The 144,179-nt window shown below is 35.3% G+C and overlaps 3 protein-coding genes and 1 long non-coding RNA gene across 4 annotated transcripts in view; all 4 read right to left on the reverse strand.

The window, feature by feature from the left end:
* LOC123542218 (uncharacterized) overlaps positions 1 to 4,480 on the reverse strand; it is a 7,383-nt gene extending 2,903 nt beyond the window's left edge. Inside the window, exons 1-2 of the mRNA XM_045327933.2 lie at positions 4,344 to 4,480; positions 1 to 4,069 (exon numbers count right to left, since the gene is read on the reverse strand). The exon at positions 1 to 4,069 is cut by the window's left edge and continues 2,903 nt beyond it. Coding sequence (XP_045183868.2) covers positions 3,264 to 4,061 — 798 coding nt within the window. The 5' untranslated portion in view covers positions 4,062 to 4,069; positions 4,344 to 4,480 and the 3' untranslated portion in view covers positions 1 to 3,263. The remainder of the gene's footprint in view (positions 4,070 to 4,343) is intronic.
* Positions 4,481 to 16,199: 11,719 nt separating this feature from the next.
* Positions 16,200 to 20,343, reverse strand: LOC123542794 (uncharacterized). The gene is made up of 2 exons (XM_045328798.2): positions 20,233 to 20,343; positions 16,200 to 17,557 (listed from the first exon to the last, which is right to left on the reverse strand). The coding sequence occupies exon 2, from the start codon at positions 17,548 to 17,550 to the stop codon at positions 16,264 to 16,266; it is 1,287 nt and encodes a 428-aa protein (XP_045184733.2). The 5' UTR covers positions 17,551 to 17,557; positions 20,233 to 20,343; the 3' UTR covers positions 16,200 to 16,263.
* Positions 20,344 to 36,517: 16,174 nt separating this feature from the next.
* LOC128551089 (uncharacterized) lies at positions 36,518 to 37,773 on the reverse strand. The gene is made up of 2 exons (XR_008368610.1): positions 37,681 to 37,773; positions 36,518 to 36,659 (listed from the first exon to the last, which is right to left on the reverse strand). It is a non-coding gene; the product is annotated as an uncharacterized LOC128551089 (long non-coding RNA).
* Positions 37,774 to 38,411: 638 nt separating this feature from the next.
* LOC123542343 (putative methyltransferase C9orf114 homolog) lies at positions 38,412 to 83,572 on the reverse strand. Its single transcript, XM_053532006.1, has 11 exons — positions 83,462 to 83,572; positions 60,466 to 60,496; positions 58,837 to 58,968; positions 57,847 to 57,935; positions 46,592 to 46,662; positions 43,886 to 44,025; positions 42,991 to 43,121; positions 41,175 to 41,244; positions 40,192 to 40,399; positions 38,924 to 39,071; positions 38,412 to 38,539 (listed from the first exon to the last, which is right to left on the reverse strand). The coding sequence occupies exons 1-11, from the start codon at positions 83,510 to 83,512 to the stop codon at positions 38,462 to 38,464; spliced, it is 1,149 nt and encodes a 382-aa protein (XP_053387981.1). The 5' UTR covers positions 83,513 to 83,572; the 3' UTR covers positions 38,412 to 38,461.
* Positions 83,573 to 144,179: the final 60,607 nt, after the last annotated feature.

Here is a 144,179-nt window from a genome sequence, read left to right on the forward strand (position 1 = left end):
GTACAATAGTTATTCTGCATTCTAGAAATAATTCAAATATTGCAAAACATTTAAATGCCATGTTTGTATATGAATATTTCAAGTATTCGGCTTTTAGATCCACAAATAAGTGAGTAAGTCAAAGTTCTTTTTTCTTGCAGGTAATGTCATATATCTGTATTGTTGTATTTCTGAATTCAAACATTTAGGAATTATTTGTTCCATTGATAGTAAGGAAATATAATGTTCAGTTATTTAATTTATTGTTCATAAGATTTTGTTAGCTCTTTTTGATACTTCACAAGTTACATAAATGTAAATAAGTTATATAAGGCAAGCTGTTGACTTCTTTTATAATTATGTATAGTCCGTAGGCCTGTTTACATTTTGGGAAAACCCTAAAATTTCCTTGATGGCACAAATAAGTTCTAAGGTTTGGTTTTGTTAATTCATAAAACTTATTATTTTACAAAAGATTATACCATTTTAGCAGTGTCATTATGCAATTTCAGTGAATGTTACTATTTCTAAACTCAAAAGTTTATGTGTTAAACGTTAATAAAGTTGGTTAAAGGTTTCAAATGATCTCAGTATGTTTAACTAAATAAGTGCAGATAGTTACTCACTTATTAGCTAACCATAAAGTGCTTTTACTTCTGAAATGAAATTAGTTTGTGCTCTCTTCTGGGTACAAGAATTTGTAATAAGCTTACTTGTGTAGTCCGTAGGCCCTAGATAAGGCACTATCAGAGACTTGCCTTGCAACATAATAATGACATATCAAGTTCAAACTTAGATGAAACAAGCTGTGGTTTTCTTAAAAGTAAACCAATTTCAGCACACATTTTTACTGCAATGCTAATGTCAGTCATCAAGTTCATTTCTGTTTTTGACACCTCCTTCAGTTTTTGAAAAATATTTGTAAGCTAGAAGTGAAAAGTTTTACAAAACAACTTGTATAAGTTGTTGATAAGTACTTTTATACATTCTAGTAGAAATCAGAGATACCGGTATATTAAACTTTGAAGTACTTCAGCAATAGTTATATTATGTTAGGCTTAATACCATTGTATAGGCCGTAGGCCCCAGGTACATGTGTGTGCCAAGCCGGTAAGTGATTGAAGTATATCGGATTCCACATATTAAGTGATCACTTTCTGATACCCGCTTTTTTTATTGGAGATATCTGTATCTCTGGTTCGTCTATATCTATAGACTGAAGTTTTTTACGTTTTGCTGAATATGACTGCTTTTTTAATGTGTTTTCATACTTGAGTTCTTCTGGATTTGTTCTCTTTTGTAGTTCATTTTCAGATTTCAGTCCTTTAAGTTCTTTAAGATATCTTTGCTTTTTTAATTTATATTTTGTGTATTTATTCTTGACCTTTTTAAGTTCCTCTAGATGTGTCTGCTTCTGTGATTCATTTTCAGATTGAAACCTCTGAATTTCTTCAGAATGTGCTTGCTTTTGCAATTCATATTCAGTTTTCAGCCTCTTTAGTTTTTCAAGGTATCTCTGCTTTTGTAAGTCATTTTCATTCTTGAGTTTTTCAAGTTCTTTCAAATGTTTCTGCTTCTGGGATTCATTTTCAGATTGAACCCTTGGCCATTATTTTTTTATTTTTTGGTTTACGAACCGCCAGGATGACACATGGTCGTAGGAGGAGGGGAAAAAAATAAAATTAAAAAACAGAATTAGAATTTTTTTTCTCCGTAGGAAACGGACCTTTGAAAGGAATATGGGTAAATTCTACATAACATCACACAGGCTGCATGTTATAATCTTCTTTCCCACTTTTGATGCTTTTTCCTGCAAATATACTTGTGACCTTGGTTATATTTGATTAAAAATGAGCCTCCAGGGGCTTGTCATAGCAGCTTGAGAAAAAATTTTGTCTTGGTATTTCTGTGAAATTACATTAATATACAGCTGGGCAGGTAGCTGTAACATTTTTCTTGAAAGGACTGTACTATACATAAAAACTGCATGCATATATTCTCACAAACTAAATGATTGGAAACATAGAAGTCATATTATGTTAAACACTGACTGAAATTTAATACCTTCTGTTAAAATAACAGATGGAAAAATCTAATATTCCCCACATTTGAACAACACTGTCAGATCTTAAACCCATGGATATATGATTTCACACTCAGCAGCTTTCAAGCATCTTGGCTGTTTATGGACCCAATCTGAAACTTAGGGGTACAGCTATATGACAACATACATTGCACTGTGCCTAATAAGCAATTTTCTTTTTAAGTGTTAGGAATAGGAAGTGTCTAGCCATCTGGTAAACAGACACCTAGCCTATGTCTGTTAACTGGAAGCCTTGCCTTTCCTCATTTTGTTTTCTTGGTATTTGTTAATTTATTTTATGAATAGGCCTAATGTAACACAACAGTTCATCTTTGCAATGATCTTTGAAAATTCTGTTAGTCAATATTTGTCTTGCCACATCTACTGCACAGCTACATTGGAAAAGACAGTAATTACATCTATAATCAACATTAATCTGATGTTAATATATAACATTCAATAATTTCATTAAAAATACGTAATTCATAACTTATAAACAAATAGGTTACCGGACGCCAAAAAGCTGTACAGGCTAAACGTTTGCTTACCGGGCCTTACAATTACACAGTTTTAATGTCCCCTGTACCAGTTTATATCATCAAACAAAAGTACTGTCATCATTGTGTATTTAAATGATATTTTTCGGGAAAAAATGCTTTCAAGTTCGCGTAATAAGCGGTGCATAGAATCACCGTAAAATAAGCATTGCGCTATTGGAACGACAGTTACCATAACGTAGTTGTATACTAAATACAGATTGCATATCACCGACAATTGGCCATTTTTTCAGGAAAGCACTACGTCGCAACTTTGAATGTTCTTGCATTTTCATTAAAATTACTTCAAAACTTCGGAAATAATACAGCCTGGGCGCAGCCATTTTTAAACGTTTCGTAAATTGCGTAACAAGCATCCTGATTGGGCGCAGTATATATTGGAAATTTTAATTGGACGTTTACGTCATGCATAAGATATGAAGTTTAAAAATAGAATTATAGGAATTCCTAATGTTGATTTGACTCGTTCGCCGTGACGGATATTCGAAGAACGAGACTTTTTTTTCTTTTTGGAATACGCGGTGCATTTTTTCTTCTGCAAGCTTTCATGTCATAGCGGAGGAAATAAAAAAATCACTTTTTTCCAATTTTATTTTTTTTCTGAAAACACGTTTTTTTGAGCGGCGATTCCGTAAACCAAAAGATCAAAAATCAAAGGCCTTCTTAATTTCTTCAGAATATCCTTCCATCTGCAATTCTTCTTCAGTTTTCAGCCCTTCCAGTTTTTCATTTAAATTTTCAACAACTGTGTATCTTTTCTCTCTTTCTTCATATATCTGTTGCTGACTTTCTTCATATATCTGTTGCTGACTTTCTTCATATATCTGTTGCTGACTTTTCAGCCTTTCAAACTGTGTTTTCATCTCCCACCATTTTTCACCAGAAACAGGTTTTTCCTGTGATTGTATTCTCTGTAAATCTTCAAGGTATGGGGACACATTCAGTTGTGCTAATTCTAATGCTTTTATGTGATCACCTGTTGTCTTTAAAGTTTCTTGGAAATTGGCATTATCACAGGTTGCTGTTGTGAAATGAGCAGTTCTGTTACAAATGACTTTTATCTGGACAATGTGCTCGCTAATTGGCATACATGACCCATCAATTTGATGTAATTGAAAGAGTTTAGAGTGTACTAAAGCATATACAAATTTGCTGATATCCCATTCATAATTTTCCCACTGATTACCTCGGAATGTGCTCAGAAGTCGGTTTCTTATGTCCCTTTTTCTTCCCTTTTCTCTGTTAGATAATCCATCCAAACTGTTTTGGAAGTATTTTTGTTCCTCTTGTTCAAACAATTGAACACTATTGGAATCTTTTTTCCATGGAGTTTCAGGGAATTTTCTGTTCCATAGGGTTTCAAACAACTCCTTAAGGGCTGGTTGTGCAACATTTTTCTCGCTCTTTACAATTCTATAGAAGTTGAATTCATCATCTTCCATAGTAAAACCTGAAATAAGTTGTTTTTTTCTAATAAATGAAATTCAGATAAACTAATATTCATTAAATAGATCCATGAGTTATTATTATGTTTAACTCAGTTCATGAAAAGAAACAAACGGAAGTAATTAATTTCCACTACTGTCCATAAAATGGCCGTCATTTTGTTACTAATTCTCTTGTATTTTTAATATTGTGAATAAACTTTCAGAAACAAGTACATTTAATTCATCTTTTAAAAGCGAATATAAAAAACAGAGGTTTAAAAAGCTATTAAATCTTACCTGTGTTTTTTAATCACGTTTTTATTGAATGATTTTCCTGTTGCGAATATTAGGATGTTTGGGTTACAAAGGGGATGTTCATTAATTTCATCTTCACAGTTTTTGAAAAAGTATTAAAAGAGGCCTCTGTGGCCTAGCTGGTGGTTAAGTTATATTGAATTGTTAATAATCTGTCAATGTTGAATATTAAAAGAGGCCTCTGTGTTATATTTAATTGTTAATCATCTGTCAATGTTGAATATTAAAAGAAGCCTCTGTGGCTTGGTGGTTAAGTTATATTGAATTGTTAATCAACTGTCAATGTTGAGTATTAAAAGAGGCCTCTGTGTTATATTTAATTGTTAATCATCTGTCAATGTTTAATATAAAAAGGGACCTCTGTGGCCGGCATAAATTATATTGAATTGTTAATCATCTGTCAATGTTGAATATTAAAAGAGGCATCTGTGACCGAATGGTTAAGTTCAAAACCTCGGGCGCAAAATTTGCTACATGTATTTTGGCTTTTGCAGCTGTATAAAGACTTCATTTATGGTTTGATTTGATACAGACTTGCAAAATATCTTGAACAACAATAGGTCTTGGATTCCATAATGAATCCATCAGTTCCAATCAAAAGTTCCTGAGATATGGCCCCTGATTGACCCTTAAAAGAGCCAAAGTTTATTCATTTTAGTCTTGTGAATAAGATAGAAGTGACATTTCACATTTGAGTTAACCACACTTACACACAGCTTAAGTCACAATAAGATCTCAGTTCCTTTCGAAAACTGGCTAGATTTCATCATTTGTTCTAGAGATACTGACCCATGAAAGGGACAAAAAAAATTATTTTGGTTCTTTAGCTATATAGAGGTTTTATGCTTTGATTTGATACAAACTTGCACAGAATGTTTATCTTGATGATCTCTAGGCCAATGTTGAAACAGGGTCATATGGGTCAGAAACAAGGTCACCAGGTCAAATTATAGGAAAAGCTTGTTAACACTCTAGAGGCCACATTTATGGCCCTATCTTCATGAAACTTGGTCAGAATGTTTATCTTGATTCTTCCTATGCCAAGTTCAGAATTGGGTCAAAAACCAGGTCACCCCGTCAAATCAAGGGAAAAACTTGTTAACACTTTTATAACCCTATCTTCATAAAACTTGGTCAGAAGGTTTTATCTTGATGATTCCACGGCAGGTTTAACGGGTGAACAGTATAGGTCTTGTTATATCTAATGGTAACTGTATGTACTACAATGACTAAACTTGTAAGATTTTGAAACTTATGTGAATGGCATTATTTTAAAGAAAAACATGTTGGACAAGATGTTCATAGACCATAGCTGCTCATGAAGCCTGTCCAAGCCCAATGTCTGTGGATATTTTGATTAACGTTGCTACAGAAATTTGTTAAAATCAGAATTGCTTAATGCAGAAAATGAATTCTATTCACCTAATTTAGAAAATTTCAGTTTTTGAAAATAAATAAGCATTATGTCTGTAATTGATTCTAAGGCCAACATTTTCATGTCAGAGTTTTAGCTGGACAAATTGAAGAATAAGGAGTGCTATTGTACTTGTGTCGGTGCCACCCTCTCGAATGGTGTTGCTTTCAGGTTAAACCTCTATGACACTATGGCAAGTTTCTCAATTTTACAATATTTTCATAACTAGTGTAATTGACATTTTCAGTGTCATTACTTCAAGGTCACAGTCATAAAGCATATAAATCCTGGTTTCTTGTCCTGGTCATATTATTGTGCTTTTTCAGCAGTTACGTTTTTCAGACTAAACACAATTGTTACTATTCATCAGTGATCAGTGTGTCATACATTCATCAAGTTCAAGTAGTCAAGGTTTAGGTGTGTGACTGAATTAGGGCCACTACAACCCTCTAGTTTCACTTTGTCCAAAAACAAAATTTAATGCAAACTTTTCTAGAAAAAAAAACAAAACAGAACAAACTTGCATGGTTTCTTGAACATCCCTCATGTTACTTTATTTAGATTAGATTAGTTGAAACTTGATCTTTACAAAAAATGCTTTTCAAATGCAGATATTTTATTTTGCTTCCAAGTGTCCTATTTCATTGTGCACACTGGTTTAGGGACTATTTTAGATATTATCTGATCGATTTTGAACATAGAATGTCGGCTACCAAGAAGGCATTTCAAAAATGTGTTTGTTTGTTTTGGGTAAGCTCCGCTTTTCAACAGCATTTCAGTAATGTGAGGGCAGGCATTCGACCTAATCAGTGTTCCCAGATTATGTATCAGTACTTACCTGTTCTCAGAAAGTAACTGCCAAACTCTCAACATGAATAAGTAGTAGATAACAAACTTGTTACAGAGGCAGTCACAGTTTTCAATGAAATCATTATGGAGAACATACACCACCCTTAGGGATCCAACTCATGACCCAAAGATCTGTAGATCTGCGCTCTCCCTGTGAGATGGGCAATGATAAAGAAAAGTGACACCGCCTTTAAAGACTGCATAATTTCTTTTCTTTCAGCGCCTAATCAGAAGTAGTAAATGGCCATTAGAAGTCGCTATAATATTATATTACAAGTGAACAGCACAAATTTATTTACAACACAAATCGGGGTTTTTATTTTTCTTGTTGAATAACACCGTCGACCTAATTTTTCATGCAAAACACAATCTGGTTCTAACTTTTATTTTTTGTTGATAACAGTTTTTAATGCACTAAATTTGACCACTAACATTTTGATAAGCAAAATGCATAGAAAAGGAAATATAACTGTTTCTTTCAATATTTTTTACCATTTCCATGGTGACGAAATTACGAATTTTCCAGAAACTATAGACATTTATCAGACAATATCACTATGAAATTTGAATCCATCATAAAATGTCATAGAATGAGCTTAAATCACACAATGTGTAAGGCATTGGCAAAAGTATGGAATTTTGTGGTAGCCATCTTGGATTTCTTTGAGGGCACCTGAGTCACCCTCGATACTCTTGCACTTCAGGTAACTACCTACATTATTCTACAAAGACTTTTAGTGGACCTCTCATGCACATAGAACCTCCCTCAGTTGCTACAGTACTTAGTGCATTTTTTCAAATTATCAGAACTTTTATGCTGGATGGATAAGACTGGTAGAAGGACCCATGGATACATTTATTTTCAATAACTAATATAATGACTTGCAAATTATTTTTAAAAACAACATTTAATGGTAACTAGATGTTTTTATAAAGCAAATAATGCATGTCTTCCTTGAAAAGAAAATATTTTTAAGAAATAAAATATGGAAGTTAATGTCAACTTATTTAATGTTACAGTCAGAAACTAATTTAATTATGCTGGATATTATGAAAATATAAATGGTAGTACATGTATATAGGACTTCATGTGGACTTTATGTAAAGGTAAATTTTATTTACCGTCGCTTTGTGAAACAGTTAACATAAGCTCTGTAGAGCTTTTTAGCGACCCTATTTAAAGAACAGTTAAAACCAATTATACCTTACCCCCAGCAATTCGCTGGTACCCATTAGCAGCTAGGTCGACTGTGGCAATCATGATAAAGTGCCTTGCCCAAGGACACACTGCAATGGGAGTAGCCAGGATTCGAACCAGGGGCCTTCACCTCCGTAGGAAAGCGTCTTAGCCCACTCAACCAATGCGTCCATCATTGATGATAATGCATTGAAAAAGCTCCCAACTAAGCTTTGATGCTTATTATCCCTGTGAAGTTTCTTTGAAATCTAACAAAATAATAATATAGGAAGGTATTTATTATGAAGAATTTTATTCAAAAATGATATTGAGGATCATAACTCCACAAAAAATATTTTGAGCTGGACATGCCAACGATATGCTCATTAAGGCATCTGTTGCCATTTACAGTGTTAGGAATTCACCTGGCGGGGATAACTTATTTACTCAGATTGAGTGTTTATATGCACTGTGACAATGAACTTGCAAAAATAACTCTTAAATTCTTATATCTTATAATTATAATTCATTCATTTAAGTCAGTATGAAACCTAGTCTTTACTATGTTCTATGCTTGCAAAAGGGCTTTTTATAAGGTTAAATTGCCTTATGTTCCACCATGGTTTTAGTTGATCATTCTACATGTCATACTTAGAGGAAGAAAAAACAAGGACATTTTGAGAAAACCCCTATGATTCACAATTCATAGTGGACAATTAATGTCTATTATTGACTTAATGTCTATTTATAGGTCCCTGGAATACCAACATTGATTTTGATAAGGCATAAAAAAAAATATGTTTGTTTCCAGTAACATGCTAAAAGAATTAGGGTAGATAGGTTGGTAAATTGTATTGGGGGTGGTGGTGGGGTGGGGAAGGGGTAATTTTTTTTATTAAGGGAGACTTTCGGAAAACGTTGTCAAAAATGAATACAACCGTTAACGATCAGTAAGTGGATTTCTAAATTCACTGACAACTTCAGTGTTTAAAGGGCAAAGAGTTTTTGTTAAAAAGTTGAAGAACAATATCTCCCAGGCCATAAGAACATTTAAGGTTGGGCCAAAAATTTTGGGTAGGTTGAGATACCAGAAACAAACAATTTTTTTCTAGGCCTAATTATTTTGACACACTGAAAATGCAAAATGTTTTTAATTGTTTTAATTTTTTCTGAAAAATTGGACCAGCTCATTTCGAATGTATTTTTATATGTTTAAATATAGTACGAGTTTTATAAACGCACAGGTATTTTTTGTTTCCCAGCTGAGGAAATCCTCTTTAAAATACATTAACAACTATCCGTCTACCATTTTAACGGTTTGTCAGATATGTATGGCATTTAAATTGTTAGGACTATGCTTTTTCTTAAACGGCGCCATCTGAATCAAACTGTTATAATTAATAGTTATTGAATATTGTCACCAATTGTATTTTATTATGATAACAATAATTATTTGAAATGAAAAACTTTGCTTTTATAGTGCATATTTTCTGACCTGGCAGAGATATTTATAGAAAGGTCATCAGTGGGCCATTCTATCGTTTAGTTTAGGGTAATCGGCTACATCATTAGATTTGATTTCATTCCGTACGAATAAATCCGATTGCACTAAGTTACCTATTGATTTTAATGGTACAGCCTGTACTAAAAATATCTCCGCCAGGTCAGAAAATATGCACTACCGCAGTTACTGTTGTATATATTTACCGACGTATGCTATTCATAAAAATTTATGGTGTTGGAAGAAATGCAAACATTACAGCAAATTCACTGAAATCACATCGAAAGCTTTGGCGCAGTGTGATATGCTTGGCCTAAAAGTTGTAAAAATACATATTTTATATCTTTTGAGGTACCTATATCACAAATATGGTTTAAATTTCTTATCACGGGATAATTGGAATCTTAGACATGTATTTTGCCCTTGAACTTTAATAACTGGCGAGACTGAATTATGTGTCGGTTACATTTTTCTGAACTGACCAACAGTAGAATTCCTAACAACGAAAGGAAGTGCATTGTGCAAGGCAATAAAAGTTTAGTTACATAGATTTTTTATGGTACATTTCATAATAGAGTCGCTGCTGAGGATGTAAAATGATTAAAACAGATTGAAATGTCTATACAGATTAAAGATTTTCATACTGAACTCAGCACGCAGATTCCCGCCCAGATAGCTTAAGAGGTGTGTGTGTGTGTGTGTTTGGGTTTAATGACTTTTTTTTCAATTTTTCAGTCATATAAACAACGGTGTCTACTTGATAGAATAAACAAGACCTCAAAGTAGGTTCGAATATGGGCCAGGCGTTAATGTTCTCCGTGATGATTGTACGCATAGTGTGCACTTGTAAATAATAGCACTTACTCCCAGTAGTTACTTAAGAACAGATTGTATAGAAAGGAAAAACTAACTCCCCGGAGGGCAGGGATCACTTTTGGCAGAATCTATTATGAGATTAATTATGTCTCCCCCAGGAGACATATTGTTTTTGCCCTGTCCGTCCGTCCGTACGTCACACTTCATTTCCGAGCAATAACTGGAGAACCATTGGACCTAGAACCTTCAAACTTCATAGGGTTGTAGGGCTGCTGGTGTAGACGACCCCTATTGTTTTTGGGGTCACTCCATTAAAGGTCAAGGTCACAGGGGCCTGAACATTGAAAACCATTTCCGATCAATAACTAGATAACCACTTGACCCAGAATGTTGAAACTTCATAGGATGATTGGTTATAAAGAGTAATTGACCCCTATTGATTTTGGGGTCACTCCGTCAAAGGTCAAGGTCACAGGGGCCTGAACATTGAAAACCATTTCCGGTCAATAACTTGAGAACCACTTGACCCAGAATGTTGAAACTTAATAGGATGATTGGTCATGCAGAGTAGATGACCCCTAACGATTTTGGGGTCACTCTGTGAAAGGTCAAGGTCACAGGGGCCTGAACATTGAAAACCATTTCCGGTCAGTAACTTGAGAACCACTTGACCCAGAATGATGAAACTTCATAGGATGATTGGTCATGCAGAGTAGATGACCCCTAACGATTTTAGGATCACTCTGTTAAAGGTCAAGGCCACAGGGGCCTGAACATGGAAAACCATTTCCAATCAGTAACTTGAGAACCTCTCGACCCAGAATGTTGAAACTTCATAGGATGATTGTTCATGCAGAGTAAATGACCCCTATTGTTTTTGGGGCCACTCCGTTAAAGGTCAAGGTCACAGGGGCCTGAACATTGATAACCAGTTCTGATCAATAACTTGAGAACCACTTGACCCAGAATGTTGAAACTTCATAGGATGATTGAACATGCAGAGTAGATGACCCCTATTGATTTTGGGGTCAGTCTGTTAAAGGTCAAGGTCACAGTGGCCTGTTCATGTAAAATCATTTTTTGGAAATAACTTGAGAACCACTTGACCTACAATGTTGAAACTTAATAGGATGATTGGACTTGCAGAGTAGATGACCCCTATTTATTTTGAGGTCACTTGATCAAAGGGCAAGGTCACAGGAGCCTGAACAGTGACTTGAGAACCACTAGGCCAAGAGTGTTGAAATTTAGCGGGATGACTGGACATGCCAAGTAGATGATCCCTATTGCAGCCAACCATCAGTGTCTCTTTGATTTTTGCTCCTGACCCCTATTGACTTCTTGCCTATAGGACTTTGCATTGGGGGAGACATGCGCTTTTTTACAAAAGCATTTTCTAGTTCCCATTTGCTTTGAATCAATGAAATTTTTGACAAAATGAATGGGATTTTTTCTTTTTATAATGGGATTTTACATCGGCGGACAGCTTTTATTACACTGAAAAGCAAACATCTGTTTATTTGTAAGAACAATTATCTTGTAAATAAACAAAACAGTTCCTTTCAGAGACACCTTTTACAACTCTAAAACTCAGTGCCAGGAATTGCTGAATAGGTTGATGGAAGTTGTAACCAAGTCTTGGGTCCACATTCATTTTTCCCCTAATGATTTTACTGTCAAAGTTGAAGTTCAGTTATGTTTTAATCTTTCTGGACTTGATACACTTCCATTTGGTCAAAACAATTTTAAAGTCAAACTTATATATTTATAACCCTACCCTCAACCATTCAGAGGTCGCGAAAGCCGTCGGACCGTCGGACATTTCCGGTAAATTTTGATCCGGTCCGGCATGATATATCAAGTTCACAAGACCGAGTGTCCGATAAAAATTGCAGGTCAATATGATAAAATAAGAAGAAAGTCCTCCACGATTTCGCGAAAGTTCGACTTTCATCATTAAATTGTAAAATGGAATCCCGAGAAATTGATGTCAAACTATATTTTAGTAAGCGCTTGTTTCATTGGTACTTAAAATAGAAACAGTGGAAACCCCTCACGACGTCACGACAATTCTAAGAACGCGCGTTATCATTGGATGCGTACTAATCGTGGATGGTACTCGATTTATGTACGCGGGAACCAGACGGGAATTTCCAGAAATTCCGAGGTCATCTTTCTCTTTATATGTCAACATCAACGTGCCCCGGTGCAAACAATAGACTTGTGGGGTAAAAAACAGCGATGATATAGCAAATGAATATGAATAAAATCTGTAAAATTACTAAAAGATCCTTTGGAAGCAAAGAATGCAACCAAGAAGAATAACAACAGACTCGTTTTGACTGAGTCTGTTCGCGAGGGGTAATGAAATGTGCAACATCTCTCACGCCCCCTAGCAACGGTTAAGCGGGACTCTAGATCTATTACACATATGTTGAATGGACTCCATGGTCCCAAAGGACCAGAAAATATAACAACACTGAATCCAAGTACAGGGAGACTTTTTACAGCCTGAAAACTTAATGTCTGAAATCTGTTTCAATTAATAAGTGGAAATAAACTTAAAGGATGTAATTTGTGTAATGCTGTCTATATAGACTATATATAAATACCAGTTTTAAAGATCAGATATCAAATTTATTAAAAAGAATTCGGTCTGGTAAAATATTATCCGGTCCTGTAAAAAAATCATGTTTACCAGACTGACTGTCCTGTGAATTTTCAGGGTCTTTCGTGAACACTGACCATTTCGTTTGGAAATTCGGGCATTTAGCGTTTTTTATGAAGGGACTTCACCGGGGGTTTCTCCACCATCTTGTTAATATTCTCATCGCTATTCATCTGCGCGAATGGAGGCAGAAAGTTTGGCCTTCCAAATGCTTAATTTCTGTTTCAGTGGTATTTGAAACATCGCGAAAACAGATTATTTTTGTCCGGTAGTCATAATCATCGGACGCTCTATGGAGATATAAGCGAAATTCAAGCACCTAAATGAACGTCATACGAAAATTAAGTAACGGCAAGACCGCACTGCAGCGAAAAGTTGCAATTTCGGCAAAAGATCTATGGCCACGTGGATGAGATTTTTAAGCGCATTTGAGCAAAATTTATGCGATTTTCACCAAAATAATGCGAGAATATCGCGAAATCACGGCCAAAAGTGATCCCTGGGAGGGTGCACCTAGACAAGAGGCGGAAGTTACTCGAACAATACAATACAATACAACTGGCTAAAGACAATACATCTAAGGTCATTCATGCTCCCCCTTTGACTTACGTGGGGAGTTGTTAGTCAGTTGTGGAGAACAGCTGAAGACTTGTCAGAAACCAAGGCATACTAATACAGTTAACCAACTAATTGTTTCACAGAAACAAGAGATCACAGAGTGATCTTGGCGCCCACCAATATGCCATTTTTGAGTGTTCCAAATTTCATGACTTATTGACTAGCTCAAGGTCAAATTTCATTTCCGTACACAACACTGTGCATTTGGTCCAAATTCGAAAGCTGTAGCTTGAGAAATGTGAAAGTAGGTCACTAGATCAATTTCAAGGACAAAGTACTTTGTACACAAAACTATGCATGTGCATCAAGTTTGAAGGCTGTAGTTTGAGAAATTTGAAAGTAGGTCACTAGGTCAATCTTAAGGTCAAAGTTTATTTCGGTACACAAAACTATGCAAGTGGTCCAAATTTGAAGGCTGTAGCTTGAGAAATGTGAAAGTAGGTCACTAGGTCAAAATCAAGGTCAAATTACACTTCAGAACACAAATCTATGCATGTGGTCCAAATTTAAAGCCTGTATCTTCAAAAATGTGGAAGTAGGTCACTAGGTCAATGTCAAGGTCAAAGTTTGCTTCGGTACACAATCCTATGCATGTGGTCTAAATTTGAAGCCTGTAGCTACAGAAATGTGAAAGTAGGTCACTAGGTCAATCTTAAGGTCAAAGTTCATTTCGGTACACAAAACTATGCAAGTGGTCCAAATTTGAAGGCTGTAGCTCGAGAAATGTGAAAGTAGGTCACTAGGTCAAAATCAAGGTCAAATTTTATTTCGGAACACAGAACTATGCATGTGGTCCAAATTTGAAGCCTGTACCTTCAAAAATGTGAAAGTAGGTCACTAGGTCAATGTAAAGGTCAAAGTTTGTTTCGGTACACAAAACTATGCATGTGTCCAAATTTGAAGGCTGTAGCTTGAGAAATGTGAAAGTAGGTCACTAGGTCAAAATCAAGGTCAAATTACACTTCAGAACACAAATCTATGCATGTGGTCAAAATTTGAAGCCTGTACCTTCAAAAATGTGAAAGTAGGTCAATGTCAAGGTTTGCATATGGTCCAAATTTGAAGGCTGTAGCTACAGAAATGTGAAAGTAGGTCACTAGGTCGAAATCAAGGTCAACTCATGTCTAGGTTCATCTTGCCACTCAAAACCATACATGTGGTCCAAATTTGAATGTTGTAGGTTATTGACAAGAAGATTTTAAAAGCTTTTCCCTATATAAGTCTATATGAACCATGTGACCCCCAGGGCGGGGCCATATTTGACCCTAGGGGGATAATTTGAACAAACTTGGTAGAGAACCACTAGATGATGCTACACTACAAATGCCAAAGCCCTAGGCCCTGTAGTTTTGAACAAGAGGTTTTTAAACGTTTTTCCCTATATAAGTCTATATAAACCATGTGACCACCGGGGTTGGGCCATATTAGACCCCAGGGAAATAATTTGAAGGAGGAGAGGACCACTAGATGATGCTTCATACCAAATATCAAAGCCCTAGGCTCTGTGGTTTTGGACAAGAAGATTTTCAAAGTTTTTCCCTATATAAATCTATGTAAATTATAGAAATAAACAAAGGGCCATAACTCACTCAAAAATTGTTGAACCAGTCTGATTTTCAGGGGGACACAACTAGGGTACCAATACATCATTCTGACAAAGTTTGGTCAAAATCCCCCTGGTAGTTTCTGAGGAGATGCGATAACGAGAAATTGTTAACAGACGGACGGACGGAAGGACGACGGACCACGGACGCAGAGTGATTTGAATAGCCCACCATCTGATGATGGTGGGCTAAAAAGGCGTAGAACTCTACTTTTTCATCAAAAGTTACATCTTGTACATTGTATCTGCAAACTCCAACAGTGTTCTTTCTCTTATCGGTACAGTAGATTGTTTTGAGAATACTCCCACACAGAGGTTGTGTCTTTAAGGCAAGATCTATCTATTATAAGGGTATATATTAGTAAATTAACATGCTATATGTTCTATATAAAATTAACGATCTTCTGAGGGCTGTAATACAAAGCCAGGCCCATTTTATAAACGAATTACTTAATGACCTATAAACCACAAAAAAAAAAAAAAAAAGGAAAGGGGCATAGTCTTCTAAGACAATTTTTTTGTCTGGCAGGTCAACCCTATGGAATATCTTCCAGACTGACAGCTAAAATTTGGGTATGATAACATGAGAAAAAAAAAATTGTTTACATTTCTATATAATGCAAAAAAAAAAAAATTCATAAAAATGCCACCAAAATGTCAAGTATAGGTCTACAATGAAATAAAAACAGGAACAGGGCTTACATAAAACATGATGACCTAAAGTGCTTCTTGATTACCTTTTTAGTACTGTTGTTCTACAGTTTAGAAAGGTTCTTTGAACATAATTGATATATACAAATTCTCTCGTTGAGTATACTGTACACTCCTTACAAAACCTGGTATACATGACCAAAATTTTAGAGTTTTAAGTTGAGCGCAAAGTGAATGGGCATCACTTTGCAAAGTTTCAAACTCCTATTATGTAGGGTCAAGTCAAATTCTTTCTGCCAACCAAATTTGTCGGTTGCTCTTTTTAAGAACAGCTAAATGCTAAGAAACTACCTGATTAAAAAGAATGTTTATTTGCCATTTACCCTTCCGACTTAAAGCATATCATACTTGTTTACTTTTTGTAAAGGTAAAGGTAAGATTTATTTAGTGTCACATATGGTGATCCAACAACAAGCCTTAAAGCTCTTGTGTGATAAACCCCTATAATTATTAAAGTTTATTGAAAGCCACTGTACAGGTTGAATAACATTTAACCCAGTAAACAAGTCAACATTTTGTTTTTTAAGCTTTTTTTAATTTGATGGCTATTTTATGGTTTTCATTTTCATTTTGTGCAAAAATGTTATGATAATGAAAATGCACACATGATAACAGACCAGCATTTGATAAATATTTGTGTTCTTTTGTATATTACCACATTGTCCGCGGTCATTTCTCTCGTTTATAGTTTGTTTCAGAATGGCGTTTTCAGACATAAGTTTCTGAACCTCCACGGAATGTTCAGATTCAAGTTTTACAATCTTTGCAGCATGTTTCTTCTTCATGTCTGCCAAAGTCTGTTTCAACTTTACAAGTTCTGAAGAATGTGTCAAGATCTGCTTCATAAAGTCATTTTCCGACTTAAGCCTGTCAATTTCAGCAGCGTGTGTTTTGTTAGTATCAACCATAATTTGTTCCAGGTAGTCATTTTCAGATTTGAGTTCCTCTGGGTCTACAGATCCTTTGTTGTTTAGGTCCTCTGTAACCTTGTTAAGATGGTTGTAATCCGACTCGAGACTTTCGTATTTTGTTGTTAAAGAATGTTTGTAACTTTGGTCTTCTGTATTCTCTTCTTTGTTTCCGTTTTCTTCATCAGTTCCTTCATTTTCAGCTGATTTTTCTTTCGTCTTCAAGTGATCTATATTTGTTTTCAGAAAATGTTTCTCCCTGTCGAGTCTCTTATATTCTGTAGAAAAATATTTCCTGTCAGCGATTTGTCTTTTTACAAGTGTATCGTGTCTTTCCCTTTCTTTAAACACATGTTGCAAGACCGGCTTCTCTTGGTTTTTAACTGTTTGAAGTTTCGCAATGTACTGAGACAAATCAACATTTGTTAACTCTAGTGCTTTTATATGTTTGTTCAATAACTCCAGCACATTCTCAAATTCTTCAGTGCTAATAGCAGATGTTGTTAAATGAGCAGTTTGATTACGAATATCTTTTATCTTGACAATATGCTCACTGACTTGCACACCATCTTCATCTGCAATAGTCAGATCATTGACAAATAGTTTTGAGTCCACAAGAGCATGGACAACTTTACTGGTATCCCAGACATAGTTAGTCCAGTGGCTGTCTCTGAAACTTCTTTGTCGCTGTAATCTTTTTTCTTGTTTTCTCCGCTTTTCTTTATTGGGTAATGGTGCTACACCATTTTCAAAGAGTTCATCTTCCTTCTGTTCGAACAGTGTTACACATGCAGAATCTTTTGTCCAAGGTATTGCAGGGTATTTCCTCTCCCAAAGTGTCTCGAATAACTCTTTCAGGGCAAGCAGTGCTACATTTTTCTCAACTATACATATTCTGTAGAAGTTAAAGTCTCCGTCATCCATGTATATCCTGAAATTGTTAGAAGAAAATTAAAATACCTGAATATCACTTGCAAGCATGGAAGCTCTTTTATGGTAGTTCTGCACATCCAATACACCAAAAGTATTTGAGTAACATCATTTATTAAGATACCATAGAACTAAACCTGGACTTGGCATGTCAGAAAAATATAAACTTGCCAATGAATTAAGAAAATCTGACTACAAACAAAAAAAAATATGGCAATTTAAAGTTATCAAGTTAATGACAGTGCAGCAATTTTGGGCTCAGTGATATCATTGTTCTTATATAGGCATTACCAAATATGGTATAAATGACAAAATCATACAATTTAACAAAGAGCTTTAAATCATTATAAAAACAAAGAACACTTGATATATCATACTGATTTTCAAGCAAATGTAATATTGAACATTACTTATTTTTTTTTACGTCTATAACAATTGTTAACACAACCCTTCTCTACGCTCTCTGTTTACAATGCTAGTGTAACAGTCAGATCTTTCTCTAGTCAGTTTTTTCCCTTGGAAAAACAACCGATTGATTTCTTCCCCAGGGTAAAAAATCAACTGGTTGGTTCCCCCCCCCTCCCAGTTTATGTGCATAAACAAGAGGGGAAAAAAGAACTGGTTTCTCTCCCTGGTTGTTTCAGCCCCCACCCCCCAGTTTTTGTGCATAAACAAGGGAGAAAAAAAAACAATAATGCTACAGTTTTCTGCTCAAAATATGCCAGAATAATTTAGGTATGAATCATTTTATGACCTTTACTGTAACCTGAGAGACCCGGGTCAAAAGTGCAACAAACTTTCTCGATACAGTTAACATTTGTGTCAAATTATTTTCAAATCCTTTATTATATGGAAGAGTTATGGATCAGACAAGAGACAGACCATGTAAACATTTGACTTTTAAGTGTGACCTTTACCTTGGAGCTAGGGGTCTGGGTCTTGCGCATGACACCTCATCTCATTACAGGTTATAGTTATGCCAAGCAATTTCAAAATCCTTTGATGAATGGCAGTGTTATGAACCGGACATGAAACAGACCCTGTTAACCATTGACTTCTAAGTGTGGCCTTGACGTTGGAGCTAGGTGTCTGGGTCTTATGCCTGACACATTGTCCCAACATGGTAAAAATTTATGCCAAGTTATTTCAAATTCCCTTCATGGATGGCAGAATTATGGACTGGATCCCTTTTTGGATGGCAGAATTAGGGACCGGACACAAAACAGACCCATCAAAGTGAGACTTTGACCTTGGAGCTAGGGGTCTGGGACTTGCACTTGACACGTCTTCTCAATATGGTGAAAATTTATGCCAAGTTATTTCAAAATCCCTTTATGAATGGCAGAGTTACAGCCTGGACAAGAATTTACACGGACGCACACACAGATGGACGGACAGTGTGATTTTAATAAATGAACACCTTTCGGGGGGTGGGGGGAGGGATGCACCCCATCTTCACTCCAAAAGTCAGAGAAGCATACATTTTCGGTTTTACGGTAGTCTAAAATTGAGACACAAGTCATGTGGGAAGCCATCCAATTGTGATAGTGTGACAACAAGACTAGTGTAACATGAACTTCTTTTGAGTATATTTTCATTTTAGAATTTAATTTACACTATATTGTTGAGCAGTTATATTGTACAGTAGTAGCTATACTTTGCAATATGAGCATACATGTAGGAGAAATGTGGCAGCTGTGCAGTTAGGCCTAAAAAAAAAAATTCTTTGTTTCCGGTAACATGCTCAAAAAAATTAGGGTAGGTAGGTCGGAATTTTTTTTTTTGGAATTTTTTTTTATGAAGAGAGACTTTTCGAAAATTATTTTTGTGTCAAAAAATGAATGCAAATAAGGGGGTTATGCATTTAGAGCATCAGTAAGTTGATTTCTAACATCACTGGCCATGTTTAAAACATAAAAGGTGCAGTTTTGCAACTTTTTGTTAAAAAGTTGAAAAAAATATTCTCCAAGGCCATAAAAACATTTAGGGTCAAGCCAAAAATTTAGAGTAGGTCGGGATACCGGAAACAAACAATTTTTTTTACACCTTAGATATATTACAGGTTTAATATTTACAATAATTAATCTATTCTACCAATAAACAAAATATTTAGTATAAATCCGCAAGAAAACTCAAATGATAACATGTTTGATAATTATGATTTTTCTTCATTAAAATGTTTCATTTGTATAAATTATTACAGTATGCACTTAACATCGATAACATTTCTGAGTTCAACGATGCATGAGAACCATAATAAACATGCTGTCCTTTAAATTATTGTGTGTGTGGGAGTAGTACAGGCTGGTTCCCTTTATTAAATACTATACAGAGTTTATATCCAGCTGCTGTGTTAATTAAACCTTTGACCTAAATCTTGCATGTATATACATCAATTAATCTGCAAAGATGTATATAAATACAGATGTTCTACATTTGTACTTTAAATTGTGTACCTAGCATTTTATTTTCTTTGAAAAATCTTATCTATAGGTAGTATAAAATGTTGCAAACATGTATAGTACAAATAACTGCATTGTTTGCAAACTGAATTTTGCAGGTAACTGTGTTACAGTTGCAAAATACAGCTTAAAACTAGCCTATTTCAGTGTCATTTTTTCCATTCGGTATGATCAGAACAGCTAAATAAAGGTTATAAATATGATAATAGCATACCTTATCAGTCCCTTTTGATCTTCAGTTAATTTTGCAAGCTAGTAAACTTTCCCGTTTTATTTTGTATAGGTCACGCCTTGTGTTTACATAGATTGTGTATACATCTTTTTCAGGGGCAGATCCAGAAGTTGGTTTGCCAGGTTGTGGAGGTGGGAGAATGTGAATCTAAAAGTGCATTGTTTTCATCTGTATATATACTTACTACAGAGATTGAAGAAGATATCAAGGACAGATCTATGTCTAAGCTCATAATTTCTGGATAGAGTTATTTTGTAAGTGGAAGTCAAGACAATAAAGTGTGAAATCATTACAACAAGGAAAAGTGATGTTTGAGTTACTTCCCTTTAGTTACTAAAATTTTTGTATGCTCCCTTTAATTAACTGAGCCGTGCTATGAGAAAACCAACAAAGTGGCTTTGAGATCAGCATGGATCCAGACCAGCCTGCACATCCACAAAGCCAATTGCAGTTAGAGAAACCATTTGTGAACGGCATGGATCCTGACCAGACTGCAGGCTGGTCTGGATCCATGCTGGTTGCAAAGCCACTATGCTTGTTTTCTCATGGCGTGGCTCAACTAGTAAGAGTATGAGATTTTACCTCCAGTAAAGCGTTACAAACGCTTTTTGATTTTCATTGTAAAAATTAGTAAAAGCAACTAATTCTTATTAAAAATGGTTTAAAGCATTCTTAAAACATATAGCATTAATTTTGTGAATTACTTCCCTTTTTTTGTTGTTGTTTAATCTGGAGGCCAGTTACCTTTAACCCTTAATCTGCTAAATGGTAATTTTGTAATTAAGCCACAGCTGATATATTTGTAAAATTGAAGCTGTCCTATTAATAAATTGTATTTGGCAAAGAAAAATGAATCTAGTGAAATGTGAAAAGGTGCATGCTCAAGATAAATACTAAGAGTATTTTTTATGTTTTACATAAGGCAGATTTTATTCCGGTCAAGCTTTTCTGGGTATTTTTTTTTCCCACCTAAGCAGAGAAAATCCTTAGACGTAATTTTTTCCTGCTTAAACATTTTTACGCCAATTTAGGCAGTTTCTGCCTTACTAACAGGAAAAAATTAGCATATTTTAAGGTCTCCCTAAGGCTGATATTATGCTTAATAGCAACATAAGATGGAAACCGCCTTATTTTTCTGAGTGGTTTCCGCCTAAAGTATGGGCGTACTTTTTCATACGGGGAGTTTGATTATGGGTCATCTGGTTTCAAAAAGTAGGTTATAGGTCAAATCAAAGAAAAACCTTTTGTATGTGATAGATACTATATTATTCAATTGATCTTTATGAAATTTGGTCAGAATGAATGCCTTGATAATATCTAGGTCAAGTCTGAATATGGGTCATCTGGGGTCAAAAACTAGGTGATCAGGTCATATTTAAGAAAATACTTGTTTAAATTCAAGAGACCACATTTTTGGTCCAACCTTAATTAAAATTGGCCAGAATATTTATTTCCATGAAATCCCTAGGTCAAACATGTTTACAGTGTTATGATGTGTTTCTCAGTTGAGTGACCTAGGGCCATCTTGGCCCTCTTGTATATTTCTTTGACCAGTACATTGATCCACAGTATATTACCACTAAAACACATCAATCAACATAATCAGTAGTCTTGGTTTCGCCTGTCATGATATATTTAATGTGATACACCAAAATATGACTTACTAATTTTCAAACTGCTTGCAAACATTAAAGTTCGTAAGTTCCTAAATGAAGTCAGTTTCTGAAAGTACCTTAATACTGTCATCAGGAAGGCAAAGAGCATTTTCAATACGGCAGCTGATTAACCAGTTCAATTTGATTTCATACAAATGATTAACTGGTTTTAAAATTTTGAAATTGTCCTGTCCCTAAGATATAATTATGTGGTTTAGTAAACAGACAAATACTTATTTCACTATTGCACTAACTTGAGCTTATACTATATTGTTCAATAAAGGGAGGTAATAAAAAAGAATGAATTCAATCAGACTTTCTTTAATGTTATTTAATCTATATACAAACCTTTGACAAATATTAGAAAAACAGTTGCTGAAAATGAGATTTATCAAGAAATTATTTAATAATATATTTTATGCTCATCTTTTAAAAAAAATGGCAGTTGCATGATAAACAGACTTTAAACAAGAAAGTGAAAATATCAAAATTGGTTTCGCCCTTAGTTCAAGATGTTACCTTATAACCTTTGGTAACTGTATCATTATCATTAGTGATATGATAGAGTAATACAAAATGTTTATTATAATGTTACTGTGTAATATTAATTTGTTTTCACAGCTCATCATGGTTTGATGATAAAATTGATGACTTTTTCATTATTTTTCTAAAACAAATTTCATCATCTTTATCCACTGTATCATTAGTGTCATCAGCACTGTCTGTTTCATTATCATGTTTGTCAGAATTTTGATTGCTCTTTTCTCTTACTTCTTGTTCATCATCTGATTTTTGGTTAGTTTGATCTTCTCTCTCATCCTTATCGTTTACATTGTTCTTTTGAATTTCAGCTTTACTATCATTTTCAGCTTTAATTTGTTCATTTCTGTCTTTTACTGGTTCATCGTCTTCATCCTCCACCTCCTCCTCATCATCATCAGCAGCATTTTCTTGTTCTTTAGCTTTTGCCTCTTCCAGTTTATCTTGTAGTTTAGATATTCTATGCTCACATTCAGGACCATATTGGCTGTAGAAGTTGATAATTCTCTCCAAGATCTGAAGTACAACAAGCAATAATTTCTGAGATTTAGTCCTTACTTTTAAAACATAATTATACATGTACCTACAAGTTGCCTGTCTGAAATACAGCATGTATTTAAGATAAAATTTATAGCAAATGAGCGTTTTAACACTATTTATGCACGATGGGTGGTTATACGTCTGGCGTAATAGTTCCACGAGGGCTGTGCCCTTGTGAAATTATTTGTACCACATATTACCATCCAAGTGTATAAATAGTGTTAAAACAGGGTTTTGCTATAAATTATTTCAATTCTAATATGGCCTTAATCTAAAACAGTAGAGAAAATATAGTAGCGCTTTTTCTCGGTCACAACAAAAACATTGACATCACAGTATGTTAACATGATGTCATTCTAACGTAAGCATGTTTTAACAGAGACAAGTATATTAGAATTCACTAATAACTATAAAAGCTTGAATTCAACTCCCATCGGATATGGAAATATATGGTAGAACAACTTGTTTTAGTTGTGACATTCACAGCATCAAAAAGTTTACTGCTTCAAACGAGTTTTCAGCCTTATTCGTCTAAAATTATAGTCCATTTGGCTGATATAACAGTAGAAATAGGAAAATGTATATTATAAAAGGGTCATCAAAGCAGTTTCTTGGTAATGATGCATTAGGCTCAAGTGAATTTTGCCAGAATACAACATAATGCAGATCAAAGTACTTGGATACTGTTATGGTAACCTAATTTACTGTTTGTCTTTTCAGATCAAGGCACTGTTATAGTAACCCTATTTTACTATTTGTCTTTGCAGATCAAGGCATTGTTATGGTAACCCTATTTTACTGTTTGTCTTTTCAGATCAAGGCACTGTCATGGTAACCCTATTCTAATATTTGTCTTTTCAGATCAAGGCACTGTTATAGTAACCCTATTTTACTATTTGTATTTGCAGATCAAGGCATTGTTATGGTAACCCTATTTCACTGTTTGTTTTTTCAGATCAAGGCACTGTTATGGTAACCCTATTCTAATATTTGTCTTTGTAGATCAAGGCACTGTTATGGTAACCCTATTCTAATATTTGTCTTTTCAGATCAAGGCACTGTTATGGTAACCCTATTCTAATATTTGTCTTTGTAGATCAAGGCACTGTTATGGTAACCCTATTTTATTATTTGTCTTTGCAGATCAAGGCACTGTTATGGTAACCCTATTCTTATATTTGTCTTTGTAGATCAAGGCACTGTTATGGTAACCCTATTTTATTATTTGTCTTTGTAGATGAAGGCACTGTTATGGTAACCCTATTCTAATATTTGTCTTTGTAGATGAAGGCACTGTTATGGTAACCCTATTTTATTATTTGTCTTTGCAGATCAAGGCACTGTTTTTTTAACCCTAATTTACTGTTTATCTTTTCAGATCAAGGTACTGTTATGGTAACTCTAATTTACTATCTGTCTTTTCAGAACAAGGCACTGTTACGATAACCCTGTTTTACATTTTGTCATTGTAGATGAAGGTACTGTCATGATAACCAAATTTTTTTTTCACGGATATATTCAAATATTTCACTGAAAAGCATCAAATAAAATGTGCTTATCTCACTCCTAAAATGTCAAATATGATAAAAAGCAATATTGCAGGGGTATTAATCAGTTTCAGTGATAGCTCTAGTTTATGATTTATAATTATTTTTGCCAAGAAGTGAGTGTGATTTTACTAGAAATGTTCCTGTTCTGTATAATTAAAAAGGAAACTTTCATACAAAAAAAAAAAATTAAAAGATAATAATAATGACGTGATAATGGTTATGATAATAATAATAGATAATATTTAAATAATAAATTCATCAGTTTACAAAGTTAAGTCAATAAGCCAAAACACCATAGAGCAATATAAGATAATTATCTTATTTACAATAAGGTCTACAAAATCTAAAAAATAGTTCCCTGAATACAAAATGCAGTTGTTGCATAGAGAGGCACAAAATCATAATCTCAAAGTAAAAATTAATCACAGTCTTATGAAGGAAAAATTACATTACTTAGTTTTGTAAATCTGAAAACAAAATTAGCATTTATAATTAGTAATATATCCAAGATTTATACAATTTGAAAGTTCTTTCATTAAAGAAAGCAGTACCATTGTGATTGTTGTGTACATCTATCCATGGTCCTTTTGATTAAAACCCATGTGAAAACCATGCAGCTGTAATGTTACTATATTTAGCCTACCTGTGATTTATTTATCATCAGCATGTTATGGGCATCAAGTCTCCTTACTGCCGCCTCATAAAACTGTACACTGATACTGACGTTATCTGCACTCGCATAGTCTCCGATATGTAAACATTCGTCAGAATTCAGGTCCGACAATTTACTGCCAAATAATCTTCCTGTTGCAATGTTGGACAAACTTGGCGATGCATCTTTCTGTATTTGGATGAGTTCTTTTATACTTTGATTTAACTGTTCGATTTTAAAAAATCTTGCATCGGACTTCAGTGCATGATAAAACTGTAACTTTTCTGGATTCTCAATATCACCATGCGCTTTAAAAGATGCATTTGTGTGTTCAAATACTTTGTCCAGTAGTACTGTGTTATTACGTATGAAACGGAATACATTAACTGAGTTCGTAAAATCAAACTTGTCATTCTTTATTGCCGTTGAAGTATGTTCAACATGGATGACATGCTTTATCATGATCGAAAGGTTACGCTCAATTTTTTCGGAAATTGGAACAGTAATTTTTCCACTTTTCGTTCGCATTGTCATTTTCCGATACATTGCAAAATGTTGTATATAGTGCACTAAAACCTCCTGTATCTTGTCGTAAAGTTCAGATTCTTTGATGAATTTTACAGCTTTTTTAATGTGATCTGCAGATAGTCCAATAAAATTAACGGAATTATTTATCTTGTTCTCAGGATCTCCTGGTTTCTCAGCTTTAGTAACATCAGTTTCTGCCAAATCCACATTGGTACAAAACAGTAATGTTGCCAACAAGAAACACACACAATGTACTGATCCCATTTTAATCTAAAAAATGTTTCTATGGTTACACTGAATTATTGTTTTCCTCAGTTTTATTGAATAAAATTTTTCCTTTGTATAAATTTAAGTTCAGAAAAGCTATGATTTAAAAAAAAATAAATAAAATAAACTTCAATTTTTTTTAAAGAGATACTGAATTTTTCACAGTTTGATTAAACAAAATGTATTATGTACGAAACTTCATTGAAATATTTGTACTCATTTTCCCTCCGTGAAAGTAAAAAAATTTTGTCTCTCAATTAAAAAGATGAAATAATAGAGATGTATATGTATGATTTGATTTAAGATAACATATTTTTAATTGAAATATGCAATATTTTTATACATGAAGGCATCAGATAGTTATCAGTAATTAGTTATGTACATTAAGGTAACACAAATATCTTCAGGGTGAATTTTATCATTTTGAGTCAGCTACATCTAATATATCTGTAAAAAGATATATGAGCCGTGCCATGAGAAAACCAACATAGTGGGTGTGCGACCAGCATGGATCCAGACCAGCCTGCGCATCCGCGCAGTCTGGTCAGGCTCCATGCTGTTCGCTTTTAAAGCCTATTGGAATTGGAGAAACTGTTAGCGAACAGTATGGATCCTGACCAGACTGCGCGGATGCGCAGGCTGGTCTGGATCTATGCTGGTCGCAAAGCCACTATGTTGGTTTTCTCATGGCACGGCTCATATAAATTGCAACAATTGGTACAATAAAATAGTTCCCATTTTCTCAAAAGAGCATTTTTCTTTAAAGGTATGCTAGATATATTTAAGCCCAAAGTAAGAGGGAAATTTTTCAACATGTTCATTTCCACCATCATCTCCACCATTGTGACACTGAAAAATGATAAAATTGGGTGAAAGTGAAAAATATTGGTAAAAATGCAAGAAGAATGCATTTTCTTCAATATACAGGAGTGTTGCAACAATTTACCACTTTCTGCAGAATGGTTTTGGTTATTTATCTTGCAAAAATCTTAATAAAGTTGTTTATTTCCAAATTACTCAATTTTTATCAATTTTTTAGAAAATTACTTTTCACCTACCAATAAAATTTGTTTTGATTCTAATAAAATCAATACTCTTAGGTGCATTAACAGTACCGTGTACTGTGAAGTCATTAATATTCGTGGGGGACTAATTTTCGTGGATTTCGTGGTTGAGTCAATCCACGAAATTTAATCCCAACAAACAAGTAAAATTCCCATTCATTTTATGTTCAAAAGTTGAAATCCACGAATTTATATCCCCACAAAACTGCCGTTTTGACCAAAACCACGAAATTTCATGCCCTAGAAATTAAATGATTTTACAGTATTAGGTTTTAAATAGTGCACACTTAATACATGTATATCCTAATATGCACTACCAATAAAAACTGGAAGTTTTTTTTTTTTAATAAACTTATACTGTTAATGTGTGTCATTATAATTATAACACACAGTTTATATATATATATGTAGCCGGGGTCATGTATAAAGAAATACAGCCTCAGGGTTTTCAATATTGTTCTTTATTAAGGTGGTTTACAGTAAAGAATTACTGTAAGAGTCTGTAACAATAATAAGACTAATAAAAATATGCACACAATACTCATAAAAAATCCAAAATGCAATCAATTGATTATTATTACAGGAATTCAAAATCACAACAGTTGATATAAGAAAATAATAATTATCCTGTATCCAAGTATACACTTTACATAAATCTAAGCCTAAGTTGTAAAACTTATAAAATAAAGTTTTATCATAATCGGACCTGATTGCAGAATCAGTCCATACACTAGGAACAGCTAGAGAAGAATGCCCAAGAGATGTTAGTTTGTCGGGAATTAGATATTTCGCGGGGTTAGAAAGGTTATGTGGTTGTAAAGTTAAAAACATTTGATGAGAATTCTATATATTTGAAATAAATAACTGAAAGTAAAATATTTCAGAGAATAATGGGCATCTTAAATTCCAGGGCCATTTTTTTTTACTTAATTTAAATCATCTGACATGTCTGTGTATGACCTTACTTGTGGTGTCATTTTAATGTTTAAACATTTGGACATTAAGGTAGCTCAGCACATTTTTCTACAATGTTTTTATTAAACCATATTTATATGAGTCCAAAGGGAATTCAGCCAATAAAAAAGATAGGATAGTGTGCTTGATTTTTTGTTAGATCCATTTGAACATATTGATCATGCGGCAAATTTTCACATCAGACATTTATAGGAAAATTGCACTTTTAATGACGTTCTTGTGTTTTCTTGTGGAAAGAGTTCCACAGTGTAGATTGCAGCATGCCTCAAGATTTAGCTAAAAAGTAATCTTTCTTTCAAATTAAAGTTTGGTCGATATTATGAACATTAGAATATGAATTTTTGTTTCTAAAATATTTTAAAAGTTCCAAATCAAGAAAAGAAAAGATGACCGCATTGGGAATCGAACCCCGGACTGCCGCGGCAATAAGACATTTTCTCGTCATCATAACCAATAGCACTATAACTGAAGTACTGAATAATGACTTCAAAATATAGATATTTATAATTGAGACAGTTTACCTGGAGTAAAAGCGTGATAAACACTTTGATTTTCAGCGTAATATAATAAGCAGTAAAAGCAGCAAATTCTAATATGTGTCCGTAACATAAAGTTTGTCAGTAATTAAGTTTAAAGCCTTCTTAAGAAATATAGCATTCATTTCAAGATATCTAAAATACCCGGTAAATATTTTTGCTTGTTATTTTACATTCTAATACGATCAGCAAATAATTATCTCATGATATCTGCAAGAAACCGACCTTAAACTTATAATGTTGCGTGCGCACTTGTAATTTACTTCTGATTCATGTCTAACGTTATTTGAAGTGAGTCATGTTAGAATCGATATAATAAGTAAATAAATAAGGTTTATCATAGAATAACCTTTCTTAAATATATCACTCAGGCCGTCTGCCTATTCATACGCATAAGAACTTCAAAATATTCTACGATAAACCTAATTTTGATACTTATTATTTCATCCGCCAGATGTCAACTGCACTGTTGCTTACCGGGTAGATTATAATGTTATTATTTTGAATAATTATGTCTCCAACACCACTGTTTTTCAGTGAACAAATAGTTAATGGTACAAATTGATTGATGGACTTGTCTATTTTAGAAATTTAGCCGGCTGAAAGTTTAGAAATACAGTACAGTAAGCCTCGCTTATAAGGAACAGCTTGGGACCTCTAGAATTTGTTTCCTTATATCCGTATAGCAAACTTTGTTCCTTGTAACCGAGGTTTGTATAACGAACACAATTTGTATAGTGATCAGCACTATTTGACTGACATTTGAAAAGGGCTATGTGTTCACACTCAGGGCCGACCATGAATCTTTATGTGAGAATGTTGCGAGTCTAGTAGTAGTACCGGTCCTTTCCTGGAGAAATGGTAAGTAAACTGCCTACATGTATATAAATGAAATAGTTCTGAAACACGGCGTTAAACTTTAACTAATGGGTAAGAATGACTGTAATTCATGTTTATTTTTTGTCGGTTATTTCTATCTTCTTTTGTAGAGAGCACTACATTATTATATGCCCGAAGGGACGTATTATGTTATGACGCTGGTGTCCGTCTGTCTGTCCATCTGTCCTTTAGCAATTTCGTGTCCGCTCTGTAACTCTTGAACCCCTTGAAGGATTTCAAGGAAACTTGACACAAATGTTCACCACACCGAGACGATGTGCAGAGCGCATGTTTTGGATGTCTCGCTTCAAGATCAAGGTCACACTTAGGAGTAAAAGGTCATATCAGTTTGTTTCGTGTCCGCTCTGTAACTCTTTAACCCCTTGAAGGATTTCAAAAAAACTTGGCAGAAATGTTCACCACATTGTAACGATGTGCAGAGGGCATGTTCCGAATGACTCGCTTCAAAGTCAAGGTCACACTTAAGGGTCAAAGGTCATATATGACTGGTTTGTGTATATTGCTGTGCATTGCAGTGCTCTTGCTTTAATATGGCAGATCTCTTTTTTTGTACTTACAATAATTTTTTTTTGAATTACTTCCCTTTTATGTTACTATAAATAGCTTATTTTGAAACTTTTTTACTATTGGCTGTAGGGAAAAACCGAGACCACTTTGCTGTGGTACAACATAGATGGTTCCTCCAGTTTTTAGGTGTATTTTTACATACCTTTACCTGATAAGGATTTTTTTGTAGACTTTGAGCATTTTTTTTGTGGACTTAGATTTGTTTTTTGATGTTTTCCTTTTGTTGTTCCAGTCCTTTGGGGCTACAACAGTCAAGTTCTTAAAGTTTTGCTCCCATCCTATGATGTAAGCCTTCGGGCGTATATTGCCCCACTTGGTGGCGCTTGTGTGTATATGTTGCAGTTTCTCCCCTTACCTTGCTCGAGAATAGGCATCAATACTAATATAAAATAAAAGTTCAAATTTTTATTTTGCAAACATTGTCATATACATGTACAAGGGAAATATCGTATAGAATCTTCGAAAGGAGAAACAGTCATTAATATTGCAAAATCAAAACAATACATACGGATTAAAGTGTAAATGATACCTACATAGTTTTGCTATCACATGTAATTAACACATTTATTTACCAATATATGACCAATATTAATATCCCAAGGTTTGGTGACCATTACTGATTTAATTTCGTTCACCTACCTGATACATGTAGCTCTCGAACATGATCTTGAGTAAATATAAGTCTACTATCGTCTAGTATTTGGTAAATGTTAATGATGATTTTTATCGTATCAATGAATTAACAAATTAAAAAACATAGTTCTGAATGAAATAATTTGTGTTTATTCATGTGCCACCAGTGATTCTTCTAATTATTTCCGGTTTTCAATAATTTTTTATTCTTTATGTCTGTTCGCTATAACCGAGGGGTTTTCCATTGAATTTCGTACTTTGGGACTGGAAAAAGTGTTCCTTATAACCGAGTTCCCTATAATCGAGGATTTTTACATTGAATAAAGAAGGAATTAGGTCGGGGAATTGAAAACTGTTCCTTATAACCGAGTGTTCCTTATATCCGAGTTCCTTATAAATGAGGTTTACTGTAGTCCTGACTGTTTAAAGTAAGTTATGGAGAACAGGTTTATACTGGTACATAATCCAGGAATACTGGTTAGGTTACATGCCCGCTGTTACATGACTGAAATACTGTTGAAAAATGGCGTTAAACCCCAAACAAATAAACATTCATCACATACTTGTTTATTGTGTGCATTTTTTTCAGCCTGGTCTCCGACCTTAGAATTTTGGTGGTCTTTGACCATTAGAAATTTAATAGTTTGTGACCTTATAAATTTGGTGGTCTCTGACCTTGTGTGTATTTTTTTCAGCCTGGTTGCTCAGCTGTGCCGGAAGCATAAAAATGTGGTGGTGATCAAACATCAAACAACAACCCCCCCCCCCCCCCCCCCCAAAAAAAAAAAGTGCAAGACTCAGTTGGCATCATGATTGTAGTTAAGTGTACAAGTTACTGTATCGAAAAGACTTGTTTGCCATGTTTCTGACACATACAACCAACATCAGAAGCTAATTGCAGTTTAGCAAAGCTGAAATAGGTTTGTTTGAGCAGAGGTTGACATTCTTGACAAAACAATTTAGAAAAAAAAATGACAGCATCAGCTAGCATTTGCTTTGTTTGGAAACATATTAATAATATTATAATCTATGCTTATAAGAAAATCTCAGTTACAAGGAACTCATTTTTCTGGCCGTATCCATTTTTTTATGAACATTTGGATGTCATGAACATGGATATAGCAAAACTGTATTTGCATTGACAATTATATATTTTGCCAAAATTAAAACTGCAAGTATTATTATTAATAATAAAATGAATGTTTGAACATTGAAAATTTAGTAGTATCTGACTTAGAAATTTAGTAGTCTGTGACCCAAGAAATTTGGTAATCTGTGACCTAAGAAATTAGGTGGTATCTGACCTTTAGAAATTTAATAGTCTGTGACCCAAGAAATTTGGTGATATGTGACCTAAGAAATTAAGTGGTCTCTGACCTTAGACATTTGGTGGTGTGTGACCTGATAAATTTGGTGGTCTGTGAACTGATAAATTTGTTGGTCTGTGACCTTATAAATTTAGTAGTCTATAACCTGATAAATTTAGTAGTCTGTGACCTGATAAATTTAGTAGTTTGTGACCTGATAAATTTAATAGTCTGTAACCTTAGAAATTTAGTAGTCTATGATCTTAGAAATTTAATAGTCTGTGACCTGATAAATTTAGTGGTGTGTAACCTGAAAAATTTAGTAGTCTATGACCTTAGAAATTTAGAAGTATGTGACCTGATAAATTTAGTAGTGTGTAACCTGAAAAATTTAGTAGTCTGTAACCTTAGAAATTTAGTAGTTTCTGGCCTGCTAAATTTAGTAGTCTGTAACCTGATAAATTTAGTAGTGTGTAACCTGAAAAATTTAGTAGTCTATGACCTTAGAAATTTAGTGGTCTGTGACCTGATTAATTTAGTAGTCTGTGACCTGATAAATTTAGTAGTCTATAACCTGATTAATTTAGCAGTCTGTGACCTGATAAATTTAGTAGTGTGTAACCTGAAAAATTTAGAAGTCTGTGACCTGATAAATTTAGTAGTGTGTAACCTGATAAATTTAGTAGTCTATGACCTTAGAAATTTAGTAGTGTGTAACCTGATAAATTTAGTAGGCTATGACCTTAGAAATTCAGAAGTCTGTGACCTGATAAATTTAGTAGTCTGTGACCTGATAAATTTAGTAGTGTGTAACCTGATAAATTTAGTAGGCTATGACCTTAGAAATTTAGTAGTCTGTGACCTGATAAATTTAGTAGTGTGTAACCTGATAAATTTAGTAGTCTATGTCCTTAGAAATTTAGTAGTCTGTGACCTGATTAATTTAGTAGTCTGTGACCTGATAAATTTAGTAGTCTGTGACCTTAGAAATTTAGTAGTGTGTAACCTGATAAATTTAGTAGTCTGTGACCTTAGAAATTTAGATGTCTGTGACCTGATTAATTTAGTAGTCTGTGACCTGATAAATTTAGTAGTGTGTAACCTGATAAATTTAGTAGTCTATGACCTTAGAAATTTAGTAGTCTGTGACCTTAGAAATTTAGATGTCTGTGACCTGAAAAATTTAGTAGTCTGTAACCTTAGAAAATTTAGTAGTTTGTAACCTTAGAAATTTAGTAGTCTATGACCTTAGAAATTTAGTAGTCTGTGACCTAATAAATTTAGTAGTGTGTAACCTGAAAAATTTAGTAGTCTGTGACTGGATAAATTTGGTAGTCTGTGACTAAATTTTGTGGTCCCATTTCTAGAAAATTAGTAGCCTGTGACCCAGGAAATTTGTTTTGAAAAAATTGTCAGTCACTCACCTGATGCATGTAGAATATTTCGAAGTACCCATCACATCTGGATAATCTGCAAGCTCGCCAAATGGGCCATTGAGCTGTATTTACTGGCCTCCTTAACAATTTTTTTTTTTGAGATATCAGGAAATTAATGCTATATTTGAAATTTTCATTATTGTTACAATACACACGATAATTAGTTATTTTTACAGTTTTTTTTATTCAAAAGCGTTTGCACGGCTACTGGAAGTAAACAGCCTTAATTTATTGTCTCCCACCACACGGTTGTCTAGCTGTCACAAATCTTGTCTCCAAGTTGAACATTTCTCATCCGATCTTCACCAAACTTGATCAAAATGTGTTTGGCAATAAGTCCTCAGCCAAGTGCAATAGCCCAGGCACTTTATGACTAGCGAACAGTGGTCTGCACTGGTTGCAAAGGCAGAATCACTCGCAACCAGCAGGTTAAGATGCCAACACAAGGGTTTTTATTTATTTTTTTTTATTTTATTTTTTTTTTATATTTTATTCGAGGTCAAATTTTATTTAACTTTTGTTCAAGACCTTTATTTAGGATTATAAACTACATCCTTTATTTGCCAGTTTTGTATGGGTTTCATTTCCATCCATCTGTTATGATAAAAAATTGTAACACTGAATGTTTGGATGACAACACGGTTTCAGACTTCTTCCTTCAAGTGGGAAATTACCGAGATCAACTGAGCCTCCTCATACAACACCAGTACTGGGATTGTTTCCAGGAAGCAGACTCGAGTGGTTCAAATAAGCTTGAAACTTTCATCATAATTGTGCTAAAATAAATTTGTATAAAGTAAATAAGTTTGGTTGTGTTAAAAAAAAATTTACACTTATGTTAAACATTTAAACCTGCTGTAAGCACAATCCGACTGCTTACTTCAGATGACTGCTAAAGCCCGACCGCTTAGCTCACTAGAGGAGCTTTGGTCTACGGATCACGGGGTCGTGAGTTCGATCGTCGGTCGGGGTCGCGAGTTCGATCCTCGGGCTGGGCGTATGTTCTTGACAATTTGATAAAAGACATTGTCAGAAAACATTTGTCCTCCACCTCTGGTTATTCATGTGGGGGAAGTTGGCAGTTACCTGCCGAGAACACGTTTGTACTGGTGAAGAATCCAAGAACACTGGTTATATAGGTTAACTGTCCACCATTACATGATTGAAATACTGTTGAAAAACGATGTTAAACCCAAAACAAACAAAAAGATGACTGCTAAAGAGAAGAAGAAATCAGAAGAAAAATCAATGACTGGCTGCTTGAGCCAAGTGGCTCCTTGTTGCACGTGGTCACACTGGCATGTTCCACTGTGTATGTGTCCAGCACGCCAGCTTAGATTTATCGGTTACAGGTACAAGGTGTGTACACATGTTCTCGATATTCAATTGAAGAATACAGTGTCAGACTTCATTCGTCCTCCATCTCTTGATTCTTGTAGAGAAGTTGGCAGATTCTTGTTGAGAACATAAAAGCACTAGTACAGAATCTAGGAACACTGGCCAGGTTAAATTCCTACCGTTACATAACTGAAATACTGTAGAAAAACAGCATAAAACCTAATATTAATATTCTCTTAAAGTATCAAAACTAGAATGTGCCTGTAGTACAGTGTACATTTATCACAAATAAGGGGCAATAATTCAAATGTTTGCAGTCTTTCGGGGTGCTTACACATTTTTTATAAAGGATTCATTTAGTCCATATATTTTTTGAGCTGAGCATAACAAACAAGGAAATCCACTATTTTGGCTATTTCAAGGGCTGTATCTCTGTATTTAGCGCTAAAATCTCAAGAATAATGCCAAGTGTGCAAGGTCCATCAAATACTTTTTAAACCAGGCGTGTGAAAATAGGCATTTTTTACTATTACAGGGGCAGTAACTTTAGAAATGGAGTCAGATGAAAAATAGGTGTGCAAGTTTATATCATGATTAAGACTCGTGCAATTTTTCAAAAATTTATATATCAAAAACGTTTTGAGCTAGGCACATCACAAGGTAAAAATGTGTATTTTTGACTATTTCAGGGGCCATAACCAGACGTAAGACGTAAAGTAAGTGTTGCATAACTTCATATCATGATAAACACTCACGCAAGGTTTTATCAATTTATATCAAATACTTTTTTATGTATTTAAGAAATGAACTGATTTTTTTTAGGTGTTCATGCGAAACATATCAGTGATAAACACCTTAATTGATCAATTTGCTAGCGAGATTCATGGATTTGCCGATCCTATTCTGTCGTTCATTTCGTATGAACAACAAAAAAAATAGTTTCATTTCTTGTATTTACATTATATTTTCTTTATGTATTCTGTAAACTGTATCATGAACTGAATATAATTTGTAGCATTTAACATTAAAATCAGCTTCCCGGCCTTTCTGTTCACCAGACAGAACAACTGCGATGTCAACTAAGGAACGTTCTCCTGGACTATTCGCGGACGTCGTCAAACCAGCTGTCGGTTATCACCAAGCCGCCATGACACAACTTTCGTGCCTTTTTTGCTGTTCATATGAAATGAATGTCAAAAGTTTCAATTTCTATGGAAAAGAATAAGGCAAATGTAAATACGTAATAATGAATGATACAGCTTAAGCAACTTAGCCGTGCCACGAGAAAACCAACATAGTGGCTTTGCGACTAGCATAGATCCAGACCAGAGTGCGCATCCCCACATTATGGTCAGGACCCAAGCTGTTCGCTTTCAAAGCCTATTGCAATTAGAGAAATCGTTAGCGAACAGCATGGATCCTGAACATACTGTGCGAATGCGCTGGCTGGTCGCAAACGCATTATGTTAGTTTTCTCAAGTCGCGGCGCAAGTTCAGAAGGCAATAGCTAGACAAAATGCTCGTTTTCTGGAAATTTTTACTCCAGCTGTAGATGGAAGTAGGATCAGACGAGGCTGTAAGTTCAGTTCCTTTATGATGAAACTGTTGTCAAAGTCATCAGTCCTCCGCCTGGTTGTTCATGAGGGGAAGTTTTCACTGAGGAGAACAGGTACAAAATCCAAGAACACTTGAGTAGGTTAACGATTACCGTTATGTAACTGAAATCCTGTTGAAAATAAAGATGGCAATAAACACAGCAGTATATCAAAGAAACAAGCAAACAATCTTATTTAATTCTTAAGAATAGGCTTTAAAAAAATAATAAAACCAGAGTTTTGGGATCGGTCTTGGAATGCAGTATTGCTATTGGTCCATTTTCAAATTAACATCAGAATCAACCAATCAGGTACTCAGTATTGTCCTTAAAGGTCCATTACTAAAACCCGAAAGAGTATTATATGAAAACCAGAGTTTGTAGCTGAGACTTCCTATTTACTGAAAATATGGCCCACTGCATCAGATCTGACCAAATAGTCATGAATATGTTCAAGAATAACTAACAAATAAACAAAAAATGTTGCCTATGTCAAACCGAAAGTATGTTTTCCGACTGCTTACGAACCCGTCGAGCATCTTCGGATTTTTTCGGAAGAATCCTCCGAAACGAGGCTATAATTTATAAATAGATGCAAAATATATTATATGCCCAAACGATAACGTGATTTGTACAAACTTAGCACATGGAATTCAACAATTTTGTTACTCACAAAACCTTCATGAAAATCATTCTTATAATACAGGTAATAAACAACTATACTACAAGTTTGCGGGAGGACAATTCAGGTCCTTCCCGAATAAAAGTGTTTTTACAACTTCGTCTGCAAACTTTTTCAGTTAATCTCTTTTCAGTATAGTTTTAAGAATATAAATAAATAACTGTCTTACACTGCCGAAACAAAATGTGATTGAAATTTACCTAAATACACTGATTTATGTACATATGGCTACATTAATTTAATAAGATTTTAGATATTAAACACATTGTCTTGGCCTTATATATGTCACTGTCAATTTTAAACATAAATTTTGTACATTTAATATTTTTTGTGCAAGTCATGTATAATTACCATCATGGAAATACAGTTATTTTGTCGCGCGTCTTTAAACGGATATTCGTTTGAAACAATTTTAAAATCACGTGATCCCGAAGAATTTCCGACCGATTACAGAAAAACGATAAACATGAAAGTAGGACAAAATGACACCCCTATGTCAGTCTAAGAAAATACAGAAACAATCATTTTTTTCTCTGTTCTTGTGTTAATTTCAAGGGAATATTGCACGGCTATCATAATGTTTAGTACTATATTACAAAATGTGTAGTCTTTTTTTAAGATTTATGTCTATTCATTTGTCTTTATTTTGCACCTTTAAGTATTGACCTACACTCATCAATCTTCACTATTGTTTTCGGGCATTTTCATTAATGTACGCAATATTTGTATCCTGAAAGTATCTCTATTACTAAACTAAGTCTATTCTCTCTCTATTACTAAACTAAACCGTGTCATTGGTTAAGTAACATATGAAGTTAACCAATGACACGGTGGCGTAAGGCGTCTGGCTTCCGTGCACGTTACCACAGGTTCAAAATCATTTAGATCATTTTTTTTGTTATTTAATGTATTATAATGTTATCTAGACCTGCTTTTTACATTATTTTATGAATCATATTTCTTTAATTGTTTTTGTTTTCTCTTGTATTTATTCTCTCAAATGCTGGTAACAGGTAATTTGTCTTCTTCACTTTTTTACTACGGATAAATATGGTTACTGTTAATAAATGAACCATAAATATCACGATACATTTGATCAAATAGGTATTAAGTCTGCATATAAAATTTTGATACAATAAAGATGTGGTCAGACGGAGGACTTGAACCCAAAACCCTGATATTGGCAGCTAAACGCTTTGTTCGCATAGCTACCTTCACATGAGACGGTATACTAATTAAGAAATATACGGAATATTCATGAGTGCCAGGTCAATACTTAGAGACAATGCTAGACTTCTGAGATTGATCTCCTAATTCATTTTCTAAATTTTGTGGCAATAAACTGAACAACCACATCTCAAAACCTTTCGAAGGGGGGGTATAAGGAACAAGAATAATGGTATTTCAAAATAATTTTGTTGGGTAAAATAGACATTAAAAGCTAATGTCAGGACTCTGTGTTGCTGTGTGTTTGTTTGATGAACAACTTGGGTCTCAGTGCGGACATGGTGATTAAAATGGCCTCCTGAAAAAGACAACACAACATATAACACCGTAAGTGTAGAAAGATATAAATTTTTAAACTATGTACCATGAAAAATGCATAGTCGTATATGCAAGAAGTCAATAGGGAACAGGAGCGAAAGTCGGAGAGACACTGCTGGTTGGCTGCAATAGGGATCATCTACTTGGCATTCCAATCATCCCACCAAGTTTCAACATTCTAAGCCTAGTGGTTCTAAAGTTATGAATTGGATACAGAGTTCCATTAATGATTTTCATACCCCTGTGACATTAAAAACATTGAAAATGAAGATTTTTAGCAGTTTTTCAGTAAAGAAAATCTTTTGGATGATAATCTAACAATTACTTTATAATGGCATGGAACATGAGACCGCTGAAACATTACCTCTGTTCTGATAGTCCTGCTACCCTGATGAGGACATGTGTTGAGGTAATGTTGAAACAACAAACTCGGGTCATCTACTGCTAAATTTTCATCCGCTTCTAAACTCGTCTCCAGACCCTGAACACCACCAAATACAACTAATGCATGTCTGGAATCAAGAATTTTGGATTTAATCACTGAGACTACATAATTCATAATATGGACAATCAAGAGCAAGAGAATAACCTTCATTGTTGTAATTGCAACAGGTTTCATTTGCTGGGGATTTCCCCATGATACAGTGGTATGAATGACTTCTTAAATGGGAAGACCCATCTCTACTCTGCAACTGCCACCTTCTACTTCAATAACTAATGAAACCCCTAAATTGTTGGGAACTTGTGTAAACATTACATTGTTTTGGCCCAGTGGCCTATATATCAATAAAGAAATTGCTATAAATCAAGTCATTTATTTGATTTAATCTTTACTATGATTGTACAATATGGCAGGCACAGGTCGTAGGTGAACATGGGAGTATCTGGCTCAAGCTGCAAATTCAACGCATACAAACAGTTATTGTACTATTTAATTGACCTGTCAAAACATGTTCCCGGCTTTCATGTTTATCTTACATAGGCTCCAACAGAATACATGTACATGTATAACGGAAGCCGGGTCCATGTTTTGACAGGTCAAATAAATTGTACAATACCGAAGAGCCGGATATTCCCATCTGCATCTGCAACCTATGAAAGAACCTAATTTGTTAATTGTTCAAACCTCACTATTAAAATGAGATATACTAGAAATAGCAATGGAGAGCAAGCACACTGATTATATTTTGTTTGGTTTAACGTTGCACCGACCATACGGCCGCTTTCAAGATTTAATGGTGGAGGAAGACACCAGGTGCCCCTTCGTGTATTACTTCATCACGAGCGGGTACCTGGGTAGAACCACCAAACTTCTGTAAGCCAGTTGGATGGCTTCCTCACATGAAGAATTTATCGCCCCAAGTGACGCTCAAACCCACACTAATGAGGGGCAAGTGATTTGAAGTCAGTGACCTTAACCACTCGGCCATGGAGGCCCCTTCTGATTAAACATACCTGCACTTACTACCTCAAATAAGATATAACAAACCATTGTCCCAGCAATCATGTTCCTCTATATTTTAGGAAAGTATAACCAATATTATGTTCGTACTGAAATAGGCTTCAACAAGAAAATGTTTACTTTTATTAAATTAAATACTATGCTGACAAACTTACAGTTTTCATACTTACTTAAAATCCTTTTTATCGAGTTCAAATTCATCAATATCAGACCCTCGTTCAGACGTTCCTATAGTTAAATCATACATTTCCTTATATGGGCATTCCGTAAACACGGCTCCTATACTGCTAGCCAGTCTGACGCTGTAACCCCAGTAAAGGCCTGCCTGTGTTCGGGGCTCTGATGGAGACACAACTGTTCCTCTTGGTTTCTTTCTGTCTGCAAAAATTAAAGTATGGATAGTCAGTGCATGTAGTCATGACTACTGTGAAAATCAAAAAATTTCGTGGTTTAGGTTAAAACAGCCATTTTATGTTGAGATAAGAGAATTAGACTTCAATTTTTAAACATAAAATGAATGTGAATTTTACTTGTTTGTTGGGACCAAATTTTGTGACATCTACAAATATTCACAGTACTAATATTGAAAGCAAATTATTCTAACAAACAAGTTCTCCTGCAAAAGGAATGAGTGGAAATTCAAGTTAATTCCAATCTTCAGCAGACAGTCCTAGCATTGTCAAAGGCTGAAGTTCTTGTAAAAAAATTTAGGAATACATACAGATAAAATGAGTCACTGTAAAATCATTTAACTTTGTGGGCATGAAATTTCGTGGTTTTGGTCGAAATGGAAATTTTGTAGATATATGAATTAGTGGGTTTTAATGTTTTAACTTTTTAAACATAATAAAACCGAATGGGAATTTTATTGGTTTGTTGGGATTAAAATTCGTGGATTGACTGACTCTGTCCCGAAATCCACAAAAATTAGCCCCCCACAAATATTTATGATTTCACAGTATTACATGATGAAGTGCCTGTTTGTTAATGCAATTATCAGAAATGAAAAATCTTAAAATGAAGAAGTTATATCCTAAGAAAACGATTTTCTGACCAGAATAAAAAATTTACAAAAGAATTTTGCCCAGTATGAAAAATTAAGTGTAGTGTTTCATTTGACACTGGTTTGTCTTGCACACCAAACTATACCTACCTAGAGATGTGAGATCCATCTTTATAGTCACTCTGATCCCAGGAACCAACTGTTTGTCCACCTGTATGTCCTGAAATAAGATACTCTTATGCCATAAACTTATCATACTGGTGTACATTCTTTCCTATAACCCCTACCCTGCTGCATTTCTATAATGAACTTGTCCATTTTTCAATTTGGACAGTATCATTAACTGTTAAAAGGGGTGCTTACCAAAAAGATGCTGACTGAATAGTGAACAGTGCAGATCATGATCAGACTGCATGGATGTGAAGGCTGATCAAGATCTATACTTGTAGCAAAGGCAGAATCAATTGTGTCCACCATGATAAAGATTAAATGAATATTTGAACTGAGTACTACTCAAACTGAGTAACTGAGATACTGAAGTTTTAGCTTTAATGATAGAGACACAGGCCTGCATATGGGTAAAACCAACCCTATAAATAGGGGCTGGATGCAATTCAACTTGGCAAGGTTTTAAGCCACACTGATGAGGGTGTAGAAATAATATATTTGCTCACTTTGTCTGAAATAATACAGGTCTCTGCTGTGCTGAATTAACTCTTAATGACTTCTGTGCCTAAAATAATACTTGTGGTCCTACGACTGAAAAAATACCATTTATTATATACCTATATAAATTCTGTAAAAAAATCGGCTTGTATTTCACAATTAAATATGAACAGACAGACAAAAATTCCGTATTGTACCTTTTAAATCCAGTATTGTACCTTCCGTATTGTATGCTGCCGGACTATTTTCATTAATATACATGACCTGACATAGTTCTATAAATAGCGCACATAAAAACCTCACTAAGTTCCATTTAATATCGATAAACATTGAAGATTTCGTTCAAGAACAAAACAAGAATCAAAATGGTAAAGGTATATAATATAAGGGTCATTATAACAGTAGCTAGATCTGGGACCTTGTATTCGGCTCGAGTGGGTTTTGCAAGGTTGGATCACACTCGGTGCTTGCGCACCTCGTGAGATCAGATCTGGCAAAATCCACTCGAGCCGAATACTGCAGCCCAGATCAAGCTACTGTTATAATAACCTTATTTTATCATATACCTTTAAATTTTCTATCTGAAATTTCACTAATGAAAACAAAATCTTGTATTCTACTCCTATCGGATATGGAAAGTATTCCATTGCTGAAGTACTTGCTTTAGTCAAGATGTCAAATATGATGTAATGATGGCGTCTAGACGTACCATGCGTGAACAAGTTCATCATTTCAAACACGTTTTCAGCTTTAATTGTCAAAAAATTATAGTCTATTTCCGCTGATAAAGCACTATAAACAGAAACAGGTATAAAATAAAAGGGTTATTGACCAGTACCTTGACCTGCAATAATGCATTTAGCTCTCATGGATTTTACCAGACCAGATCACACTGTGCAAGTGCATCATGGGATCCAAACCTGGCAAAATTCACTTGAGCTGAATACAACACTGGAGATCAAGGTACTGTTGTAATAACCCAATTACCATATATTTCTGCTTATAAGACGCACTCGCTTATAAGATGCACTTCAACATCAGACATGCAATCTGGGGTTTCTTTTTCTTTTCATTTCCGCTTATAAGATATTCCCCACTCTTTGAACTGGAAATATGACTCCTAGTAATGCGTCTTATAAGCGAAAAAATATGGTATAATCCACATCTATTTCATTAAGTATTTCTACTGTCAACAGACTTATATTTGAGTCTCATTGCCAGAAAACATTATTCTCTGTAATTTTGTTTTTCAACCCATCATGAATATTAAGAAAAACATCTCATTTACACTTTATCTTACCTTGGTTAGACCAACATTAACATAGGAGCCTTTCCCCTCTTTAGAATGTTTCTTTACAATAACACCTTCCCTGTATAGGGCCTCATCATTAGCTCTCATGTGGTGAGGGGAATCGAGGGGATTTAATACACCTGAAACATCAAAACATATACTTGTTTAAGCTATGCTGCTTCCTGTACAAATAGTACTGCATGCTCTTTAGTAGAGGGAGAAAGCCAATTAACAATCAATTTTTATTTGAACAGTCTTTTATCCAACCCACTGATACTTGTTTTTATAAGAATTGTATAGAGTAAAATATTCAACAAAACTTAACCTCTTAACAAATGTTCTGTCTCAACAATGCAGTGACCTTAACCTTTGGCATCATCATCTACTGACTATAGACAATTGTGCTCAATTATTCTACAGCTATTGATCAGAAACCATTTTAGTCCTAAGGTCAATGTGGCCTTGCCCTTTCACTCCTTATCGACCTTGATCAATTGACGTCAACTAGTGACAACAGGCAATCATTCTATGAACACTGACCACTGTAGGCAACAGTGTTCTCAAATAATTCATCAAAAACCATTTTCAGTCTCAAGGTCAGTATGACATTGACCTTTGACAAACTCAGTATGACATTGACCTTTGACAAACTGAATTCCAATACGATACAGTGTATCTTCTGACCAAAGGCAATAATTCTATAAAAATTGACTAATGTAGGCCAAAGTGACTACCGGTACAGAAAAACTGACGTACAAACCAGACATGAGCAGACATGAGCACCTCTTCTTCACAGGGGATTAGAGTTTTTTCAAAATAAGGTCTTCAGGTGTATATGTACCAGTGAATGCACCAACCAACATGTTTTTTCTCCTAATGGATTCATATCTAAGCTCATACAAACCTGCATATTGAAGATCTTTGTGCTGAGGGAAGAAACATTTTCTAAGGTATTGTGGACATTCTAAGTATTGTAAGATCCGTGCAAGCTGAACGTTTCCATGTCCATGCTTGCCTACACCAGAAAATTCTCCTTCAGTTGTTCTGAAAGTGGAAATAGTAGTTTTTCTACACAGTAAAATACAGATTGCTCTAGGTCAAACTGCAATGCTTGAGTTATCAAGTGAAACAGCCCAAAACTGCTCAATAGAGACACGGTGCCTGAGTAATTGATGCTAGAGTAAGCAGTTTTTCTATAAAAGATTTAAGTGGATGATAGATACTTAACTAATGTACTTATAATGTTCAAATAGCCAAACCTATAAATGGGTCACCCCGTCACAGGTATACCAAGTGAATGATGAAACAATTGAAAACACAACTTAACAGTGGTCAGTGGCATTTATCACACCAATAAACAAGAGCTGTCCGTAAGACAGTGTGCTCGACTTTTCTCAGTGCTTGACCCTGAACTAGAGCTTTGCTAGTAAAAACTTTATAAAACTTAACCAAAAGATCTAAGTTAAAAAGGGGCATAACTCTGTCAAATTTCAAACCAGAGTAATGGGGTTTGTTTCTCCTGGTGAAGACTTTGATAGTAAATAATTTCTTTAAGTTTCAAGTCAATAGCTTTGGTAGTAACAGAGTTATTTGATTTTATCAAAAGCTTTAACCAAAAATTCTAAGTCAAAAAGCGGCATAACTCCATCAAAATTCAAATCAAAGTTATGAGGATTGTTTCTCCTGGTGCAGACTTTGATAGTAAATAACTATTTTCAAGTCAATAGCTTTGATAGTAATAGAGATATTTGACTTTATCAAAAACTTTAACCAAGGGCGATGCCAACGCTGATGCCGGGGCGTGTGCAATAGCTCTACTTTTTCTTCGAAAAGTCGAGCTAATAGCTGACCTAAAACTATACACTGCAGAAAATATTGACAGAACACACTGCGAAACTATACAAGTATAAAGTTACTGGTACCCGGGTAGTGTTTTCTGTCAATATTCTCAGCAGTGCATACCATGATGTTTTAACCCTTACACGGCTGAATTTTTACAATAAACTTGTCCATCTTTCACTTTGGATAGTACCATCAACTGTTAAAAGGGGTGCATACCAGAAAGTTATTGACTGAATAGCAAACAGTGCAGATCATGATCAGACTGCATGGGTGTGCACATGATCTGCACTGGTCGCAAAGGCAGAATCAATCGTTTCCAGCACGATAAGGGTTAAAACAACAATTTAAGATTTGAAAAGAAAAGAGCAGGTATCCCAATGGAATCTTCAAGTTATAAATAAGGCATTTACAAATTAAAACTTATTCTAACACGACCCAAATCACTTTCCTATTAAACAAAGAAGGCTAAAAATTGTGTGCTGTTATACAACAATTCATAGCGTCAAACCGCATAGCAGTGCGCTGGAAAAGAAACCAAAAGAAAGCATTCAAATATTTAACGGACGTCGTCAAGGATGTACTTTAAGACTCTTGGTAATATGTTAGAATCGAAATAACGTAACTCCTTTAGTGATATGCTCTTGAATAAAATCACTGATTGTTGCTTATGATATATGATATAGCTCCTTCACATCTCCCAGGACACATAGTTATATTCAAGGTGACTGTAGTTTGTTTTGGGTTTAACGCCATTTTTCAACAGTATTTCAGTTATGTAACGACGGGCAATTAACATAACCAGTATTCCTGGATTTTGTACCAGTACAAACCTGTTCTCCGCAAGTAACTGCCAACTTCTCCCGCATGAATCAGAGGTGGAGAACGAATGATTTGAGACACAATGTCTTTTATCAAATCATCACAGAGAATATATTACGCCACATCCGGGGATTGAACTTATGACCCTGCGATCCACAGATCTGCGCTCTCCTTACTGAGCTAAGCTGGCAAGTGCTCGGGTGATGTTAGCCCACAGCACACTTGTATAGCCCACAGCACACTTGTATAGTCCACAGCACACTTGTATAGCCCACAGCACACTTGTATAGTCCACAGCACACTTGTATAGCCCATAGAACACTTGTATAGCCCACAGCACACTTGTATATTTTATTAACATAAACTTATCATATCACATAATTTCATCAAAAGCAAAAGTTGCTGGCAGACTCTTGGCCCAGTGGCTACATTTTAGCTGAAATACTAAGTTTGACGACCAGTCTCACAATGCAGGCGTGCTATTGGTCATTTTTAAAAATTAGTGCTCAGTAAGAACCAATCAGAGGATGCCATTTCAAGACTGGTATCCACATTTAGTTTCATAATCCTGGGCTTTGGTATGAAGTTCCTGAATCAGTAATACCTAACACAAGTCATTTCTCAACAATGTAAAATGAATAAATTTAACCCTTATCATGCTGAACACGACTGAATCTATCTTTGCGACCAGTGTAGATCATGACCAGCCTGTACATCTATGCAGTCTGATCAAGATCTGCACTGTTCGCCATTCAGTCAGTATCTTTTTGGTAAGCATCCCTTTTAACAGTTAATGGTACTGTCCAAACTGAAAGGACATAATTATTCATTATATAGAAATTTAGCATGGCAAGGGTTAAACGTCTAGTAAACTAAACTTTACAAAAAAAAATGTTTCAATCGTTACTGCTACTGAAATTCCTTGTCAAATAAAAGTCTTTGGTCTTACTTTTCTGTGGATCCCGTTTCATCAAATACAATAATTTCATCAACATTGAACACAACAGCGGCTCTGGCTATCTGAAACGAGAGAAAGCAAAATAAGTTAAAATCTGGGAAGTACTGCCAACTTCTCCACATACATCAGAGGTAAAACTTGAATGATTTCAGACACATCTTCTATCAAATCACCATGGAGAACTCACAACATGGGCATCATAGTCACAACGCTATGATATGTTATTTGTGCTGTCCTTACTAACCCTAAAAATAAGCAGCCCAAATTAATTAACAACTGTATCCAATGGGGAAAAAAAACTATCGTGGTTTTGTAGAGAGGAGATTGCCCTTTAGAGGTGCAATTAATAAAGTTAACAAAGTATAACAATTTGAAACTGAATAGTTTAAATAACACAAAATGGTTATAACAAAATGGAAAAAAAATCTGTTTTGTTATAACAACCTATTGTCAATCAGATGCCCATTATCTATTAATCTAACATGAAAAGTCCATGCAAAGCAAAGGAGTGCTACATCATCTGATCTGCTATTTCAAAATCAAAACTACTATACAAAAGAACAATATTACCGGTACACTTAATATCCATTATTAAGCATGTGTAATAACCCACTAAATGTCCAAGCACTCTGAAGTTATTCGACAGGATGTGCTACTTCAAGTATTTTAACAACTGATAAAATATGATTACATGTTGACATCACGTCAATCTACTATATATTTTGCACCATACATGCACCATGAAATACTGTACTTCCCAAATTTATCTGCTTGATTACATAAAAGAAATATTAGAATCAAATTAAGTAGTCTGTAGCAGAACCATGTTTTATTAAAACCTTTTGAGACGCTCCCTATAATAACTGTAAGGAAATTGAATTACAATCAATATAATTGATTTAGATTAATATATAACTACATTATTAACATAACATATTACGTAATGGAAAATTATGATTTATATATATTTTTTTTTAAACTGTTTTTAATCCATAATTATATTTGGGCAATACCAATTATTATTCAACTTTAGGGGTGTTTACTGAAAATTTACTGACTGCATGAACAGCGAACAGAACAGATGGATGTGCAGGCTGATCTTGGTCTGTACTGGTAGCAAAGGCAAAACCACTTGCCGCCACCTGGCTAAAGGTTAATATTTATGCGAGATTAAATTTTGTTGATTTTCTAGCTGAATGTGTGAATCTTTGAAAATTAAATCTTAACAGATAAGTAAAATTCCCATTTATTTTATATTTGCACTGAGTTCATATCTTTTCGAAATAGCTGTTTAGGTCAAAACAAGGAAATTAAATGCTTTCACAGTACATACATTTTCAAATGTGAAGCCATTCATATATTTGCATACAACTTGCATAAAAACTTACTCCTTATGTATGAGTGGGTTTAAGTCCCGAAGAAAATATTAACCCTTAGCCTGCTGGCGGCGATTGGTTTTGCCTTTGCGACCAGTGCAGACCAAGATCAGCCTGCACATCCGTGCAGGCTGATCATGGTCTGCACTGTTCGCTATTCAGTTAGTAAATTTTCAGTGAACATCCCTTCGAATAATAAATGGTGTTGCCCAAACTGAATGATGGAACAGTCCATTTTAGAAATTTAGCAGACTAAGGGTTAAAAATCTTTCCTTGGTTGAGGGTGCAAACTGAAATATCTGGCTCCAGAGTAACTTTTTAGGTAAGCAATAACAAGGCTCTGCCACATTACTGCAAAAACAGCCACCAGAGAGCTAGATATTTCCAGGCTGGAAATTCTAGCCGTGCCTTCAAATAGTAAGATTCTTTTTCTTGCATTCAATATCCTACATTACATTAAAGAATAAAGTAAAACAAAAATGCTTTTCTTTCAAACCCTATCTTATTATCATAGCACTGTATGAATTTATGCATTCATTCATAAATTACAGCACAAGAGTCCTCTTACATTCAGGGGAGTTAAAATGAGCTGTCGCAGCACCAGCAAAACCGCAGGAAAATCATGTCTAGCTTACAGGGTTGCCTCCAACAAGGACAAATCCCTTACTTTCCACTGTCTAAATTATGATTTTCATGGAAGTCTGAAATCATCCAGCTTTACGCTTCAGAGTAGCCTGCTTACATGCAAGACTTTAAGCTGAAATTCTAAATTAAGAACGGACAAAATTTTGAAAAAATAAATTCTACAGTTTTGTAAATTTATAAATTGTTCTGGGGGGCATCTTATGATGCTGAAGACATGACTGTGTGAAGTTTGAAACATTTGGCCTAGTAGTTTTTGAGAAACCTGTTTACATGCAAAACTCTGTGAGGAGAATGTGAAAACTGTCAAAAGGGTGATTTCAAAAGCTCTACTGTTCGAAAAATTTCTAATAGCTGAGCTAACAAGAGCTGTCAGTGGAGACGACCCACTTGACTAATTCAGTGACTGATGATCTGAGGGAACTCACAGTACAGCTATCACTGGAGTAATAATACCCCTAATGTTGATGATGATGGGGGACAACATTTTATGTCAAATCCACTTAGTAATAACAGTGAAAGTGCATCAAATATTCAGTTTTAAAAGGACACTATGCAAGAAATATTGTGCCGGAGTAATTCACCTTGATGTGGTAGATGTGAAATATCTATTTTAAGTCTGAATCAAATCCATCGAGTAATAATCTCATAAAAATTTAACCTGAAATTCATAGCAAAATGGGAGCATAATTCATAAAATATTTAAGCAAGAGTTCTAGATCTTGTGCCATAAGATGTAGGTGATGATATATAATAACAGTTTTAAGTTTAAGTCAAATCTATTATGTTATAAGAGAGACAACAAGTGCATAAAAACTGATATAGCTATGTTTCTTAAGGTATATGACCAATATTTACCATACCATAAAATAATTCAGCATTCTCTAATGATTATTGTTGCCGAAGGATGCCGAAATAGCATGCAAGAATACTTAAATGCACAAATATTACAGAGTACTATCTGACACTGGTCATCTACCTTATGAAATATAAAACAGAATCTGTGATCTGATCAATTTCAATTGTCCTTGGAAGTGGGGACTATCTCCACTACAGACTTTTCTATATTCAATAACATAATGGATGTCAACAACAATAAAAATCACTTGTCTTTTTGTTGCCCATCAATATTCCCACAAGAAGAACTTGTTCCTTCATACAAGTTAGTCAGGTTATCCAGATACATTTGTGACACAGACCTTTTTATTCTGTCTCTATCATAATCGTAACAGTTGTTTTTATTTAAATCTTGCATTGACCTCAAATACTCAGTCACAGATTGGAGGTACGGTACCAGAGGTATTGGATATTCTGCATCTTCATCACCAAGAAAAAGTTTACCTAGTTGACTAGTGCTTTCAAGAAAATTTATTATATTTTGCATTGATGCTGGCATGTGACTGGCCAGCCACGGAAAACTGTCAATGTCTTTATATGTACTCATTTCATCTAACACTTCTAACAAACAAGCTCCTAATATTTTATTTGGATCAGAATTTGTACATTTATAATGATGGCCTATCATCATTATTTTCATCATATAGGAAGTATAGACTTTCTGGTTAGGCATTACTTTACGCACATAGCGTCTCAATTTTTCACCATCGTCATGACCGTTCACAATATATTTAAGGATCCTATACACCTTACTGTGACTTGGGGACAAAACATTTTCCATAAATTGTTTCTCTGTCTCCATAAATGTTACACCATCCCCAACAATTAAGTAACTTCCTGTGTGCAAGACCTCTGTGCGGAATTCCGTAAGCTTACATGTTGCTTCTACTGCCTGTTCAAGCTTTTCCCCAGTTACTTTAATTGCCGGAACGAAGTCTACATGTATATCTCCTTTTTCACCAAACCTACGCTCGTAAATAAAGTGTAGTTTTGCAGCCGGACCTTTCACATCAAAATATTTATGAAAATATAGTTTTCTTTTGCTTTCAGCTGATGGATATTGTAAAAGTTCAGAATATTTTTTAGTTACTAGTACATAAAATAATCCTGTAAATATTGTGAGGTAAACCGTAGGAGATGGGATACTGATGCGTACACCCTTTTCATCTTCGATGTAGTGATTTGAACTCTCACTGCAGTAAAGAGGAAAAATGAAGTCAAATTCATCTGGAAAACCATTCCTTGTACCTTCGTAAAAACTTCCCACTTTGATAATTTCATTTGGAGATGTGGCATTTTCTCTATTTTTCAAAATTTCACAAAGACCTTCATCTAAATTCTGCTTTAATTTCTGTTCTTCAATAGCATCCAGCATCCAATCAGCAATTTTCTGTACAAGAGTTTCTATCCCAGTCTGAATAAATTCAATTTCCTCTTTCTGTATTTTGAGCACACATTCTCTTTCATAGACATCATTGAGGTACAATTCCAGAGTGTCAACTTGTTTATCTAAATATAAGTCAGTCTCCTTGGAGAGAGTTTTTCTCTCCTTTGAAAAATAAACACCATCTGTAAACTTTGTCATTTTCTTGTTTACAGTCTTTGTTTTTAAATTAAATTATTTTAATGCTTCTTCTTTGTTATCCTCATAACTATATTGTATTTAAATCCTATGACAAATATATTCCCTAATAGAATCACTTTATTTCCGGTTTCAACCAGCTTAGATTGACAGATACATAGTTGCTTTTACTTCCTCCTAGAGATTAACAAGCAAATTCGATGAATTGGAATCCCCCGCCGAAAGGGTCAGAGTTGAGGAACGGCAAAAAAATATATCCAGCAAAAAGTTAAGAATGTTACCAAGAAGCAAATAATTTCATTAGTCAAAATCAAATTAAAAGAAAATGAATGGTTTGTTTGGGTGGGGCTGGGGGGGGGGGGTGAGGACACAACAGTTTACATGTTGATTATAAATATTGATAGAAAATGAAAAATGAAAAAAAAAAAAAAAAAAAAAAAAAAAAAAATGGTGGGTGGGTGGGGGTGGGGGGACCAAGGTAAGGTGGTGACCAGGTGTAGGTACACAACATCACATGTTTATAATAAATGTTCATGGAAAAGAATGAAAGAAGTTTAATGAAATTCTTCCAATTGGTTGGTTTGTTATGTACAGATCTGTGGATTTTTTAACAATTAAAGGGCAATAACTATATGGAAAATTGACCAATCGAAAAAAACCTTGAAGGGCATCGTCGCAGTATCTTGGTTCATGTCTGTTTCAAGTGTGATGAAATTCTACCTGCTAGTTACTGAGAAATGGCTGCAGACGGACATTTTTCATTAAATCAAGGGCAATAACTCTGACGGAAATTGACCTATCAAAAAAAAAACTTGACGGGCATCAGCACAGTATCTTGGTTCATGTCTACTTCAAATTTGATGAAATTCTACCTGTTAGTTACTGAGAAATAGCTGCAGACGGACATTTTTTATTAAATCAAGGGCAATAACTCTGAGGGAAATTGACCAATCAAAAAAAAAACTTGACAGGCATCATCGCAGTATGTTGGTTCATGTTTATTTCAAGTTTCATGAAATTCTACCAAGTAGTTACTGAGAAATGGCTGCGGACGGACGGACGGACGGACGGACGGACTGACGGACTGACGGACGGACTGACGGATGGACAACGCCATTTCAATACCCCCCTCCCGATTTCATCGGCGGGGGATAATAAAATGTTTTATGTTAAATATACAACAAGCTAATAGGAGGATGAACCCCATGTTTTGCTAAACTGTAACCAGTATGAAGAATTGTGTATCAGTATGTTTGATACTGCAGTCAAGTTGATCCACATTTTTGTAGCAAGACACTTTGAACATGAAAAATTAGTTTCTCCTTTCACCCTTCCTTCTTTAACAAGTACATGTAGTTGTGTAAAAACCTGTTATAATGTATTACAAAGACTCTATTCTAGATTCTGTTTTTATCTTTCTAGATAACGTCGGTTAATATTTCTTAACCTTTTGTTATATCTGGTTTAAAAAGCACATTCTTGATTGAGGTTGATAATATTCTTCTTTCTATTTACATCTGCACAACAGTGCCTGTTTTTTGTAGCTGCTTTTGTCACACTGTATATGAGCCGCACAATGAGAAAATCAACATAGTGCATTTGTGACCAGCATGGATCCAGACCAGCCTGCGCATCTGCGCAGTCTGGTCAGGATCTGATTTGGATCCATACTGGGCGCAAACGCACTATACTGGTTTTCTCATGGCGCGGCTCATATAATAATAACAATTATACAATAATATTGACGGGGGACAAAATTTCATGGATTTTGTTGTTGCATTAATCTGCCACAATATTAAAATTATGACTGCTCACGCTATTAAAATTATGACTGCTCACGATATTAAAATTATGACTGCTCGCAGTATTAAAATTCTGACTGCTCACGATATTAAAATTCTGACTGCTCACGATATTAAAATTCTGACTGCTCACAGTATTAAAATTATGACTGCTCACGATATTAAAATTCTGACTGCTCACGATATTAAAATTATGACTGCTCGCAGTATTAAAATTCTGACTGCTCACGATATTAAAATTCTGACTGCTCGCAGTATTAAAATTATGACTGCTCACACTATTAAAATTCTGACTGCTCACGTTATTAAAATTATGACTGCTCACGATATTAAAATTCTGACTGCTCACGATATTAAAATTCTGACTGCTCGCAGTATTAAAATTATGACTGCTCACAATATTAAAATTCTGACTGCTCACGATATTAAAATTCTGACTGCTCGCAGTATTAAAATTATGACTGCTCACAATATGACTGCTCGCAATATTAAAATTATGACTGCTCCTCAGTATCTAACATGTTTATATTCCTGAGTTGTGAATGTCAGACAAGTCTTGGAAGTCTTTCACCATGACCGGTCATGTCATTATCAACTTACATATTGCATTTTATATTTGATTAACCACTATGGAAATAAGATCATGCATGGGAACCGTGATCTTACTGAAACGAAAAAGTTACATGACAAATTTCCAGCTGAACATATATGATTTAAAAGGAGCTGCTCAATGTCAGCATGCTCGACTACTTGAGACCCTTCTGCATGATACCTGTTTACACTAAAAACTTTACCAACAATTTAGAGGTTAAACTAGATGTGTGTCCATTGGACACTGGTGCCCCAACTTCCTGTCACTGTACAAGGTTTCATAACTTTAGGTGAAATATTTCTTTTAGGATATATGCAACACAACTTTGAAGCAATTAATGCGCATTTTTCACTAAGTCAAGAACTATAACTCTGGTCTGGCAGAGTGAAATTCCAAACAGAACACCAGATGCACAACTTCACATGTCATAAATGAAGGGACATAACTCTGGTCTTGCAGAGTGTAATGCAAAAAAAAATCAGGTGCACAAATTCACATCCTGAATAATACAGATAACTCACCAATAACGGGTCACTATCTAAACTTTTAGCATATAGTGAAGAATGTTTAGACTTTCATGATATCTAAACTTACTAACACTTAAAACTGTTGCTCGCATTCGTATCAATATTTGATTTATTTGAATCATTCTTCTATGTCTGAAGTTATGATGAAATATTTATACCTGTCTGATTTACCAATAGGGGGTCACTTTTGCCAATAGGGGGTCACCTAGTTTATCATTTTTTTTATCCATTTAAAATTTGTCTTTTTCTGACAAAACATGACTGTGGTATTAGAAATAAACATTTCAAGACAGAATATAATGAGAGACAGTACGTTTACATTTCAAACAGGAGATATTAAGTCAAAGAATATAGCACTAGTTTTCACAGTTGTATTTCTATGCATAATTAACACCACCTATATCTAAAACTAAAATCAAAATGTTGATTCATAGAACCTTATTCATTTATCTAGATTTGTCAGTTCAAACCAGTACAACATCAAATCAACCTCTGACTTGTATTTTTAAGCAAAATAAACAACCTTTTGATTATCCCTGAAATGGGTGATTCTCTATTGGCTGAATGGCCGCCTCTGTTTGATGGCACTTTTTTTCATCGAAGTCAATCTAAAATTCATAATCATATTATTCCTACGAAAGTGTTCGTTTCACTCGTCAAAATAGTACCAAATTTGTGTGGTTTTATCTAAGAAATTGTGAAGTATGCTCAAAAATATTCTACTTTGAAGAATTCACGAGTGCTAAAATCCAAGTCAGGAAACATGGTTGCAAGAGTTATCTACTCATGGAACTCAAACTCATTAGATTAGATCCATCTTCTTTTGTCTAATAATTGCTAAATGATAAGTTTATATAACTGGATACTTAAACATTGTATACTCTAATATGTTTAAGAAAGATTCACATTTTATTTTCAAGTGACCCGCTATTGGCAGTGATTCTCTATTGGCGAGTTGACTGTACTCCTTTAGGATTTCTTGATTCTAGGTGAAATATTTTTTTAGATACATGTATTTGCAACACAAACATTAAGCACTAAAAGTGTATTTTTCATTAAGTCAAGGGCCGTAACTCTGGTATGGCCGAAAGAAATCTCAAATAGAACACAATGTGCCAACTTCACATGCTATATAACAATCCCACAATGTTATAGGATCAAAGTCAAATACTTTTTAGATACAGGCAACACAAACTTGTATGCCATGTATGCATAATCTTGACAATCAAGGCTCATAACTCTTATCTGTCTGATAGAAATCCCAAATAAAACCCCCTGGCCACAATGCACAACTTCTAATGCTGAATAATATTCCTATTATATTACATGAACCTACTAAATCAAGGGCCAGCATGCCCACTCATTTTTAAAATTAATGGTACATGTACCCCCTGCTTTTGCAAAGTAGGGGTACACTTCAAAGGTACACTACATGGCAGATCTGAAATTTTTCTATTTAACTACTGAAATACATGGATATACATGTTCTTTTTTTTTTCATGCAGAACCCTCTATAACAGATGAGATAATTTTAGAAAATTTAAATTGTTTTTCCAAAGTTAAGATAGGAAATCTTGAATCAAAGGACCTCTCCCTATATTATACTTAAAATAAATAAGTTTTCAGCAAGGTTCATGTATTCCCGATTTCGTGAATGGAACACGATTCGTCCGAAATAACATACAGTCAACTGGACTGGTAAAAACCGCCAATCAATAATAAATGCCCAAACTATTACAGATATGCAACGTGTATCAGAATTGCAGTTAAATATAAAAAAAAAAATACTGTTAACCTTTTGCCGAGTTCATAAAAGCTAAAATGCTTTTTTTGCATTTCGTATCCATATACATTTTTTTGCACACGACCCGTGTGACGTCTGACTAAAACACTTACCAAACACCTCTATGCGGCTAACAATTACGCTGAGAATTCGGTGATGGAAACAAAATTATCACGTCCCTGGACCGGATCTGCATTTTAGCCTGTACCAAACAACTGGCAAGTGCGCGATGAATTAAATGTAGGGATTTGGCAGCTGAATGTAGGAGTTCCGAATATCTGCGTGCATGTACCCCCAACAAGTGATTTTTATGCGTGCATTTGATATTTTGTGCATGATATATGTACTGCAGTGCGTGAATGGGCATGCTGCCTAAGGGACATAACTCTGTCTGGATTTGTGAAATCCCTCACAAAACACAAGGTGAACAACTTCACATGCTGTAATGTTTCATAATCCTAGGTCAGATAGGTTTTGAGATAAATGTACATAGGTCATCTGCTTTTAAGCCTTTTTGATGAATATTTTAGACTAAGTCAAGAGCCATAACAGGTCAGGTAAAATTGTAATTAAAACACCAGGTGCACAACTGTACATCATTACCAGTTGAATAACAATCTTGTTAGGTTTGATGACTCTAGGTCAAGTATTTTCTTCGATATGCACAACACAAAATCAGACGGATGGACAGACAAGGGCAAATGTACATGCACACCTAGACATTTGGCAGTAAAACAGCTTACTGTTTGTAACATGTTTAATTTCCACAGTCTTTTTTCCTGGATATGATTACAATAGGTAATTATCAACTGACTAATGTCAATAGGCAATAAAATGTCTGCATGATAACTTATAAATGTATTGAGTTTTATTAGCTTGGTGCTAGACTTTTGAGCTGGGCAATGTGCCTGATTGAAAAAGTCTAACTATAACCCTGTCCCTACAAACTCATGTTCACGTCCCTAGGCAACTACAGACCTCATGTTAATGTTCACAATTATAAGTCCTCAATTCTGGAAATTGTGCATTATGAAGGTTGTCCCAGAAAATCGCATACCTTTTTTTTACCATTTTGAGAATAAGCGACGCCTGAAATAATTATTTTAACTGATGTTATACCAATATAATTATTCTCTACAGGACTATAGTCTTTAAAATTAAATATCTGTGTTATTATTTGAGTATTTTTCAAATACCTAATGGATTTTCTGGGACAACCTTGTATCTAGAATATAGACTGTTAAAGCTATGGACAACAAACGTAATATATAACAATTAACTCAACCTACCTGCCCAGCAAGGTAAGTTCTCAGTTCTGGTGACTGTGCATTATCTAGAATAGAGCCCAGTAAAGCTATGGACAATGTGTATGATATATTTCAATTAACTTGACCTACCTGTCCAGCAAGGTAAGTTCTCAATTCCGGTGATTGTGCATTATCTAGAATAAAGCCGAGTAAAGCTATGGACAATGTGTATGATATATTTCAATTAACTTGACCTACCTGTCCAGCAAGGTAAGTTCTCAGTTCTGGTGACTGTGCATTATCTAGAATAGAGCCCAGTAAAGCTATGGACAATGTGTATGATATATTTCAATTAACTTGACCTACCTGTCCAGCAAGGTAAGTTCTCAGTTCTGGTGATTGTGCATTGTCTAGAATAGAGCCCAGTAAAGCTATGGATAATGTGTATGATATATTTCAATTAACTTGACCTACCTGTCCAGCAAGGTAAGTTCTCAATTCCGGTGACTGTGCATTATCTAGAATAGAGCCCAGTAAAGCTATGGATAATGTGTATGATATATTTCAATTAACTTGACCTACCTGTCCAGCAAGGTAAGTTCTCAGTTCTGGTGACTGTGCATTATCTAGAATAGAGCCCAGTAAAGCTATGGACAATGTGTATGATATATTTCAATTAACTTGACCTACCTGTCCAGCAAGGTAAGTTCTCAGTTCTGGTGACTGTGCATTATCTAGAATAGAGCCCAGTAAAGCTATGGATAATGTGTATGATATATTTCAATTAACTTGACCTACCTGTCCAGCAAGGTAAGTTCTCAGTTCTGGTGATTGTGCATTGTCTAGAATAGAGCCAGGTAAAGCTATGGATAATGTGTATGGACGACCTGAAACAATAAAATTACCTATGAAAGTTTTCATTTTACATTCTAGACATCACAAACTATGCAAGTTTCAACGACGGGTTATCTCCAATTTTCAAAACATCTGGTGAAGATGATTTTTTTTTCTTAATGACCTAAATGAACTGAAATACATCTAATTTTAGTCAAAAAGTTTAAAATATGAAAAATTCTCAAAACAACCCAGCGTAAAGGACTTGCTGTATGTTATTATCATGAAAACTGTTAAATAATAATGAACAAACAAACCAATTAATATCCAGCCAATGGAATGCTCTCCACTTCAGTCCCATTTATAGAGGCATGCTCCAAGGCTCTTTCTTAAAAGAGCAGGTGTAAAATTTTCTAAAAACTTCTAACATATCAGAGGTCTACCATAATTGAACCTCTGGCACATTTTGTTTGGTAACATGACAGGTAAAAAGTTTCAATTTTGTGACAATTTTTCTCAAACCAATTAAAAATTGGCCATATAAATAGTAGTCCTTCCTGTTATAGACACCAAATTATATCATTATTTCTTGGGGTAGACTTCAAAACATTCAATTACAGAAATACTGTAAAATCATTTAATTTCTTAGCATGTTAAATCATTAAATTTCATGTGCATGTAACACCATTAAATTTCATGTGCATGTAACATCATTTAATTTCATGTGCATGTAAAATCATTCAATTTCCTGGGCATGTAATTTCATGGTTTTGGTCAAAACGGAAATTTCGTGGGGATATGAATTTGTGGATTTCCAATTTTGAACATAAAATGAATGGTAATTTTACTTGTTCATTGGGATTGAATTTTGTGGATTGACTAAACCACGAAATTCACAAAAATTAGTCCCACACGAATATTAACGATTTCACAGTAAAACATTTCAATTTCTACCTAATCTTTCTTGCACTTCCTCTTCTTCCTCTTTCACTTTCTTTGCTTCTTCTTCTTTCTTCTCAAGCTGTCGTTTCTTTGCCAACTGTTTCAATAACTTTTCCTCTTTCCATTTTCGCTTTGCGGCTTTGCCTAAATAATTCATAGTATCATTTAAATAAAAATTCAGGTAAGAGATACAGTGTACCACAATAGTCAGAGTTAAAATGAAAGTTTAACCATTAACTAGCACCTAATGTTATACATATAGAAAAATACTGAGTTTTTTTTCCATTTTACTTTAAGTAAATGTTATATTATACAAAATAAAGATCAGGTTTGTCAAAACTTATGTTGTCAAAAAATGATATAATGACCAGTCATGGAAAAAACTTGGTCAATCAAGCCCCTGGCAATATAAAACAGCTTTTTGTTCAAATGATCAGACACGTAATTATGTCTTCCACCACACAGTGGTGTGGGAGACATACTGATTTACTCCTGTCTTTGTGTCTGTCACAAATCTTGTCCGCACTCTAAGCCGAACATTTCTCATCGGATCTTCACCAAACTTAAACAAAATGTGTTTGACCATCAGTCCTCAGCCAAGTTCGATAACTAGCCAAATCGGCCCAGGCACTTTGGAATTATGGCCCTTGAACATAATTACCAACACTAAGGATACAGTATTGTAGACTGGTGACTCCAACATATGAATACCAATAGGCCACAAACAGTATACAAAGACAGACTTACTATTCAGACGATCAGGCAGTTGTGGGAGACATGCGCTTTTCTCAAAAGCACCTCTAGTTTTTGTTTGTTTTTGGTTTAATGCAGTTTTCAAACAGTATTTCAGTTATGTAACAGCAGGCAGTTGACCTAAACAGGGTTCCTAGATTACTAACTGATTTCCAAAAGTAACTGCAAACTTTCCAATATGGATCAGAGGTCGAGGACAAATGCAGCATTCCAAATGAAATAAGATGTTTATAAGCATAAATTACTAAATTAAAATAATGCATACATGTATATGCATGTATGGTAATTCTTATGCATATAAAAGCATAAATGGAATTACAGAAATGCTCACAATTACTTCATACTAGCCTAAACAAAAACTGAATGGTCTGGAGGCATCACATAACAGAACATATGTGTGTGCACCTTGCAGCCTTACGAATATTCCCATTCTGTTTACATATAGTGCAGGGCTTTTCATCAGGAAATTGGGAAGAGGCTTTGGTCTTTCAAATTTGGAAATTTATGTGCGATAATGGTCCATTTTGGGAAAAAATAATCGCTTGGAATTAAATACTAGAAGACAAATTAAATTTATCTCCCCTGAAACTCAAGACTAAAATCCAGGTCATTGATCATTGTGTCTTTCATCATTCATGACTGAGCCGTGCCATGAGAAAACCAACATAATGGGTTTGCGACCAGCATAGATCCAGACCAGCCTGCGCATCCGCGCAGTCTGGTCAGGATCCATGCTGGTCGCAAAGCCACTATGTTGGTTTTCCCATGGCACGGCTCATGAGGACATAAGCCTCATCTTGGGATCAAACTCACAAGCCCGCAATCCATAGATCTACATTCCCTTTATGCGGACTAACAAAAAACCAAATAGAATAAAACTGTACTTACGCTCTTCTTTCCACTTCTTTAGTTCTTTGGGCTGAAAGTCAGAAAATGTAGAATATAAATACATGTTACATCTATATAGATGTTTTGGTTGTAAACTGACTAGGGATGGCAACAAATATTCGAATATCTGTTCATTACAAGAATATTTGAATTACTGTTTGAACTTTCACTATTCCAATATTCGGAAAAAATATAAGATCAAGAAAAATAAATAAAAGCCAAATGAAAGAACAAAAAATGTTTGTTTATAAATCTAATTTGCCAAAAACCGCTTTTATTCTAAATGCGCACGGAAATGGCTTTCATCTTTGTCAGACGTGTCATTCTGCGTATTAGCGTACCGAGACTGTACATCGCTATGGTGATGACAGTATACCCTGTAGTCAATACTGCTAATTGCTTATATTTAGAAAACTGATTAAAATCTGTTACAAATCGCCAAAGTGTATTCGGTAGGTGCAAATCGCATTTAATTAAATATGATCACTTGAACTAATTACTCAGATTTCAATTAAAGTTGATAAAAAGATGTTTTTGAGTAAAAAAAATGCCAAAAGTGTAGGAAACAAGTCAAATGTGATGCATATCATTTTTTGATGTAAATCTGATTATCTGATTGAAATGACGAATAAATGCATTTCGTATTGCTGACTTTTATTTTTAAAATCAATACTCAATTTTCAGAGACATAAAGTTAAGCCAAATATTTCTTTTTCTCTATATTACACTTATAAGACTCCACACCCCGCAGTGAATCTACTCTCAACATGCAAGCAACGCCTCCTTAGTCTTGCGTTTTGAAGTATTTCACGCGATCATCTGATAAGAAGTCAGTTACGTGTAATATGTGTGGAGAGACGGCTACATCCCTGTAAGTAATAAATCCTATATAAAGTATATGTAAATGAAGGCAAATAACAAATATTTATTCTCCAAAATATGTAGAAGTGATGAGAACGATATGTCAGTTTTAATTCGTCAATGTTTGAATTACTTCCGGTGTAAAGGAAAGTAGAATTAATGCAAGTCGCTGATTTGGGGTATTGATAAACATACATGTAGGATTTTGAGCTGATTTGTTGATCAGTTGATGACAAATATTTGAATATTCGTTCAGAAGGTTGAGCGAATATTTGATTACCAAAAATGTTATTGGTTGCCATCTCTAAAATTGACAAAAGGTATAATGTTTAGCCTAGCCTTTGCTGTAGCTTTACTCAAAAGATATAATGTTTAGCCTAGCCTTTGCTATAGCCTTACTCATCTGGCTTATCAGGGTGACTTTTTTATGATCTGATATTTTATAGTTGTCATCCCTAAGACTAAGCCTTACCTGTATTCTACATATTACTGTGAGGAAAACAAAGACATTAAAAAATAAGAAAAAGTCATAATATACTGGTCAAACTTACTTGCTTTAATAAATTAAACATTTATATTCATGTAGAAACTTAAAATGGGTTGAATTTAATCCATATTTTTAATAAGAGACTTAAATCTTCAAAAATATAATGTGACAGGTGCAAGGATATATCTACCCTGACACCGGTTTCAATAAACAGCAAACTGCCGATGACACAAAATTGTAGAAACAAATTTTAAACTCAAAACATTCATTCATAAAATGTCAGCGAGGCAAGTTTATGCTTCAATAATGTCAACATCAATTCATTATCAGAGATGTAATCATTACAAATACTTTGTACCAGAAAACATTCCAAACGGATTTCATTGGAGATTTTCCTGTCAGAAATATGCAGAGTAAGTTTGGACAGTAAGTTTGGAGACAGCGAAGGTCAAAAGTTATCACGCTGTCCCGAAACGTCCTAAAATTTGGACTATATACCTTTGCTGCAACAAAATTATTAATAACTGTCATTGTTGCAAGGAAGTGTCTACGGGTACGGATCCGTACCTCTAGGGGGACGGACTTCCGTTTTTCCAGAGATTAAGATTATGTGCAAGGGTTCGGAAGATTAGGCGCGCACAAGATTGCATATGCAGACTGTATGTACATAGTATGTTAACAAAAAACAAAGTCCCATAACTCTGCAATTTTTCTTGCTGAAAAAACCTAATATGCCCCATGCACAACTACTGTTGTTACTGATCACGTGTGTGAAGTTTCATTAAATTGTGTCAAGGGGATAAGAAGAGATGGTGCGCACAAGATTGTGTCTATGTATATAGTATAGTAACAAAAAACAAAGTCCCGTAACTCTGCAATTTTTTTTTCTGGAAGAACCTAACATGCCCCATGAACAACTACTGTTGTTACTGATCACTTGAGTGAAGTTTCATTAAATTGTGTCAAGGGGATGGGGATGGAGCGCACAAGATTGTGTCTACGGTCAGACGGACGTTCCTACATATGGATACTTATGTGGTTACTCTGTTCTTTTAGCCACGTAAGAGAAAAATAGCCACATAAAAGCCTTATGGAATGAATGACATCAAAGAAAAAGTACAGTTACCTATTGTTCCTATAGCCACCTAAGTATGCAAATGTGAGCTCGGACAGACAGACAGACAGACAGACAGACGGACGGACAGACAACTTGAAACCAGTATACCCCCCCTTACAACTTTTTTGTCGGGGGTACAATAATGTGACATTTTTCGTTAGATTGTGTTAACATGTTGACATAAATGCATGATGCTTTCCTTGTAATGCATTTTTTCTTTTACAGAAACTGAAGAAAGCATTAAAAATAGTGGTCATTTGGGAATTTTCCTACTTTTCTGCCTTATTTTCGGGACTACATGAAGATTTATGTGTCAATTTTTTGCCAGTCTGGTAAAACGTAAATAACTTATTGCGGCATTACACTTTTAACATGTTCTGCATGTCATATTTTCTAATACAGGCTGTAGAATGGAGCATCAGCAGTCAAATTCCTGCAATTTCTGGACGTTAGGTGCTTGTTTTGACTGCTCCCCGAGTTCCGTTTAATGTATTTATAAGTTTCAATTAATTAATTTTCTTGATTGTACCACTTATTGCTATATAATCATTCAGTTTTGATTACACTTTTGCATCCCAATATTGTCTGATAGGCGCATAAGGTGCAAAATCTATGAAAACATGCGATTTTGGTGGTGGGTGAGGTAAGAAATAGACCCACCATCAACAGAAATATCAGCGTATTCATAAAATATACAAGCAAGCAATTAGACGAGACATTCATTAAAACGCATTCCTCATTTTAACCATATGGGTAAAATAATAGGAGTATGGTGATTGATATATCATGTTTTTCTTGATTCAAGTGAAATATTATCTTTATCTCAGAACACAGGCAGGTCCCGTCGCCAAAATTTTTTCAGCGATTTTCAGCATATTGGTATCCGAGTGAAAAGGTAATCATATCTCAGTTCGTAAATGTTTATTTTATCATTTTGACCAATATTTTGTTCATATAAAAAAGAAAGATTATCTCTTTAGGTCAGAGGGAAGTAACCAATGAGGCCTCTGATTGGTTGAAAAAGTATATGGTATACTGCAGTGTATATCTACCCTGTAAAGTGATCTCCCATTGCATATATGACAAGTTTTTGAATTTTTTTTTTGAGCCATATCTATCCCATTGGTGCAAAATATGTTGGATGTGTTTGAAAACTTATTTCATAATATAAAACTGTAATCCATGATGTCTGGCTAAAATAATATGAAATGATGCATTTTGTGTGAGTAATATGCATGTTCTATCAGTAGGGCATTTTAATGAAAAATAACAAAAAAATAATTGCTGGACTATGGGTAACAGAGTTCAAAGAGAAAAAAGTGCCCAAAAGTGGTGGTCAACATATATATTTCCTGCAGTTTTTCAATAGTTCTTGGATAGACTCGCATAATGTACTAATGTCATCATCCTGCTTTTATTTTTAACAAAGCTGTACATATTATTAATTACTGCTCTTACTCTCTTAACACATGCATATCATGTACCATGTAACATAACAACATGTTTTTAACAAGGAAGTGTCTAGTCGTCCGGACGACTAACATTTCCCCTGTTGATTTTCTAGTCATCTGGTAACTGATTTCTCAGTGAAGATGTGTTTTGTATAATAGGGGGCCCGGCCTTAATTCAAGGCCTAGATGTAATTTTATAACATGTCTGGGTATCGGTGGAGATGTTTAAATTTGTTTTTGTAATTTTTTTACTACAATTAGATCTATACCATGAATTTTTCTGCATTGCCAAAGGTTTTATAAAATTTAAATATGTCGAGAATTTGTTTGTTGGAATCATCTAAGAGAAGAGCCGCGGTTTCATACCTTACTTATACACAAACCATACAAGGTCAAGACTGCCACTTCTCATGAACTACTTTTAGCTCTGCTTTTTATTCTAATAATAACAAGAGCCATGTTACACAATGTCATGGCTAATCCCCCTGCCGGGCATATTATAATTGAAGGCTAAAGTTCCTGGCAAGTTAGTGTCTGAAAGTATTAATTTTGGGGAAAGCTTTGAAGAACCATTTAGCTGTGGTCAGCATTAGGGGTTTTAAGATGTGGAAGAAAGTATAAGTCAGTAGTGAGGTGGTTTACTGCTAAATTTTATTAATTTTCATGAACAGTATAGCTATGATGTTCTTCTATATGGCTACTGTAAAATGAAGGAATGGAAAGCTAACAGGGAACAAGAGTGCCAGAATGTCACAATATATGCCCGTCAAAGCAAATTTCTTTACTCTAGCAGCTGTATTTGCAAATGGAATGTTAATTTTGTGGTTGTTTAGTAATGACTGTAAGTCTTTTGTCCACAAAAAAACTCCTTACCAGGTAGAGATACCTTATATATAACATGAGGGCCATGATGGCCCTATATTGCTCACCTGTTATCACTGCACTTGAGGACAAGAAGGTCCTCAGAAAAAATATCTTCCAAAGGACAGGAACAACAAAGCAAAGGAATTTAACTAAAACAGGGTTTTTTTTCGGCCGTTTTTATAGCCGTTATTGGGCTATATTCCCAATGCCAAAAAGTATGTTTTTTTCCCAAAATGAGTGCAAAAATTCCCAATCTACATTCTGAAAAAAAAAATCATCAAAATTGCACAAACATTGACCAAATTATGGACAATTTTGTAATGGCAGTATGTTAAAGAGGTTGTACAATATGAAACAAGTGTATGAGAAAGTGCATAAACACATCCTTACTATATCCTATGGGACTAAATATTTCCCAATCTAGAACATTTATGCGTCAAAATTCCCAATTTTGGGGGACTTTTGGGGTAAAGGCTATGTTCCCAAAACAGCAAGAAAAAACCCTGTAAAATGAAAAAAAAATTCTTACAAGGTATAGATATGTCAAAATACACCTAAAAATTGGAGGTACCATCCATGTTGTACCACAGAAAAGTGGTCTCGGTTTTCTCTACGACCAATAATAAAAAAGTTACTAAAAATAAGCTATTTATAGTAACGTAAAAGGGAAGTAATTAAAAAAATTAATATTGTAAGTGAACAAAAGAAGGATCTGCCAAATAAATCTGTTGACATAAATGAAATTTCAGATCAGTATCTTCATTAGTTATGGAGATATACCCATTTTAATTTGAAATAAAGGGAGGTAATTTGACATAAAATCAGTTCATAGTTATCTGTCCTAATTGTCTCAGTCCAACTAATAACAATAATGAAATTTCAAATAAGTCCTATAAGTACTTACTGATATAAATCCATTTTTATTACAATCAGGGGAGGTAATCAGATATAAAATAACTCTGGAACCTACGATTGGATCTGATTTGTCATGGAATCCAAGATTTATTGTTGTTGAAGATATTTTGGAATTTTGTATCAAATAAAACCATAAAAGAAGTCTCTATATGGCTGCAAAAGCCAAAATAGCCAATTTTGGACCTTTAAGGGGCCATAACTCTGGAACCTATGATGGAATCTGGCCAGTTGAAGACAGGAAGCAAGATCTTGTGGTGATACAAGTTGTGTGCAACTTTAGTTCAAATCAAATCATAAATGAAGCTGCTATTGTGCAGACAAGGTCAAAATAGCTAATTTTGGCCCTTTCAGGGGCCATAACTCTGGAACCCATTATGGGATCTGGCCGGTTCAAGAAAGGATCCGAGATCTTATGGTGACACAAGTTTTGTGCAAATCTGATTAAATTCAAATCATAAATGAAGCTGCTATTGTGCAGACAAGGTCAAAATAGCTAATTCTGGCCCTTTCAGGGGCCATCACTCTGGAACCCATAACGGAATCTCGCCAGTTCAAGAAAGGAACAAGGTCTTATTGGGATACAAGTTGTGTACAAGTTGGGTTAAAACAAAATCATAAATGAAGCTGCTATTGTGCAGACAAGGTCAAAATAGCTAACTCTGACCCATTCAGGGGCCTTAACTCTGGAACCCATAACGGAATCTGGCCAGTTCAAAAAAGGAACCAAGATCTTATGGTAAGACAAGTTGTGTGCCAGTTTGATAAAAATCAAATCATAAATGAAGCTGCTATTGTGCAGACAAGGTCAAAATAGCTGATTCTGGCCCTTTCAGGGGCCATAACTCTGGAACCCATGATGGGATCTGGCCAGTTCAAGAAAGGAACCGAGATCTTATGGTGATACAAGTTGTGTGTAAGTTTGGTTGGAATAAAATCATAAATGAAACCGCTATCATGCAGACAAGAAATTGTTGACGCACGCACGCATGGACTGACGACGGACGAAGGGTGATCACAAAAGCTCACCTTGTCACTATGTGACAGGTGAGCTAATAAAATACACCTAAAATTGGAGAGTAACATCTATGTTGTACCACAGAAAAGTGGTCATGTTTTTTCCCTAGGGTCAATTATAAAAATATTACAATATAAGTTATTTATAGTAACGACTAAGGGACGTTAATCTTTAACAAGAATGATGGTCGGCGAATTGTAATAAGGAAAGAAGTTTATGAATTTTTCATCTAACATTCATCTTTCATCTAACATTTTTCAAACTGCAAAACTAAACACTGCTCTTTAACAATTTAAATGGTTCTCTTTTAATTTTTCGCAAAGGTTTCGTAGGGTTGCAATTTTGTTTCGTTTTTCCTTACTAGACGAATAATTACAGCAGTAGTTTGATGAAGATTCATGAAGCGGTTCATGAGAAGAGGTCATTAAACGTGTTTATATTTTTAGTTAAATTGGTCCCTATCCCCATTTGTAACAAAATAGCAGGAGACCTTACGATATTGTTACACATCGAGTTTGATAAAAATCCATTACATTTTAGTGGTTAATGCGAAGAAAGGCATATCTACTTTTAGCTATAGTGGTCCCTAATAGGGCCCAAGTTCCTATGTAAATAAATTTGGAAGAGGACCTTATAATGATGCTCCAGACCAAGTATGACAAGAGCTCGTCGAACACGAAATGCCCCCCTTGATGCAGTTAGTAATTGCACAAGGAACAAATTATATGCTCACTTATGCATGTGGTTCAAATTTGAAGGCTGCAGCTTGAAAAATGTGAAAGTAGGTCACTAGGTCAAAATCAAGGTCAAATTTTATTTCAGAACACAAAACTATGCAAGTGATCCAAATTTGAAGCCTGTACCTTCAGAAATGTGAAAGTAGGTCACCAGGTCAATCTCAAGATCAAAGTTAATTTCAGTACACAAAACTATGCTTGTGGTTCAAATTTGAAGGCTGTAGCTTGAGAAATGTGGAAGTAGGTCACTAGGTCAAAATCAAGGTCAAATTTTATTTTGGAACAAAAAACTATGCATGTGGTCCAAATTTGAAGTCTGTACCTTCAAAAATGTGAAAGTAGGTCACTAGGTCAATAACAAGGTCAAAGTTTGTTTCAGTACACAAACCTATGCATGTGGTCCAAATTTGAAGGCTGTAGCTAAAGAAATGTGAAAGCAGGTCACTAGGTCAAGATCAAGGTCAACTCATGTCAAGGTTCATCTTGCCACTCAAAACTATACATGTGGTCAAAATTTGAATGATGTAAGTTATGGACATGAATATTCTAAGTTTTTCCCTATATAAGTCTATATGAACCATGAAATTTGACCCTAGAGGGATAATTTGAACAACCTTGGTAGAGAACCACTAGATGATGCTACATTACAAAATATCAAAGCCATAGTCTTTGTGGTTTGGACAAGAAGATTTTCAAAGTTTTTCCCTATATAAGTCTATGTAAACCATGTGACCCCCAGGGCGGGGCCATATTTGACCCTTGGGGAAAAATTTGAACAATCTTAGTAGAGGACCACTAGATGATGTCATATACAAAATATGAAAGCCCTAGGCCCTGTGGTTTTGGACAAGAGGTTTTTCAAATTTTTTTCCTATATAAGTCTATATAAACCATGTGACCCCCGGGATGGGGCCATATTTGACCCCAGGGAAATAATCTGAACAATCTTAGTAGCGGACCACTAGATGATGTCATATACAAAATATGAAAGCCCTAGGCCCTGTGGTTTTGGACAAGAGGTTTTTCAAATTTTTTTCCTATATAAGTCTATATAAACCATGTGACCCCCGGGATGGGGCCATATTTGACCCCAGGGAAATAATCTGAACAATCTTAGTAGAGGACCACTAGATGATGTCATATACAAAATATGAAAGCCCTAGGCCCTGTGGTTTTGGACAAGAGGTTTTTCAAATTTTTTTCCTATATAAGTCTATATAAACCATGTGACCCCCGGGATGGGGCCATATTTGACCCCAGGGAAATAATCTGAACAATCTTGGTAGAGGACCACTAGATTTTGCTACATACCCAATATCAAAGCCATAGGCCCTATGGTTTTGGACAAGAAGATCAGAAACTGTTTAACCGTTCCTGGCCAATGCGACCTTGACCTTTGACCTAATGACCTCAAAATCAAGAGGGGTCATCTGCTGGTCATGGCCAACCTAACTATCAATTTTCCTGAAACTAGGCCCAAGCGTTCTAGAGTTATTGCTCGGAAAACATTTAACTGTTCACTGTGACCTTGACCTTTGACATACTGACCTCAAAATCAATAGGGGTCATCTGCTGGTCATGACCAACCTGCCTATCAACTTTTGTGACCCTAGGCTGAAGCGTTCTTGAGTTATCATCCGGAAACCGTTTAATTGTTCAGGGTCACTGTGACCTTGACCTTTAACATACTGACCTCAAAATCAATAGGGGTCATCTGCTGGTGATGACTAACCTTCCTATCAACTTTCATGATCCTAGGCCCAAGCGTTCTTGAGTTATCATCCGGAAACCGTTTTACTATTCAGGGTCACTGTGACCTTGACCTTTGACATACAGACCTCAAAATCAATAGGGGTCATCTGCTGGTGATGACCAACCTCCCTATCAACTTTCATGATCCTAGGCCCAAGCGTTCTTGAGTTATCATCCGGAAACGGATTGGTCTACATTCCGACCGACCGACCGACATCTGCAAAACAATATACCCCACCTTCTTCGAAAGGGGGCATAACAAAGATCCACCAAGCTGTTCATGAGATGCTGTATAAAGGCATTTCTAGTTTTAGCTCTAGCAGCCCCTAGCAGCTCCCAGCTGAACAAAGTTGGCTGCGGGCCTAATAAAGACGCTACAAATCAAGTTTGATTAGAATACATGAGAAACAAGAGCTGTCGGATGACAGCGCGCTCGACTATTCGAAAAATTGATTGAAGAATGGGGTCAAAATATTACCATAGATTTTCAGAAAAAAGAAAAAATGGATTAAACACAAAAATGTTCCTGTACTTGTGGATTTTGATTAGTCTTGCACTAAATGGCAATGTGTAACCATGATGGCAAATATGTTATGTTATATGTTAGGCAAAATATGGACTTGTATGAAAAATTTAACAAATTTCCAAGTCCAAAAAGGGCCATAATTCAGTCAAAATAGTTGACAGAGTTATGTACTCTCACCTACAGATGGAAATCATGTTGATAAACTAGTGTTAAAAGTTTCAAAGCCACAGTTCAAATAGTTTTGACAAAACGCTGACTTGTAAGAAAACCTGAACAAATTTCAAAGTTCAAAAAGGGCCATAATTCAGCCAAAATAGTTGTCAGAGTTATGTACTCTTGCCTACAGATGGAAATCATGATGATAAACAAGTGTTTAAAGTTTAAAAGCCATACGTCAAATAATTTTGACAAAACGTGGACATGTACGAAAACCAATTTCCAAATCCAAAAAGGGCCATAACTCAGCCAAAATAGATGACAGAGTTATGTACTCCTGTCTACTGATAGAGACTATTATAATGAACAAGTTTTAAAAGTTTCAAAGCCATATGTCAAACACTTTACACAAAATATGAACTGGTACGAAAAACTTAACCAAGATTTCTAAGTCAAAAGGGGCCATAATTCAGCCAAAATCCTTGATGGAGTTATGTACTCTTGCCTATAACTGAACATGGTAATGGTTAACAAGTGCTGAAAGTTTCAAAGCTTTATCTCAAAAGACTTTGTCAAAATGTGGACTGGTACGAAAAACTTAACCAAGATTTCTAAGTCAAAAAGGGGCCATAATTCAGTCAAAATGCTTGACAGAGTTACGTACTCTTGCCTATAACTGGACATGGTGATGGTAAACAAGTGTTGAAAGTTTCAAAGCTTTATCTCAAAAGACTTTGTCAAAATATGAACTGGTACGAAAAACTTAACCAAGATTTCTAAGTCAAAAGGGGCCATAATTCAGTCAAAATGCTTGACAGAGTTATGTACTCTTGCCTATAACTGGACATGGTGATGGTAAACAAGTGTTGAAAGTTTCAAAGCTTTATCTTAAAAGACTTTGTCAAAAAGTGGACTGGTACGAAAAACTTAACCAGGGTGTGACGCCGACGCCGACACCGACGCCGACGCCGTGGTGAGTAGGATAGCTCTACTTATTCTTCGAATAGTCGAGCTAAAAATCAATTAAAGGATTTTTTTATTTATTATTTTTATTTATTTCTAAAATAGGCCAACTGATCCCGCTTTAACAAATAGCATATTCGCTATTCATGAATCTTTGGACAATGACGTCACACCTATAAAAAAGTGAAGGTCAAGCAAAACATACAATTGTAATTATTTCAATATTTCTGTTTCATAAGCAAAGTTTGACCGTAGTCATATCACATAGATAAATTGTATGCAGCGTACCTTCATTTCAGTGCAATGAGATTCAGTCATTATATAGCATATATATAATAAAACAGATTTCAACTGAGTTCAATATTTGCATGCCATACTAAAGAAAATATTCATATATAATAAATCAGTTAAATAATTTATAACAAATATTCAAAGCAAACAAGTACTCATTTTAATATGCAACCTGTATAAGTCACAAAAGCAAGAAACCTTTTCATATACAGACGACAATTGTAACAAGGAAAATCTTTTAAAAAGCACTTCTCTACATAAAAGACTCTTATCACACCCTTATTCATGTGATACACAGACCGTATTCAGCTCTTCCTTTAATTTGATATATGTTGGTATTTGAACAGGTTTTTATCATATTTATTAAACTTACTTATCATTTTGAGATATATCAATATTCTTGCTAAATATACTGAGCCAAAGTTAGCTTTAAAACTGTGAACAGCGTCGTTTAGGATAAACGCTTTGTCTACATTTCACTCAGCGTAGCACAATCAACAGAGTGAAAGAAATTGACTTCCCGTCCAATCAGGCAGAGTGTTGCATAAATCTTCCATTTTGATAAATTATCTATAATGCGTTATCAAGTAGTTTGATTTGCAAACTGAAGTCACGTGGCATAGGAAACGAAAACGAATTTAGACGGCGTCGCCGAAAAAAAAAAAAACAAACCGCAAGTGCACACAAAATTCTTTATCAGGTAGAGATTGGTCAAATTACACCTCAAAATTGGATTTAGCATGCTTGTTGTACTACAGAAAAGTGGTCTCGATTTTTCCCTACGACTAGTAATGAAAAAGTTACAATAAAAGCTATTTAAAGTAAAAACAAAGGGAAGTAATTTTAAAGAAGGGAACTGCGCATGACACTCTTGTCTCGTGGTGGTGAACATTTGTGCCAAGTTATATCAAAATCCCTCTATGCATGAAGAAGAAATGCTCTGGACAAGGTTTATATTCTTGTATCCTTTGACCTCTAAGTGTGACCTTGACCTTTGACCAAGGGACCTGGTTCTTGCGCATCACACTTCAGCTCGTGGTGGTAAACATTTGTGCCAAGATATATCAAAATCCCTCCATGCATGAAGAAGATATAATGCTCCTGACAATTTTTTTTAAGAAAATCTGATGAAGGGGAATAACTCAAACAAGAGGACCATGATGGTCCTGAATCGCTCACCTCTTCCCACATGACCCAGTTTTGAGTATGACGTCGTTTTTTCTATTATTTGACATAGTGACCTAGTTTTTGAGCTCATGTGACCCAGTTTTGAACTTGACCTAAATATTATCAAGATAAAAATTCTGACCAATTTTCATGAAGATCCGTTGAAAAATATGGTCTCTAGAGAGGTCACAAGGTTTTTCTATTATTTGACCTATGGACCTAGTTTTCGAAGGTACGTGACCCTGTTTTGAATTTTACCTAGATATCATCAAGGTGAACATTCTCACTAATTTTCATGAAGATCTCATGAAAAATATGGCCTCTACAGAGGTCACAAGGTTTTTCTATTTTTATACCTACTGACCTAGTTTTTGACCGCACGTGACCCAGTTTCAACACTGTCCTAGATATCATCAAGGTGAACATTCAGATCAATTTTCATGAAGATCCATTGAAAAATATGGCCTCTAGAGAGGTCAAAAGATTTTAATTATTTTAGACCTACTGACCTAGTTTTTGACCGCAGTTGACCCAGTTTCAAACTTGACCTAGATATCACCAAGATGAACATTCAGACCAACTTTCATACAGATCCCATGAAAAGTATGGCCTCTAGAAAGGTCACAAGGTTTTTTTATTATTTGACCTACTGACCTAGTTTTTTATGGCACATGACCCAGTTTCAAACTTGACCTAGATATCATCAAGGTGAACATTCTGACCAATTTTCATGAAGATCCATTCAAGGGTATGGCCTCTAGAGAGGTCACAAGGTTTTTCTATTTTAAGACCTACTGACCTAGTTTTTGATCGCAGTTGACCCAGTTTCAATCTTGACCTATATATCATCAATAAAAACATTCAGACGAACTTTCATACAGATCCCATGAAAAATATGGCCTCTAAGAGAGGTCATAACGTTTTTTCATTATTTGACCTACTGACCTACTTTTTGAAGGAACATGACCCACTTTCAAACTTGACCTAGATATCATCAAGATGAACATTCAGACCAATTTTCATACAGATCCCATGAAAAATATGGCCTCTAGAGAGGTCACATGGTTTTTCTATTATTTGACCTACTGACCTAGTTTTTGAGGGCACGTGACCCACTTTCAAACTTGACCTAGATATCATCAAGGTGAACATTGTGACCAATTTTCATGAAGATCTCATGAAATATATGGTCTCTAGAGAGGTCACAAGGTTTTTCTATTTTTAGACCTACTGACCTAGTTTTTGACCGCACGTGACCCAGTTTCGAACTTGACCTAGATATCATCAAGATGAACATTCAGACCAACTTTCATACAGATCCCATGAAAAATATGGCCTTTAGAGAGGTCACAAGGTTTTTCTATTATTTGACCTACTGACCTAGTTTTTGAAGGCACGTGACCCACTTTCGAACTTGACCTAGATATCATCAAGGTGAACGTTCTGACCAACTTTCATGAAGATCTTATGAAATATATGGCCTCTAGAGAGGTCACAAGGTTTTTCTATTTTTAGATCTACTGACCTAGTTTTTAAAGGCACGTGACCCAGTTTCGAGTTTGACCTAGATATCATCAAGGTGAACATTCCGACCAATTTTCATGAAGATCTTGTGAAATATATGGCCTCTAGAGAGGTCACAAGGTTTTTCTATTTTTAGACCTACTGACCTAGTTTTTGAGGGCACGTGACCCAGTTTCGAACTTGACCTAGATATCATCAAGATGAACATTCTGACCAACTTTCATAAAGATCCCATGAAAAATGTGATCTCTAGAGTGGTCACAAGCAAAAGTTTACGGACGGACGGACGGACGTACGGACGTACGGACGACGGACACCGCACGATCACAAAAGCTCACCTTGTCACTTTGTGACAGGTGAGCTAAAAATAGGCAAGGTAGAGTTATTGTTCTTGCACACTGCACTTCTTCCCAATGTGTTCTATCAGTGTATGAAGTTTGAAGAAAATCCCTCCAGTACTTTTGGGGTTATGCTCCGGACAAAATGTTTTAAGGAAATATGATAAAGGGGAATAACTAAAAAAATAGGCAAGGTAGAGATATTGTTCTTGCACACTGTACTTCCTCCCAGTGTGTTCTATCAGTGTATGAAGTTTGAAGAAAATCCCTCCAGTACTTTTGGAGTTATGCTACGGACAATTTTTTTTAAAGAAAATATGATAAAGAAGAATAACTCAAAAAATAGGCAAGGTAGAGTTATTGTTCTTGCACACTGCACTTCCTCCAAATGTGTTCTATCAGTGTATGAAGTTTGAAGAAAATCCCTCCAGTACTTTTGGAGTTATGCTCCCGACAAAATGTTTTAAGAAAATATGATAAAGGGGAATAACTAAAACAAGAGGACCATGATGGTCCTGAATCGCTCACCTCTTCCCACATGACCCAGTTTTGAGTATGACGTCGTTTTTTCTATTATTTGACATAGTGACCTAGTTTTTGAGCTCATGTGACCCAGTTCTGAATCTGACCTAGATATTATCGAGATAAAAATTCTGACCAATTTTCATGAAGATCCATTGAAAAATATGTTCTCTAGAGAGGTCACAAGGTTTTTCTATTATTTGACCTATGGACCTAGTTTTCGAAGGTACGTGACCCTGTTTCGAATATTATCTAGATATCATCAAGGTGAACATTCTCACTAATATTTATGAAGATCTCATGAAAAATATGGCCTCTAGAGAGGTCACAAGGTTTTTCTATTTTTATACCTACTGGCCTAGTTTTTGACCGTACATGACCCAGTTTCGAAACTGACCTAGATATCATCAAGGTAAACATTCAGATCAATTTTCATGAAGATCCATTGAAAAATATGGCCTCTAGAGAGGTCAAAAGATTTTTCTAATTTTAGACCTACTGACCTAGTTTTTGAACGCAGTTGACCCAGTTTCAAACTTGACCTAGATATCATCAAGATGAATATTCAGACCAACTTTCATACAGATCCCATGAAAAGTATGGCCTCTAGAGAGGTCACAAGGTTTTTTTGTTATTTGACCTACTGACCTAGTTTTTTAAGGCACGTGACCCAGTTTCAAACTTGACCTAGATATCATCAAGACGAACATTCTGACCAATTTTCATGAAGATCCATTCAAGGGTATGGCCTCTAGAGAGGTCACAAGGTTTTTCTATTTCAAGACCTACTGACCTAGTTTTTGATCGCAGTTGACCCAGTTTCAAACTTGACCTATATATCATCAAGATAAACATTCAGACCAACTTTCATACAGATCCCATGAAAAATATGGCCTCTGGAGAGGACACAACATTTTTTCATTATTTGACCTACTTTTTGAAGGCACGTGACCCACTTTCGAACTTGACCTAGATATCATCAAGATGAAAATTCTGACCAATTTTTATGGAGACCCATTCACAAGTATGGCCTCTTGAGAGGTCACAAGGTTTTTCTATTTTTAGACCTACTGACCTAGTTTTTGAAGGCACATGACCCTGTTTCGAACTTGACCTAGACATCATCAAGATGAACATTCAGACCAACTTTCATACAGATCCCATGAAAAATATGGCCTTTAGGGAGGTCACAAGGTTTTTCTATTTCAAGACCTACTGACCTAGTTTTTGATGGCACGTGACCCACTTTCGAACTTGACCTAGATATCATCAAGATGAACATTCAGACCAACTTTCATACAGATCCCATGAAAAATATGGCCTCTAGAGAGGTCACAAGGTTTTTCTATTATTTGACCTACTGACCTAGTTTTTGATGGCACGTGATCCACTTTCGAACTTGACCTAGATATCATCAAGGTGAACATTCTGACCAGTTTTCATGAAGATCTCATGAAATATATGGCCTCTAGCGAGGTCACAATGTTTTTCTATTTTTAGACCTACTGACCTAGTTTTTGACCGCACGTGACCCAGTTTCGAACCTGACCTAAATATCATCAAGCTGAACATTCAGACCAACTTTCATACAGATCCCATGAAAAATATGGCCTTTAGAGAGGTCACAAGGTTTTTCTATTATTTGACCTACTGACCTAGTTTTAGACCGCACGTGACCCAGTTTCGAACCTGACCTAGATATCATCAAGGTGAATGTTCTGACCAATTTTCATGAAGATCTTGTGAAATATATGGCCTCTAGAGAGGTCACAAGGTTTTTCTATTTTTAGATCTACTGACCTAGTTTTTGACCGCACGTGACCCAGTTTCAAACTTGACCTAGATATCATCAAGGTGAACATTCTGACCAATTTTCATGAAGATCTTGTGAAATATATGGCCTCTAGAGAGGTCACAAGGTTTTTCTATTTTTAGACCTACTGACCTAGTTTTTGATGGCACGTGACCCAGTTTCGAACTTGACCTAGATATCATCAAGATGAACATTCTGACCAACTTTCATAAAGATCCCACGAAAAATGTGACCTCTAGAGTGGTCACAAGCATAAGTTTACGGACGGACGGACGGACGAACGCACGAACGGACGACGGACGCTGCGTGATCACAAAAGCTCACCTTGTCACTATGTGACAGGTGAGCTAAAAATAGGCAAGGTAGAGTTATTGTTCTCGCACACTGCATTTCCTCCCAGTGTGTTCTATCAGTGTATGAAGTTTGAAGAAAATCCCTCCAGTACTTTTGGAGTTATGCTCCGGACAAAATTTTTTAATAAAATATGATAAATGGGAATAACTCAAAAAATAGGCAAGGTAGAGTTACTGTTCTTGCACATTGCACTTAAACATCCCTCCAGTACTTTTGGAGTTATGCTCCGGACAAAGATCGTTGCGGACACACGGACGGACAGAGAGCATTTCTAATATCCCCTTTGCCTTTGGCGGGGGGATAAATAAAAGCTCTACCCGCCTTTCCTGTGTACGTGACACCTAATTTTCACGTTGGAGTTTTTAACTTCAAAATAGAATAGTTTTAAACTTGATAGCAGATGCATTGTACTTCACTTCATGCAATAGTTTTCAGAGTATTTAAATCAAACATTTTGCTTGATATTTACGTTACACCAGATTGTTCGAGACAGACCGAGTAGTGTTCCTCTATGATAAATAATAATGTCTATGATAAATAGGTATGTTTGACAGTAATACTTACTAGTAATGATAGTGAAGTTTGAGGTTTTGAAACAAAATCATATTCACCTTAACATAAATATTTCTGTTGAAAGTCTTTGCATTTCTTTCTTATAGTAGAGAATGAACACAAAGCGCAGGAAATTAACGTCCGTAAGCAGGTGACGTCTTGATGTTTTGCGTTACGTACAATAACAAGTTTCCACTTTAGTTTTATCATTTGTAGTGTAACGTTCATTGTTGTTCCTATTTTTATCAAGAATTCACAAATTACTTAAAGAATAACATAAATCATTTTATCAGTTTTAATAGGAACATGTAAATAATCAGGAAAACAATTACGAAAAACAAAATTTTAACCTATAAAGTATAATAAACTTTCTCACAGTTTGGAATTAACCCTTAGCCTGATGAGGCGAATTTAACAGCCTTTGCAAACAGCTTGGAACCAGATCAGATGCTGATTAAATCGGCGTCTGATCAGGTTCCAAGCTATTTGCTACTCTGACAATATTTCTTCCAATTTTGGAGCAAATTGAATGAACTTTACAATTTTAGCAGACGACATTTCCAGCACAGGACAATTTATGCTAAAGGTTAAATAGTTATACCTATTCCAAAACACTTATTTTTTCATATTGATATTTCAATTTTGTAATTTTTATCATTAAAAAAAAATTGGGCCATGATAAGGGTGCCTCCCCGTGGTGTGTCCTCGTCATTATTGATTTTTGTACATTTCCGTTTTATCGGCTGAAAAGCTGGAACAACTGATATGTATTAGACCTTCCTGCTGAAAAGGCAGTAAATTTCTCGAGAAGATTAAAAATACACTTTGGTATGTATTCAAACAAATTTCTGTTTACAGATAGGTATTGATATCTTAAATAAATAACAGGTAAAATTAAACCAAACACTGCTTATAAAATATTCACTGAGAAATCAATTACCGGACGACTAGAAAATCGCCAGGGGAAATGCTAGTCGTCCGGTTACCGTTACCGGACGACTAGAACGCAAGCTAGGCGTCAGATTACCGGACGACTAGACACTTCCTTTAACAACTGCCCAGACCTCCCAGTTATGATCAGAAATTGATTGTTGGGAGTATCCCCGTAGATGGATAGTCTTTTCAACCTGAGTAGGTGGCATCAAAAGTTTGAATGTTAGGAAAGTTCCATGACCAGAAACATTTCAATGTGGGCCTAGGGAAATTTAGTTGTTTCCCTACGACCTGATCTTTTTGGGGGTTGGGGACCAAAAACAAGACTTACAATAATAGTCTTTTTTTTTTGGAAGTGCCTAGAGGTACGGATCCGTACCTCTAGACAAGACTGTTAGGTGTTTTCTAGGGGTACGGACCTCCGTTTTTCTAGAGGTTAAGTGTCATTTACATTTAAAATTTTATTGAAAATGAAAGAACAAATAAGACTTCATCAGTATTCACCTTAAACTTGGATCTAAGTCTAGAGTGGTTTAAAGATAACAACGTTCATCCAATTTGTTACATTTTCCTTCGAAACGTAAATAACCGAGGAACACCAAATAAATCACGAGGATTCGAACTGGCAGAAAAAAAGGTATAAAAATTATTTAAAAAAATGTTAAATATGTTTGAAAAAAAACTATTTTTAATGATAATTAACTCTTAGGGTATTTATGTTTTCCACACATTTGGTAGCCGTTACGAGATACAAGGGACGTTTTCACAAACAATTTCTTTTACTTAATATTGATTATAAAACAATCAGTTCCGTGCCGATTATCATTATATCTTGTTAAATAACAAAATAAAACAAACAAAATAAATAGGTGCATAATAATTATTATTATCCTAATTTTTTTCTGCTGAAGTTCATATATAATTTATTCAGCGGTTAGATTCACTCATTAATCTGTTATCAACCAACTAATCCGCATGGAACAGTGTATTCATTTGGAGTTCCTCGTTTATTTAGGTTTTGAAAGAGAAGATAAGCAATTGGGTGAACGCTGGTATCTGTACATCATTTAAATCCAAGTTTTAAGAAAACACTAGTTAAGGGGACGCATACTTTGAAATTAGAAAAAAGTGGGTGGGGTATGATAAAATTTACCTGCAAAAATGTACAAGGTTTTGATACATGAAATGGATACTGTTTCAACTGTTATAAGTACACAAAGGATTGCTCACTAAAATAAAAATGAGAAAACTGAAACAAGAAAGTTATTGTTGAATTACATAAGACTTATTGTGTACATTCAAAGTCAACAATTAAGACTTTTTTTGCGAAAATAATAGTGCTTCACCGTGTCCAAACATTTATCAATGTCCTACAGATTCTAATTTAAAGAAAGAATGTGAAATATGGTCACTGTCTTGCTTTTCATTTCGCATATGTAAGCTAAAACACATTATTTAGTTTGTTTACAAAGTAGTGCATAAGAAAAGATATGGTGGTCAAGGAATGCCACATTCCAAACTTAAAAGAGTATATTCCCCTTAATACATTAAACATTTATCGTTACAGAAGTCTAGTGGCTTACAATAAGGGCCTAGAAATGTTGCCATTATTAATTTTTAACTCGGTATTCATGAACTACAATGCACTTAAATATCAAAACACATTCAACAAACTTTTGAAAATGTATTGTCTTAAAAATCCCTAAAATAAGGTATGAAATTTGGTTGAGAGGTCCAATCAATGTGTATATGTGCAAAAGTATCATTCTAATCTTGTTCACAAAAGTTACTAATACACAGCAGGCATGTCAATGATCAAAACTGGACGAATATACAGTTATCCTCACTTTAATGTCATTTATAATTTGTCCTTGAATTCTCCACCATACTTTTCATAACTCTGTTTGCACGAGTTGCACGAGAATGCTGTCATTCACGTAAAGAAATGGGGTCAAATAAGTTGTAAATGCAATATCATCTAAACGTAATTAATGGATTATGCAGTTCAAGATAAACTTTATCTCATAACGTAACGAACATGTATAATGTTGTAATAACAACTTTACTTACACTGATTTAAGTAGCAGTCGGTTTATAAGTGACTTTATTGATTCATTTTGTGTTTTGTTATTGTTGTCAAAAAGTATAACGGAAGTGCCTCCCAACTGAAGCGGAAACCAGTTTGATGCGCAAAGTAGTCCAATTTAAGTAATATTTTTTGACACATGTCCACAGAAATTAATAATTTTCTAATATTAAAGACTAATATCTGAATAGGATTCATTATTTGATAAGAAATTATAATCATCGACATGTTTTTTTAAAAATCGTACACGTGCTGACACCTAAGTTGTCTCCCGTTGTTTATTAGAGTTACCTTTCGTCCGGCGCAGTAATACATTTGCAGTGAATCGCCGAGAAGTCGTGGGAAAATTAAAAACCATGTAAATAAACTAAAATTAACCACCTTTTCAAGATGAATTTCAAGTGATCGCTATTATGCATTTAACCCGCCTGACCTGTGTAGCATCTTAGATATCTGTTCTAAGGTATTCATTGTGTAGAATGTCATGTTATGCCCTTGCAATGCTAATGCCACTCTGATTTTTTTTGTTTACATTTTTATCAATGAGAAATATGGCGTCCATCCCGAGCTGAAATGACGTGGCGTTAAATTTTTCCATGTTTAAGTAAACTGGTGTGTTAGAAAGAAAATCTCATCCCTTCAACATTATTTGGAACACTGTTATTGTAAAAAACCTGTTTTTTCCTTATACAAAAACTTAATATTTTGTGTTGAATGTACTTTCACAAAGACCTCTATTTTCCTATTACATTCATAGTACCACATCCTTATCCTCAAAATACTGAATATTACAGGTGTCCATCAGTATTATATCAGTTTAGGAATATGTTTTTTATTTTCCCACCATCGATTTCTTGCATATGCACCCCTTCTGCATTTCTGTATGAACTGTGAATGTAGCAGTATGCGTCCCCTTAAGTTTTATTTGTTATTTCATTTTCAACAAAATTTAAGATGTAAATAACCCTAAATCTCTAGAAAAAGGAGGTCCGTACCCCTAGAAAACCCCTAACAGGCTTGTCTAGAGGCCTAACTAAACTAAAGGAACCAGCGTGGGAGCCATCTGGTCTAGTCGCGTAATGGCTGCCAGGTATTTGAACACTAATTTTTCACTTGGCATGGCAACAGAGGTCTAAATTGAGGCTAGTTTTTGTTTAAATTTCATTGTGGATGTATTGTTGACATTTTGGTAGGAAAAATGGGAGAGCAGGTTGTATTTGGTGAAGTCAAGCTCAATTTTAGTATGAGTAGTACTTCCAGGTCACAGCAGTGTGATTTTGATGTCAGTTTACAGTAAGTAAATGTGACCAGAGAAATATCTCTTAGAAGATACATGACCCCTACTTTTCTCTTCATTTTATGTCAGTTTTATCATAACTCTTTAAAATGAGGTAAGGATTTGTTCTCTGAAATGGGTCTAGCTATTTTTGGTAGCTCTTTGAAAAAGGTCAGTTTTATATAGAATATATAGGGAAAACTATTTAGGCTATTGTGACCTATAAGAAAATGTGGGCAAAAATTAAGATTTGTCCAGATATTGATATAAATGAACTAGTTTGGTCAGATTCTGGTTAAAAATGAGCATTTCATTGAAATTTTGCTGCAAAAATTGACAAAAACCCAAAAAATCCCATTTTCACTGTTTTGGGGGTATTTTTTTAAAAAAATGCAAATTTGCACTCTCTATTATGCCCATCTATACCTTTCAGAGGGGACATTTGGTATATTTCAAAGTGTTAATGTCTAATTTGCTTGCAAATTATGGTGAAAATTTATGAAATAGGGCAAAAACCAGCTCTGGCTAGAAGAACTGGTTAAAAATTATGTCGCGACATCAGTTTTGAAGGAAAATTGGCGCAGGGACCCGCGTTACTGAAAATGCCATAAAACTTGGAAAACTGATTTAATGAAGCTGAAACTTGGTATTTTTCATGCAGATGTGTTACTGGTACTATACAAATGAAATTGAGACTATTACAGAAAAACAGTTTTTCTTATAGGCCTAACTAAACTAAAGGAACCAGCGTGGGAGCCATCTGGTCTAGTCGCGTAATGGCTGCCAGGTATTTGAACACTAATTTTTCACTTGGCATGGCAACAGAGGTCTAAATTGAGGCTAGTTTTTGTTTAAATTTCATTGTGGATGTATTGTTGACATTTTGGTAGGAAAAATGGGAGAGCAGGTTGTATTTGGTGAAGTCAAGCTCAATTTTAGTATGAGTAGTACTTCCAGGTCACAGCAGTGTGATTTTGATGTCAGTTTACAGTAAGTAAATGTGACCAGAGAAATATCTCTTAGAAGATACATGACCCCTACTTTTCTCTTCATTTTATGTCAGTTTTATCATAACTCTTTAAAATGAGGTAAGGATTTGTTCTCTGAAATGGGTCTAGCTATTTTTGGTAGCTCTTTGAAAAAGGTCAGTTTTATATAGAATATATAGGGAAAACTATTTAGGCTATTGTGACCTAGAGGTACGGATCCGTACCCCTAGACACTTCCTTTTTTTTTTGCCCTGGCTTTTGAGCGACTCTAATTTTAAAGAACAAGTCTATTAGGGAGACAACATACATTTGTTGGAGGTTCTTTACTTGGTCTGGCATATGTATTTGCTGACTCCATGAATAATATCGCAAGGTTTTCAAAATATTGCGATTTTGCACGTTTTAGGAGACGCTTGTGCTGAGCGTTCCCGTGATAACGATCAAGTTTAGAACATAACCTGTTTCACGGACTGTTCCGGACAATTCCAGCAACCGGCAGGTGTCTCTAATCAGGTAATGATTCATCGGCCGCGATCAACTAGATAAAGACAGTTTTATAAATAGATAAATACAAATTTTTTACCACATAAAACATATAATATTACACTTTAACGGAAATATATAACCTAAGAGTACATTCTCTACTGTAATCTACACTAAAATGGAAAAATGTTTCTCATTGCAGAGTTGATGCAGCCGTTCTGCGCATGCGCGGCATTATTATCAAATGGAACGCACGACAAAAATACTCATTTTTTGGCATGTCCGCACGCATTTAGTGCATAATGTGCATAATATACTGACTAAAGGTTAGGGTTAGAATCACCATGGTTACAAAATATATACATTTTAGGTATTTTTGTTCAAATTTAGTTAATCCGGTATATACCGGAGTCTGTAATATATCACGGGCGCACCAACTCTGTATTTAGTCACAGCCGAAATGGAAATGTTGGACTTTATTGAAGGTGTTTTAAAACACCAAAGGACTCTACCGACGAAATCATGGCGTAAACAGGAGATTATTCAGCAAGAATAGATTCTAAATAATTTAAGGGAAGGGAATATGTGTTATATACGTAGTAATTAAAATATAAAAACAAGGGTAACCAAAAAGCCAAGTTATGGTAAGGCATATTCAATATTGCTAACAAAACCTATTAATTGCTCAGTGGTTGAGAGGTAGGAAAATCACGTGGGAGACTATCCACTGGACTGTAGAACTTTTTACTTCTCAAATAAATTTACAGCACTTTCGTGTTTCACATTCCATGATTTCTGTTCAAAAAGTGTGGTAGAGCGTGGATAACATTTATTTCCACTGTCCTGCGACTTTGGAATGGGATAAAGAATTAAGTCAGGTGCCTATCATAAAGCGGTTTTAGCCCCCTTTAGTTGTTTTTCCAGTAGACGTACCACATTGACATTGTGTTCATTTATTTGTATGATTTGCCCTCGTTTGTTCATTTTGTCTCTCTCTCTCTCTCTCTCTCTCTCTCTCTGTGCGCCCGCGCGCGCATGTGTGTCCTATTTGTGGAAATGTCCATCATCTATGGGATACTGTTTTGGGAAGCTATGTTTTTAGAACGTGGCTCTCACTGTTGGATTATTATCTTGTTTTTCTATATAACAGTTAATGGTTGAAAAAAAAAACCTTCTGGGACATAATACAGTAATGCTAGGATTTCCTGGTAAAGTGGGATTGCAAGCAGATGATTAATCGCGAGTTTATGCTCCTGAAATGTAACCTCCACCATTTTAGAGCGTGTTTCAGTGACACTCCATTTTTTAAAGTAAATGTATAGTCTATGTCTTATGGAATATATATATGACTATGACTGAGTGAAAATCTACAAATTATACTAATGAAATTAGATGACCCTAAAGTTTTGGTTATAATTCAGACAGCATTTACTCACGACTTCTTGTTTTTTCCAATCACACTACAAAGTTTAAATGTTCTAGGTCAAATCTATTGACCCCCAAAAAATAGCCGCCATCTACTTCACAAGCTTAACAATGCTATCACGTCTGTAGATTCTGGATCAAGTGGTTCTCAAGTTATTGAGCGGAAAAAACGAAGACAGATATCAAACAGGGAATGCCACGTACCAAAATCGCAGCCTCCCCAAAACTAAACCTACAGCACGCAGACGTGCACACCACAAACACACACACACAAACATACACACACGCACGCACATACACATACACGCGCACACACACAAAGCCAACACATAAGGACAAAACGAACAAACAGAGGAACACAGTGGGGAACCGCCTTGGAACGGTCAGTGGCAAAAACACCACTGGGGAGCTTAAACCGGTTTATGGTGCGCACCCAACCTCACTCTTACCCCCACCATGTTCCAAAGACACGGGACAGTGTAAATAAAAGTAATCCCCTCCAGGTGAATCTCTGACACACGTAATGGAAACAAAAAGGCATGGCATGTAAAACACAAAAATGGTCGTGTATAAATATATAAAAAGCAAACCTTTAGAACCAAAAACGTATGTACTCAATGTCTTTTCAGAAGACAGAGCAACAAGAGAAACACCCTTAAGGGCCCGACGAAACAGGCCAGAAGACAGATATCAAAACAGTTCAATCCTGATAGGATTTAAAAACTGCTTATCATAGAGCCCCCCCCCCCCCCCCACCCCCTCAACCCCTCTTCCGTCAGACACAATCAAAGAGGGAAGCGTAGTGTCCAACTGTAAACGGGTTGAACACTAAACATGCGGTATGTCTCAAAACAGTTGGGTAGTAACCTCTTTTAATAAAACGTTTTATAATTTTACCAAATACATTTGGAAAATTACCATGACCCAATATCTTACGAAGTTTGTAAACCACATCCCCATAAAAACGGGTTTAGAAATACCTTCTCGCAGAAGTGTCTTTAAATTACTATTGAATTTTAAAACTAAATCAGAATTACGATTGTAAAATTTAGCAAAATATTTACGCAATTTGTAATAACGGTAGCCTTGCTGAAGAAGTTTACTTGTAATATATAGATTACGTTCATTGAAATGCTTGACATGACTACACGCTCTGGCAAACCGAATTAACTGAGAAATATATACCCCATAAGATGTAGCCTGAGGTACATCCCCATCCAAATGGGGAAAATGTACAATACTAAAGTTAAAATCATCCCTCTTGTCATAAATTTTGGTATGTATAAGCCATTTTCAAGCTTCAGGCCCCTATGTCTTTGACCTATTAACCCCATAAACTATAAATGTCATGTACTTTATGTGCTCAATCACATCATGCTACCAAGTTTAAATGTTCTGAGTCAAGTGGTTCAAAAGTTACAGTTGTGTTATTTACTTTATAAGCGCAATCATGCGACCAAGTTGGAATTTAAGCTTCTTGGTCAAGTGGTTCACAAGTTATTGGCCGGAAACCGGTTTTAAGATTCAGGCCACTGTGAACTTGACATATTAACCCCCAAAACACTAGCGATTATCTTATTTATAAGCCCAATCATGCTGTCAAGTTTGAAGGGTCTGGGTCAACTGGTTCTCAAGTTATGGGGACCGTTTTTAAGGTTCAGGGCTCTATTACCTTGACCTTTGACTTTCTTTATCCCCAAAACAATACGGGACAATTTTCTTCGTTAGTCCATTCATGCTATCAAGTTGGAAGATTCTTGGTAAAGTGGTTCTGAAATTATTGACAGGAAACCATTTTCAAGGTTCAGTCCCATGTGACCTTGACCTTAGACTCCAAAACGATGAAGGCCGTTTTTCTTTATTGGCCAAATCACGCTACCAAGTTTAAATGGTCTGGGTCAATTGGATCTTAAGATATTGGACGGAAACCGTTTTCAACGTTCAGGTCCATATGACCTTGAACTTTGACGTACTGGTCCCAGAAAACAAAACGGACCAACTACAGTGCAACCTCTGATTTATAGGTTAAGACGTTTTCAATTAATTCATAGGAAACCACATTCAAGGTTCAGGCTCTTGTGACACTGACCTATTAACACCCAAAACAAAAACGTCTTCTACTTTATACACCAAATCAGGCTACGATGTTTAAGTGTTCTGGGTCAAGTGGACCTCACGTTGCTGTGCGAAAACCGTTTTCAACGCTCGGGCCACTGTGGCCTTGCTCTTTCACTTACTGTCTCCACAAGCAAGAGGGGTCCGTTGCCAAGGTTAAGGCCCTACTGACCTAAAAGAACAGGAGTTATCTACTTCATTAAGTCCAGAACCTAATCAAGTTCTAGGTAAAGTGGTTCTCAAGTTATTGAGCGAAACCCGTTTTCAAATTTCAGGCCCTGCGACATTGACCTTTCGCTCACTTACCCCATTTAGCAAACAAAAGCTCGTCGAACACGAAATGACCCCCGCCCCCCTGATGCATTCAGTAAGTGCACAAGGAACAGAAATTATTTGGTCACTTTGTACAAAAGTTCTACTGTTCTTGGTCAAAGCGACCTTGACCTTTGACCTACTGACTTCAAAATCAATAGGTCACGATACACCTCCCAAGATTCGTGATCCTAGGCCCAAGCATTAACAAGTTATTGTCTGGACACAGTTAAACTTTTTCAGGTCGGAGTGACCTTGATCTTTGACCTACTAATCTCAAAATCAATAGGGGTCATCTGCTGGTCATGATCAACCTCCCTATTAAGTTTTGTTATCCTAGGCCCAAGCGTTGTCAAGTTATCATCCAGAAACCGTTTTACTGTTCTGGGTCACTATGTCCTTGACCTTTGGCCTAGTGACCTCAAAATCAATAGGGTCATCTGCCGGTCATGACCAACCTCCCTGTCAACTTTTGTTACCCTAGTCCCAAGCGTTCTTGAGTTATCGTCCGGAAACCGTTAAACTGTACCTGGTCACTGTGACCTTGACCTTTGACCTACTGATCTCAAAATCAATAGGGGTCATCTGCTGGTCATGACCAACCTCCTTATCAGCTTTTATGATCCTAGGCCCAAGCATTCTTGAGTTATCATCCGGAAACTGTTTAACTGTTCTGGATCATTGTGACCTTGACCTTTGACCTACTGATCTCAAAATCAAAGGGGTCATCTGCTGGTTATGGCCAACCACCCTATCATGATCTTTCATGATCCTAGGCCAAAGCGTTCTTGAGTTATCATCCGGAAACCATTTAACTGTTCTTGGTCACTGTGACCTTGACTTTTGACCTACTAATCTCAGAATCAATAGGGGTCAACTGCTGGTTATGACCAACAACCCTATCAACTTATATGATCCTTGGCCCAAGCGTTCTTAAGTTATCATCCGGAAACGGATCTGTCTACAGACATCTGCAAAACAATATACCCCTCCTTCTTCGAAGGGGTGCATAAATATAGGGGTCAGCTACTTCATAAGCCCAATCATGCTACCAAATTTGAATGTTCTTGGTTAAGTGGTTCTTAATGTACCATGCAGAAACAGTTTTAAATGCTCAGGTCCCTGTGAACTTCACGTTTGGCATCGACTCCCGAAACTATAAGGGACATCTACTTCATTATCTTAATCATGCTTAAGATTACAGTTCTGATTCTAAAGTTATTTGCTGGAAACCATATTCAACGTTCAGGCCCCTGTGACCTTGACCTTTGACTTACCATATGGGCCATCTACTTCATAAGCCAAATGATGGTTTGGAGATTCTGAGTAAAGTGGCTAAAGTGTTTCTCAAGTTACTGGGCGGAAATCGTTTTGTCGTAGTGTCTTCTACTGCATAAGCTCAATCAGATTATTGAGTTTTATCGTTTTTAGTGAAATGGTCCTCAACTTACTGAGCTGAAATCGTTGTCATGGTTCAGGCCCGTGTGACCTCGACCTTGGGCCTGCTGACTTTCAAATCAATAAGGGTTATCTGCTTCATAAGTCCCATTTTGCTACGAAGTTGGAAGGTTTTGGTTCAAGAAAGTCTCACGTTATTGTCCAATTTTCAAAGTTCAGGCCCCTCTTTGCCGTTTGACCTGTTGACCACCCAAAACAATAAGGGTCATCTACTTCATCAGCACAATCATGCTACCAAGTTTGAAAGTTTTGCGTCCAGTGTTCAATTGATTGTGTAGAAACCGTTCGCTGTACTAACAGATTGACAAACATGTGAAGAGCAACATAGCCCCATTTCTTAGGAGGGGAGCATGAAAATAATTTCAGTCATTTGGGCATACAGCCATTAACGCTTCGCATTATATCTTGAGAAAAAAGTCTAACAACACCAAATCATAGAAAGAAAGAGTTGTTTCACATGAAAATTGAACAGCATGTAAAACATGTATATTACTCTACGAAACAAGTGTCAGTATTGAATTCCGGAAAAGGACTGCATAAAGGGGCCACACTTCCGGACAGTTAAACAACTTAAAAACTGGCCATTTTCAAACAACTGTTACATATGTTCGTTTTGATGCATTTGCAATAATGTACAAGTATTGAAATTTCACATAACTGGGTGGAACGCAGTTTTCAGCAATTGTTTATTTTTATTTCTTCAAAATGGCATTCATTTTCAAAGGGGAAAACTTTTTCAGAATATTTTATATATTTGTCGTACGGGACAGTACGGCAGAACTTGTAATGGTCAGATAAAATATTGGTAAAGATGTTGTTCGTTTATCAAATATTTCTGTGTTTTGATGATATATTCCATACTCCTTAACCTTGAATGTCATATGATTATTGCCTGTAGTCAGCAGATGACCTGTATTATTTGTGAAGAAGTCAAAAGGTCTTTTACAGTAGAATGTTTGGACCTACATTTTTCAAACTTTGTCAAAGACCAATGTAACTACATAACTAGAGAATAAAAATTACATACTTCTAACCAGAAATGACATAAAGGAGTCAGTAAATGAAAGCTCAAGGTGAAACTGACCTCGATATTGTAAACTTAATCCTATCACTATGGTGGCTGGAAGAAAAGAGTACTTATAGTAATTACAGGGAGTGAAGATCTGGGTATAGGAATGGGGATGCATATGTCTTGTTAGACGGGAAGTGGGGCTGACATAAGGAGGTAATGGTACAGCAACCAAACCATTCACTATTTTAAAGAACATAAGGAGGTGTGAATAAGGTCTATTTTCAAGGGTACACCACACCAGCTTATTTAGCATGTTTGTGACACTGTTAAGGGGAGTAGTCATGATTAACCCATCGCGATGAATCATTGCGATTTGGTGAACGTTATGTTGGGTATATGGGCACCAGACGCAGCTAGCATATTCCAGTTGTGGCCTGACTAGAGCTTTATAAGCTAATTCCCGAACTTTTGGGTTTTTGCATGGGATATTTCGCTTAATGAAGTTAAGTGTTCGGGTAGCTTTGGACGTGACTAAATTAATGTGTTTATTCCAGTTAAGATCTGAGGATAAAGTGACCCCAAGATATTTTGCATCAGGAACTGTTTCCAAGACTTGGCCATGGAGTATATACTTTGATCTGAAAAGGTTTTTGACCTTGTTATGTTCATAACTGTGAATTATGAAGGATTAAACTCCATGTTCCGTTTACTTTCCCATAACTGTAACCTATTAAAGTCTTGCTGGAGGATGTTTTCTTGGGCAGAACTATTTACAGTTAAATAGACAGCAGTGTCATCGGCGGATAAATGGACCTGTGAAATCAGATTTTCGGGTAGGTCATTTAGTAGAGTAAGAATAGAAGACGGCCTGCGACGGAGCCCTGTGGGACTCAGGACGTTACTGGAACTTCATCTGATGTTTTACCATTTACAATGACGGATTGGCGCCTGCCAGTCAAGAAAGACTTGACCCATAGCAACGTGGTGCCCTGAACACCATGTTGATGAAGTTTGAACAGAAGTTTCAGATGGTTAACCTTGTCGAATGCTTTAGAGAAGTCCAGAAGGATTAAGTCCGTCTAATGGTCTTTCACTAAGGTCTATTGCCGCAAAGCTTCATGGGTAACTGCCTGTAGTCAATACTTGACCCATATTGCTCTGTGCTTTGAAGGTCAAAGTTTCGTGACAGTGGCCTTGTGGCTGACAACAATTTATCTGCAGAATACTAGAATCTATCACCTCAAACTTTACAAGATAATCGTTTGTTGTCAGAAAATGATAGTCTGGGAATCCAGGTTTCTAACTTTTTTTCTACCTGCAAATTGACAGCCTGGGGAAACCTGTTTTCCGACCGCAGCGCCACCTGTATTACACCCGATATATGCGGGTGTTTGATAAAGAACGATAACTTCCGAAAGCAATAATCCATGGCTAAAAATAGAAACGGAATTCTCACGGAAAAAAAAAGACCGGAATCATGTACTTCCGAAGGTTTCCGAACATTTCCGGGCCATAGACAAATACCAGTTTGTACCTCCCATAGCTTTTCCAGCAAGTTGTAACAACTTTTAAATATGTTCAGTATAAACTTAAATTTGCGTCATAGCTATCAAGATGTTATATTAATGCAGACCTAGTGATCTACGAAAATTGCCGAAATTGCATTGCCTCGTTTTCGTTTCAAACAAGCGCAAGTATGATCACATGTTAATTAGGCTAATTATAGAAAATCGATAATAAGTAGCGACATGGAAACTCTTTCAGATTTCCCCAGGCGTTGATAACATCAGAAACTCGTTGAATGCCAATTAATACTAATTAGCGCAAATTAAGTGATCTTTAATGCATAGGTATTAGGTATGATTTCTTTGGACAAAGCACATACATGTCAAGTTTCCCGGATCGTCCGGGAGTCTCACGGATTTTTGGTCCATTTCCCGGACATACGGAAATCAATCATTTCTCCCGGAAATCCAAAATTCCAAGCTAATGGTTTCCTAGATCAAACTAAATCCCTTATTACCATTACACACAGTGCCTGACGTAATTTACTGCCAGTATCACTCTACTGGTATATTGATAAGAGTTTAACAAGGTTAGGCACCGATGACATTCTGCAAACAGGTGTGTACTGTACTGTGCTATTTTTAGATTGTGTTCATTGGCGAGTGGTGATACTGACATAATATGATGATAAGATTTAAGTGTGAAGGGATACATTTGAATAGATTAAAGAGCCGACCTTTATTGGAGTGGTGGCAATCATTACCACTGATGGCATAATTGTGAGAACAACTAGAGATAGGTTCTAACATTCTTTTGACAGCTATGATTTTGTATTTCATTTTGATGAGTAAAAAGCATTTTTCAGTGTAGATTTAAAACAGTGAAGTACTTCACTACTGTAGATTTATTTCCAATCTGTGCTAGCTTCTGCTCATTTGCAAAAAATCTAAGAACATAAAAAAAAAAACCTGCAGATTATTTCACATAAAAGAAACTCGCCAGTATAAAATTTCATCCAATTCCATTTCATCTGCTCAAACCATACTGTAATAACTAGATAAAGTTACTATAAATCTGTTTTGTAAAACTGTTTGTTTACATTGCAGAATTTCTAAAATTCTCATTTTAGACAGTACCGGTAACTGTTAAAAGGGGTGCTTACAAAAAAAGATACCGACTGATAAATGGCAAAGAATGCAGATCATGATCAGACTGCATGGACAATTTACATTTGTCAAAAAGGCAGAATCAATCGTATTCAACATGATAAAGGTTAAAATGTTTTAAAATGCAACTTAAACACCTTAAAATATTGCCCAAATCCGATCTAATCTGTTACACGGTATTATATTCAAGCAAAAACTTCCTAAAAAACGTTCGTCGAAAAAATCTCCTGGATTTTCAACTGAAATATCCTGGAAAATTGTCCACAGAACTTGACATGTATGAAAGCACAAATATTATCAACGGCTTCCAAGGCTAAGAAAATGACACCTATTACTTTTGGCGGTCAGCAGGATCATAGGATCACTGCAGGTCAGTAGATTACCTGTATTGCTCTGAGGCTCAGCATATTGGAGGGCAAGTTAACGGTGGCCTTGTGACTGAAGACAGTTTATTTGGAGAATGCTTGCATCTACCCTTCATTTATGGCCTTCAACTTACTATGATAACTGCATGCCATCTATTAATGGCATTGTTTTAAAGGTCAAATGTCAGGGTCATCATGACTTCTGTTTGTATAGGTCAATATGTCAAGGCCAATTCTAATGATTACTTAAAACTGAAAATACATACTTTAACCTCCCGCAGTAGTGAAGCAGTACATTAATTACCTCCCGCAGAAGTGAAGAGCACATTATTACAGAATAGTACCTGAACTAGCAGGGAGGCTTTCATAGCTTTTAGCTTTAGAATTGCATGTTTTCTTATTTATTTTGTTGGGTTTAACGTTGCACCGACACAATTATGTCATATTGCGACTTTCCAGCTTTGATGGTGGAGAAAGACCCTAGCTGCCCCTATATGCATTATTTCATCACGAGCGGGAACCTGGGTAGAAGCCAACTGGATGACTTCCTCGCATGAAGAATACAACGCCCCAGAGCCAGGCTCGAACTGCAGGTTTTGGCTTGAAATACTAGTTTCAATAAGCCTTATTTGCTATACTATTTTCAATAATGCTTGAATTGCCATAGTGGTTTTAATCTGGTATGACTGCAATAAATGTTTCAGTAAGGCTTCACATACTGGTGTCAAAAAGGCTTTAGGTCTGGCTTGAATGCCATACTGGTTTCAGTAAGGCTTGATATACTGGTTCAAAAAGATTTTCTGTCTGACTTGACTGCCATACATGTTTCAGTTAGGCTTAACATACTGGTGTCAAAAGGCTTTTAGTCTGCCTTGACTGACATACTGGTTTCATTAAGGCTTGACATATTGGTGTCAAAAAGGCTTTCGGTCTGGCTTGACTGCCATACTGGTTTCAGTAAGGCTTGACATACTGGTTTCAAAAAGACTTTCCGTCTGACTCGATTGCCATACGTGTTTCAGTAAGGCTTGACATACAAGTGTCAAAAAGGCTTTCGGTCTGGCTTTACTGCCATACTGGTTCCAGTAAGACTTGATATGCTGGTTTCAAAAAGACTTTCCGTCTGACTTGACTGCCATACATGATTCAGTAAGGCTTGACATACTGCTGTCAAAACTCAAAAAGGTTTTCGGTATGGCTTGATTGACATACTGGTTTCAGTAAGGCTCGATTTATTGGTGTCAAAAAGGCTTTTGGTCTGGCTTGACTGCCATACATGTTTAAGTAAGGTTTGGCATACTGATGTCAAAAAGGCTTTTGGTATGGCTTGACTGACATACTGATTTCAGTAAGGCTTGGCATACTGGTTTCAAAAAGGCTTTCAGTCTGGCTTGACTGACATACTGGTTTTCAGTCTGGCTTGACTGCCATATATGTTTCAGTAAGGCTTAACATACTGATGTCAAAAAGGCTTTTGGTCTGGCTTGACTGACATACTAGTGTCAAAAAGGATTTTGATCCGACCTGATTGACATACTGGTTTCAGTAAGGCTTGATATAATGGTGTAAAAAAGTCTTTCGGTCTGGCTTGACTGACATACTGGTTTCAGTAAAGCTTGACATACTGGTGTTAAAAAGGCTTTCGGTCTGGCTTGACTGACATACTGGTTTCAAGCAAAGCAAATACTTTACTCTTTTTTTATCTACAATACTTCAATACAAACAACAAACATTTTTATTCTGCTATGCTTTTATTATTGAGAATCAGCAAATAAACAACTGGATTAAATGTTTTTGTGTGTCAACAAATTGAAAAAGAAACACATAGTCTAGAAATTTTCAACAAAGATGTTTTAATCCATTGAAATAATGTTAACTACTGGTAGTATGTTAATTTTCACTGAAATTGTAATATTCTTCTGAATTTTCCTGTTTTCAAGTCCTCCAATACCCTCCTCAGCTAGATAAATATTCGAAAATAGTTAGAACCCATTTCAAGCATTATTTTTATGTTTTTATATATTCACATATTAATATCATGATATCACATAAATAAAATTAGGTTTCTTTTGTACAATTGGCAATTTTGGCATAGATTTATAATTAAACAAGCAAATCCGCCTGCCAAGTAAGTTGTATTGTGAATGAGGAGACTATTTAATTTCCAGATATACACAAAAGGACTGTCCAATTCGTTGTTGGTTCCTATTTTTACAAAATCAAAATCCATCAATAGGTTACTTTGTTTTGTGAGATTTATGAGATTTAAGACAATTAAAGGGCTATAATCCTGCAGTTACTGAAGAGATCTTGATGGAAGGTATGCTTGCACCACTGCCCTATAATGAACTGTATTTGTGTGAAATGTCATGAAGAGCCATCAATGGACTAAGTACTTTGCTATGTGGGAATTTATGGATTGTAGATAATTAAAGGACAGTGACTCTGATTATGAAGTAATCCTGAAGAAATTGCACATTCACCACCATGATCATGATCTGCACTGTTTGCTATTCAGCCAGTATCTTTTTGGTAAGCACCCGTTTTAACAGTTTATGGTACTATCCAAATTAGAAGATGGACAAGTTCATTATAACAATTTAGCAGGGTTAGGGTGTTAAAACAGTAGATACAATCAAACTTTCTACTATGTTCATCAATATTCAAACCCTTGTCAAACATTAGAAGAAAGAATTATTAAAAACAGGGTTTAACAAGAAATTAAGATATTTTATACACATAATGGAAACGTGGCAGCAACATTTTAAAGAAAGGCATTTTGAGCCTGTAACATAAAATTTCTGTGGTTCCACAATTGGACTCAGTTTTTGTGACTTTTTTGTCCTTTGGAAATATACCCTCTTATGTTCTTATGTTGACCAAACTATATCCAGTTTGTCCGCGAAACGTCACGTGCATGGCATCATGATGTCATATTGCCATGAGGTCATGATATCTTTGTAGAAAAACTGTAAATAGTTCTATCATCTTTCCAGGTTTCTTTTACATGTCATAATGATAGAATGTATATACTTATACATGTAATCCTATTAGTATTTTTATACATCGATATCGTTACTGAAGTATATTTTGCAAGTTATTTTCTATCATTTATAATTCATATTCTTTCACATTCAAGTGTAGTTCCATACCGAATATAAAATAAATGAAAAAATAAAGGAATGTTTGAAACAGTGAAAATATCAATTTTATTTCACTGATAAATTTCAGTATTTCACTGAAGAGCATAAAATATATGAGCCGTGCCATGAGAAAACCAACATTGTGGGTTTGCGACCAGCATGGATCCAGACCAGCCTGCGCATCCGCGCAGTCTGGTCAGGATCCATGCTATTCGCTAACAGTTTCTCTAATTCCAATAGGCTTTGAAAGCGAACAGCATGGATCCTGACCAGACTGCGCAGATGCGCAGGCTGGTCTGGATCCATGCTGGTCGCAAAGCCATTATGTTGGTTTTCTCATGGCATGGTTCATATGGCTATCTTAATCACATTCAGAAACAACTGATGGGCTTGAAATGATCGAATAAAAGTCAACATAAAACTAATTAGCAAACATTTCTTGAACTCACAATTAAATTGCAGCCCTTTCACAGATAAAGTCACTAACAGATAGGCAATTATTGCTTAACCATGTGCCGCTATCCAAGATGATAAGGCATGTTCCAAGAGAACCAGGAAAAAATGTAAAAGCGCTGAAAGTCACTTGGTTCCCTGATCCAGCCCAACGGAGGTCCTCATTATTCGAACTGGTAATTTTCAAGGCAATCCATAATTCTGCAAAATAAATCAGATAATAATACCTTAATCTAGAAAAATTTAAATGGAAAATTACATTGTAATCTTTTTTTTTCTAAATGTGAGCAACACCAACATTATAGCATTGTGAGCAATCGATTATGCAAATTACCTTGGAGATGAAAGCAGATAAGCGGAAATATATTAGAAATATGAGTGTCAAAGTTAGATTTAAAAAAAAATTCTATACTTTGAATTTTATGATTTATAAACATATTGTGTGTTATTAAAGACCATTTGTGTTGACTTGATGAAAAAAATGCAGGTATATAGGAAACATAGATAATTCTATAATATTTCCGCGCGCCGCCATTAAGATTATACTAACCCAAAACGGCCGATCGATAGCACGAAATATTAGTGAAATTAAGTGAAATGAGTACGTTTACAATGTTTATGCATGTACTAACATAAAGGTTTGATGCCTCTTAAATACTTCCGTAATCCTAGCCTATTCTCATAGGCTTTTCTAGTAATACGGAACTTCCGTAATCCTAGAACCGGAGGCTAGGATTACGGTACCGTAATCGTAGCCACTGCCAATTGCGAAACAGGGCTACGGAACCTGCACAGTACTTATCAGCTTATGGCAGTGGATAAGTGTGTGAAGTTTCAATCCATTCAAATTAGCGTGTACTGAGATACCAGCTTACATATAAGAATTTAACAAAAAAAAAAAAAAAAAAAAAAAAAAAAAAAAAAAAAAAAAAAACAACAAACAAGAGGGCCAATGTGGCCCTAGGTCGCTCACCTGAAAAACACACCATAACACAACATAACAGTGTAAACATGTTTGACCTAGTGATTTCATGGAAAAAAATATTCTGACCAATTATCATTAAAATTGAAGCAAAAATCTTGAGTATAAGTAAGTATTTTCTGTGATTTGACCTAGTGACCTAGGTTTTGACCCCAGATGTCCCATATTCGAACTTGACCTAGATTTCATCAAGGATATCATTCTGACCAAATTTCATGAAGATCGATTGAAAAATACAGCCTCTATCGCATACACAAGGTTTTTCTTTGATTTGACCTAGTGACCTACTTTTTGACCCAAGATAACCCACATTCGAACTTGATCTAGATTTAAACAATGCAATTATTCTGACCAAATTTCATGAAGATCAATTGAAAAATACAGCCTCTATCGCATATACAAGCTTTTTCTTTGATTTGACCTAGTGACCTACTTTTTGATCTCAGATGACCCATATTCGAACTTGAACTAGATTTCATCAAGGCAATCATTCTAGCCAAAATTCATGAAGATTAATTGAAAAATACAGCCACTATCACATACACAAGGTTTTTCTTTGATTTGACCTAGTGACCTAGTTTTTGACCCCAGATGACCCATTTTCGAAATCGGCCTAGAATTCACCAAGTCGATCATTCTGACCAAAATTCATGAAGATTAATTGAAAAATACAGCCTCTATCGCATATACAAGCTTTTTCTTTGATTTGACCTAATGACCTGCTTTTTGACCCCAGATAGCCCATATTCAAACTTGACCTAGATTTCATCAAGGCAATCATTCTGATTATAATTCATGAAGATTAATTGAAAAATACAGCCTTTAATCGCATACACAAGGTTTTTCTTTGGTTTGACCTAGTGACCTAGTTTTTAACCTCAGATGACCTATATTCGAACTTGACCTAGATTTCATCAAGATAATCATTCTCACCAAAAATGTTTGAAGATTAATTGAAAAATACAGCCTCTATCGCATACACAAGGTTTTTCTTTGATTTGACCTAGTGACCTAGTTTTTGACCCCAGATGACCCATTTTCAACCTCGGTCTAGATTTCATCAAGGTTATCATTCTGACCAAAATTCTTGAAGATTAATTGAAAAATACAGCCTCTATTGCATACACAAGGTTTTTCTTTGATTTGACCTAGTGACCTACTTTTTGACCCCAGATGATCCATTTTCGATCTCGGCCTAGATTTCATCAAGGTAATCATTCTGACCAAATTTCATGAAGATCAGTTGAAAAATACAGCCTCTATCGCATACACAAGCTAAATGTTGACAGACAGACAGACGACAGACGACAGACAGACGACAGACGCCGGACATCGAGCGATCAGAAAAACTCACCTGAGCATTGCTCAGGTGAGCTAAAAACAAAAAACAACAAAAAAAAAACTTTGGAAAAGGGGTTTAATTTTGTAAAAATGCAAAGTAGAGTTACTGAACCTTTGCACTGCCTGTCATATCATGACAGTAAACAAGTAAGTAGTTTCAATCCTTTCCCATTAGTGGATAGTGAGATACCAGTTTGCATACAAAAAACTTAACCAAAAACTGCTTTAGAAGTCGAAAATTATAAATTTTGAATTAAACAAGAGGGTCAAGAGTAGAGTTGTTTGCTTGAACAAATTTCTTAGCTAAAGCTTTAAAAACAAGAAAATTAGGGGAGTGGGTTAAGTTAAAGATAACGCAAGATTACTTTTGAAACCTGTAAAAAATATTACAGGTGGCCCAAATCCCTTTAATGTAGCTTAGAAAACAAGGAAGTAGGTCAGCATGTCACATTGATGGTCACTGAAAGTCTGTTTAAAGATCGGCATGCCAAACTATGCATGTCATCCAAATGTCAAAACTGTATCTTAAAAAAACAATAAAGTAGGTCAGTAGGTCTCATTTATGGCCACTGAGAGTGAGATTTAAGATCGATGTCCTAAAAACAAGCAAGTAGGTCAGTAAATCAAGGCAAAAGTCAATAATTTGGGGTCATAAGGTAATTATAACTTTATGATTAAACAGTCTAGGAAATATGACCAGATAATTTTTGAAGTATTTTTTTCTTATATATTTCTCACATAAAAATATGTGACCGTCGAGGCGTGGCCTCTTTTCACCCCAGGGACATAATTTAAACAATCTTATTGAGAGCCACAAGGCGATGCTACATACTGGATATTAAAAGCCTAGGCCTTGGACTTTCAGTCAAGAAGATTTTTAATATTTTTTCCTATGTAAGTCTATGTAAAACTTGGCCCCCATGGCTGGGCCTCTTTTCACCTCAGAGGCATAATTTGAAAATCTTGGTAAGGGACCTCTAGGCAAAGCAACATACCAGAAATGAAAAGCCTAGGCCTTGCAGTTTCAGGCAAGAAGATTTTTGAATTGTCTATGTAAAATTTTGGACCCCCGGGGCGGAGCCTCTTTTCATGCCAGAAGCATAATTTGAACAATCTTGGTAGAGGACCACTAGGCAATGCTACATACCAAACATCAAAGGCCTAGGTCTTGAACTTTCTGACAAGAAGATTTAAAAAATCCTATATGTCTATGTAAAACTTGGGCCCTCCGGGACGGGGCCTCTTTTCACCCCAGGAGCATAATTTGAACAATCTTGGTAGAGGACCACAAGGCAATAATACATACCAAACATCAAAGGCCTAGGTCTTGCTGTTTCAGACAAGAATATATTTTTTAAAATTCTGTACAAATCTATGTAAAACTTGGGACCCCCGGGGTAGGGCCTCTTTTCACCCTAGGGGCATAATTTGAACAATCTTTATAGAGGACCATTACATGATGTCAAATGCCAAATATTGAGGCTCTACGCTTTGTGGTTTTGGACAAGAAGATTTTCAAATTTTCCCTATATAAGTCAATATAAACCAAGCGACCGAGAGAGCGGGGCCATATTTGTTACTTGGAGGATAATTTTAACAATCTTAGTGGAGGACCACTAGATGATGCTACATGCCAAATATTAAAGCCCTAAGATCTGTGATTTTGGGCAAGAAGATTTTTTAATACTTAATTTCCTTTCGGTTGCCATGGCAACCAGAGTTCTGTACTGAATTCACTTCTTTGATCAATTTTAAAATAAGGCCGTCCAAGGAACATCCCTGTGAAGTTTCATCAAAATTGGCAAGGTGGTTAAGGAGGGGATGTTGTTTAAAGGAAAGTGTGGACAGTAGGACGGTGAGCGATCACAATAGCTTACCCTTAGCCTTTGGTTCAGGTGAGCTAAAAGAAGAAAACAAAGCAGAGTTATGGGACCTGCTCAGTGCATGTCAGATGATGACAGTGAACATGTGTGTGAAGTTTCAATCCATCCCAATAAGTGGGTACTGAGAGACCAGCTTACATATAAAACCTTAATCAAACATTCCTAAGTTGAATAAAGGGACATAATTTTGCATAAAAAAATGCAATTTATAGTTATGGAACCTGTGCAATGTAAGTCAGTTTATCAATGTGAATAAGTGCGTTAAGTTTCAATCCATTCCGAAAAGTTGTTTCTGCGATACAAGCTTACATGTAAAAACATTTAAAAACATCATCGGGACACCGACGCAGCCGCAGACGCAAGGGCGAGTCCAATAGCTCTACTATTCTTTGAATAGTCAAGCTAAAAACGAAAGATCAATCCAGTAAACATGGTTCAACTGCTTCTGTAAATACGAAAAGATCAATCCCTGTATTCATTGTTCAGCTGCTTCTGTAAATAAGGAAAGATCAATCCCTGTAAACACTGTTCAGCTGCTTCTGTAAATACGAAAATTTCAATCCCTGTAAACATTGTTCAGCTGCTTCTGCAAATAGGGAAAGATAAATCCCTGTAAACACTGTTCAACTGCTTCTGTAAATAAGGAAAGATCAATCCCTGTAAACACTGTTCACCTGCTTCTGTAAATATGAAAAGACCAATCCCTGTAAACATTGTTCAGCTACTTCTGTAAATACGAAAAGATCAATCCCTATAAACATTGTTTAGCTGTTTCTGTAAACACGAAATGATCAATCCCTATAAACATTGTTCAGCGGCTTCTGTAAATACGAAAAGATCAATCCCTGTAAACATTGTTCAGGTACTCCTGTAAATAAGGAAAGATCAATCCCTGTAAACATTGTTCAGCTGCTTCTGTTTATATGAAAAGATCAATCCCGGTAAACATTGTTCACCTGCTTCTGTAAATACGAAAAGATCCATCCCTGTAAACATTGTTTAGCTGTTTCTGTAAACACGAAAAGATCAATCCCTGTAAACATTGTTCAGGTACTTCTGTAAATAAGGAACGATCAATCCCTGTTAACATTGTTCAGCTGCTTCTGTTTATATGAAAAGATCAATCCCCGTATTCATTGTTCAGCTGCTTCTGTAAATAAGGAAAGATCAATACCTGTAAACACTGTTCAGCTGCTTCTGTAAATACGAAAATTTCAATCCCTGTAAACATTGTTCAGCTGCTTCTGCAAATAGGGAAAGATCAATCCCTGTAAACACTGTTCAGCTGCTTCTGTAAATAAGGAAAGATCAATCCCTGTAAACACTGTTCAGCTGCTTCTGTAAATACGAAAAGATCAATCCCTGTAAACTGTTCACCTGCTTATGTAAATATGAAAAGACCAATCCCTGTAAACATTGTTCAGCTACTTCTGTAAATACGAAAAGATCGATCCCTGTAAACATTGTTTAGCTGTTTCTGTAAACACGAAAAGATCAATTCCTGTAAACATTGTTCAGCTGCTTCTGTAAATACGAAAAGATCAATCCCTGTAAACATTGTTCAGGTACTTCTGTAAATAAGGAAAGATCAATCACTGTAAACATTGTTCAGCTGCTTCTGTTTATATGAAAAGATCAATCCCTGTAAACATTGTTCACCTGCTTCTGTAGATACGAAAAGATCCATCACTGTAAACATTGTCAGCTGCTACTGTAAATACGAAAAGATCAATCACTGTAAACATTGTTCAGGTACTTCTGTAAATAAGGAAAGATCAGTCCCTGTAAACATTGTTCAGCTGCTTCTGTTTATATGAAAAGATCAATCCCTGTAAACATTGTTCAGCTGCTTCTGTAAATACGAAAACATCGATCCCTGTAAACATTGTTCAGCTGCTACTGTAAATACGAAAAGATCGATCCCTGTAATCATTGTTCAGCTGCTACTGTAAATACGAAAAAGATCAATCCCTGTAAACATTGTTCAGGTGCTTCTGTTTATTTATTTATTTTGTTGGATTTAACGTCGCACCGACACATGATAGGTCATATGGCGACTTTCCAGCTTTAATGGTGGAGGAAGACCCCAGGTGCCCCTCTGTGCATTATTTCATTTGAAGTCAGCGACCTTAACCACTCGGCCACGGATGCCCCCTCAGGTGCTTCTGTTAATATGAAAAGATCAATCCCTGTAAACATTGTTCAGCTGCTTCTGTTAATATGAAAAGATCAATCCCTGTAAACATTGTTCAGCTGCTTCTGTAAATACGAAAAGATCGATTCCTGTAAACATTTTTCAGCCGCTTCTGTAAATATGGAAAGACCAATCCCTGTAAACATTGTTCAGCTGCCTCTGTAAATGCGAAAAGATCAATCCCTGTAAACATTGTTCAGCTGCTTCTGTAAATACGAAAAGATCAATCCCTGTAAACATTGTTCAGCTGCTTCTGTAAATAAGGAAAGAAACATTCAGGTAAACATGGTTTAACTGCTTCTGTAGCAAGAAAATATTGTTAAACTGAGATATGCTTCCCGTAATTTGCATTTAAAAGAACCGATTTAAAGTAGAATTTACCGTCTGGGCACAAATAGTTTACTAATTTTGAATAATCAAAGGGCAAACCATTCAAATGGATAATGAAGAAAATATGTGTATCTCCTCTTGAGAGTGAATCATTCTTTGAATTTTTGTTAAATTCCAGGCAATAGTTGCCGAGAAATACCCCTGACTATGACAGCGCTTTAGCCTACTGATGTTGCATAATCAAAGGATTGTAAGTCAGCGAAAAATCATCTGACCTGGAAGACAAAGAAAGATCAATCTCTGTAAACATGGTTCAACTGCTTCTGTAATTAAGGAAAGAAAACAAATAAAGATCTGTCCCTGTTGACATGGTTCAACTGTTTCTGTAAATAAGGTAAGAAAAGAAAATATTTTTCATGGTTTTAAAGTTACTTATTACAGATGAAAGTATAGTGATAACAATCTGAGTCATAATCTATAGCATAGTATGCATTATTTGTTTGAAGGTTACAATACAATAAGACATACCACATGTGCATGCACAACAAATAGCCTAAGAAGCGCATGTGCAATCATTTGAACAACAAAACATATAAATGTAAATGTTTTGGCATTTTGGTATCAATCTAAAGTCAAAATTTCAGTTATTACTCGGTACAATATAGAATTAAAATACAATGTTAGATGTAAATTTAAAGCAAATCGATCTGTCCATTTTTTAATTTTAGAAGATATTAGACACACTTTTTACAATAAAATCAAATAACGAGACCCAGTCAGCAAATAAAATGTTATGTAAAAGTACAAATACTTTCACAGTTTCTCTCTGTGAAACCAACAAAACAACTGCAAGTGTAATTGTTTGCACCCTCTACATACGTACCATTATTTATGCACGGGTCCGTGCTACACCTGCCCATCCGTGCAGATATTATTCCCAGGTAAAAGAATTTCCTGGGAAATCTTTCTATCCTGGTATGAAAATGCTGGTATTCAAGAAATGCTAGGATCCTTGGAATTTTTAGGACTAGGATAAAACGAAAGAAATTACAAGGAATTTAATGTTACAATAAAAGTAACAGGATGACCTAGGAATCTATCATATAAAATACCAGGTAACCAAGAGGAACTAGGATTTCTTTTCAAGATTCGTAAGCTATAAACAAAAATCAAATTCCTGGTACCTGGGAAAAGCAGTCTTCATACAATTCCCAGTAAAGTCCTAGTAGCCAGGAATAGAAATTGGCAGGAAAAGTTAGAACAATGGGAAAAGTTTCTTCATTTCATAAATTTATCACTTTTCTCTATTTTATACAGGTACAGGTATTCAAATAAATTGAAATGAAACAAGGAATCTAAATTAGAACAAAAAACCACTTCTTATTGTTTGCAAAAGCACATGTTTCTAAATTAATTAGTTAGAGTAATCATTTAAATATAATTGCTAACTTCTTTTCTTTATTATTGAACATTTCAAACAATAGCACAAACACGTATAGTAAAACAGTTCCATTAGGGTTAAATGTCATATAGCCAAAGAATGGGAGACTTTGGTCAGTTATCTCCCTTTCATACTCCATTAAAGTAAGTAGGTCCTTTCATTTGGATTACTCTGTTGTTATCGCTTTTGATCATCATGACTGTTGATTTAAAAATGCTTTCAACTACATAAACACTCAAGTGTCTAATTTTGACATCCCAGACCATGTATTTAGTAAAAATACAAGAAATCTCGTACATTAGAACTGAAATATACCATTAGCAAAACAGCGATAAAGTCAGAGGATTCCAAATGATATGATGACATTCTTACAATTTTATTATCTTGGACATAATCCAATAAGGGAGACAATTTGAAACTCACCAAAGTCCCTCATTGTACTATTCTGCTGGTCGCTGCATCATCATAACATGATTAATCTATACATTGATTGATTGACAGTCATTACATATCTAAAGGCCAATAAAATATTCTGTTGTCCAGTTGCTGTATCAGTAGATAGAGAGAGAAATATCTCATACCGGATTGTATCTTTATATTTAGAAACCTCACCAAGATAAGAAGCAATGACTAAGAAGGTACAATGTTAAGCTGCTGAAGCTCAAAAAGTAGTCCCATTTTCTTCTGTTTGTTTTACTATTACAATCATCTTTGCGAATAAAATAACAAATTCCCCCCTTGTACTGTACATACAGATTTTATTAGCACTCTAAATGTTCAATTCAGTATACAAAAGAAAACTGCCCATGAATGTCAAAATTTGAACGAACTGTAAACAGGAAGTTCTTTCTTTGAGGAAAACAAAATGGAGGAAAACTGTGTAGCTAGAAATTTTAAGGTATTGAACCCGTAATAGAGTACCTCCTTTTTGAAGAGTATTGTACAAAAGTGGAAAATTTTCATTTTATAGGCGATTTCGTGCTGTTCAAATTAAATTTACCTCTGAATCAGGAGGGGGGGAGTTAGACATCTTTAAAAATACTGAGTTACATGCGGTAAAAGTGCTCTATTTTGCCATCATTCTTTAGATTACATATTGTGGAAGAAATGCAGGTAGGTTTTACTTCTGCCTCAAGGTAATTTTTGAATAAAGTGAGCAAAAGTCAAAACAGTTCCACAGGATTCGACCTTAATTTTTCAATATTGGAGTTAGAATTCTGTTTCGTAAAATCTGTTTACTTGAGGCACCCTAGAAAAAAAATGATATTTACAGTTTTATTTTGTGTTTTATTATTGTTTAACAATAGTTTGATGTTTCTTTTATCAAAACTTATGCTGTAATGAATTCTCTACAAACGTTTTAGACAGTGGCCATCACATTGAAATGTGTCACTACTTGAGCTTGAGGAAAATCCATAAATTATACAAAATTTACAAAAAAACTCCAAAAAAACGGCATGGTAAAAGTTGTTTAAAATTTGCAAAACAGTGCGAAACATGGTCAAACTATAAGAATATACCAAACAAATGCCATTTTTTTTAAACATTACTATTAAGGGTCCAATACCTTAAGATGGCTCTTAGACAGACTTAGCTAATTTATTTCAAAAAGTAATTTGATTCATAACACAACAAGATTTGACAATACCGGTAAATGGAAACAATACTTTATCAATCACAAAGACTTTCACCTGATTACAGGTATTTTTGTAAGGAATTTACTAACATTAATGATTAATTCTTTTGCCTTTCAGCAGCAATATAATTTTCATCTTTTAGAAATTTAATGTTTTTTTCCTTGTAGAATTTTTAGGTAATTAGTATTGTGATTGCTATATATCTATGGCTTTATAGGACTGTCCAAGCACTTAGGTCATAAAAATATTTTTCAGAAAAAAAAAAAGTTTTTATCAGAATTATGTCTAAAACACGCATGCATGAATCATGGTCAGTGACCACACTGAAGAACAGATTAGGATCACAGACAGATTGTTGGAATAAGGTTCCCAAACATGACTACTGTGCTTCTGAAGCTGCCTTAAGCCAAAAGAACTCCAAAAAAATGACATTTTTTTGTAATTTTATTATCGATAATTTATCATTAAATAAATTTTGAAAATTATTTTTATCAAGAAATTTCTTGGAATCCTGGTTTTCTTAAATTTTCCTGGGATCTTGGTTTTCTTAAGTTTTCCTACTCATAGGATCCTGGTTTTCAAAGACTTTCCTGGTTACCAGGAAGATTCCAGGATTTTTCTGGTTACCAGGTAGATTCCTGGATTATTCCTGTTCCAATACTGCGCCTGATATTTTCCTTGTGCCAGAACCAGGCGTTTCCTGGGAATTTCTGCACGGGAGTTCTACTAACGGTTTCTCTTATTGCAACAGGGTTGAAAAGCGAACAGTATGGACGCAGATACGCAGGCTGGTCTGGATCCATGCTGGACGCAAATGCACTAGGTTGAATTTCTTATGGATAGCTCATTTTATATTGAAAGTAAATTTCAAGCGAATCTGTTAACTTTTATAAAGATATAAGACTTTACACTATTCTTACAATAAAATCGAATATCGAAACCCAATGAGCAAATAAAATGTTATGTAAAAGTACAAATTCTTTCACAGTTTTTCCCTTTAAAACCTCCAATACAACTGCACGTGTAATGGTCTGCACACTCTACATGTGTACCATTATTCAAGCACGGGTCCGGGCTACACATGTCCACTTTTACCGGTACTCGATAGAAATAAATCAATTTTTTTTCTGAAAGAACCTAACATGCCCCATGCACAACTACTGTTGTTACTGATCACTTGTGTGAAGTTTCATTAAATTCTGTCAAGGGGATGAGGAGAGATGGAGCGCACAAGATTGTGTCTACGGACAGACGGACAGACAGACAGACAACCTGAAACCAGTATACACCCCCTCTTACAACTTTGTTGTCGGGGGGTACAATAATGATGCCTGGTAATCTCATATAATCCACATATTATTTGAAAGCGTATTATCTATTGAAAAAGCTTGTCTTGATAGTTCAAGAGACAGTTATTACAATGTAAGATTTATCATTTTGGAGTAAAAAAAAAACATGACTGTAACGATTCTTGCATAATATTTAGCTTACCACTTATATAATTCTTGTTCAGCAGACACAACTCTTTCAAATGATACAAAAAATGACGGGTTCGATCACCAGGCATCGAAATTTATCAATTTGTGGATCGGATACGTTAAGGGTAGCAATGTCCAAACTGAGTTCACTCTCTGGGTAGAGAACTACATGTACCCTTTGGTGATGATATAACGAACAAGAGGGTCATGATGACCCTGAATCCTCACCTGAGTAATATGAGCCACATGTTTAAAATGGCAAACAGTAGGTCACATTTATGGTCACTGAAAGTCAGTTTTCAGATCGGTGTGCACAATTGTACATGTCATTCAAATTTTAAGTCTTTATCTTTACATTAAAAAGCAAGAAAGTAGGTCACTAGGACAAGGTCACAGTCAAGTGACCCCTAATTACTAATAATCATAATTAAACAGTGTAGGAGAAAATGATCTGATCATTTTTAAAGTATTTATTCCTATATATTAATATAACAAGTGACCCCAGGGCAAGGCCTCTTTTTACCCCAGGGGCATAATTTGAATAGTCTTGTTAGAGATCCACTAGGCAATGCTACATACCAAATATCAAACGCCTAGGCCTTGTACTTTCAGACAAAAATTTATTTCTCTATACCAGTTAAATTTAGTACATCTCTTTTCACTCTATGGGCATACTTTGAGCAATTTTAGTAGAGGACCACAAGGCAATGCAACATATAAAACATCAAAAGCACAAGCTTTGCAGTTTCAAACAAGAAGATTTTTATTTTTCCCCTATATAATTTTATGTAAAACTGTAGACCCCAAGGGCCTCTTTTCACCCCAGGATTATTATTAGAAAAAATTTGGTAGATGACCACAAGGCAATGCTACATACCAAATATTAAAGGCATAGGTCCTGTGGTTTTGGACAAGAAGATTTTTATCAAAGGAACTAAAAACAAGAGGACCATGATGGCCCTATATCGCTCAATGATTTTAATTGCTTGCTTGAACAAATTTCTTTGCTAAAGCTTATTAAACAAAATAGAAACAAGAGGGCCAAGATGGCCCTAGGTCGCTCACCTGAGAAACACACTATAACAGTGTAAACATGTTTAACCTAGTGATTTCATGGAAAGAAATATTTTTGCCAATTTTCATTAAGATTGGACTAAAAATGTGGTCGCTTGAGTTTAAACAAGTATTTTGTTGGACATCAGATCACCCATATTCAAACTTGAGCTAGATTTTATCAAGGCAATCAGTCTGACAAAATTTTATGAAGTTCAAATAAAAAAATACAGCCTCTATCGCATACACAAGATTTTCTTTGATTTGACCTAGTGAAATACTGTTTGATCACAGATTGCCTAGAGTTTTATCAGGGCAATCCTTCTGACCATATTTTATGAAGATCAATTGAACAATATTTCCGCTACCGCATACACAAGCTAAATGTTGACAGACAGACAGACAGACGCCAGACGCCGGACTGTCAGGATACTAATTATATGACCCAGGGAAGTGCCTACACCTTTAGTATCTTGAACAATGAAATGGGTCCTATCCCTAAGGTGACTATGTCTTAGACTAGCTGACAAACGAAATAGAATGTCCTTTGTTAAAACGTATAGCTGGTGAGACCAAATATCTCATATATATATAGAATTTTCTCTGGCTACCTTGCCTAGATGATTCGTATACCAATGATTCGTAAATGATTTTACTAACGAGCTCGACAATTTCAGGGATCAGGCAAATCACTAAATGTTTCAAACTAACAGTTTCCAATCAGCTCAAACTCCTATAGGCTGGAGACTATACCTGACTGGTCTTTTTGTTGAAGTTCCCGTTAGATAATGTCTTTGAATCAACAACATACGAGTCCTATCGCATAGATGCTCGACCTCTGTCTTCTCAACTCTATATGATTGCCCTGACTCCTGGATGCTCAGCACCTATATGCTATCACATGTAGCATTCAACTACTATATAGGTATATTCCTGATGCCTTGGCTGTACTTCGCCAATAATTCTGAACCGTCTATAAGCTGGAACTCTCCTACTCTCTCAGTAGATTATCAAACTCTGGGTCTCTGTCTCAGCTTCCCGATGCTCAGCCTATATATGCTATCGTATATAGCATTCAACTACCCTTAAGGTAAAACTTCTATGCGCTGGCCCTATAGATCGAAACTTTGTTGAAATTCTGCAACTCTTCTTTAGTCTACGAACTTCTAATTTTTTTCTTTTTAATAATTTATCCACCCTAACAGTGTAGGTGCAATAATTTCCTTATCAAGGTACTGGGATAAATTATTAGTTGAATCTTCGATGTGTCTTCTCCCACCGCTTGATACCGAATGAACTCTCTGTCATCCATCTACCTATTTATACCCCAGCAGCCGTGCTATTTTGAGAACTTGTTTCTGATTGGTCCAGATTTAAACATAACGTTTTACAACGAGTACTTGCTCTATCAAATATCTGGTTCCCTTTAACGTTTGTATATGACATAATGTGCGAAGCTGGGACCCAGCCATCCATATAATAAACTTAAATCAGCCACAAATGACCCAAATTCTATTAATTACAGGAATTCAAAAAAAAATGTAGCTATGACAACATGAAAAGGGAGTCGAGCACTATCTGTGCTTATGTGTTACGTTATCAATATATTAAGGTATTAGGTCACTAATAGTAATGTTTACAAAATGGCATTTGCTTGGTATATTCTGAAAGGTAACCCTGTTTTGCACTATTTTGCAAAATTTAAACAACTTTTACCGTGCCGTTTTTTATAAATTTTGAATAACTTATGGTATCTCCTCAAGCTCAAGTAGAGACAAATTTCAAAGTGATAGCCACTATCCAAAACGTTTGCAGAGAACTCATTTTACCATTAATTTCAATAGAAGAAACATCAAACTATTGGTAAACAATTATAAAACACAAAATAAAAATGTCAATGTCATTTTTCTATGGTGCCTCAAGTAAACGGATTTAATGAGACAGAATTCATACTTCAACATTGAAAAAATAAGGTCGAATGATGTGTTTCTGTTTTGGATTTTGCTTACTCCATTTAAAAAAAACCTTAGGGAAGATGTAAAACCTACCTAAATTTCTTCCACAATATATAATCTAAGAGTGAAAGCAAAATAGAGAACTTTCACCGCGTGTAACTCAATATTCTTAAAGATGTGTAACTCTACCCCTACTGTTTAAGTAGTAAATTCACTTTGAACACCAAGAAATCACTTATAAGATTCATCTTTTTCCATTTTTGTACAAAAAAAATCAATAATAAGTCTTGAAAGAAGTAAAAACTTATTAGTAAAAAAGGAAAATAAGGGGGAAAAAATTTGGTCCCAGTAGGGCTTGAACCTACGCACCCCTAAGAACAGCAGTAAAAGTAGGTTTATGATATGAATTGAATACTCTTCAAAAAGGGGGTTCTCTATTAGTGATCTAATACCTTAAATATACAAATTATTCTGACACGGACATCGAGCGATCATAATAACTCACCTGAGCATTGCTCAGGTTGGCTAATAAAACAAAAGGGTTAATACAAAAACTCTTTCACTTTCCAGAATAATACCTTTAGACTGTAACCTCTTTTTTTCAGAAGTTAAACCAAAAGGTAACCATTTTAATTTTCTTCCCTTTACAGAATTAAACTTAAGCATGCAACCTATATTAATTTTCCTTCTCCGAAATAAAACACCATGGTTAAAATCTCAACTTCTTTCCTTTCCAGAATTAATCTTAAGCATATTAGCAATAGTTAAAATATCTATTCTCCCTTTCTGGAATAAAACCCCAATTGTTAAAATCTCAACTTTCTTCATTTTCCAGAATTAAACTCTAGCATACAACCTATAGCTTCTCTTTTTCCGGAATAAAACTCCATAGTTAAAATATCAACTTTTCTTCCTTTTCTAAAACAAAACCTCCTGCTTACCTAAAACCGCAATTTTCTCTTTGGGAATCAACCTAATCCTTATTATTAAAATGCTTTCCAACTGACTTGTTTAAGAAAAGCATTTTTGTGATGCTTGTCTGAAACATACATTACTAATCTTTTTACTATACATTCTTACACAGTTTATATCTGCTTATATTATTTTTATATATTTTCAGATATCAGCTTACCGTCTGAGTCCGAGTCCGAGTCCGAGTCCGATTCTGACGAATCTTCATCGCTTGATGCACTTCTACGCTCAACTTGACCCAGCCCTCGCCTGTGAAACATTTTCACATAATAAGTTTGTTTGGGCAACTGTTATCTTCTACATACATTTATTTTAGCATAACTTTAAAATGTTTATCAGATTACTCCTTGTAAAATCTTTTGGGAAACAACAAGACCAGCGGATGAACACAAAATAACAAAAAAACATCCATTTACCGTATATCTTAAAGGTACTCACCCACACATTTTAGGCAAAAAATAATTTCTCTATTTTTATTTTCTTAAAAAGTGAGCACTCCTGAAGTGACTACTTTATAGTACAAAAATATTGATGAAAGATTTTTGAATGATATACTTATAATTAACAAAGTATATTGTGCAGATGGTAGTTAACGTTTCAATGTTTTTGAAACTAGAATTGTGTCCATAGGACATGGATGCCCTTACATACTGTGCCATCCCCTAGCAAAAAAGATTTAAGAGCCATATATTTCGGGACATACGGATGGACAGTAGAAAAATAACATTCTTCTTGCATTTTTACTAATACTTAACTTCTTAATCACTTTTCAGTGTCATATATACATTCTATGCCAAATTTGGAGGAAATGAACATGTTCAAACATTTCACCCGTACTGTGGGCGGATAGCACATAGAATATAATGACTAAAACAAGGCAATTTCACACGACAGAAAAGGCTTGATTGATTAATGAAATATTTGCTTCATATAATTAATATATGAGCCGCGCCATGAGAAAACCAACATAGTGGGTTTGCGAACAGCATGGATCCAGACCAGCCTGCGCATCCGCGCAGTCTGGTCAGGATCCATGCTGTTCGCTAATGGTTTCTCTAATTGCAGTAGGCTTTAAAAGCGAACAGCATGGATCGTGACCATACTGCACAGCTCATATGTATTTTTCAGAAAGTTTTCACTGTAATACTGAATAGAACTGATCTATCTTGCAGTAGCTGTAACATGATATAATATTACCTAATTTGATTTATATTTATCTTTGACTTTGTAAATGGTCTTCACATTTTACAAACTTATTTGTGGGAAATGAGAGACTCGCAACTAGGCTTGTAAAAAGCAACTATAATATTTATGGAAGAGAAAATGCTCTCAATATCATTCATGCTGGTACATGTACTTACTTGGAGATACACTTCCCCATACTACACAATTCTCCTTGATTACACTGAAGTATAACATAGTATGAGAGACTTTAGTACATTTGAATAATGTAATAAATCAATGCTTTATTTAGTTTATGCAGAATTTATTTTAGGTTGATTGTGAAGGAAGTTCTACAACTTATATTAATCACTCTCGACACTTCATTCCTGATGGAATCCATCACCGCAAGGGTATAAGAGAAGAGAAGCCAGTTTCTGAGCGCCCAGCTAGCAACTGGTATCATTTTTCACGTCTTTGGTATGACGCGGCCACGGATCGAACCCACGACCTCCCGTACTCGAAGCAGACGCTCTACCACTAGGCTATCGAGGTGGTTAAATACCTTATCTAAAATAATATGTCTTAGTCAGTGATGAAAAGCTGTTCTATTTTATAGAAGTAATTGTGAGGTTTTAAAAGGCTTTTTCAAGCAATGCTGCTAGTCATTAACTTCAGTTCATAAAACCCTATGACAATGTAAGTGCGTCATTTTATGAGCATATTGTAGAAATATACCTGCTCGTTTGAGTCACATTCATCCAAGAGCTCGGCGTTTGCCACAATCGTAGGCCCTGTGAGAAAGGTCATAGTAAATGCCAAGCTTACAACCTGAAATATGATTACAAAAAAATATAAGAAGCAAAAAGTTCAAGTAAATTCTGTGAACTGGTATCTCTTGCCATAGCAGATAAATGTTTACCCTTGAAAGAGCATTCTCTGCTGACAAAAAGCACTTCAAGAATGCACCTGAATTTTGGCCTCCATGAAAGGTACATATTATAGAAAGTTTGGTTGCAATAGCTTATTGCTTACTATATAATTGATGGAAAACCATTTTCCTACTTTTAGTAATCACGACTTTGACACAAGCTACCTAAACTACAATCAAAAACATTAGTCACTATAAAAGCCTTCTATTTTTGTATTCTTGACCTTGACCCAAGCAACCCAAAATACAAACTAAAACCATTGCCTTCATGCAAGCTTCCTAAATTCCAAATTTGATCACAATACCTTATTCCTTACTGAAGTTAGGGAAAGGCACTGAAAGTCAGTTTTAAGATCCGTGTGCAAAACTTTATATGTCATTCAAATTTCAAGGCTGTATCTTAAAACACAAAAAGTAGGTCAGTAGGTCAAGAAAAAAGTCAAGTGACCCCTAATTACTTAGGTAATCAGGTAATTATAATTAAACAGTCCAGGAAATATGATCAGAAAGTATTTTTCAGTATATAACACATATAATACGTGACCCCCGGGGCAGGACCTCTTTTCACTCAAGGGGCATAATACTCCGGACAAGAAATGGTACTATGCTATAGTATACTAATGTTTAAGAAGAAGTTGCAACAGAGTTTAGGGGTGTAACGATACGCTAGTCTCACGATACAATACATACTGGGATACAGATGCAACGATACAATACATATCACGATACAAATTCAGTACCATAAATACAAATTCATGTGACAAAATAAAAAAATCAATGTTCCTACATTTGGAAAGTACTTGAAATTTTGCTTTGAAGTTTAAGAAATTGATATAAATAATACATTTGTTTAGTTACTATCTTAAATACTGATTGCATAAAAGTTTTCATCAATGTTTCTACTTTTCACTGTATCGTTTCTGTATCGTGGAAAAGGCCTATGATACGATATGCGTATCGCCAGAATATTGTATCACGATACATTGAATTTCGATATATCGTTACACCCTTAACAGAGTTACCAACGTCCCCTGCCTGGGGACATTTTTCACAAGACATACTGCATGCCAATACAACATATTCTATGTAACAGGGCAACAAACTTACAATGTACATTAGTCATGACTATATATCATATAATTCATAAAGAAATTATGAAGTTTGAAAATATCTGGAAATCTATAATTGGTAAATGCTTTCAAATTTTAAAGTTTTTTTTTAATTGATAAGGAAACATAAATAAAAATATGAAACATTTTATCATATTAAAGGGAGGTAATTTATAAACAAATGAAAAACATGACACTTATCTATGGTACTAAAATAACTTGTTTTAAATCTTGATGTAGAGCTGCACTACATTATTAACCTAATGCGTTGCAATCATAGTATTGCTGCAATTACCTATGTATACCATTAACTTACAACTTGTGCCCGGGTTTGCATTCTACAAGCTACAATTGTTAACAACAGCTTTTTATATCTATCAATACTAAACATCTTTTCTTAAACATTTTCTTTTTTAAAACAGTGGGAAAACTGATATAACAAGAGGGCCATGATGGCCCTATATCGCTCACCTGTTATCATTGCACTTGAGGACAAGAAGGTCCTCAGAAAAAATATCTAAGTCCAAAGGACAGGAACAACAAAGGGAAGAAATTTAACCAAAAAGAAAAAAAATTCTTACAAGGTACAGATATGTCAAAATACACCTAAAAATTGGAGGTACCATCCATGTTATACCACAGAAAAGTAGTCTCGGTTTTTCCCTACGGCCAATAATAAAAAAGTTACTAAAAATAAGCTATTTATAGTAAGGTAAAAGGGAAGTAATTAAAAAAAAAATATTGTAAGTGAACAAAAGAAGGATCTGCCAAATAAATCTGTTGACATAAATGAAATTTCAGATCAGTATCTTCATTAGTTACGGAGATATACCCATTTTAATTTGAAATAAAGGGAGGTAATTTGACATAAAATCAGTCCATAGTTATCTACCCTGATTGACTCAGTCCAACTAATGACAATAATGAAATTTCAAAAAAGTCCTATAAGTATTTACTGATAAAAATCCATTTTGATTACAATCAGGGGAGGTAATCAGATATAAAATAACTCTGGAACCTACGATTGGATCTGATTTGTCATGGAATCCAAGATTTATTGTTGTTGAAGATATTTTGGAAGTTTGTATCAAATAAAACCATAAATGAAGTATCTATATGGCTGCAAAAGCCAAAATAGCCAATTCTGGACCTTTAAGGGGCCATAACTCTGGAACCCATAACGGAATCTGGCCAGTTTAAGAAAGGAATCAAGATCTTGTGGTAATACAAGTTGTGTGCAAGTTTGGTTAAAATCAAATCATAAATGAAGCTGCTACTGTGCAGACAAGGTCAAAATAGCTAATTTTGGGCCTTTCAGGAGCCATAACTCTGGAACCTATTAAGGGATCTGGCCGGTTTAAAAAAGGAACCGAGATCTTATGGTGACACAAGTTTTGTGCAAGTTTGATTAAATCCAAATCATAAATCAAGCTGCTATTGTGCAGACAAGGTCAAAATAGCTAATTCTGGCCCTTACAGGGGCCATCATTCCGGAACCCATAATGGAATCTGGCCAGTTCAAGAAAGGAACCAAGATCTTATGGTGAAACAAGTTGTGTGCAAGTTTGGTTAAAATAAAATCATAAATAAAGCTGCAGAAAATGTCAAAATAGCTAATTTTGGCCTTTTCAGGGGCCATAACTCTAAAACCCATAATGGAATCTGGTCAGTTCAATAAAGGAACCAAGATCTTATGGTAATACAAGTTGTGTGCAAGTTTGGTAAAAATTAAATCATAAATAAAGCTGCTATTGTGCAGACAAGGTCAAAATAGCTAATTTTGGACCTTTCAGGGGCCATAACTCTGGAATCTATAAAGGAATCTTGCCAGTTCAAGAAAGGAACCGAGATCTTATGGTGATACAAGTTGTGTGCAAGTTTGGTTAAAATATATCATAAATGAAACCACTATCGTGCAGACAAGAAATTGTTGACGGACGGACGGACGCACGGACGCACGACTGACGACGGACGAAGGGTGATCACAAAAGCTCACCTTGTCACTATGTGACAGGTGAGCTAAAAACACATGTATTGAGTATTGTACTTTTTCATATAAAAGGGAGGTAATTTCATGTATATAAAAACAAAACAAGAGCTGTCACTATTAGTTACAAATGCCCCCAAAACTTGCCTAAGAATGCTACAGTTGTCCGCGCAAAATATGCCAGAATAGTTTAGGTGTGAATCATTTTGTGACCTTGACCTGAGAGACCCGGGTCATAAGCGTGAAACACCTTAATATAGTTAACATTTGTGTCAAATTATTTTCAAATCCCTTGATAAATGGCAGAGTTATGAACCAGACAAGAAAGAGACCATGTTAACGGTACATCACATTATTGTAAACATTAATGTCAAGTTATTCCAAAATCCCTTCATGGATGACAGAGTTATGGATCGGACACAAAACAGACACTGTTAACTTTTGAAGTCTAAGTGTGACCTTGACCTTGGAGCTAGGGGTCTATGTCGTGCGCATGATATGTCGTCTCATTATGGTGAACATTTATGCCAAGTAATTTTAAAGTCTCTCTATGGATGGCGGAGTTAAAGCCCGGACAAGAATTAACAGGGACTCACAGACGGACGGACAAACACACATGGACGGTCAGTGTGTTTTTGATATGTCCACCTTCCGGGGCATAAAAAGAAAGTAAACTTAGTTGCCTGTGACCTTGACCTTTGCACCTGACACAATGTCTTGTAATGGCCAATATTTGTGCCAAGCTATTTGGATTTACACCAATGCATAAAAAAGCTTACAGACCAGACAACAAGAGGGCCAAAATGGTCTTAGGTCTCTTACCTGAAAACAAAAACACACCATAACAGTGTAAACATGTTTGACCTAGTCATTTCATGAAAACGAATATTCTGACCAATGTGCATTAAGATTGGACCAAAAATGTGGTCTCTTGAGTGTGAACAAATATTTCTTTGATTTGACCTAGTGACCTATTTTTTGGCCCCACGTGGCCTAGATTTCATCAAGGCAGCCATTCTGACTAAATGTTATAAAATCCAGTGTAAAATGCAGCCCCCTTTGCGTACAAATAGTTTTCCTTTGATCTGACCAAGTGATCTAGTTTTTAACCCCAGATGACCCATATTCAAACCTGACCTAATTTTCACCCAGACAAACATTCTGATCAAATTGCATGATGATCAGGCGTAAAATGCAGTCCCTGTTGCATACACAAAGTTTTATTTGATTTGAACTAGTGACCTAGTTTTTGACCCAAGATTACCCATATTCAAACATGACCTAGATTTTATCAAGGCAACCATTCTGACTTAATTTCATGAAGTTCCGGTGTAAAATGCAGTCCTTATTGCATACACAAGGTTTTTCTTTGATTTGACCTAGTGACCCTGATGATCAATATTCAAACTTGACCTAGATTTGATCATGGCAATCATTCTGACTAAATTTCACGAAGATCAGTTGAAAAATACAGCCTCAATCACATACACAATGTTTTTCTTTGATTTAACCCAGTGACCTAGTTTTAGACCCCAGATGATCCATATTCAAACTCGACCTATATTTCATTAAGGCAATAATTCAGACTAAATTTTATGAATATCCGGTGTAAAATTCAGCCCCTATTGCGTATACAATGATTTTCTTTAATTTGACCGAGTGACCTAGTTTTTGACGCTTGATGACCCATATTCAAACTTAACCTAGACTTTATCCAGACAAATATTCTGATCAAATTTCATATTCAAACTTGACCTAGATTTGATCATGGCAATCATTCTGACCAAAATTCATGAAGATCAATTGAAAAATACAGCTTATATTGCATACACAAGGTTTTTCTTTGATTTGACCTGGTGACCTAGTTTTAGACCCAGATGATCCATATTTGATCATGATTTAGATTTTATTAAGGCAGTCATTCTGGCTAAATTTTATGAATAATCCGTATAAAATGCAGCCCTTATTGCGTACACAAGGTTTTTCTTTATTTCGACCGAATGACCTAGTTTTTGACCCTAGATGAGGCATATTCGAACTTGACCTAGATTTCATCCAGCTAAACATTCTGATCAAATTTCATGAAAATCTGGTGTAAAATGCAGTCCCTAATGCATACACAAGGGTCTTTTTTATTTGATCTAGTGACCTAGATTTTGAAACCAGATGAACAATATTCGAACTTTACCTAGATTTGTTCTAGGCAATCATTCTGACCAAATTTCATGAAGGTCAATTAAAAAAAACAGCATCTACCGCAAACACAAGGTTTTTCTTTGATTCGAGCTAGTGACCTAGTTTTTGACTCCAGATGACCCATTTTCAAATTTAGCCTTAATTTTATCAAGGCAAATATTCCAACAAAATTTCACGAAGATCAATTGAAAAATACAGCCTCTATCGCATACACAAGGTTTTTCTTTGATTTGACCTAGTGACCGAGTTTTTGATCCCAGATGACCAATTTTCAAATCATCCTAGATTTTATCAAGGCAAACATTCTGACTTAATTTCATGAAGATCAATTGAAAAATACAGCCTTCTATCGCATACACAAGCTATATGTTGACAGACGACAGACAGACGACGGACGCCGGACATCGATCGATCACAATAACTCACCTGAGCAGGTGAGCTACAAAAGATTGTTCCATCTCCAAATGTGACTTTGACCTTGGAGCTAAGGGTCTGGGTCTTGCGCATGACACATCAACTCATTATAGGGAACATTTGTGCCATGTAATTTTAAAATCACTTGAATGAAAAAGTTATTGACCAGACAAGAAACAGACCACATTAACCTTAAATCACCAAGTGTGACCTTGAACTTAGAGCTAGGGGTCTGGATCTTGCGCATGACACATCGTCTGATTATGGAGGGAGAACATTTGTGCCAAATAATTCAAAATCCCTTGATGAATGGAAGAGTTATGGACCGGGCACGAAACAGACCATGTTAACCTTTAACCTCTAAGTGTGACATTGACCTTGGAGCTAGGGGTCTGTGACTTGCGCATGACATGTTGTCTAATTAAGGGGGAAAATTTGTGTAAACTTCAAGTAATTTCAAAATCCCTTAATGAATGGCAGAGTTATACAGACCCTGTTAATCTTTGACCTCTAATTGTGACCGTGCCCTTGGAGCTAGGGGTCTGGGTCTTGCGCATGACACGTCGTCTCATTATCTGGAGCATTTTTGCAAGCAAAGTTATTTTAAAATCCTTTCATGGATGGCAAAGTTATGGAACGGACACAAAGTGTGACGAACAGAAGGAAGGGCAGTGAAACGCACCCTATTTCTATGCCCGCCCCCCCCCCCCCTTCGAAAAAGGCGGGGGCCAATAATCAAAGGGCAATAACTCAGTGAAACAAGAGCACTAAGGCGGACATCCCTTGTCTACAACTGCTGGACAATATGTAAATAGTTATCGTTCAGATTTTTTAAGTACATAAAGGGATACAATTTCGACAAAAATGCATATCAGAGTTATGTTTCTTGGCCCATATAGTCAACTAATGATGATAAACAATTAAGTAAAGTTTCAAAGCTGTACCTCTTATAGCTTTTGAGAAAAGGTTGACTTAACAAAAATTTTAACTAAGAAACTCAAATTTTCTTAGTACAAAAAGGGTCATAATTTTGACCAATGCCGACGCCGACAATCAAGTGACAAAAATGTAACATCGTAGATTTCTTTTTTCAAAAATCAGACAAGCTAAAAATTATCTGAAATTCTGACCAGTTTCTAATGACTACATGCTTTCTGCTTGCAAATTCAGTGTACCAGAAAACATTATTCAGTTAATAACTGTTATTGATAATGTTCATTCTTTGATAATATTGTTCATTAATCAAATTACATGCATAAAACAAAACTTACTGCACAAGATAATATCAGATTCATGTTCTTTCAGAAAGTGAACTACCAAACGACTGTAGGATATTGCTGAAAACAGAAAAACAATATACAATACTGTTAATAGAATTTTTCTTATGGGTCTGGCCTCCAGATTGTTCAACAAAAAAAAAAAATTTTTTTTACATACCGGTATCTGGAAATAAATGCTATATTTCTTAAGAAGGCTTCAAAACTTAATTACTGATATAATTATGTTGTAGAAACACATGAGAATTTACTGTTTTTACGATGAAAATCGAGGTAAACTGTCTCGATAATAGATATCTATATTTTGAAGTCATAATTTACTAATTCCGCTATAGCGCTATTGGTTACGACGACGGGAAAATGTCTTTATTGCCTTATGGGGTCCGTGGTTCAGTTCCTGACTTTTTTCTTGATTTTGAATATTTAAAATATTTTAGAAACAAAAACACATATTCTAACATTAATAATATGACCAAACTTCAATTTGAAAGAAAGATTATTTTTAGCCAAATCTAGAGGTCAGTCCCTTTAAGGTATATAGAAGTGCTAACATAAGGGCAACAATTTTTGACATAAACGTACTTCTTCCTGTATTGATATTTTTGTTAAATTTTGCTAACTGTCATGTCATGTCATACATTAGGACAATTTATGAAAACTGCTACACAATATGGCAACTGATCATATACTTTTAGTCAAAAATACAACTTGCATTTCACAGGTAAATACAAACATGCAGAAAAACAAAAGCTCGTCGAACACGAAATGACGCCCCCACTCCCCACCCCCGCCCTCATTGATGCATTCAGTAATTGCACAAGGAACAGAAATTATTTGCTAACTGAAAACAAAAGTTCTACTGTTCTGGTTCAATGTGACCTTGACCTTTGACCTACTGACCTCAAAAACAACAGAGGTCATCTGCTTGTCATGATCAACCTCCCTATTAAGTTTCATGATCCTAGGTCCAAGCATTCTCAAGTAATTTTCTGGAAACGGTTTAAGTGTTCAGGGTCACTGTAACCTTGACCTTTGACCTACCGACCTCAAAATCAATAGGGGTTATCTGCTGGTCATGATAAACCTCTCTATTATCTTTCATTACCATTGACCCAAGTTTTTGTCCAGAAACCGTTTAACTGTTTCCGGCCAATGTGACCTTGAACTTTGACCTAATAATCTAAAAATCAAAAGGGGCCATCTGCTGGTCATTACCAATCTTCCTATCAATTTTCCTGATCCTGCGCTCAAGTGTTCTTGAGTTATCGCTCGGAAATTGTTTTACTGTTCCGGGTCACTGTGATCTTGACCTTTGATCTACTGATCTCAAAATCAATAAGGGTCATCTGCTGGTCATGAGCACTCTCCCTATCAATATTCCTGATCCTAGGCCCAAGCATTCTTGAGTTATCACCCGAAAACCGTTTTAATGTTCCTGGTCACTGTGTCCTTGACCTTTGATCTACTGATCTCAAACTCAATAGGGATCATCTGCTGGTCATAATCAACCTTCCTATTAAGTTTCGTGATCCTAGGCCTAAGCGTTCTCAAAGTATCGTCCAGAAAGTGTTTAACTGTTCCGGGTCAATGTGACCTTGACCTTTGGCCTACTAACCTCAAGATCAATAGGGGTAATCTTCTGGGCATTATCAACCTCCCTATCAAGTATCACGATACTAGGCCCAAGCATTCTCAAGTAATTGTCTGGAAACGGTTTAAATGTTCAGGGTCACTGTAACCTTGACCTTTGAAATCAAGAGGAGTTATCTGCTGGTCATGATAAACCTCTCTATCAGCTCATGACCCTTGGCCCAAGTTATCGTCCAGAAACCGTTTAACTGTTCCTGGCCAATGTGACCTTGAACTTTGACATAATGACCTCAAAATCAAAAGGGGTCGTGTGCTGGTCATGACCAATCTCCCTATCAATTTTCTGATCCTAGGCCCAAGCGTTCTTGATTATCGCTAGGAAAATGTTTTACTGTTCCGGATCACCGTGACCTTAACCTTCGACCTACTGACCTCAAAATCAAAAGGGGTCGAGTGCTGGTCATGACCAATCTCCCTATCAATTTTCTGATCCTAGGCCCAAGCGTTCTTGCTTATCGCTAGGAAAATGTTTTACTGTTCCGGATCACCGTGACCTTTACCTTCGACCTACAGACCTCAAAAATCATAAAGATCTCAAAATCAATAGGGGTCATCTGCTGGTCATGATCAATGATCAACCTCCCTATCAACTTTCATGATCCTAGGCCCAAGCATTCTTGAGTTATCATCCGGAAACGAATTGGTCTACATACCGACCAACAGACTGACCGACCAACCGACAGACCGACATCTGCAAAGCAATATACCCCTTCTTCTTCGAAGGTGGGGGGGGGGGGGGGGGGGTCATAAAAATCGGTATTGTACCTTTTGTGTTGCATGTTGCTGGACAGCTAGATTAGTTTACTGGATTTAGGTTCACTCGTATAGCAGTGCATCTAAAACTTTAAGACTTAAATTGACAAAACGTGCCAGTAGCATTAAAATTAAAGACTTTTTAGGGCCAATGTTTGGGTTACAAAGTTTAAAAATAGGACTGGAGGAAGGAAGATAATGTGCTGCTGAAACCCCTCATAATATTTTTGTAAAATTTCTTGCATAACTTTAGGCCTCTTTGACAGTTTAACTTTTGAGGTAGTTAACCTAACTTGAACAAACTTGGTAAGCAGTACAAGTAAAGCTAGAATCACACGGATTGGCTTGTTGGTGAGTTCCGGATTACCATCCCCGGACTGCTCTATATTTATTTTGGGTATGTTTTATTAATTTTTTTATTAAAAGAAAAAATACTAGTTGTTTAATGGAAACTTACTGAGGAATATATTACAAATTTCACCATGTTTATAGGAGGAAATGTTTTTCAAGTTATTTTTGACTTTTTAGAAAAAATGTGACGTACACCAGACCAGACTAGACGATACCTAAGACCCAACCAAACCGGTCCGGACCCGACCAGACAGATAGCTTATAAGAGAAAATCATTTTCTCATTCTTTTTGTATTGTATATACATATAACAGTAAGATCACTTTTGCAGGTAAAACGTTTTTTTCATTATTATGATATTAGCAGATACTGTTTGTCAATACAATCACTATAATTTTTATTACTAATATTGTTATTATTATTATTATCATGATTAGTATTATTATTATAATGATTATCATTATTTTAGATTCACTTATGGAAAATAAATTTATTTCAACTCTACCTGCACAAATCTTTTTGGTATAGTGGGGACCCCTGCTGTGCAAATTGCCCTCCAATTAGCTACTGTTACATAATCGGTGATAAGCAGCAGATGTCAGGATTTGTTTATTGGATTTATGGGGAGGGGAAAGGAGGACACTTATATAGTAGTGGACCTAGGCCTTTAAATCTTGGCAGTGTACCAAGGGATTTTTGTCTTGATTAGCACAGTTGGGGGCTCATGACTTTCACAGTATGGTTCCAATAAACAGGGGTTACTGTTTATTGGAAAGTCAGTCTACCTTATAACTGTATCAATAATAGGAGAGGTCGTGTTTGTATACAGATCTGTAGCATTTTCTATTTTTAGAACTGATAAGACATTGATCAGGTGGGCAGACGCCGAACGTCCGTGTTGTTTTTTTTGTAAAAAGTGATGTTTTACTAACGACCTAAAATTTCTTAAAACACAAATTATATCAATAATTCTTTTTTATCAATACAAGCAATTTATTATTTAATTTTGATTATTATTTTGAAATAAAATAGATAAATTATGAACGCTTAACTTACAGTGTTTTCTAAAAGTTCTGAACGTCACTACGCCGCTATTAAAATTTAATGTCATCTGAAACGGTTATTCATTTAAATTTGAATACGAAAATATGAAAATCGTTAGTATTTCAACACTTTATAAATTTTGAAAATCCATAAATGAGCGAAAAAGTTATTACAAGAGGGCTATAATGGCCCTTTATCGCTCACCTGTTATCATTGCACTTAAGGACAAGAAGGTCAAAAAATCATAATCAAAATCAATCAAAAGAATCATGAGAAAATATAGTTGAAATTTTCTTAAAGGTACAGATATGTCAAAATACACCTATAAATTGGAGGTACCATCCATGTTGTACCACAGAAAAGTGGTCTCGGTTTTTCCCTACAGCCAATAATAAAAAGTTACTAAATAAGCTATTTATAGTGACATAAAAGGGAAGTAATTAAAAAAGCATTATTGTAAGTGAAAAAAAAAGGATCTGCCAAATAAAAACAAGAGCACTGCAATGCAACGCAAATGCAGAGCAATATACATACAAAACAAGGTCATATGACATTTGACCCCTAAGTGTGACCTTGACCTTGAAGTGAGCCATCCGAAACATGCGCTCTGCACATCGTTTCGATGAGGTGAACATTTGTGTCAGGTTTCTTTGAAATCCTTCAAGGAGTTCAAGAGTTACAGAGCGGAAGGGAAATTGCTAACCAACAGACAGACAGACAGAGTGACACCGAGGCAATTACATAATACGTCCCTTAGGGCGTACAAAAAAAATTGAGATCTTATGGTGATACAAGTTGTGTGCAAGTTTGGTTAAAATCAAATCAAAAATGAAGTTGCTATTGTACAGACAAGGTCAAAATAGCTAATTTTGGCCCTTTCAGGGGCCATAACTCTGGAACCCATTAAGGGATCTGGCCAGTTCAAGAAAGGAACAAATATCTTATGGTGACACAAGTTTTGTGCAAGTTTGATTTAATTCAAATCATAAATGAAGCTGCTGTTGTGCAGACAAGGTCAAAATAGCTAATTCTGGCCTTATCATAAATACAAAAAAAAATTGAGATCTTATTGTGATACAAGTTGTGTGCAAGTTTGGTTAAAATCATATCATAAATAAAGCTGCTATTGTGCAGACAAGGTCAAAATAGATAATTATGGCCCTTTCAGTGGCCATAACTCTAGAACCCATAATGGGATCTGGCCAGTTCAAGAAAGGAACCAAGATCTTATGGTGATACAAGTTGTGTGCAAGTTTGGTAAAAATCAAATCATAAATAAAGCTGCTTTTGTGCAGACAAGGTCAAAATAGCTAATTTTGGCACTTTCAGGGGCCATAACTCTAGAACCCATAATGGGATCTGGCCAGTTCAAGAAAGGAACCAAAATCTTATGGTGATACAAGTTGTGTGCAAGTTTGGTGAAAATCAAATCAAAAATGAAGTTGCTATTGTACAGACAAGGTCAAAATAGCTAATTTTGGCCCTTTCAGGGGCCATAACTCTGGAACCCATTAAGGGATCTGGCCAGTTCAAGAAAGGAACACATATCTTATGGTGACACAAGTTTTGTGCAAGTTTGATTAAATTCAAATCATAAATGAAGCTGCTGTTGTGCAGACAAGGTCAAAATAGCTAATTCTGGCCTTATCATAAATACAAAAAAAAATTGAGATCTTATTGTGATACAAGTTGTGTGCAAGTTTGGTTAAAATCATATCATAAATAAAGCTGCTATTGTGCAGACAAGGTCAAAATAGATAATTATGACCCTTTCAGTGGCCATAACTCTAGAACCCATAATGGGATCTGGCCAGTTCAAGAAAGGAACCAAGATCTTATGGTGATACAAGTTGTGTGCAAGTTTGGTAAAAATCAAATCATAAATAAAGCTGCTTTTGTGCAGACAAGGTCAAAATAGCTAATTTTGGCACTTTCAGGGGCCATAACTCTGGAACCCATAATGGGATCTGGCCAGTTCAAAAAAGTAACCAAAATCTTATGGTGATACAAGTTTTGTGCAAGTTTGGTTAAAACAAAGTCATAAATGAAAACACTATCGTGCAGACAAGAAATTGTGGACGGACGAGGGGCGATCACAAAAGCTCACCCTGTCACTATGTGACAGGTGAGCTAAAAATAAAAAAAATCCGATGTGATAACTTTAAAAATTATTTCTATTTTTGGCATTTCTTTATATTAAAAGGATATGTTCGTTGTTCAAGAAATTGAAACTTATTTAAGAATATATCATAAAATTCGTCATGTTTTTTAGGAAGAAAAGGAAGTTTTTATTTTATTACAAGTTCTATCTGGAGATGTGCACACATTCAAATTTGATATTTAAGGAAAGTGTGACATTCGCTAATCTACAGTTTTATTTCACTGCTTTCTGAATATTGTAAAGGACATTAATTTTGTATCGGAACTGGAACAATGATACGGGGACTGGAATACGGCTATTATCTTAGTTTGTCTTGTCCAATCGAAGCGTATGTCGTAGGTTATTCCGCCATAATCCACACGCTTACGCCATACAGTTTAAATATTTTTTTCAGTGAAAGTCTTAGAAACCATTTCTTGTATTTATTTTTTTTGGAAACAAAAGTTCTATCATGAAATTATTGCCTGCATCAGTTTTTGAATGGAAAATAACTACATTTATGTTATATTTTGCCGTGTGAAAATGGCAAAATCTAGGCTTGTTTTACCAAATGAGAAAGCTGTCGTTTTTTGTATGCTTATTGCCTTGTTGATTCAAAGTACGTAGATCAAAGATATTGCCTCTGCCCTGGATCCGGGCTGTCAATCAAACTAATTGTAATCTATTATATTGACCAATAAGATAACGCGGATTATTAAGTACGCATCACTTGTTGCTAACCAGCCATTCCTTCCCGCAAGCTTTCGCTTAGAAAATGTTACTGATTAATTCTGATAAGTTTGGTACACAATTTTTTGTAGGGAATATGTAACGCTGACGAGAGTACCCGGAAAGTCTAGAAGGGGGAATATTTATATTGTTCCCTAAACGGTTTACCTATGGCAGTAAGCGTTGAATAAAAGTATGCTGACGACAGTTGAACGTTGAACGAATGAATAAACACAAAGCAATCTGTTCATTGACAAATGTGATTCTGATAATCTCTATATTAAAACCTGTGTGTCAGTAATGTACATGGTATAACATAATAACATACATAATACATTATGTATCGTCTGTCTGCCTTTACTCATTCGTCTGTGATCTGTTTTAATTTGAACATGCAAATTCGATGAATTGGTATCCCCAGCCGAAAGGGTCTGTGGTGAGGAACGGCAAAAAAATATATCCAGCAAAAAGTTAAGAATGATACAAAGAAGCAAATAATTTCATTAGTCAAAATCAAAGTAACGGAAAATGAATGGTTTTTGGGGAGTGGGGTGAGGTACAAAACTTTACATGTTGATTATAAATATTGATGGAAAATTAAAAATGAAAAAAAAAAATAAATAAAAATAAAATGGGCGGGGATGCATGATCGGGGTGGTGAGCATGACTTGGTTAGAGGAGTGAGGTGAGAGAATGGTACAACTTTGCATATTGATAAAAATTCATGGAAGGTTTGAAAAAAAAAAAAGAAATAAAAAAGGAATGAAAAAAAAAAAAAAACATTTTGGGGATGGGGGGGGGGGGGGGGGTTGGGGGGGGAGAGCGGGTGTGACCAAGGCAAGGAGGCGACCAGGTGTGGGTACACAACTTCACATGTTTATAAAAATGTTCATGGAAAAGAATGAAAGAAGTTTAATGAAATTCTTCCAATATTGGTTGGTTTGTTATGTACAAATCTGTTGATTTTTAACAATTAAAGGGCAATAACTGTATGAAAAATTGACCAATACAAAATTATTTCAAATTCTACCTGCTAGTTACTGAGAAATGGCTGCGGACGAACATTTTTGTGCATTTTGCATTAAATCAAGGGGAATAACTCTAACGGAAATTGACCAATCAAAAAAAAAAAAAAAAAAAAAAAAAAAAAATCTTGAAGGGCATCATCGCAGTATCTTGGTTCATGTTTATTTCAAGTTTGATGAAATTCTACCTGCTAGTTACTGAGAAATGGCTGCGGACGTGTATTTTTCATTAAATCAAGGGCAATAACTCTAAAGGAAATTGACCAATCCAAAAAAACACTTGACAGGCATCATCGCAGTATGTTGGTTCATGTTTATTTCAAGTTTAATGAAATTCTACCAGATTGTTTAATACTGAGAAATGGCTGCAGACGGACGGACTGACAGAATGACGGACTGACAACGCCATTTCAATACCCCCCTCCCGATTTCATCGGCGGGGGATAATTAGCTCAATTTATTTTAATTTAGGCCGATCGCATAATTATTCAGTTCAATACATTAGATATATATAATATAGGCCTAAGTCATTTATATCTTATTTTATTCAAAAGTAACAGCTAACCTTCTTCAACAATATATTCTCGCAGTTGAAAGTATCATCTATATTTTCGCAAATGACTGTATGTTAATTATATATATACAAAATTTTGTTCAGCGACCAATTTATTCTTATTCAAGAAATTGCCGAGCATAGAGTGTACATCGAACGTGTCATTAATAAAGTCAAAACATATGAAATAATTTCACAATACCAACATCATTATTCAAAAATATAAATAAGATCTGGACACTGTGTGGCATATTAACTTTATTTCAAAATGTTTTTTGTGAAAGATAAAACGTAAGCTCATATTAATCAGACATTAAATCAAGAGCAGACAGATAAATATTCGGAGTTGATTTTAATACTTTGCCATTATTTATTATGTACATGTAAAGATAGTTATTTCATATTTGTATACAGCAAGTATGACAACGGTATCCCCTCTGTGCGCCGCGAGGTTTGGACATCATTCTTTTCTATCCAAGGAAGTCTTAAAATTGATTAATTTAGCTGATTTTCCTGTCAGTTGTTTTAAATGCAATTTAAAAATCAAATATACGCATATGTTAAACCATGCAGTTGAGAATGTCACTGATTTTTTGTTACATATATTCATTTTACTTTACGACTATCATAAACTATTTACAACTACCATTGATACCGTGATAAAATAAATTTTATTGGAAATAGTGGAGTTTAAGCCCTTGAAAAGATTTAATCAGCCCTATGATATGCGAGCAATGTCCGTCCGCGCTGAAAAAAAATAATAAGACTACCAAATGTTCAAAATTTTGAAAGTTTGCGCGCAAAAATTAGTACTGAAATAGCACCAAGCATGAACATATGTTTATTTTTAAGACAACTGCGTGGTATTTTACATTAATATATATTACAATATAATGGAAATAGTTAACTTAATTGATATCACAGCGGTGATCGACATGTCCGCAATCAATTGCAGCGCGAGCGCAATACATACTTGTAAAATAAGCTAGGGTATTACGTAACGTTAAAAAAAAGCTATTGAACAAATTAATGAATTTCTTTATCTAATGAAAATATTATCTTGATTTAAGAAATCACACCATATGTGACAAACCAAATCATGCACCTTCATAAGGACTCAGCAATTTTCCTGCCAGCAATATCTAGTGATAGTGTCCACGGTTTTTCACTCTTTCTTTGAAAACGCCAACATTTAGCGCTAACTTTTACAGTGGTTTCTTCCGAGTTAATTTTAATGTCATGTACATATCCTTAAGTTAATTAATAAATAATTAGGTACCTTTGACAGTTTTCTTGGTGCATTTTTCACAATTTGACAAGTATTTCACAGAAAAATCATCTGTAATACTTTCTAACGAGTCCATCGCAAATGTGCATGAATCCGCCATTTTGAAAGAAGCTTGTGGGAAGTAAGGGGCCGGATCCATGCATGATTATTTGATGTAAGTAACTCACATAAATATTTCACTTAACTTCAAAAATTAAAATGTCTACAGAAATCTGACACTTTTCTCACTCAAAAGGTGTAGAGTATAATTATAGCAGTAATTATAGAAATTAGTCTTTTACCAGGTTGATCAATCAGATAATTTGGGGATGCTTGAGATTTCGTTCGCTTTTTTTCTACCTATTAAAAGTTTTCATAACACTTTCAAACCCATCCCGCCGAAGTATATAAAACCTTACTGTTTTTATAGAATCTCACTGTCTACAGTAGAACACTACTCACTATCGTTTTCTGCAAGTTTCTATTATAAATATATGCAAAATCCAGTTCGCTTTTATTTAAACAAACACTAAATAATCCATTTTTTGCAAAATAATTTTGCTGTCCGAAAAAACATATCCGCCATATTGTCACATCATATTATTATTGTTTAGAAATAATGATTTTTGCGCGGAGAGAATGACTCAAACGTGACTGCTTTTTAAACTCAAACAATTCAATCGTTAATGATGTGTGAAATATACAGTGTATTTAAATTGTATTAACAATGAAATTTAACAAAAAGGAGGACAAAGAATTTACATTTAGTGGCAAAACTGCTTTGGAACTGATTCTGCCTCCAAACTTTCAGAAAAAAAATCAGAAAAAAATACCCTAGGTTTAATACACTTTTAAGTGGTGAAGAACATAGCAGTATGATAAAAAATAATTTCAGGTAACAGTTTACAGTTACGACTTGCTACATTTATCAAAATTTGTTATAAAATATTTGATCTACATACTTTGAATCAACAAGGCAATTAGCATATAAAAAACGACAGCTTTCTTCCTGGGTAAAACAGGCCTAGACTTAGCCATTTTCACACGGCAAAATAAAACATAAATGTAGTTATTTTCCATTCAAAATCTGATGCAGGCAATAATTTCATGATAGAACTTTTGTTTCCAATAAAAAAAATACAAGAAATGGTTTCTAAGACTTTCACTGAAAAGACGATATAAACTGTATGGCGTAAGCGTGTGGATAGTGGTGGAATAACCTACGGCATACGCTTTGATTGGACGACATGATAAACTAAGATAATTGCCATTATTTCAGTCCCCGTATCAGTTGTTCCATGAAAAACATAGAATAAAGACTTGATTTGGCGTACGGAAATGCAAATCATTCTGGCAACGGGTGAGTGAATTCATTATAACGGCAAGTTTACTTTCTTTCTAAAGCTAGGTAAATATGATATTAAAATATCTGGCACATTAAATAATTCCGTAAAAATGTATTAAATTAGCTTGAAATGCGCGGATCTCTTTAATCATAGGCAGATATCCCAAAAACAAGCACACGAACCTATTACTTTTAATTCACCATATTATAGGCCGTATGTTCATTTAAAACTGTGAAAAGTTTCATTAAAATCTATTTACGAAAAAGTTATAAAAATTGTGATTTTCATGTAGATTCCCATCATAAAAACTTGGGCGAGGTTATACAAATTCAAATCAGTCAGGCACAAAATCAAGAACACGACCCTATCTCTTTTATTTGCCAAATTTTGGAAGAGTATCCTGTTTTTTTGAAAACTCTGGGTTAAAACAATTTCTACATTGTTTAAAATTTTGATCCCTACCTGCAGAACTGTCTTAAAGTAGTATGCCTCCAGATTTGGCTAAAGTAATCTTTCTTTCAAATTGAAGTTTTAGTCATATTATGAACTATGAGTTTTTGTTTCTAAAATATTAATCCCAAACCAAGAAAAAAAAATGACCGTGTCGGGAATCGAAACCCGGACTGCCGCGGCAATAAATACATTTTCCCGTCGTCGTAACCAATAGCGCTATAGCTAAGTAGTGAATAATGACTTCAAAATATAGATATTAATAATCGAGACAGTTTACCTGGAGTAAATGCGTGACAAACGCTTTTCGATTTTCATCGTAAAAAGTAGTAAAAACAGCAAATTCTCATGTGTTTACGTAACATAATGTTTGTCAGTAATTAAGTTTTAAAGCCTTCTTGAGAAATATGGCATTTATTTCAAGATATTTAAAAAAATATTTTTTGTCCTCGAAGGATCTGGAGGCATGCCGCTTTAATAAATTGCTTTTTTCTAAAATTTGAAACTTATCGCATGTAAATTTCCCTATTTAAAAGGCCATGGCCTCTTCCAATATCTTATGGTGATAAAAAGCCCTCTCTTTGCCAGATGAACAAATTGGTCAATATCTATATTTATGTGTATTTGTATAGGGAGAAATCCATACACATTTTGAATACTATTTAACAACACTTTAAGCATATATTTAGAAAGTGCAAGTCTGATAAAAATGAAAATTAAGAAATTTGGAGATAAAGCAGGGTTTCTTTAAGGAGTTCTTGTTTTGTTTTAATGTCAAGAAAGAAGGGTTTTTTTTTCTTCATTTGAATGCCTGGATATTTTTTAGACTGTATTGTTGATATGAATAATTTATGTACTGCCCAGGCCTTATGTACTAACACATTTCCGGCCACTCGTGCAGCATTATTTCTTTGCATGCCAAACAATGCAAAATGATCTACTTTTATCTATTTATTATTTGTAAAACTATGCATTAAGATGACAAAGAATGCCCCACACATGAATGTCGAATTTCAAAACTTTTTAAGGAGCATACCACTGATTCCCCCAGATTATATGTGCCTACTCTTTGTTATTGCCAAGCTGATATTATTTTTCTTCATGAAATCACATTAAATCACACTTGCAAATATATATATATGTTTAATAATCATTATTGTATTAAATAGAAAATGTTACTGACTTAAAAGTATTTTATCTCCAATTATATAAATTCAGTTATTACCCTTGAAATTATTCTCAAACAAAAGATTTATTTTCACTGCTGCACAATATAAAATTGTATTACAAACATTTTGACAACTAAAATTTCCTGAATCATAACAGTGTTCAATTCCTGAAAAACAAAGAACAATATTTATTTCTTTACTATATAGCCATTAATATTAATATAAGAAAGAAAATTAGAAGAAAAAACTTACCTGTAAAATGATATTTAAGACGCTAGAGAAAACAATCCTAAGTATGACTTCTTAAACCCCAGGTCTTTGTATAAAAGGAAGTGGGAGGAGCCTAATTTCAAATGGCGGCTGTTTTTTTTGCAACAGTTTGTATTCAGATACATTTTATTGAAATAAAGTAATTATTGAATTCATGATGACGTCTAAAATAGCCACAGTGTTGGATATTTGCATGCACTTTAAAATGGTGATTATATTTTTCATTTTTAACCCTTGATTAAGTCACTAGATTCATTTGAAGTATGAAATATTATGTAGCAGTTGGGAGATAAAATTTGAATTTGACATAACCCCTGACCCTAGTCATGTGATGTAAACAGAAAGCTGCTGTACGCAGTGTTTATACCAGCAAATAAGCATACAGGCTTACCTGCAGAATACATCATCAGTACTTTCAACGAGGTTTATAATCAAAGTGTAGTAAAATGAGTGTTTGTATAAAATGGGTATTGATTTATTTAATCTATTGCAATCAAATGAAATTTATTCATCACTGAAACTCTATTCTCTTTCAGTTTTTATATTTTTTATAATTGCTAACAATATCCAATATTACATGTAAGGCAATAATCCACTTCATTCATTACAATGTCAAGTTATTGTTGCATGTACATAGCTACCACTTGTGTCCCATTTAAGTCTGTTCTTCTGCCTCTCACTTCATTCAGGACATAGTCTGGCATTATTTCTTGTACAGTCCAATCAATACGCAGATCCTCCTCTCAAGGCCCAAAGCTCGCATTTATTCTGGAAGGACCCATGCTCCAGCATCAGATAATAGTTCCAAAAACGTTTATATTTATTTCTTCTAGAAGGCTGGTGTGGATTAGCACCCTGCCCACGCCATGTTTGTCGTATGGGTTTAGAAAACAAAGTGGACAAGGATTACCTACATGATTTTCATGCAGCTGCAAATAATTTCTGTCTTTTTATGTTTATGTTACAGTAGATGACAAAATTTAATTGCCCCCGAATAAGTTATTGAGCAGAAAAGGAACTTTTGTCAACTTTTCAAATATTTCGTCGGAAAGGAGCCATAAGTTCGTCAGTAACTATTGGACCAAAGCAAAAACTGAACTTGACTTGCACTTGATGGATATATACCTCTGTACCAAAAATAAATACAATCTATTAATCCATTCAAAAGTTATCAAGCAGACAAGTTTGTAACGGACGGACGGACTAACAAACAAATGGATAGAAAGTGCAATTACTATATGCCCCCCTCCCTGCTGCTGCAAACATCCCTCTACTTATGCATAGTTACCTACAGTATTCTAAATTAATTCTGAGATAAAGTTAGGATGAAAGGAAATAGTAAGAGATCAGTACATTGGTTGCTTCTTACAACATTTCATCTATGCTAGTGTAGTATTTACATTACAACAGATATTAAACCTCACTGACTCATTGAACTGATAAGTCCAGCCCACTTTCGTGCGGTAGCTCCTAAGTCCAGCCCACTTTTATGTCGGTAGGAGCTACCGCACGCTTGGCTAAAGCACACTGTGTTAAATGTTTATTTTCAGTGAAATGTAATAGTAAAAGCAAATGTTATAAATATATTCTAAAATTTACAATTTAAGCTAAAACATAGTCTGCCCCCGAAGGCGATGGTAACAAGTAACGAAATGCTCCTCTACATGGTCTTAACATAAATTTTATTCAAATTCACAAAAAGTATTTACAAAACTGTCACTGATAACAAATTTCCATAACAGCTGCAGTGAACAATAACAACACATGATAATGACTAACATTCGCACATAGCCTTACTTATTTTGATTTATTAAAAAAACGCAGAATATTTACTTTCACTTTATATTCTGTATCAAAAGTTTAAATAGCTTCTTGTGTGCTCATTGAGAGGAAGTGCAGTGACAAGGAACCATAACTCTGGATGGTCCCATTTTTGAAAAAAAATCTGACTCCAAAATCACTTAAAAAATTTCAGGCTCTAAATCAGATTAAATACTACAAGACACGTTTTTGTAGAAAAGCGCATATCTCCACCAGTGCATAGTCGTATAGGCAAGAAATCAATAGGGGACAGGAGCGAAAGTCAAAGAGATGGCATGTCCAATCATCCCACTAAGATTCAACATTATGGGCCTAAAAGACCTTGGTCTACCTTCTGTAAAGTCGAAATCTTCATCTTGTTCAATTATAGGTCTAACAAGAGCGCCTGAAGGGTTACATCAGAGGATAAGAGCAAAATTTAAAGAACTTGACTGTTGAAACCTAAAGGACAGGAACAACAAACAAGAGGGACATGATGACCCTATATATCGCTCACCAGAGTTGATCTGGCCTACTGACCTAGTTTTTGACCCCACATGACCAAGAATTGAACTTGACCTAAAGATCATCAAGACAAACATTATGACTAAATTTCATAAAAACTTGAATACAACTGTGGCCTCTAGAGTGGGTTCACAAGCTTTTCCTTTGATTTGACCGGTGACCTAGTTTTTGACCCCACATGACCCAGATTCGAACTTGACCTAAAGATCACCAAGGTTAACATTCTAAGTTTCATGAAAATATTGTCATAAATATGGCCCCAAGAGTGTTAACAAGCTTTTCCTTTGATTTGACCCAGTGACCTAGTATTTGACCCGACATGACCAAGATTCGAACTTGACCTAAAGATCACCAAGGTTAACATTCTAAGTTTCATGAAAATATTGTCATAAATATGGCCCCAAGAGTGTTAACAAGCTTTTCCTTTGATTTGACCTAGTGACCTAGTTTTTGACTCCACCTTAACCAGATTGAACCTGATCTAAAGATCATCAAGATTAAGATTCTGACCAAGTTTCATTAAGATAGGGTCGTAAATGTGGCCTCTACAGTGTAAACTAGCTTTTCCTTTGACTTAATCTGGTGACCTAGTTTTTGACTCAGATTCAAACCGGACCTTGAGATCATCAAGATTAACATTTTGACCAAGTTTCAAGAAGATACAGTCATAAATCTGGCCTCTCTACAGTGTTAATAAGTGAATGAAGTATTGCCATGCAATACTAAGTCCCCTACTGGAAGGCACGTAATTTTCTCTAGTGCAGTATAACATAATGAACTGATATCTGTCAATGATGTATAAACACTATTGTACTATATATGAAATATGCTATAACAACACACTTGGATTACAATGTGCATTTTCATATTGATTTTTTTTGGGCAGATTATAAAAAAGTTATCATATAAGTTATTTATAGTAACAACAAAGGGAAATTAACCTTAAAAACATCTATATAATATAAGTCCACAAGAAACTCTTTACAAGGTAGAGATAGGTCTAAATACATCTAAAAATTGGATGTAACATGCATGTTGTACCACAGAAAAGTGGTCTCGATTTTTCTCTACGGCCAGTAAATAAAAAGTTACAATATAATCTATTTATTGTAACAAAGGGACGTAATTCTAAAAACAATGGTGCCTCATGGTGGTGAAGATTCAGTCCAAGTTACATGAAAATCCCTCCATGCATGCAGAAGATATGCTCCGGACAAAGTCATTCTTGAATTTGACGTTTGACCTCTAAATATTACATTGACCTTAGACCTAGGGACCTGGCTTTTGCGCATGACAATCCGTCTTATGTTGGTGAACATATGTGCCAAGTTACATCAAAATCTCTCAATGCATGAAGAAACAAGAGTGCCAGAATGTCACAATATACGCCCGTCACAGCAAATTTCTTTACACTAGCACCTGTATTTGCAAATGGAATTTTAATTTTCTAGTTGTTTACAATGTTGTTTTTTTAGAAATTATTGTAATTCTTTTATTTTTCTAAGTCCACAAAAAAAATCCTTACCAGGTAGAGATACCTTAAAATACACCCAAAATTTGAAAGTAACATCAATGTTGTACCACAGAAAAGTGGTCTTGGCTTTTCCCTACGGTCAATTATAAAAAAGTTACAATGTAAGTTATTTATAGTAACAACTAAGGGAAGTTAATCTTTAAAGAGAAAAAAAAAAAAAAAAAAAAAAAAATTATAAGTCCATACAAAAATCCTTACCAGGTAGAGATAGCTCAAAATACACCTCTGAATTGGATGTAACATGCATGTTGTACTACAGTACTACAGAAAAGTGGTCTCGATTTTTCCCTACGACTTGTAATGAAAAAGTTACAATATAAGCTATTTATAGTAACAGCAAAGGGAAGTAATTCAAAAGAAGGGACGAGTGCATGACACTCCGTCTCATGATGGTGTACAATTGTGCAAAGTTACATCAAAATCCCTCCATGCATGAAGAAGAAATGCTCCGGACAAAGTCATTCTTGTATCTGACCTTTGGCCTCTAAGTGTGACCTTGACCTTAGACCTAGGGACCTGGTTCTTGCGCATGACACTCCGACTCATGCTTGTGAACATTTGTGCCAAGTTGTATCAAAATCCCTCAATGCATGAAGAAGAAATGCTCCGGACTAAGTTTTCATTCTTGTATCCTTGACCTCTAATAGTAAAGGCCTTTTATGAAAATAGGGGAAAAAACTCGCAAAGAATTGATTTTTGGTGTAAGCATTCTTAAAGACGTATGTAACAACATACTAAAAGTATAGAAAAGTATCATGGTGCAAAATGCATTTTTGGGGTAAAATATTAAAAAACATAATTGAAACTATGAATTTCTGGAATCGACCCATAATAATTTCATTGTTTGTATTAAGAAAGCGAAATTTTGCATGTTAGTTGAGAATTATAATACAAAAAAATTAAGCTCAAGATTATTTAAAAAAAAAAAAAGATGGCCACCAAAATCCAAGATGGCCGCCATTAAATTTTCATTATACAGGAAAACCGTTTAAGTATTTCAAAAACTTCAAATAGTGTAAAAGATGACCAACATCATAGTACATACATACATTTTATATCAAAACGCACAAACTTCAGTCTTAAACAAATTCAAGATGGCTTCCCGATTCCAAAATGGCCGCCACAAAATTATTTAGGAATACATACACTGAATAGGAAAATGCCTCTAAAATGGTTTGACTGAAATATTTTTCCTGCATCAAACATGATCCCCGCTTTTCTTCTGATTTTTATTCAGGACTGGGGATATTCTTCAAGAAAATGTAAGTTAAAGATACTCAAAGTAGGTCCTGATGTGTTCTGCAGCCATTAGAAATATGACAATTTTATCTAGAATAAAGAAGAACAGCTATTCAGTGTGCTGTAACATACAAGGGCATATTGGTAAAAAATGAAATCTGGCCACATGGGAAAGGTTTTCTTTGACTAGAATTGATAGAAAATGACAAAATTATTGCAATTTTGCATTAAATATTGATACAATACAAAAATATCACAGTTTTAATGTTTTGGTTGTACGGTATTTTTTTCTCAAAAACTGCACATTAGTATTCTAAATATTACTGATTTCTAGTAGTTAGAGGTACAACCAACATATTTAACAGTTACTGCTTAAATGTGTAATTTGTATACAGATTCGAGTAGAACATTACAAAACAGGGCAAAAGTAGGCTACAGTTATGATAACTGATTGAAAATTATGTTGTGACAGCTATTTATGCCAAATTTGACGAGTTGTCATACGTTACTGAAATTACCATAAAACCTTAGACCCTGTTGGTATCAGACTAAAACCTTGTGTTTTTACATGCATCTGGGTTGTTTGTACATTTCAAATGAAACTTGCACAATGTTAGAGAAACAAGTATATCTTATAGGCATAAAGACACTAAATAGGCTAATAGCGCGAAAAATGGTCGCATAATGGCGGATTCATATAGTCCTCGATTTTATTTTTGGCTCTGTAGAGCTATTTTCCTTATTTTCTTTTCAATTCTTGCTGAAGTCACATGACAAATCTATGCTTGACATGTTGGTAGCATTTTCATAATGAAATGATAACAAAACAGTACTTGTCATGTATACTTAGACCATACACAACCCTCTACAGTTTAAGGGTCTCATTCATTAGCTAATTTAAAAATTTGCAGTTTAAAAAATGTGTTTGACTGAAAATATTTTTTTCTGCATCAAACATGACTCATGCTTTTTTCTTTATATTTAGTATTTGACAATATTCTGCAAAACAATGTGAGTTATAAAAATTTAAGATAGGTCCTGATGTGTGCTACAGTCATTGGAAATATATGAATTTTGTAAAGAATAAAGAAAAACGGCTATGAAGTATGTTATAACCTTTTCCAAGAACATAAATTGATAACATTTTACAAAAATATGCTTTGCAAAAGCAAAGAAACCTATATCATAACAACACTTCCACGTAGCATATTTATATCAATATTATGTATGTCAAATTAGAGTTATATGGCCCAGGAGAGTGCCTATGCCTTTAGTATCTTAAACATTGTAACGGGTTCAATCACTAAGGTGACAATGTCTCAGACTAACTGACAAACTATGTAGAATGTCCTTTGTTAAAACATGTAGAGCTAGTGAAACCATATACCTCATATATATTTTTTTTCTCTAACTATCTCGCCTAACTGATTTGTATTCCAATATTTCATAAATAATTGCTGTTATCAGGGATATAAACTAGCTATTTTTATTTAGGGACCAGACGGTCAAAAATAAATATTTAACATTAGGTAAATAGGCATTTACTCCAACAATTTAGGGGCCCAGCCCAAAATCTATTTAGCCATGAGCTACTGGACCCCTGCTAATTTGTATCTCTGGTTATGAGCTAGATAATTTCAGGGATCTGGCAAAAATCACTCAATGCTTTAAACTAACAACCTTCAAATAATGATAATCAGCTCAAACTTCTATAGGCTGGGGATACTATATTGACAGGTCTTTTTGTTGAAGTTCCCATCAGACAATGTCTTTGAATGGTCAACATACAAAAATAGAAAAATGGAAACTCCACAGGTTGCTCAACACAACAAACACGAAAATGTTGCAGGCTCGGTATTTGGAAAGATTATCAAACGTTTTATTAAAAGAGGTTACGACCCAACTGTTTTGATTATCAAACGTTTTATTAAAAGAGGTTACGACCCAACTGTTTTGAGACATACCGCATGTTTAGTGTTCAACCCGTTTACAGTTGGACACTACGCTTCCCTCTTTGATTGCGTCTGACGGAAGAGGGGGAGGACTCTATGATAAGCAGTTTTTAAATCCTACCAGGACTGAACTGTTTTGATATTTGTCTTCTGGCCTGTTTCGTCGGGCCCTTAAGGGTGTTTCTCTTGTTGCTCTGTCTTCTGAAAAGGCATTGAGTACATACGTTTTTGGTTCTTAAGGTTTGTTTTTTATATATTTATACACGAGCATGCTTGTGTTTTACATGCCATGCCTTTTTGTTTCCATTACGTGTGTAAGAGATTCACCTGGAGGGGATTACTTTTATTTACACTGTCCCATGTCTTTGGAACATGGTGGGGGTAAGAGTGAGGTTAGGTGCACCATAAACAGGTTTAAGCTCCCCAGTGGTGTTTTTGCCACTGACCGTTCCAAGGCGGTGCCCCACTGTGTTCCTTTGTTTGTTCGTTTCGTCTTATGTGTTGGCTTTGTGTGCGTGTGTGTTGTTCGTTTTGTCCTTATGTGTTGGCTTTGGGTGTGTGTGTGTGTGTGTGTGTGTGTGTGTGGTGCTGGGGATTTCGTTTTGTGGAGGCTAGGTTTTGGTGCGTGATATTTTTCTTTGTTTTTTTTTATTGAGCCTGTTCATGGACTGTAATGGAAATGCATGCTACCGTCCACGCCCTCTGGCCCCGGGTTGAGCAGAACTCAACATTTGCACATGCTAAAAGTACAAAAAGTAATTCAGAGACATCCATAGATGTGTTTTTACATAGATGTTCAGCCGATGTTCTCTTACTTGAAGTTGCAACTCAGTATGATCACTTTTTTGTTACAATACTGCAACACTTTTTGTTACAATACTGCAACACTTTTTTAGTCTCAAGTCTTCTTTTATGTAATTTATCTGCCATTTATCTGCCATTTCAGTGTAGCTGTAATAGCTCATTTAAGGTACTTGGATAAATTATAAGTTGAATCCTCAATGTGTTTACATCAATCGCTGGATAGAAAATGACTTCATTGTAATCTGTCTTATTAACTTACATAGCAGAGGTGTGTTTTAATTGCAGCTATATCTTGTTTCTGATAGGTTCAAATTCTAACATATTTTACAACAAGAACATGAGTACTTGCTCTAATAAATAGTTGGTTCCCTTTTACTATTGTATATAACATCATGTGTGATGATGAAATCAAGTTATCACTGATATTAACCACATACGACACACTAAATAGCTGTTCTTCTTTATTCTATATAAAATTCACGTACTTGCAATGGCCGCAGCACACACCAGGACCGATTTAAAATGTAAAATGTCTGTAACTTACATTTTCTTACAGAATATTGTCAGTTCTGAATAAAGACATATAAAAGTCGGGGTCATGTTTGATGCGTGGAAATATTTTCAGTCAAATACTCAAACTACAAAATTAGCTAACAATGATCGAGACTCCAGATTGTAGATGTGATGTATGATCTAAGTATACATGGCAAATTCTGTAATGATATTATTTCATTAGGAAAAGGCTACCTACAGATCAAGCATAGATCTCTCATGTGATTTCAGCAAGAATTGAAAAGAAAATAATGAAACAAAACCTGAGGACTATTTGAATCCGCCATTATGCAACTATCATCTATTTCGCGCCATTTTTCTATTTAGTGAAAACAGAACTGTAAACAATTTAAATGTAATTTTTCCCAAAAACATGATTATCAGGTAGGAAATGATCCTACTAAGAAAAGATGGGAAATGATCCTACTAAGAAAACAAATACTTGAACTTTTATATGTTTTGTAAGTAAATAAGGAAGTTATCGCTGTTTAACGATAATTTCTACTGCTGAATGACTCAAAAATGTTGTCTGTATACTGCACTATTGCCCCATATTGAATCTTCTGGCAGTATGTTTTCCATCTTAAGCTGCATATAACAATAATCAACTTATTGTGTGTAAAAGCAAGGATATGAGACAATTTAACATAAAATCAATGATAATTCTGGTTTAAATGTCGTTTTTATGGCGGCCATATTGGATTTAGGACGCCATCCTGCTTTTTTCAAAATTTCTAATTAATCTACGTTTTGTACAATATAGTAATCTAATGTTGTGCCAAATTTGGATCTCTTAAGATGCATAGTTCAGTTGCTATGGGTCGATTCCAGAAATCCACAGTTTCATTTATTTTTTTAACATTTTTACCCCAAAATAGACATTTTGCATCATGTTACTTTCCTATACTTTTAATATGTTGTTACATACATCCTGTAAAATACTTACACAAAAAATCAATTCTTTGCGAGTTTTTTCTTTTATTTGGCATTTCGGCCATAAATGGCCTTTACTATAAGTGTGACCTTGACCTTACCCCTAGGGACCTGGTTCTTGCGCATGACACTCCGTCTCATAATGGTGAACAAATGTGCCAAGCTACATCAAAGTCCTTTCATGTTTTCATTCTTGTATCCTTTGACCTCTAAGTGTGACCTTGACCTTAGAACTAGGGACCTGGTTCTTGCGCATGACACTCCCTCTCATTACTCCGTCTCATGATGGTGAACAATTGTGCCAAGCTACATCAAAGTCCTTTCATGCATGAAGAAGACATGCTCCGGACAAAGTTTTCATTCTTGTATCCTTTGACCTCTAAGTGTGACCTTGACCTTAGACCTAGGGATCTGGTTCTTGCGCATGACACTCCCTCTCATTATGGTGAACAACTGTGCCAAGCTACATCAAAATCCTTCCATGCATGAAGAAGATATGCTCCGGACAAAGTCATTCTTGAATATTTCATTCTTGTATCCTTTGGCCTCTCATTGTGACCTTGACCTTAGACCTAGGGACCTGGTTTTTGCGCATGACACTCCATCTCATGATGATGAACAATTGTGCAAACTTTCATCAAAATCCCTCCATGCACGAAGAAGATATGCTCCGGACAAAGCCATTCTTGAATTTGACCTTTGACCTCTATGTGTGACCTTGACCTTATACCTAGGGGCCTGGTTCTTGCGCATGACACTCTGTCTCATGATGGTGAACAACTGTGCCAAGTTTCATCAAAATCCCTCCATGCATGTAGAAGATATGCTCCGGACAAGGTCTGTAGACGCCGCCCGCCCGCCCGCCAGGGGCGTTCCCATAATACGTCCCGTTTTTCAAACGGGCGTATAAAAATGCTCCAGACAAAGTCATTATTGAATATGACCTTTGGTCTCTAAGTGTGACCTTGACATTAGACCTTGGTCCCGGGTTTTGCGCACGACATGTTGTCTCATCCAGGAGAATATTTGTGCCAACTGATATTTAAATCCTGTTTTGCATGACAAAGTTATACACCGGACAGGAAAAAAATACTATTGACCTTTGATCTCCAAGTGTGACCTTGACCTATAAGCTAGGGTTCTGGGTGTTGTGCATGACAC

The sequence above is a fragment of the Mercenaria mercenaria genome, chromosome 19 (genome assembly GCF_021730395.1).
Source record: "Mercenaria mercenaria strain notata chromosome 19, MADL_Memer_1, whole genome shotgun sequence".
Lineage (NCBI taxonomy): Eukaryota > Metazoa > Mollusca > Bivalvia > Venerida > Veneridae > Mercenaria > Mercenaria mercenaria.

Bases quoted from the DNA above. Each gene is read 5' to 3' on its own strand.
- LOC123542794 (XM_045328798.2), bottom strand. From the start codon at position 17,550: ATGGATGACGGAGACTTTAACTTCTACAGAATATGTATAGTTGAGAAA.
- LOC123542343 (XM_053532006.1), bottom strand. From the start codon at position 83,512: ATGGAGTCAGCAAATACATATGCCAGACCAAGTAAAGAACCTCCAACA. The intron at 57,936-58,836 runs GTAGAAATTGAA...TTATTGTTTCAG, and splicing joins GGAAGTGCAAGAAAGATTAG to GTCGTCCATACACATTATCC. The intron at 38,540-38,923 runs GTAATGTTTCAG...TGTCTTTTTCAG, and splicing joins GCAGGACTATCAGAACAGAG to GAGGCCATTTTAATCACCAT.